This window comes from Mytilus trossulus, chromosome 14 (assembly GCF_036588685.1).
Source record: "Mytilus trossulus isolate FHL-02 chromosome 14, PNRI_Mtr1.1.1.hap1, whole genome shotgun sequence".
NCBI classification, from domain to species: Eukaryota; Metazoa; Mollusca; class Bivalvia; order Mytilida; family Mytilidae; genus Mytilus; species Mytilus trossulus.
The window spans coordinates 13,387,851-13,532,029 of record NC_086386.1 but is presented as its reverse complement, the minus strand read 5'-3'; the positions used below and the strand labels follow the sequence as shown (position 1 = coordinate 13,532,029).

Sequence of the window (144,179 nt, the reverse complement as noted above, 5' to 3'; positions counted from 1 at the left end):
AAAAATGAAAGCCAATACACACACATTGACGAGAAGTACCGAGCCACGTCAAACGGATATCACATACAACCATTCAACAGTAATAGTAATATTAATAATAGAACAAAGACAAATGAAAAAACAGTAAAACATGTTGTTAAGATGATAAACAACATCAGTACGCAGAATCTATACATCAAGACCATCGTGTATTATTTGAGAAGTTGATACGGAATATTTATCAACAAGGTCTTGGTACCTTCCGATGAACTTTTTTAGAAAAAGGACGAGACGTTCTTTGACATACCCCTGGTTCATCAACTTTCTACTCAGACACTGATGACGTTTTACAAAGTCTGAGTAGGAGCTGCAAGCTCTTGAATATCGAATAAGTTGGGAAATATATATTCCATATGCAGGTGAAGTTGGTATGTTGCTACTAAGGTGGGGGAAATTTATAATTTCAAAATTAAAATCGTCTCGTTTGTCATAGATTCTGGTACTGAGATGACTGTGTAAGTCAAATTCGATATATAAGTCTGAAAATGAAGCGGAGGAAGCGGTGTCTGTTGTTTCTTTAAGTTCTGGGGGATATGTCAATGAAACCCAATCAGAAAAGTTCGGATTGTTTATGGAAAGGACATCATCAATATATCTGAAAGTGAAATTAAATAATCTTTTTTTTTTTTTTTAAACGTAATAAATATCTTTATTTCAAATTTGCTGTTACAATTTACCAAGTTTACAGCTTGTAACTTAGTATCCCTCATGTTAGTTTACCTAATAGTTTAGGGAAACACTATTTGGTAAGATATAACTTATTCATAGTATTAGTATCTTAAGTATAATTGATTTCACAAATTAAATAATCTTGCTTCTTTGATCCTCTTGTTTTTGACAAGTGTCTGGAGGAACTCCGATTCATATGAAAATAAGAAGAGGTCGGCAAGAAGAGGCGCTTAGTTTGTTCCCATAGGAATGCCGACAATTTGTTAGAAAATTCTACCTCCAAACTCAACAAATATGTTGTCGATAAGAAACTCCAGCAAACTGACCACTTGTTCTTCTGTGTAGCATATTTTACCTTTTTGTTTGTCACTATTAACGAAATGTGCCTTATGAAATCCCAAAGTAATAAATGTATAGCGTATGCTACCGTTTTTATGATATATTCAAAATAGATTCATTTTTGAATATCATATTATGAATTGTCATTTTCCCTGATTCAAAAAATCAATATCATAATTGACATATTTTGGTTACAGAAACGTTTTTGATCGTAGGTCGTGGCCAACAATTTCCTCAAGCTTGAACGTCTGAAATTCCAAAAAGCATCGTATTTGACAAGTATATATTTACAATGTGCTGACTTTGAATCCTCTAATATAATTTTATGAACACATTTGTTTTACCTAGTAGTAAGAGTTATGAAATATATGTTAGAACTATATTAGGGCCATTAAACAAATATGATCTAGTTGAAATACAAAGCCATATTTGTATAAAGTAAACCCTGTCCTTTAATAAGTACATGATAGTTTTGCTGTCTCATGTTTATGTTAATATAATTATTGGTACAATATAGAATATGTCGTTTCTGTTGAATGATCAGTTTGTACAAACTATATACATATATGTATTTATCCGTTTATCAGAGAAGCCATCTTTAAAGGTGCATTGTCAGTTTTGATGTTCACTAGATTGCAATAATCCAAAATCTTCGCTTAATCATACGTGAAGCTATACCCTATTTCTGTACAAGTTTTGAATATCTTTTTCAACTTATTTGGATATCTATTTAACGCCGTACAAATTATCAGATTTACAGTTTTCCCTAATTAAATTCATTCCTTGAATTATATTATTAGCCTCTTCATTATTGGTATACCAAAATAATACATAATATACAACTGTATCAAATGATATTCCATATCAGTTAATAATTAGTTTCTCTTATTGGATAAGACATTCTTTATTCTTCAGTAAAAACTTCCTTCGGTCGTTAACAGTACAATACTAATTAGAAAACTGGTCGTCAATGGAATAATTTCTAGTGGAACGTGGTTTCTCTTTAAGAGTGAATAACTTTAAATAAAACGCAATCGCGATTCGTAAATTATAAAATTATTAGAAAACTTTTTTGTTGTATTCATATATATCCATGTACTGATAAATTGAACTCGCAGTGATTTATAGTTATCTATATGACTGTTCTTTACTCTTTTCTATAAAAATCTTACAATAACTCGAGTTTGCATTGAACAATTTGAAATTATGAGAAACTTTTTAAAACATGGTTCATCAATGAAATAAGCATAATAGTTATTGAAAAACTGGCATTATCGTGATACAAGGACTGCTTCAGCTACGGCATTAAACATGATTCAAATCGCTAATTATATTCTTTTACAATGTTAAAGTATGTTATAAATGAAATTGGACAGTTTTAGATAAATTTTGGAACATTATTTTGATAGCTTATATCCTACTTACAGAATGTGTACACATTATCCAAACTGGTTTTTGTTGAAGATTTTTTCCAATTCGGTTTTTCTACATATGACCAAACTTAATGTTATATTACTTATACAGTTCATGTAATGGCTTTTAGTGTGAGTTTTCTATAAAATTTGCCTCCCAAATGAAGGTTTACCAACTTATAAAGCCTTAATACACTCCTAACATATTCAACATGGATTCATATTATATACATGTAACTACGAAGATATTTTTTTTTAAACTGGTCATTATCGTGACATATGGACTACCTTCAGAACAGTGGTATTGACCACGAAAGCGATAATGAATGGACCGTAGGCGAGGTCATAACCACTATCCTACAGGTAGTCAATGTATCACAATAATGACCAGTTTTTCAATAAAAATCATGTTTATTTCATTTAAGAACCGTGTTTTTAAATCAAAGCACTGTAAGCGATGTTGTTGACCAAAAACAACACAAGACAAACGTATTTATGAAAACTGTGGGAGGGTTGCTTCATTTTGTTTTTAAGATTTGAAAGAACAATAATTAAACATCTGTATATTGTACCTTATTGTTTATCTAAAAGGCAGATTATTCAGGCAAACTAGGTAATTATTAGTTCTTTCCCCTTTTCGTGGAAAGACCTTTTGTTTTTCTTCTGATTATAAGGTGTTCAACCTTTTCGGTTGAAAGACCTATTGGTTTTGTTCTTATTATTTTTTTTTCCTTCCGCCAATTTTGTTGTCCTTCACTGTTTTTTTGTTTCGCAAGATGTCGTTTAGATAAATGAAATATGATATCGAACAGTTTATGCGCTTTTGAAACTGACACCGCGAAACTAAATACTTTCCAATATAAGAGTTATCTCGCCGGACACTGTTTTGCTTATTTTCGCTTAATCTTCACAACCGTATAAGAAACCGACAAAATTATTTTTCCAAATTGCTCGTTACATTCTCAGGATGTTCTGTTTCATTTTGAACGAAGCTATCCGGAGACTCAATTTGAGAGTTATCCCCTCTTCCATATATGATATAAGTGATATGCATTTCTAACTGGTAAACTGTAAGTGATAGAGACCTAGGGTCTTTTGATTTAAGATCCTTGATAAAAAAAAAAATGAAAATGAGGTCAAGGTCAAAGGTCAAATTCTAAATTTTGATTTTGGCTTATTTTTATTAACTTAATAAGATTACGACAAATTATTTTTACTAAATTGTTAGTTGCAACATGTCGTAACTTGTAAATGTTGATTGGAAGGGTGCGTAGATAATAAATGGGAGTTTTTACCCCTCTTATATTTAGAATTATGCGTAAAGTGATATTACTCATGAACCATACATTATACAGACCTAGGGTTTGTGATTTGGGATCCTTTGTTTATGACCTTGAAATTGAAGTCAAGGTCATAGGTTAATTGGACGTTCTAGATTTTGACCTTTGCTCGAAATTAATATTTATACATCATAAAGCCATAGGAACTGACATTTTCAACTGAACTTTAATATTTTCATATCAAAATTGATCCTTATTGGTTGAAAGACCTTCAATTGTTCTCTGAACAATTGGTTTTTAATTACTTTTTTTTCTTCTGCCGTCTGAGTTGCTTTTTTGTTTTACAACATATCGAATGGATGTTTGGCCAATGATGTTGTTCAGTAATGGAGGTTTTAAAACTCACGCTGTGTGACTGAACACCTATTATTATAGGAGTTATCTCCCCGCGTCCCCTTTTACTTGTTATCGCTTTATCTCTAAAACCGTAAAAGACTTTTTACAAACTGTTTTCACCAAATTGTTCGTCTACTCTTAAGAATGATTTATTTTGACTGAGGTGATCAGAAGACATCTTATGGGAGTTATTTCCCTTTGAAAATTTAAAATAAACGATATGTTGGGTTATTTCATACGGTATAAGTTGTAGAGGCCCACAGTCTTTTGATATGAAGTCATTGGTCCATAGAAAGGAAATTGAGGTCAAGGTCAAAGGTAAAGGTCATGTTATAAATTTTGAATTTTGCTTGTTATCGTTATTCAAAAGAAACTGTAACAGTTAATGATATGATATGTTTGCAAAATCACTGTTTACAATTAGGCGCAACCTCAACTTATTCAGTCAAAGTGTTTTGATCAACCCTTATAGGAGTTTTCTCCCCTTATGTATTTGAAATCATTATTTATCCACAACCATACAAGTGATTTACCTCGGACCTTCTCATTTGAGTTCACTGACCCATGACCTTTAAATTGAGGTCAAGGTCAAATGTCAAGGTCATGTTATAAATTTTGATTTTTTGCTTGTTATCGTTATACAAAAGAAACTGTTATAGTCCGGCCGATTGGTGCAAATATAGAGCAGAATTGCTCACTTGATGAGGAAAGCATGAAACTTTGCATAGTTGTTCTTGATTATATTTCCTTTGATTTCAGCTATGGGCTCACTCTACAAATCCAATATGTCTGCCAATTTCAAAATGGCGGAAAAACGGTATTAATATCAAAATTGTCCCTAAGGTTTTCTATATAATTTCGGCATTTATAGTAATGATTCTTTAAAAATGGACTTTGTTATCAATTAATTTAAAAATATAAAGAAAATAATTAGGTTATTTCTATAATGAATAAATTTTCAAATATGGCTGCATATATATACAAAAACAAATATTGAAATTCAAAATGTTGATCAATATGTTACATGTTATTGTAATTGATCTTTAAAAGCTTTCAATTTTAATGTTTGGAATAAAATAGGTTGAAACGAGTCGATTGAACGTTAATAAAGGTCGGTTAAATGTGATGGAATTGTAGGTAACTCATCTGAACTTTGATGCAGTGCAAAGGGCACCTTGTCTCGGGTCTATTCAATGCCATATCTTACATGTACGTCACTTATCGCGTCTTCATCTGCCGTACCCATTTAATCGACCAATTATTCTATGTTATCAATAGGTGTACCTTTTTTCAGGTGGGTAAGACGATTGTCATCATTTAAAATAATTTAGGAGCAACTATTTCCTTTTACAACTACCTGCGAAACCAATTCGAAACTATTCAGCGAGCATGGTCCTAAAATGCACTGATGGTCAGCATTTTTATTAGTTTTAATGGTAAAAGTTAATTCTGAGTTTGGCGGAACTGTGATGGTTTGTTTAATGCAAACTTGCTGATTTGAAATCTGTTTTCCAATGTTATCAAATGAAGCATTTATCACTTTATTATTGATAGTAAGTTTGGGGTTTTCAGGTTTATCACTGCGCTGAGTGTGTTCAAAATATCTAGCCTAAGTATAACATCGTCTGTTAATGGTTATTTGCACACATCCTATTGTATGTTCACTCTATTAATGTCGAGAGTCGTTCTTTATAATTATAGTATAACTAATCGCCGTATTTGAATATCAGAAAATAAGACAAAGCTTGACGCGAACGAGTGCGCAAGCACGAGTTTAATCCAAAGCGTCGTTCGGTCACAAATTGTTTTATTTTTGTTATTCAAATACGGCGATTAGTTATACTTTTTATTACATTGTCAAATTGGTATTTTTATGAAATTAATGTAGAAAATGTAAGGAACTATATGATTTTCCTACGTATGTTTTGTTTCGACGTTATCGACGTCTTGACAACGCCTATTGTTTATGACGTCAGAGAGTGAAATAACCACGTTTATTTCACATGTGAAATTATTGGTTTTTATCTAACTAGGAAATCCATGTAATTGATTTCTACCAATGAAATAATCTTCCTTAAAACAAGCTGTTAACCCAAACCACGTAGCGTTACGGTCCAAAAATCTCCATTTCTGCAGGAACTAATTTTTCAGTTATCATTGCTGCAGTGTCCACAATCATGCTTACATTCTGGTCATAATGCTAAGATCTTTCAAATGGTTCGTCTGATGACAATATCGGACGAGACCGTGTGCCTCTATTCGATTTTGTTATGAGGTGATGTTTCATGGCCAAAAGAATTTGGAATCGTGCGTTGGCCTGCTGGCCTGACCCTTTTATGTGTAAAGATTCCATAGTGATGCTAACCGTTTTCTTTAGGGACTGTATGAACTCTAGCTTAGTGAAGTGTTGTGTTGCTGATTGATAATCTTTAAGCTTGGATGTATATCTATCTGGCGATCTACTGCGATTTTATTGCTCAGGAAATCTTCCGCGTGCATATTGATCAGGTGATCTTCCATTGAACTGGTGATCGTCCATGATTATCAGATCAGAAGGACCGAGGTTATCTTGATCGGCCAATCCACGGTCGTGCTAATTAGTTGAAAGCATTACATCAGCTAGTTTTGTGACAATGTATGTGAGGTTATGCATGTCGCGTTATCCAAAGGACTGCTTATATATCCTTTATCGGTAGTTGATACTGCGCCATCAGCAAAGTAGGCTTGTCGATGGTCATCATTGGCACTTTTTGATTCTTTTATCGCCATCTTGTTTGCTATTGAGGTTTTCAATTGTTTCAACGCTTTGTTGAATGTTACTGGGTTCCTCTCTATTATGATTACTGCTGTACCCATATGTTGACATTTTTTTTCGTGTCTGTTCAGTTCACGCATCCTTGTAAATATTACGGAATTTGATTTGAAACCAGGATTAATCAACCATTTTCTACATTTGAAAATGCCTGTACCAAGTCAGGTATATGACAGTTGTTGTCCATTCTTTTTTAATGTGTGTTTGTCATTTGATTTTGCTAAGATAAGGGACTTTCCGATTTGATTTTCCTTCGAGTTCAGTATTTTTGTGATAATACTTTTTACATGCCATGAAGAATTTGTGTTTTTACATCTTCGGTAAAACGCTTCGGTTTCAATCTGGTTTGATCGTCTTTCTTGCTGAAACGCTGCTCAAATATTGTTTTATGGCTTTGGGGTCATCATCGGTGTTTACTTTGCGAGCGTATTTAAAGCCAACATCAGCCTGGCAATCTGGGGCCTACACACATCTTTCCTGTTTCCCATAGTCATCTACCGGCAGTTCGTGCAAATTGTTAAATGAACCCCTCCCAATTCAAGGATCCTCTTCAATTGATTTTTTGCATTGTTGGGAGCTGTGGGCTTTGTCTCCGGTCCCTTGCACCAAGATTTTCTTTCCATCGGGTATATTCTGTGTCCAATGAGGGGGTCTAAAGAACAGCTATGGCCACACTCTTTTGATTTCCTCTGTCATAGTTGGAGTGATAAATGTGGGATTCGCCATTGATTCGACGGAGATGATACTAAAAATAGGCATTGCATTCAGCATTTGAGAAACTTGATAGAATCCACTTGCAGTCAAGTGTTTCTGTAAGGGTGTCCTGCTCTGAACTAAATATAATTGGCTATTAATAGATGGTAAATGTGCGTTAGAAGACACTTACGCCTTCTGTTGATATCATTGATTAAAACTAGAGGTTTACAGTATGTTCTTAAATGGAAATTGTCGTTGAATAGTTTGAATTGTCTCGTGCAGGGCTAAAGACCCTGACATAGGAATTTTGACTTAAAGTGTAGACACCTTTAACAGAGTTGGCGCAGTTGATTATTCATGCGAAATACAATTGGAGAAAGACCCAATGCAGTACGTTTGGCAAACTTGCATTGTACTGGCTAAGGTTTATATGATTTGTCCATTGCAGGAATCTGAACTTCTTTATTTCGATTGTCCACTAATTCATTTACAACAGACACCAGTTATTGGAAGGTACCCTGCTGTTCAAATACACTTTTACATTGAACTCTGTCTTCTTCCTCAGTTGTTATCAGCTTGTCAGTTCGTCTCACCACAACATTGAATATCTTATAGGACTGACCATCAATTCCGCCAAGCAATTACCACTAGCCTTGTGGTCTTTCCTGTCTTCAGACAGCTGCAATTGCTGAGATTCGTTGCCTCTTTCTGTTCAGCTTCAATCGTAATGAGACCAACATATATTTATCATTTCGGGCTTCGCTCTTTTTTATATTGCGATAAATCTTGATAAGGGACGAAAGATATCAAAGGCACAGTCAAACTCATAAATCTTATAAAAAATGACAACGCCATGGCTAAAAATGAAAAAGACAAAAAGACAAACAATATTACATATGACACAACATAGAAAACTAAACGAATAAACAACACGAACGCTGTTCTTTGAGCATCAGATTTTCTATCTGATAAAATTATAGATATAATTGTTGACTACTCATTTCTGAGCTGTCCTCTGTAAAAGTGCCTTCAGTTGTTGGTTTCGCCATTTCCCCAAGTGATTCATATTCTACCATTTCAAAGTTCTTGTCCTTGTTGTCGTTCATTCCTGCCCATTGATTGATATATGTTTAAATAATTCTCAATTCACAGTATAATATCTCAAATTGCAAAATATTGCGACACAAGAAATAAGATAGGTACTGAATAATATCTTAAGGCAGATGAATCCCAAATCACAGCTTTTATGTGTGACCCAAGACAACAAATAGTGCAGCTTTTAATGAAAGCTACTGTTGTAGCTTTTTATGAAAGCTAATACTTTGCGTATTTTAACAAGCCAAGCAAAATCAAAAGGAACATAACTGGGACAGATGCTAAATGACACTATACATCAATAAAAAGCTTATATTCAGGTCAATTCTCAATAATGAACATTTGCATATTTTTCAAGGCGGTCATTTTGAAAATGCCGCCATTTTGTATTTCAAGATAGATCAACACAAAATCTTGCAAAGTACACCAAGTCATTAAAATATGTTGATTTTCGGGCTTTCAGCATCAAATCCACTGTCGTTTATATATTACTGAAAAATATTTTAAAGCGTACGGCAGCCATCTTTAAATAAGCCGTCATATTGAATTTTGACGGTGGGTCCATAGCTAATAATGCTCAAAACACAAAAATGTACCATCATGCAAAAATTGGTGCTTAAAGTTTCCTCATTATGTGAGCATTTTTTTCACCGATCGGCCGGACTATTACAGTTAATGATATGATGTGTTTGCCAAATTACTGTTTACAATAAGGCGCAACTTCAACCTATTTAGGTCAAAGTGTTTTGGTCAATCCTTTTAGGAGTTTTCTCCCCTTTTGTATTTGAAATCGATATTTCTCTACAACCATACAAGTGATTGACCTGGGGTCTTTTGATTTGAGACCACTGACCTATGACCTTGAAATTGAGGTCAAGGTCAATTTCACGTTCTAGATTTTGACTTTTGCTTTAAATTTGTTTTTGTTCATTGTAAAACAATTAAGTCTTCTGCATATAACTATTAATCTTATTTTTCTATATCAGTTGAGTTAAAAATTACATCAACAAGGAGTGACCCTTTCTAACATCTTTTTTTTAAATATCATTCTACTTATCGAGGTGGATGATGATGAGTCTTATATGTAGACGAAACGCGCGTCCGGCGTATTTTCGAAAAACTAATGCTTTTCTTGTCCCAAGAAAAGATTACTTCAAGCGTATTTGGCACAACTTTTTGGAATTTTGGAGCCTCAATGCCCTTCAACTTTGTACTTGTTTGGCTTTATAACTACTTTGATATGATCGTCACTGATGAGTCTTATGTAGACGAAACGCGCGTCTGGCGTACTAAATTATAACCCTTGTACTTTTGATATATATTTACACCACTGGGTCGATGCCACTGCTTGTGGACGTGTCGTTCCCGAGGGTATCACCAGCCAAGTAATCAGCACTTCGGTGTCTCAATTTTGTGGTCATTTTTATAATTTTCCTGTTAACAAAACATTGAATTTTCCGAAAAACTAATGATTTTCTTGTCCCAGGAATAGATAACCTTAGCCGTATTTGGCACATCAACTTTTTGGAATTTTGAATCCTCAATGCTCTTCAACATTGTACTTGTTTGGCTTATACATATGATAATATGAGCGTCACTGGTGAGTCTTATGTAGACGAAACGCGCGTCTGGCGTACTAAATTATAATCCTTGTACTTTTGATAACTATTTACTACTACAGAGACAAAAGGTGATGTCTGACTGACCTACCCGTATTAAATCTTAATGACCCCCACCTCCACCCAAAGTCTATGATGTCACTTCATACCAAGTTTTGAATTAAATGACAGGTAATTATTAACCATGGCCAGTTGTTCAACATTCCCCAATAAAGCTCCCATAACTTGTCATTCCCATAATCGCCTGACAATTGGCAAATTCCAGTACACATTGGTTTGGTTTAGTAAATGGATATGCATATGCAACGTCTATGAGATTGACACAGTGTGTCATTCAAATCTTTTTGAAATGACGAACAGGAATAATTATGGTTTAGAAGTGGGAAGCGCAATCGGGATGGGATGCCGTCACCTCAGGCACTCCTCTATATTTTATTTGATTTGTTATATTGTCTCATGTATGTATATATCTGCTTTAAGGGTGGGGATCTCGACCGTTTACAAGTTCTAAAACAGAAGGTGGTGGAGTGACCCCAGGGACCTCCTAATATTGTATTTGATTTGTTATATTGTCCAATATATGAATATATATGGTCTAGGGTGAGGATCTTGACCGTTTACATGTTCTCAAACAGAAGGGGGTGGGGTGAAGCCAGGGTCTTCCCTTTTATTTCATTTGATTTGTTACATTGTCCAATACATGAATATTAATGATTAGGAGTGGGGAACTCTATCGTTTCCAAGTTCTCAAACAGAAGTGGGTGGAGTGACCCCAGGGACTTCCTTATATTTCATTTGATTTGTTTTATTGTCCCATACTTGCCTATATATGGTCTAGGGTTGGGGATCGTGACCGTTTCCAAGTTCTCAAACAGAAGGGGGTGGGGTGACACCAGGGATTTCCCCTTTATTTCATTTGATTTGAGATATTGTACCATACATTAACAAACATGGTTGAGGGGTTGGGATCTCTACAGTTTAAAAGTTCTCAAACAGGAGGGAGTGGGGTGCCCCAAGAACTAGTCACCCTCTATTTCATTTGATTTGTTATATTGTCAATTACATGAATATACTAGTACATGGTTTGAATGGGGATCTGTACCGTTTCGAAGTTCTCAAACTGGAGGCGGTGGGGTGACCCCATGGACTAGTACCCTATATTTTTTTGATTTATTATATTGTCACCTTATTGTATACAAGAACATATATGGTTAAGGAGTAGGGATCTCGCCCGTTTACAACTTCTCAAACAGAAGGGGTGGGGTGACACCGGGGGAAATTAATCCCCAATTTATTTTCATTTGATTTGTTTTGTTGTCCCAAACAAGTAAAATTGAAATTAGAAATGGGGAATGTGTCAAAGAGACAACAACCCGACCAAATAAAAAATAACAGCAGAAGGTCACCAACAGGTCTTCAATGTAGCGAGAAATTCCCGCATATATATAAGTGTATGTATGGTTTAGGGGTTGGAAAAGCGATGGTTTTCAAGATAAAAGCACATTTTAATTTAGAAGGGGTAGGATGAACCCCAGGGACTCACCCTATATTTTATTTGATTGTCCCATTTTCTTTACTGAAGACAGTGTGTCTATCACTTACTGTTTTCGAATAATAGTCATTTGAAAGTTAATAAAATACAAAATGCCATAGGGTTCTTCAGTAAACCACTCCCTTATGTAATTCCCCTAGAAATACCCAAAAATAATCCCCAATGCACAAACGAAAGATTGATGGCTTCGCTAGACATGTTAGTCTTACATTTTAAGAAATCTTTATTAGATCTGACATACGGTCCGAGCTGTTTTCTTCAAACTCGGTCTTTTCTCTGTGATGAGTTGTTCCGCATGTCTCAAAATTTCGACCCGATTAGTCGACATTGATTACGTCGATTTCCGGTTCTTCTTTTTCGTTCATTAAATAACAACTAGTGTAAGTTAACATTACCGCCAACTTAGACTACTATATGTATAACTTTATTTCCTTTATTATAGAGTTTGGTGTGCATGAACAATATTTCTGCGCATTTTGTCAATGGTGAAATATAAACGACTTCTTATTACAGATTTTCGACGATGAAATATTTTATAAAATTGTTCTTTGACATTTTGCTAAAAGCACAGGGGATGGATAATAAACTATGTACGGATTTCTATTGAGCACTTATTCCTATGTGCAACTTCAAATATTATGGTTCGTTCGACAATCATTTAAGGTTATTCTGTTTACAGTTTTGGTACTATAGAATTAAAAGTTATGAAAAAAATATTTAAATAGATCTAGTTATAAATAACATAATAGCACTTTTTTCAGCATTTGTTGGGAAAAACACAAAGATAAGGTTCTAGCATATGACAGCTTTACTGCCTAAAAATCTCATAAATTCAAATTATACAAGGCAAATTTTAGTTATTGTAGGAAAAAGTGAAGACCAGTCAAAGTGGTGCATTGTAACCATAAGTCACTGTCATTCATTCAAGTGCATTTTTTAAGTATATGGATGCAAAATAAAGTTTTCTATAATTTTGTCATAAGCGAATGCGCTATTATTGCATATTATTAAAGGGACAGAGTATATCACTCTAAACAGAGAAACTATGCCCACTGGTCATTAACATGTTAAAATCTAATAACGAAAGGTGTTCTGATCCGTTTCGTTTGTGTAAAGGAACTATACATTTTTTTTACTAAAGAATAAAGAATGTCATAGTGCCCTTGTTATATCAAATAAGAGAAGTTTAAGTAAGTCTTAACCGAAATGAAATAATACCAAATTAACCTAACCTCGACTAATCCTTCAATAATGAGTAAATCGCAAACCATAAAGCAAGACATTACATATCTAAACGTTGTATGAGTTCTAATAAGCTCTGTCATTTACCGATATGAACACGCTTTGCCGTCTTTTATCTATCCAATAACACTGTAATGATACAGATGAGTTCCATGTACTCGAGAGGGACATTACTTATTGCCGTACGAAAATGTTTTTTTTTTTGGTGGAAATAGTTATTCCAATTAGATCCGGTTATACCTAGTAATATACGTTTAGTCTTAGAGGGATGATTTTTTTATTAGTTGTTAGTGGCTTTGAACTAGCTGTCAGATAATTGCGAGTACTGTCATATCTGTTTATAGTGTTTTTTTGTGTCGGGATATATAAGTACCCGGCCACGTCCATTTGTAATTTTTGTCTATCTGATGAGTTAAGCCTTTTTCAACTGATTTTTATAGTTCGTTCTTATGTTGTACTGTTATACCACTGTCCCAGGTTAGGGGAAGGGTTGGATCCCTCTAACATGTTTAACCCCGCCACATTATTTATGTATGTGCCTGTCCCAAGTCTGTAATTCAGTGGGTGTCGTTTGTTTATGCGTTACATAATTGTTTTTCGTTCATTTTTTTACATAAAAAGGCCGTTAGTTTTTGTCGTTTGAATTGTTTTACATTGTCTTATCGGGGCCTTTTATAGCTGACTATGCGGTGTGGGCTTTGCTCATTGTTGAAGGCCGCACAGTGACCTATAGTTGTTAATGTTTGTGTCATTTTGGTCTCTTGCGGATAGTTGTCTCATTGGCAATCATACCACATCTTCTTTTTTATATTCATACTTTTTCATTCAAGTTTCCTGTGTCATCCGACACGAAAAACTGAAGAATGGCCTTCGAATGCTCTGGAATGGTTTTTATTTTACTAATGAATTATCATTTATACTCATGGCAAGTCGATGCTAAGTCTTATGCTCTGGAATAGTTTTTATTTTACTAATGAATTAGCATTTATACTAATGGCAAGTCGATGCTAAGTCCTAATTTTGCCTTAACTTACTTTTTTCTGATATATTTTCATTTGATATTCTTTTTTTGGTAAAACATGTATAAGTGAACTCTACAGATACATGTTGTTAGAGCTAGCAGAACTTACCGTTGCTTACATCATCGTCATTTTTTTCTCTGGTTGATAGCTGTGTCACTGGGAGTAATATGATATACAAATCATGGTTTACTTTTATTGATTGTGACTTGATAGAGAGTTGTCTCATTGGCACTCACATCACATCTTCTTATATGATCATATCATATCTTCGTATTTCACTTCGTTGATCCTCGGTTTTCTGAAGAATATTTTGACAATTTCCTATTCAATATATATAGTGTTTTGAAACTTGTAATGTTAGAGCTTTTTATATGGTATCATGTTTTATTCTCTGTTGAAAGCCGTACAATGACCTCAAGTTTGTAACATCGTTATTTGATCTCTTCTGGATTGTTTTCTCATTGGCAATCATATTATCGATATGTATAACAAATCTTCCTATTTCACACAATAATGAAAAATCATTTTTCCTCGGTTTTCTTAAGAATATTTCCAAAGATATCTATTAAAAGAACTATAACAAACTATTTTCCGACCCTATTTTCCCTCTAAAAAATCAACAGTTAGGATCTCATTCATTTTTATTCAACATTTATATAATATAAAAATACAATGTTTTTTCGTAAAAACAAATAAAAATATTAAGTACATTATCACAGTAAGAATATTGCAAAATTGAATATTGAATCAAAATTAAATATTCAAACGATCAATGTGATCCAAATGATAACACGACTATTATTATCACCATAATCAACATGATCATAAATTGTAAGGGACTTCTAATAATTGGCCAAAAAACAACCCGTTTAAATGTAAAAGTATAAATATTGCACTGAAGTAGAGAACTAAACTCTTGACTTAATCTCCTACTGCTTATTATCTGATGTCCTTACAAACACAATGACCCTCTGGTGTTCATTAGTTCAATATCATGAATCATCTTAACCTATAATCTAAAAACAGATTTTACTTATTATCTTTTTTTACAATCGTATCACTATGAGTGAATACATATCCAATGTTATAGAGAATGCGACAAAATACAAAATATTTCATTAGAAATAATATCATAAATCAAACTTAATGAACGAATACTTTTTAAAACTAAAGTTAGTTCACATATAAATTGATTCAATAATGGTATCAATCATACAATTACTCTTTGTGCACCTCTATAAAAAGTAATGAGGGTTAACACATATTGGAGTTTATACATAAAAGTACGACAAATGACAGAGATACAACCATGTAAGAAGTCTCATAAGTATTTTGATCTTGAAAACACAAACTCGCCATTTATGTACATTCAACCAATATAAATTGTTTCTATCCTTGTACTACCAACGTGACATAGCACCGAGCATAGTTTCTTCATCACTAATCAATCAACATTATATATCTGAGGAATGTGACCTATTGTTTCTTCATTTATGTAAACACATAAAAAGAATATGGGAAAATTCTTTTCAAATATCATGTAATGTACAATTTGCCATTACAAGTTCATCTTTCGTCTTCCTCTTCCTCTGAATCTTCCTCTAAAGATTCATGGAGTGCAGGCATCAAAGAGGCTCGTCGGACACTCGGAGACCCAGACCCTGTCATTGGTGGACTTTCGGATTGCAACACTGCAATCCAGTCGTTTACATCTTTCCTACTGCTGACCTGTAAAGTTAAACTACTTCCATCTATATCGTTCTGTACCAACATTATCTCGTTATTGTCATTGTCACTTTTGTACACTTTACAATTCTTCAGACTCAGATATACTGCTGAACTTGTATATTTAGCGTCTCGATAGATTACAGCATAATGTTCAAAACAGTTTTTATAGACTTGTACTAATACCGGTAACTTGACCAGGTGTCCACTACAGCACTGGACCATTTGAAGACTACCAGTTTTAACCTCTAAGCCCTTCATGGTTTGTTGTACATATGACTCCTCTGAATATTTTGATTTCTGCATTCCTATGACCATCTTCATATTCTCGTCTCAAATGATACAACTTATCGAACAGTAGTATGTATTGGTATTTATATAAATGATTCACTAGCACTAGCAATTCTTGATTATTTGGCAGTGACTGTATTTGTTAGTACACAAAATGTTTACGACGGCTTAATAAATGTGAATCACTCTCTATTGTCGAGTTAATACAATATGTGTTTATGTGATTACTGTGTTTATATACTATTACAAAAGTACGGAATAGCCCTTCACCTTGACATATTGATCATAAATAACCTTTTATTTTATTGGACGAAGATTAACTGTTAATGTCTTGTCAGCCAATCAAAAATGATCTTTTCTGTAATCTATCATATGTTGGTTTTTAACGGTTTAAAGTTTCTAATAGTCGGGTAGTGTAACATGTGTTTTTGTTATTTGTTTATGTGTACAACTGCTTAGAAATAATCGTATTACATGTGTGTGCATAAACAAAAACATCACTGTTAATCACATGAATTTTACTTACTAATTGATTATAAAACTTGAAATAGTTATATTTTTATTATTGAATAACAGAAGCGACGTGAACATCAAGATATTAAAAAGGCGTTTTTTTCCCGTGTGTGTGAAAACATGACAGAAGCAATGTAAAGATGGAATTATAAAAAGGCGTGGTATATCTATCTCCGATTCTCCTGAAATTGGGAGTCAAGAAAGAACAAACGTTGAGAGGAAGATATACAATTACATTTTTTTTCTTTTCTAGAATCCGACTTTCTTTCATTTCTGTATACATTTATTATATTAAGATTGTACATATCTCTTTTCCATATAGTGTTTGACCATTATTATATATAGATATTATGTATGTTTAAGCGTCCCATTATTCTTTTAATATTCTGTATATATGTATATGCCCTATTTTTCTTCCTTCTTTATATTTTATGAAATTGTCTTTACATACCACCTATTATTCACTTTACTGTTAAACTCATCACGACCCACATAATAAACGAAACATCCATAATGTTGTTATTGTATGAATATTTTATGTTGCAAAATATACATTTAGTATAATACTATTTTTAAGGATTTAAATAAGCCAACGACATGGGCGTTAATGTCCCTTAAAGTGCTACATGTATTTTGTAAAATTTTCCAATGAGGTTTTGAAATATCATGTATTTTATAACCTTTAATCAGTCGAACAATAGTGGAGGGTATTGGTAATGGAAGTCCCCCTTATTTTAAGAGATCAATGCATTTGGTTGTTTATAAATCGAAACATATAATAATATTTGAACCCCCCCTTTTCCTGGGTTGGATCCCCGTTTGAAAATGACTGGATCCACCCATAAACATAACGCAATCGGACACAAAAAGAAACACTGTTTGGCTCATGGTCTGGTGGTGGTACAAAAATGTAGCTCAATATACCAACATTCGTTTTCTATTAATTTCATTGTTAAAGAAATAATAAAAAAGAAACAACACAAAGCACATCGACTTTATGGTAAGTGTCTTTAGATTGTATTTGAACTTTTATCCTAATTTTTAAAATCAATCAATGAATAAATAAAAGCGAAATTTTCAATCAACCAGTAAATCCTAAACCGTTTACTCAAAATATATACTATAGTAGTATGCATATATCAATAAGTTTTTGCACTAATTTATTGCTTTGTGTTTTCGATCGCTAAACACTTGGGTACCATTTTTTATCTATCTCGACAATCTAGGTTATTCTGTAATATGTTTCTTCATGTAAAAAAAGTAAACCATCATGATGAACACCAACAAGACAACAATCACACGACGAAAATCATCAAAAACAGACAGATGTGTGTCTGCCTTAATATGTTAAGCCCTAAACGATTTGGTTATATAGCAAGCATAGTGGGAAAAGGGAGATAATCGAAATTAATTTTCTTAACTTAAGAGTTGTTTGCCTGCTTAGTTCGCCATACGAAATTATTTTCTTAAAAAAATCATGATACTTTCGATTAAATATTAACGACGGTATTTTTGCTTGTGTTGTATTACTATGAAATCCATTTGTATAGCCTTCGTACATATTGAGTCCTATTGTTTTTGGATTGATGGTCGGAAAGTTTTTAACCCTGCTGCAAGGGAAATTATGTATAAAGTCACATAATATTCATATCTGTTAAAAGGCGTTTGGAAACAAAATTGCAAGAAAAACAATTTTCTTTTTATCAAAATTTGCATATGATAGACGTCCTTTACCATGGTTAACAAGCCTGTAGTTGAGGGACGACCACATATGATAGACGTCCTTTACCATGGTTAACAAGCCTGTAGTTGAGGGACGACCACATATTAAAGACGTCCTTTACCATGGTTAACAAGCCTGTAGTTGAGGGACGACCACATATGATACACGTCCTTTACCATGGTTAACAAGACTGTAGTTGAGGGACGACCACATATGATAGACGTCCTTTACCATGGTTAACAAGCCTGTAGTTGAGGGACGACCACATATGATAGACGTACTTTACCATGGTTAACAAGCCTGTAGTTGAGGGACGACCACATATGATAGACGTCCTTTACCATGGTTAACAAGCCTGTAGTTGAGGGACGACCACATATGATAGACGTCCTTTACCATGGTTAACAAGCCTGTAGTTGAGGGACGACCACATATGATAGACGTCCTTTACCATGGTTAACAAGCCTGTAGTTGAGGGACGACCACATATGATAGACGTCCTTTACCATGGTTAACAAGCCTGTAGTTTAGGGACGACCACATATGATAGACGTCCTTTACCATGGTTAACAAGCCTGTAGTTGAGGGACGACCACATATGATAGACGTCCTTTACCATGGTTAACAAGCCTGTAGTTGAGGGACGACCACATAGACGTCCTTTACCATGGTTAACAAGCCTGTAGTTGAGGGACGACCACATATGATAGACGTACTTTACCATGGTTAACAAGCCTGTAGTTGAGGGACGACCACATATGATAGACGTCCTTTACCATGGTTAACAAGCCTGTAGTTGAGGGACGACCACATAGACGTCCTTTACCATGGTTAACAAGCCTGTAGTTGAGGGACGACCACATAGACGTCCTTTACCATGGTTAACAAGCCTGTAGTTGAGGGACGACCACATAGACGTCCTTTACCATGGTTAACAAGCCTGTAGTTGAGGGACGACCACATAGACGTCCTTTACCATGGTTAACAAGCCTGTAGTTGAGGGACGACCACATATCATAGACGTCCTTTACCATGGTTTACAAGCCTGTAGTTGAGGGACGACCACATAGACGTCCTTTACCATGGTTAACAAGCCTGTAGTTGAGGGACGTCCACATAGACGTCCTTTACCATGGTTAACAAGCCTGTAGTTGAGGGACGACCACATAGACGTCCTTTACCATGGTTAACAAGCCTGTAGTCGAGGGACGACCACATAGACGTCCTTTACCATGGTTAACAAGCCTGTAGTTGAGGTACGACCACATAGACGTCCTTTACCATGGTTAACAAGCCTGTAGTTGAGGGACGACCACATAGACGTCCTTTACCATGGTTAACAAGCCTGTAGTCGAGGGACGACCACATAGACGTCCTTTACCATGGTTAACAAGCCTGTAGTTGAGGGACGACCACATAGACGTCCTTTACCATGGTTAACAAGCCTGTAGTCGAGGGACGACCACATAGACGTCCTTTACCATGGTTAACAAGCCTGTAGTTGAGGGACGACCACATAGACGTCCTTTACCATGGTTAACAAGCCTGTAGTTGAGGGACGACCACGGTTAACAAGCCTGTAGTTGAGGGACGACCACGGTTAACAAGCCTGTAGTTGAGGGACGACCACGGTTAACAAGCCTGTAGTCGAGGGACGACCACAAAACAAACCACTATTTCGATATACATATAAAAGACGATAAGTTTAAAAGTTATATTATTGTTCGTTTCTCTGTGTGTTGCATTTTAACGATGAGTCGTTTGTGTTTTCTCTTATTTTTGAGATATTGAGATAAAACGTGGCACGGTACTTGTCTATCCCAAATTCATGTATTTGGTTTTCATGTTATATTTGTTATTCTCGTGGTGTTTTGTCTGATGATTGGTCAGTTTCTGTGTGTGTTGCGTTTCGGTGTTGTGTCGCTGTTCTCCTCTTATATTTAATGCGTTTCGCTCGGTTTTGGTTTGATACCCCGATTTTGTTTTTTGTCCATGGATTTATGAGTTTTGAACAGCGGTATACTACTGTTGCCTTTATTTAATAGCAAATATTAACAAGATAATAACAAGATAACAAGTCAAAAATGATAAAACTGGTTCATCGTTCAATTATCAAAATGAGTATTATCACTGATATTAGTACAAGTTACAATAAACTGATATATAAGGTCAATGAAACATTTCATTCAATTTACAAAGGTTAATAACGACTAAAAAGTCTTACCAATGATACCATGACGAAACATAAGTACTATGTCGTCTACAGTGTACTAGTAAACTATTACTTATTTACCACATCGACAAATAGTGATATTTAGAAAACCATAACTGACCTAACATATACCTCTTGCGTCGACAGCTGCATTTAATGAAATAGCTTAACAAAGAGAATAGAACATTGCGTGTGATTAACCGGGAGATTTGTTTTGTATTACATGGTTAAAGCAGAATGTAGTCTTATAGATAAGAGAAAAGAAACCTCAGAAATTAACATGTTTTATCTTCAAAATCATTTTCTTTCCAGAATAATCTATGACTATGGAACATGTACAAAAAATATGAGTCCCTAGTCTCTAATCTTAGCTCGACAGTGACCAGAAATACATGTACATCTATAACTACAATAAATTGATAAATTAACACAAATACCCAATAATCACTATATCGAAAAATAAGGATTAAACAAATCCTATCAAAACACTGTGGCATTACTCGTTCTGCTCATGACAAGTTATTGATTTATGTTTGCTTAACATCCAGTGACAAATAGTTCACGAAGGTTCTGGACGAGATCAAATTAACAATAAATACAACAGGTAGGTCAATAGCCTTTGTAGAAAATTGATTTATACAATATGTAATTATTTAATTTATGTCCTCCGATTTAGTTGGTCGTTCCCTCTTCAGAAGAGTAGATATTTTAAGGGATAACACATCTATTTAATTTTTGTCTGAGAGGTTGATAGTCGATTTTATTGTGGACATGTTTTTGCATTGTTATGACTTACAATTTATGACTAAAATTAGCAAAGACCCATCAAAACAACATTTGATACAAAAATTTAACAATACTTTTAGATATTTGGATAATATATTGGCTCTCAATAATGACGACTTCAGTATGTATACTTAAGAAATTTATCCTGTTGAACTTACTTTAGATAAAGCTAATACTAACAATGACCACTGCCCTTTCCTCGATCTTGATATCTATTTCATTAACGGGAAGCTTAATAAAAAAATTTGTGATAAAAGAGATGATTTTTCATTCCTATCGTTAATTATCCATTTTTAGATGGTGACGTTCCCTTGTCACCATCTAATGGTGTTTATATAACTCAACTTGTACGATTCGCTCGTGTATTTAACAACGGATTAAATTTTAGCGAGAGAAATTTATGTATTCATGACACATTTTGACACTAGGGTTTTCGATATCACAAACTGGTCAAACCATTTACTAAATTTTATCACCGGTATAAGAAATGATTCGTAAATACAACTCAACATGCAAACATCTTATACGTTCTGGTATTTCACATCCAATTTTTTTTATGGTAATAGTCTTTACAAAGCACAAAAATATCAGTATTCACATCAAAAGCTTACAAAACCTTTAAACAGACTTATCAAGAAGGGATATAGTTACGATACTGTTGTCAGGTCATTAAAGATTGCATATTTTGGCTTTAATATTGATTCACTTATAGGGTATTTGCATCGGAACAAAACACATTTTATTTTTTGTTAAAACAGTTGTTGGCATGACACGGGTTATGTTCTTCTCATATATTTTATGATAGTATGATACTCAACCCCTAACGGGAGGGATTGTGCCTGATATTCATATGATGAAGACATAATCTTTCAATCAGTTTAATTGAGGTCTGGAGCTGGCATGTCAGTTAACAACTCGTAGTCTGTTGTTATTTATGTACATTTGTATTATTTTCATTTTTATTTATTTTCTTTTGTTACATCTTATGACATCGGACTCGGACTTTTCTTGAACTGAATTTTAATGTGCGTATTGTTATGCGTTTACTTTTATACATTGGCTAGAGGTATAGGGGGAGGGTTGAGATCTCATAAACATATTTAGTCTTAGATGCATGATTTTTTTTATAAGTTGTTAGTGGCTTTGAACTAGCTGTCAGATAACTGCGAGTACTCTCAGATCTGTTCATTGTGTGTTTTTGTGTCGGGATGGTTAAGTATCCGGCCACGTTCACTTATATTTTTGTCTATCTGATGAGTTAAGCCTTTTTCAACTGATTTTTATAGTTCGTTCTTATGTTGTACTGTAAACCACTGTCCCAGGTTAGGGGAGGGTTGGGATCCCGCTAACATGTTCAACCCCGCCACATTATTTATATATGTGCCTGTCCCAATTCAGGAGCTTGCAATTCAGTGGTTGTCGTTTGTTTATGTGTTTCATATTTGTTTTTTGTTCATTTTTTTTTACATCAATAAGGCCGTTAGTTTTCTCGTTTGAATTGGTTTACATTGTCTTATCGAGGACTTTTATAGCTGACTATGCGATATGGGCTTTGCTCATTTTTGAAGGCCGTACAATGACCTATATTTGCTAATGTCTGTGTCATTTTGGTCTTTTGTGGATAGTTATCTCATTGGCAATCATACCACATCTTCTTTTTTTGATATTAACCCCGCCGCAATTTTGCGCCTGTCCCAAGTCAGGAGCCTCTGGCCTTTGTTAGTCTTATATGATTTTAAATTTTAGTTTCTTGTGTATAATTCGGAGTTTTGTATGACGTCCAGTATCTCTGTAGTAGTATACCTATTTTTTAGGGGCCAGCTGAAGGACACCTACGGGTGCGGAATTTCTCGCTACATTGAAGACCCATTGGTGGCCTTCGGCTGTTGTCTGCTCTATGGTCGGATTGTTGCGACGTAAGGAACATATCCGATATCATTTGTGAAACGGTTATTCCATAACGGTCAACCAACTCGTGATGGCGTCCGTAAAATTTACGAAGGGATGATTTCAACTTCACCATTTGGAACTCTTGGTTTAATAGCTTCCTTGTGAGCAGTAACCCTCTATCAAGAAAATCATGATAGGAAATGCAAGCACGGGAATATCGTATCAATAGGGAGATATATACCCCGTATGCAGGTGCTGCTGGAATGTATACAGGTTATAACTGTGGTATCTTACATGAAGATGAGTTTTTTCTTTGTATAACATTACCTTGCTATATACATGTACAAAAGTATGTCAAGCAGATTTATAAGTTTTAAGTACAAAAAAAGCAATACAGTGCTATTTTCGAGTTATTCCACTTTCAACAATATTTTTTTTATGCCACATGTACGGGAATCATGTTTTCTAGTATATTCGTCCGTTCGTTCGTTCGTCTGTCTCGCTTCAGGTTAAAGTTTTTGTTGTCGAGGTAGTTTTTGATGAAGTTGAAGTCCAACCAACTCGAAACTTAGTAAATATGTTCCCTATGATATGATCTTTCTAATTTTAATGCCAAATTAGAGATTTAACCCCATTTCACGGTTCACTAAACATAGTAAATGATAGTGCCGATGTGGCAATCGTATACTATGGACATATTCTTGTTTCCACAGTATTTTACTTATTTCAATATATATATATGCAACTGGTATGACCCCTTAGATAGTAAATATTTCAGAAACAAGTAGACAGAATTCAGAGAATCTCTGTATATTATAGTAGTTTAAATAGGTGGATAAACGCGAAAACATAATTGTCTCTAAGGAGGTATAATAGTTGTGGTTCTTGCGATCTAAAACCATGATATTGAGAACGTTCTGATTGGCTTATTTATTTTTCATTTATGTAATCGATCATACGATTGGTTGTTCTTGTGCATGTTTAAAACCGGAAGTCTTATCTATGACTAAAAGTCAGTCTGATAACTCTGTTTATTATAGTAGTTTAATTGTAGTTTACAGGTGGATAAACTCGAAAACATAATTTTCTCTAAGGAGGTATAATAGTTGTGGTTCTTGCGATCTAAAACCATGATATTGAGAACGCTCTGATTGGCTTATTCATTTTTCATTTTTGTAATCTATCATACGATTGATTGTTCTTGTGCATGTTTAAAACCGGAAGTCTTATCAATGACTAAAAGTCAGTCTGATAACGGAAACAATATCCGGACACCTATTTTGTCGTTTTTCTCCCAAAATAACTCATTCTGAATAATCATAAGAACGGATGATAAATGCGACTATACATGTTACCTAAAGAACACAGAGGCATGGTGGTTAATTTATTGTAGAAGGAAGAGAAGTCTTTTCGTTTAATAGTATATAGTTGTGATGACGATATATTTGTTTGGTATAGCAGTACCAGTTCTTACTTATTTCAAATGTGTTAATTAGTTGTGCTGCGATTCGAAACCTTTTTTTTTAACCTTTATTTAAGTATTAATATTCAATTTACACCAGTTAAAGTTTAGCAAACCATATTGGTTACAGCTGAACAGTTCAAGAATGCAATACAACCAAACTGCTAAATAAGTTATCACTTATTTTTAAAAGAAAAAAAAATTCTTTAATATAATAATATCTTCTTTGTTGGATTTTTTAAAAAATAACCAGTTTTGTCTGTTGCAACTATACGAAGGATACACACATTTACAAGACGGGCTTCAAAGTTATTGTGAAACTGCCTATTCTAGAGGTGGCGTGAATCAGATGTAGATACTTAAAAATTCCAAAGATCGTTTAGAGTATATACAATCTATATCTCTTTCATCTTGTAACAGTATTAAAACATTTGACTTTTCTACTCTTCACAAGTATTCCACATTTCAAAGTAAAAGACAAATTGAAAGAGTTAGTATTACTTTGCTTCATGATAAAGAATGGCCAACGTAGATACAAGTATCTTGTCTTAGGGAGGGATAACTCCTACTTTGTAAAGAATCACTCTGATTCAAACAAAAAAATCTCTGAAACCGATATTATCAAGATGCTTGATTTCTTGATTGACAACATATTTGTTATAAATTACGTTCGGAGGACGTGTTTTTCAACAGACTGTCGGCATCCCAATGGGAACAAACTGTGCCCCTCTACTTGCCTACTTGTTTCTTTATTATTATGAGGCTGACTTCATGCAGGAAGTTCTTAGGAAGAAAGATAATAAGTTTGCAATATCCTTTAACTATACTTTCCGCTATATAGATGACGTTCTTTCACTAAACAATTCAAAATTTGGTGACTATGTGGAACGCATCTATCCCATCGAATTGGAGATAAAGGATACTACAGATACAGTTAAGTCGGCTTCATATCTTGACTTACATCTAGAAATTGACAATGACGGTCGGTTGAAAACAAAACTTTACGACAAAAGAGATGATTTCAGCTTTCCAATTGTGAACTTTCCATTTTTAAGTAGCAACATTCCAGCAGCACCTGCATACGGGGTATATATCCCCCAATTGATATGATATTCCCGTGCTTGCATTTCCTATCATGATTTTCTTGATAGAGGGTTACTGCTTACAAGGAATCTATAAACCCAAGAGTTCCAAATGATGAAGTTGAAATCATCCCTTCGTAAATTTTACGGACGCCATCACGAGTAGGGGCAATAAGGCCCTTATTTGACCCAAAAATTACTGTAAATTTAAAAGTTATCATACATATTCTTAAATTACTTAAAACTTTACTAAGGTTCAAGGTATTCAGAAAAACAAAACAAATATGACCTTTAACAAGTTACCATGGCAACAAATCATGACTTAATTTGCATAGTTTGTAAAATTTCGTGATTTTACCTGTTTTTCATCAAATATTTTGGTACATTTTAGATTGAAAAAGTATGTGGCACCCAAGAAACAACTTTATATTTTGTGAAATTATGTAAATAGTTATAATAAAGATTCTGTAAGATTAATCTGTTGTTTCTCGGCTGCGCACGATCTTTCCATAACAGAAATACAGATAGAAAACTGCATTAATTATGTATTTTTCATCGTTTTTGTGAAAACCGTACATATTATGACGTAATTGTGACGTTATCAGATTAAAATCTTTATGTTTTTCATTAATATTTCTTCACCCTTTGCATTTCTAAACATTATATGCTCATTTGAAATAGTTATCAAACATTTTTCTTTCTTGGGCCAAAATCAGGCCTTAATGCCCCTACTCTTTTTACGGACGCCATTATGAGTTGGTTGACCGTTATGGAATAACCGTTTCACAAATGATATCGAATATGTTCCTTACGTCGTAACTACAATCCCCTTCCCTTTCATGAATGTGACCTACCGAATTAGACTATTTACCAGATTTGTAATCACATAAGCAACACGACGGGTGCCACATGTGGAGGAGGATCTGCTTACCCTTCCGGAGCACCTGCGATCATCCCTAGTTTTTGGTAGGGTTCGTGTTGTTTATTCTTTAGTGTTCTATGTTGTGCCATGTGTTATATTGTTTTTCTGTTTGTCTTTTTCATTTTTAGCCATGGCGTTGTCAGTTTGTTTTATATTTATGAGTTTGACTGTCCCTTTGGTATCTTTCGTCCCTCTTTTACAAATAACTGCAACTGTTTTATCATAATCATACGTATCATAGCTATACTGTTAAAACCAGCAAGGAACTTCTTAAAATAGAATAATTACAATGTTTGCATCATCGAAATCGACAATGCAGATCGGTTGAGAACAACAGTTTTCGACAAAAGAAATGAATTCAATTTCTTGATTATCAATAGTCTATTTCTATTTAGCATCATTTGAACAGAGCATGCATATGGTTATATCCTAGTAAGTATCTTCAAATCGGTACTATATTCAAGAGCTTGCATTTCATACCATGCTTTCATTGATAGTTGATTAGTGCTGAAACAATCATTCGGAAATTTACATACGAATTTGTTCCAATTTACCGAATTATACCTTATCTGGGTCTTAACTAACTTGAGCAACATAACTGGTGGAACATGTTGATCAGGATATGATTATGCCCCGGAGGACATGAGATCACCCCAGTATGTGTCAAATTGCTTTTGGTTTTCTATGTTTTGCTTTGTGTGATGTTTTTTTTTTCGACCAGAACTATAAATTGCCTTTCTTTTAATTCGGAGCAAAACATAAGTTATCTGCGGAAATACTGAACAAGCCAATCTCATTACATCTTCTCTAATTGTTTTGCAATTTTATCATTCTTGATCGGTATGAGAAAAAATCTTTCGCAAATGATTGGTCGAAATTTAATTATGACGACATATTGTTTTGTTTTTTTTCTGAATTTTTCTAATGTGACATCATGAAAAAGGCGACCATTACTAAAAGTACAAAACTGTCTATACATATATATAAAAAGAAAGGGCAATGCTCATGAGAGAAACAGATTTCACCACTATATAACTCGTGTTTGACGATTTCTCTCCACTTTCAACAGTTTATTTTTGACTATTCAAAAAGCTCAAAAAGACTCGTTGTCTCGAGTGTACTATGGTGTAGAAATATCGTACCAAACTTGTTGCAGTGGTGGAATTTATACATTCCGTAACTCGATCAACTAAGCTTTGAGCTTATATTGATGATTTAAAACTAAAATATAAAGTTCTGAAATATGTGGCCAGAAATTGCAGCCTTTATTTTAGGTAAAAATTTGAATGTTTGGTAAACTGGTTATTGAGCCTAGGGAACATATACTAGTAGCAGCCATTATAATTGAGTGAACGACTAACACTAAGTACATGTATCTACTTATTTGTTGTTTTCAATAATTTAAGAAGTTAACTGACCTTTGCTGCTGCAAATCATTCAGATAATTATAAATAATAAAACAATATATGGAAAAATATAATGACAGTTTCCGTACTTCCTCTTGAGATAATTTGGTAAGAACCTTTGCTATGTGAGAGAAAAACAAGTACTGAACACAGGTTTTGTTTGTATATGAAATCTATGGGACCAGATGCATGTTACTTGTATGACAAAATTTAACAAGAAGTAACTTTAAATAAGTTAAAGGACAAATTGAGGTATATTGGCGATACTGTAAATCAAGGTCCACACTAAAATAGACATATGAAACTTGCAATACCTCCTAACCATAAAAGACGATTGGTCACTGTTTTCATACTATATTTGTCCTTATGTTGATTATCTGTTTGCTGAAGGTGTATCAAGTAGAGTAGTAAGTGTCGGAAAATGCAAAAACAGAATCGATATATCGCAGGCAGTTTCAAATGCAAGAGCAGAATTTACGTTTATGCCTAAAATTGACATGTACATATACGCTAAATTAGGTTTGTTTCCTCCCCAACCCCCTAACCTTAAAAAAAGTAATTACAATGGTATTTCTTAATAATTAAACGAAATGTTAACAGTTACGCTATATAAAATAATAATACCTCCGCGATGATTAACTAATGTGTCTAAACTCTGTTCAATTTGGACTCAAAACAGTTGAGAAAAAAAAACTGTCACAAAATACTGATTCGGCTGTCATAATTTTTTGTTAATTTGACAGATGCGCCGAAAAGTTTTTAATTAATTAACATTTCTTGTTGTAAGATCTATCTGAATTTGGTTTTATAACATGGTAACATCGTTAGACATGACGTCATTGGCCAATCAGTTCTGATTGTGACGTAATAATATTAGGACTGTGACATAGAACATGCAAAAAGAAATAAAGTCCCATTCATTTATGTTAGATTCCAAATTGATTGCTTCCACAAAAATGTATATTTTAGTTATATATTTTTGGTTATGTATGTTATCTGTTCCCTGGGCTTCCACAAAATGGTAATCCATATCATAGCTGTTTAAATATTGCTATGTGTATTAGAAATCTCAAGATATTCAATTAAGAACCACGAGAACCTTCACACGTATAAGTACTGTTTACAAAAAGGGATTTCGGATGCACTTTTCACCTTACAGTATTAAAGTTAGTTGTAAATTACTTCTTGAAAAATATATGAACACAACAGGTGCAATACATAAAATCAAACGAAGTGTTAAATATGATGACGTCGGCTTCGGTACTTCATTATTTGCAATTGTTAACGTCCCAATTGGAAACGAGTTTTAACGCATGAATTCTACAAACAGCGACGTTATTAAGTTAAATATTAAAAACTGTATAAAGGTTAGTAAACAGTAAAAATACAAAAATCTCTTCCTTGAGACAGATGTTATTTCTTGCACTTTTCTTAGCATGTTCTATGTCACAGTCCTAACACTATTACGTCACAGTCAGAACTGATTGGCCAATGACGTCATATTTTACGATGTTACCATGTTATTTATGAGAAAACCATGCAGATGGTGCTCCATGCAAAGTTGTTTGATTTTGATAAAACTTTGCTAACATGTTCAGATTGACCTTATATGAAAGTCATGCAAGTTTGAAGCCCTTACACTGCTGGTAACCATGGCAACGATAGGGATTTAGGGTATTTCCCAGTTTATTTATAGATGCATTTACTGAAATGCATATATTTCATAGATTTCTCAAATAGAAATAAATACTATAAAACTTTTGAGTGTTTAAATACTTTAATAGCACAGATAGGATGTGTTTGAAGTATAAATCACATAATTTTATTAAACATAATGATATATATAGAAAATAAGGGCGTAACAAAACACATAAAGTGATAAAAAAATATGGCCTTTTCATCAAATCACACTAAAATAGACACTACAGCCCAAAAGTCGCTTTAATATACCCTAAATTTCAGACATACATTGCATTTTCTGTGGTTCAAAATATTTTGAAGGGATTTTGGTTGCAAATTAATTTTATAGATTTTATTGATCATTTAGATAGCCTCCCCCTTTTTTTTGGGGTATTTTCGCAATAAATTGAGGAAAGTCTCATATTTCAATTAAACCAAGCATTCAAAAATAAATACTTGAATTATACAGATTGTATTATGCAAAATAGGTAATTCAAATAGAAAATTCAAAGTGAAATGGATTTTTGTGTCACAAACAATAGTAAGCATCAGGCTTAAAAACGGGGGAAGCTGCCAAAGACAAATTTTTTTTTGGTATTTTTTTTATTCCAAATTCCTTCAGTACACTTGTCCTTTTTACTTTAAAGAGTAAAATCCTTTCATTTCTTCCTAATAATCCTATTTTGGTTATTGCAGCTTGCTAATTACTAAAGTTTTATTCTGGTTACTCAAAAATGGTATGAAATTTAATGTCAAGTTCATCCTATTGAAAATCTTAAGTATTGACATTCATAATATGTGTTCTACAGGTAAACAAAGATAAGACAGTTGCAACCTTTTACTTGCATGCTGGTAACAATATAAGTCATTTTGATCATGAGTACCTGAGACAGTGATGATAAAATCTGAATTTCTATTGTACAAAGGGAGATAATCCAAACAAAAATGTGGTTTTTTTAAAACCTTAAAATTGCATGCACATATTTATTTAAACTAACATACGCTTCATCAATTTAATAAAATACAAATATATCTCTATTAGGTTATCTGGTGAGAAAGTTAATATTGCAGTTGAGCATTTACTATTCGTTTGCTTTTGTTGTAGTTCTGTCTTAAATTCTCCTCGAAAAATGTCCAAATTCCTTTTGGCATTGATATATTTATAAATATTTCAATCTGTTTAAATGATCAGAAATGTTATTTTATTTATACCATTAGTATTATATTTAACAATCAATGTAGATGATACAATAACACAAAATGATGCTTAAATGCAAGAATAAGGTTACTATAAACATACATAAAAGTTAATTCAAATTGACTTAGCAGCACAAGACAATTGTTGCATTAGGTATGGAATTTAGGGACGTATTAAATTATTTCCATACTATCTGATAAAGATTTACATACATGTAACTACATGAACTACGAAAGGTAATTTACTAACAATTCAATCAATAAAACTAGTTAGTCAATCTAAGTAACAATTTCTGACAAATGAAAATATTATAATGTTTATCAAATGGCCAAATACAACCGTAATCTTCTTGATTGTCTTCAATATTGATGACCTTTTTATACAGAAGTAATTTTTAGACTTTTTCTTTGCTGATGAGAAAGCCATTCTAATGGTGAGACAGTGAGAACACTCTAAGTCCTTGCAAATGTCTCTCTCTTCTCATTTGTGTTGCAACTGTGTGTTGACTTGGTTGTTGGTAAGACTTCGGCGAGATTCACATTGCTGTTTATTTCTTTTTTCAAAGCATATCCATGAGTTCCATTTCAATTTATTTTTATTTGAGCTTGCAATTTTTTAACACCAACAGGAAAAATCAAAGACAGATCAGAGGCTTATTCAAGTATCCGTAATACTATCCAAGTTTTTCTTCATCATAAACATGTTTATCAACAAAAATGTGTCCCAGCAATCAGTCTTGTTTCATGAACTCCAGTTCTTTTTGGATCACCAAATGTCTGTAAAAAATAATAAGAAAACAATTGTTATCCATTAACATGAAATTTCCTAAAAAAGAAATTAATTATTAACTTGGTCTTAGTGTAAATGTGTTTCGATTATCACAACTCTGACATTCCAGTACATAGATAAGAAATAAAGTAAACTAGCTAAAAAGCTGCAGCAAACTTAATTTTAATGAAGTTAAATTTGCAGATTTCATCTTGTATTTAATTAATGACATTATGACAACACAAAAATAGGGAGTTTACATTTTTATCATAAGTTTTTATTCCTTAATTTTTCTTTAAATTCATTTTTTATTAAGGACTTTAAAAGTCTTAATTCATTCAAGTCCCTGCAATTATTAACTTTATCTAAAAGGCCTAGGTTGAGTGAAATATTCTTTGCAAATGTATACCAAGAATATGTATCATGCCAGTCCAGTACTTTTGACCATTCAATACACAGAACAAAATTATGATTTAATTAATAGACCATAAAAGTGTCACCATCTTTAGAAGTGCACATTATTTTTTTCTGGAGACAAATTTTGAAAGAAATTAACCTAACTGAAGATAACATATTGAATAAATTTCAAGACAATTTTTTAAAATAATTTCTTTTCATAAGATTCACTTTATTCAGAGATGAGAACATTTTTCATTATGATTAGCATTTTTAATGAACATTTATCAAATTTTGATGATAACTAGGTGGGCATTTGGAAAATAAGTCTTTTCAGTGATTGTTTTGAGATTTGAATGAAATTTAGATAAACACATTTTTTTTCCTACACCATATAATGGTCATGATGGTAGTACTTGTAGTTTTCCTGAATAATATTAGATGTTATCAAAATTTATTGTAAAAGGATTGATATTCATTGATCATCTTATTTTGTTAAGAAACCGACTTGTTTAATTACTTTAATTTTTTTTGAAATATCATTTGCATGATTATTAGTTATTATCTGATTATTCTAATAAGTAATAGTAACTATTAACTCATTTACATGTAATAATGCTAACAAACAATTGAATACAATGTACAGCATTCACATTTATATAAACCTTTTACTTAAACATTGTTAAAAACAATTATTAAAAGTCTGTTTATTTCAAATGCTAGTCAATAACTTTATCTTTGACTTTTTGCCATTTTTACTCAAGATTTTTACCAAGAAGAAATTAAAAGAATAAGAAACAAAAAGGTACAAAAAAAAACATAAATAAAAATTTTAAATAACATTAAAACAAAAAAAACAAAAATGATAAATTAAACAGACTAAAACAATATTTTACTCTACATTTTCAAAAAAAAGATGAATTGTCAACTTGAAAAGAAACCTGAGTTACCTGTACAGGTAAATTTTAATGAAACATACCAACTGAAAACTTCAACCCTGATTGATTTTAAAAAATCTACCTATGTTTTATGACCCCCAATAAATGGCCAACATCTCAAGATTGAATACCACAATAAATGTCCACCATTGGATGTTGACCATGCAAGAGGGTGGACATTACTAAGAGGATGTCACAGGCTGTACTGTATCAACATTAATTACAAAGCTTGAATTAATATATATACAACGGAGCAAGCAAACCTTCCAAAGTTTTACTCTACATGCAGTAGGAAAATAGCTGTAATAATGCTTAAAGTGCTTTTTCAAAAATGAAAAATACAAATGTAGTCTTCAGGTTTACAATATACAAATGTATGAATGTATACTATAAATCAGGATCTGTCAAGCTGACAAGAACATATATATTTTTTTCTAGGTTAAATTCTAATAAAGAAAACAATTTCAATATGATGAGTAATGAAAATTTTGTTGTGTAAATTGTACTGATATGGCCCTTACATGCCTTAATTGATCATAAAATAAGAATTTGAGTGTTCTGTGTGTTATTTTTACTTTTTGTTTACCAGATTCAACTTTTAAAATTGAAGGGTTAATCTAATTTCTGAACATTTATCATGTTTTTACAATAATAAATGTAACTGGTCAATTTCCAATTTCTATATATGATTATATTCCACAAATAATGCCACAACACAGGTCATATTTGCTGTCTATTTAGTAGTCTCTTGTTATGACTTGTTTGATTCATTTTTTTATCAATTATATCATATATTTACCTATATGATCTCCTACCATACATGTATCTGCTTTCATTTTTATACTTTTTTTGTGCTTTTCCATCTTCAACATTAACCTGTTGATAAGAAATAAGATATTGTATATTTGTGCATTTGCATGATCAGTACAGTGAGTTACATCTACATGTATATGTACATTGTAAATTGAGTTGGCTTTATAAAATAATGCATTGGATCATTGAAAAAAAATTTGTAGATATGATAATTAATCTGTGTAAATGTCATAAATGCTACGATATCAATCACACCATCAAGTAATTCATTTCTTCAGTATTGTCATTTTGAATTAGTTTTATCGGAGTAATCTGTAATGTTATAATCTCATATTGCCCGTTCTGTGCCCTTTAATTTGGATTAGTTTGTAAGCATATTCTATTCTGATTCTATTTTATTAACTGATAGAAGTAAATACATGTACAAGTTCTTTTCCCATGTTTATAACTGTGATACATGACCTTCACTTCGGAAATATAAAGAAAAAGATTCACAGTAACAAATATTTAGAGAGAAAAAAAACTAGCTCATAGTCTGTAAAACATGTTTTTGAGTTTGAGAACAATATATTGAATCAATCAAGTTGCATTGTACAATGTAGTATCGGTAAAGGAATGAATAAAGACAGGAAATTTACAACTCTTCGGGAGCTATATTGTAACTTGAACAGTGTTTTATCAAAACCTTACAAAAATCTTTAGGTAAGGGATAAAAATAATGGTAGGTAAGGGTAGTGCGGTTAACACACATACTTTTTAGTTGGCCTAAATGTACAGTAGTTTTCGTTATGTTTATGTACATTAATTTGTACGTGTTTCTTGTTATTCCTTTTTAGACCATTGGTTTTCCTGTTCAAAGGGTTTTACACTAGTAATTTTGGGGTCCTTTATCATTTTTATAGCTTGTTGTTCCGTGTGAGGCAAGGCTCTGTATTGAAGGCCGTACATTGACCTATAATGGTTTACTTTTATAAATTGTTATTTGGATGAATACATGTAGGCACTCATACCACATCTTCCTATATCTATCTACTGAATGTTTACTATTTCAATGGTTATATTTAAAAACAGAGATTTGAAGCAACCATTAATTTTGAATTAGGAGAAAAAAACGGACTCTTATTGACAATTTGGAAAACAAACTCAGGGCGAACTTTGTAATCGAATATATCTTTTATCATGATTATTATAAATTTCAGAAGAATTCTAAATCATTATAAATGTATGTCAATGAAAATTAAATCAGTGTTTGCTTCCAGAAAATTATGTAAATACCCCCCCCCCCCCCCCCTTTTTCTCCCAAAGACAAATGGTCAATGCTCTTTTTCCTATATTTATGAGTTGATGTGATGTTTCTAAAGTAGGTCTTTTTATCGTGTCAAATTGCTTTTTCTAACCAAAAGAAATAAATAACAAACTTACCAGAACCAAATGAAACTGAAAGTTTTGCCTACGAATTTCCGTTGCTAGATTTGCAAGGGTCATGAAAGGATGACATCAACTCATTTTGTCTTCTTGTCCACTGCAATCCAACTCCTGTCCATGTTTGCAGCATATGCATTTAAAATTATGTTATGTGAGTCTGAAACCTAGACATGATTATCAGATAGTGAGTCTAGCCTCATGTCATGTCTAGACTATCTGATCAGGATCAGACTTATCTCAATGGCAGTTGGAATGTCTTGGCCACATGGTTTACTATGTTTTTGTTACACTCTTTCAATGAAAATAAGTTTTTGGCTACACCATATTCATCAAAAATACCATTATTTTCTATCCTTTTGCACATTTGTTGATTTCCCTCCTTCTGTTATTGACAATAAATCTACCTTTTATTGTGAAGAGTTTTACAAAGGGAGATAATTTTAGGTATATTTTTCAGTTTTTCATCATTTATTTAAATAAGCTTATATCAATTTGCAACGAAAATCCCGTTAAGGAATAGTAGTTTGTAGTGAACCATAACGTTTAACAAAATATTGTTTCAATTTTAGTGACTTTTGAGGTTTTATGGACATTTTCAGTACAGGCTGGATTCAAATTCTAGAAAAACACATTTTTGTCAATAAAAATAAAAACAAAAATAAAGGTTGAAATAAGATCAAAATTACAGTTTATTTTAGTAGAAAGTCTGAATTTTAAGGTAATACTGTTTTTTTTTTGTCATATACTACTTTGAACTATTCAATAAAAAAAAAAAAAAATGTCCATTTTCAACAACATTTTTCAGCAAATTTGGTACTTTAATAGAATTGCACTGTATTCACATATTTTGAGATAAATTGTCTATTTTTATACATAGAACTATTAGATGTACTTAATACTTTACTAGGAACCCAAAATCAGCTGAAAACTCCACAACCCCTTTCATATTTTTTTTTTGATTTTGCATGGTTTTCTCGTAGACATCCATATAAAACCAAATTCAGATATATCTTACAACAAGAAATGTTAATTAATTAAAAACTTTTCGGCACATCTGTCAAATTAACAAAAAATTATGACAGCTGAATCAGTATTTTGTGACAGTTTGTTTTTCTTTAACTGTTTTGAGTCCCAATTGAACAGAGTTTAGACACATTAGTTAACCATCGCGGGGTACTATTATTTCATATAGCGTCACTATTAGCATTTCGTTTAATTATTAAGAAATATCATTGTAATTACTTTTTTTTAAAGATAAAACATTAAAATTGCAATTTTGTGATCAATGTGCTGCCATCTGCATCAGAACGTTAAAGTTTATATCACGAATCTGTTTTTCAATTTTTCAATATATAATATGCCAGCTATGCTGGCACTTATGGTAGAAGCATCGTTTTGGGACAAAGAACGATAACTCTTGCTAGACGACCCATCTGAAAAGTTTCGTCACTCTCGTTAAATCTCGTACGATTGTTTTTTATTAATGGCTGCCAAAATTCTAATCGCGATCTTGTAAAAACAGGCAGAACGGAACAAATTCGATGTAAAATACGACATGAATTTTTATTTGTTTGCAAAAACAAGAATTCAGAAATGTTGGCTACTTGTGTAGCTTATTTAAATTTTATTGTACCACGGAAATTACCGAAGTTATGACAACAACATCCGACGCCATGTTTCGTCTGCTTCAACATTCCATTATCAGTGAGGTCAACGCAAATGTCCTAAATAATCACAGGTACTTCATTCAAAAGTCACAAAATCATAGTTAACGATAACATATTGAGCGTAAAAGTTCCGTCCAGCCATGGGAACACAGAAAAAAAACCTCTGCAAGCAATATATTTCGCATTTCTTTTTACAAATTGACCATGTCGGGCATGCGGGCTAAACTCCGGTGCACTGGTTGACCATGACTCCTTATGTTCATCTGCCACATATCATTATTCCCCACACCAAGGAACAGTGATAATTATACAGTTGAATGTGATCACGGTTATTCATGTAGTCAATGGCGAATCCAGCATTTTTCATAAAGGGGGGGGGGGGGGGGGGGGGGGGCTGACGGGGCGCTCCAGTCATGCTTCAGTTATTCCCTATATAATCATCATTTTTTACCCCAAGAAAAGGGTCTCCCTCTGGATCCTTTGGTAGTCCACAGACTAATTCAAAACTTAACAAAAGTTAAAACATTCACATAATTCACAATCTTCTTATTCTGTACTTTCTAAATGGCAAACTCTCAAGACATCTTTTAATTTTTTATGTCACACCTTATACAGTCCCAGGAAATGGAAACTGTTTTGTTTTCTCTCTCTAAGTTTAATCATAAAAGGAGACTTGAGTCTGAGTAGTACATTTAGAACTGACTACTGTATATATTGTACATGTATGCTTCAATATTATCCAAAATTGGATTTTATGGGAAGATGGAGTTATTATGATAACCCATGAGAATAAACCATGATGTGTATATAGGGCATGTTACTTGGAAGAATGTGGGCTACATCCTTTAAAATTCAAGCTGCAGCAGTCGCCTGCATATTTTATGCATCAGTTTATCCCTGATCAAAACATTTTCACTCTACCAAGTACTTTATCACTATATCACTATCAGGTTCACATTTCAACCTATTTAGCAATACACACTTATGATATAACATCACAGTACAAAAATTGTACTCAGTAACCAAATTGCACCTATTCAACAAAAAATACCTGCAAAAAACTTACAAGTTTTGTTTCACCATGTGAAATTACCTTATTATCATCTTTTTACACTGGTACATTAATTAATAAGTGATGGATTTCTCATAGAAGAAATTTAAAGTTCTGAGTGATTATAAACTATACAGAGAACAATACCTGTTGTATTTGTTCAATGGGACAATAGAACTGCAAAACGTTTAAATGGACAGGTTACTATCAGGTGAATCTATGGAAAGGTTCAATTGGGTTCCAATAAAATGAGCAAATTAAATGTGTTACCATGAACATCCTTTTCTTCCAAAAATAATAGTTACAGCATGAAATAAAACAAAATCTCTTTTTATATCCCAGTTTAAAGGATTTGAAATTAACCATACATGTAAAGATGTATGGAATTTGGGTACTGGTCTCATTACAGGATCATGGATTGTTTGGATGTTATTTCAAACTAATTTTTCAATGACTCTACATGGACTCAAAATTAAATTGGTATAACTCTATTGTAAACAAGGGAAGTCTACAAAATAAGCACAGAATAAACTTTTGTTTGGTACATAAAAAAAAGTTTGGTAAAAAAAACTGACAATTTAGGTAAAATTAGGGTATTCTCATGTTAGCAAATTTATTTTCATGCCAAAAAAAAAAAGTACAAACCTAAAGGCAATAAAATGCATTGCCATGCACAGCCTGATACGACCTCAGATGTATATTGAGCATATAAATAACACCATTTTTTTTTTTATGTCAGTTGAAATCAAACATATTTTAATTTTGGATCCTTTAAACTTCAATTTGAAAACAGGCACAGGTAGACGCACATATTTCTATTCAGCAGAAGTCTCGAACTACATGTACATATCTCCTTAATTCCATATGATAGTAAGTCCTACTAACTATTGAAAATGTGTACATTTAATTTTTTTCTAGCTCCTCTCGTGTGAAAGCAGAACCTTTTTGGTCACTATTTATGTGTTGCGTCTAAATAAGAATTGTAACACTTTATAGTGACTTGAAACAGCACAGCCATGCCAGTATATGTATGTATAAAACTCAGATCAGAATAGCATGGACAATGTGTTAGTTCTATGTTCTTGTGAATAGTTATCAATAATTCTGCAAATAATGCAATTTATTCAAGTGTTTTGTACATTGCTGTTAAATTTTTCACACAATCAGTGAAACATTCAAACAAGCTAAACTGAATTTTTATTACTGAAAGTTTCAAACATTGACAAATGTTTTATTTACCAAATAACTCATGTGTTTCTGTGAGAGAAAAAAAATCATGTGCAATTTTTGGAATTAAAGGGAAAGAAGATCCTTTTCTTGCTCTGGTGCATGTCAATTGTGAATATATACTTACGGTTACCAAATATATTTTCTTTATCATGATACTCACATCAACATTATCAAGAAGTACATGTACATCATAGGAAAAATGCACAGACTACAGATAAAATGTTTAAAACACCATATTTTGAGTGCATCTCCTGCCAAATCTGTACTAGATGAGTATAATTGATGTAAATAAGGTAATTTTTGGAAGAAAAATCCCAAAATAAAAAAATAAAAATACCCCCAATAATGTACTATAACCCCAAAATCAATTCTTATCTTCCTTTTGAGTTTTGTGTATGAACCTCCTGGTAAAATTTCATGGAAATTCATTTACTTAACTCAAGTTATTGTCTGAAACCAAATGTGATTTTTTTTAACATGCTTGTATTTCCCATTTCCATTCTCAATTTTTTTTTTGCTATCATATAAGAACTTGAAAAGTAAGCTACATTATGTACATGTAACAAAAAAAATATATGCAAGAAATGACATAAAACTGACTCTGAATTTAATAGTACATGTCAGATATTGATGTAGAACTCACAAACTGAAGATGATCAGAAATACAAATGTTTTTATTCAAGTCAGATTTTTACCGAAGCCCTTCAGCGCTATCATTTAAAATTATTTAGTCAAAATTTAACACTAGTATTAAGGTTTATCATAACAAATTGGCAAATACAGTCTTATTATCACCTAAAAAATACTGTGTACAGACTGACATGTGTGGTTTGGGAAGTTTTTATGTTTTTAGATATATAAAAGTTAAATTTAATTTGCATATCTGAAAGATAAAATCATTTTTGGCAAAGATCTGGATTCAAAATATTTTTTTGTCCTATGCTTTTTTATTCATCAATTTCGGAATCAGAATATTTTTTTCAAGAAAAATAGCATTTTCCATCTGAACTTATAAATTTATTTTAGACATAAACAAAACGTTATTGTAGCCTTGGACATTTGTTCTGAACATGCATGAAATATTTGCCACTGAACGTTAAACAACCAACAACCAATCAATATCTAGGACATTATAAAGCTGGCATTTAAGGTAGCGCCTTCCTCATATTAATATAACATATCTTTTGTCGTTTGTAATTTTTTTTTTGGCAAATTGATTGTCAGTTTCATTGTGTTTATTGCCGCCTTTGTATCTAAACTGAACTGATATTTAAAATAATAACAAAAAAAAAAACAGTGCAAAGCCTACAAGGGGCTTCGGGAAATAATATACGTATGACCTACTCTGCTATCAAGGACATCTACTATTATACATAGCAAAATACAAACGGAATACGTGCATACACTCTAGCTGAAGTCGGACTAACTCAACAGAGAAAAAATATATTTCAAAGGGCATACTAAAGCTTGCAAGTAACAGTGAACCGTTCAAATATGGTATCACTTTAATTTCTCCATGACCATTTGTTCTGACAGGTAAATACCAATGGTAGTCTGAATCAAATAAATGAATTCTTTCCTACAAACCAATGTTTTATTCGTGTAATTTCCATTAAATTCCATTATTTGTAACTCCGATTAAGCTCGAATCAGACGGTGTAACACATTCACTCGAGTTTGTTCTTTACAACAAGTAATATTTTACAATTAACACATTTTCGGCACATCTGTCAAATTAGCGAAGACATGTTGACAGCTGCTTACGATTTATCTAATGTCCCAATTGAATATAGTTTAGACATCGTAATATATCTTCGCGATGGTATTACTTCAGAAAGTGTTAATGGTACACTGTATCATTGTTTACACGTAACATTGTAATTAAATTGTAAAAGAGAAAAACGCGTAAAACTATAATTTTGTTATATATTTGATATATGCAATGTCACATGCTTTAACACGTTATGTCCCTGACTTCATACTAGAACTTCTCAGGAAGAAAAACAAAGTTAGCAAGATCATGTAATTGTACCTTCAGATATATAAACTTAACTGATGGCTATGTTTAACCTATGATCTATCCAATCGAACTAGAGATATAAAGGATACAGCATATACAGTTAAGTATGCATCATATGATGACTTACATTTAGAAATTGACAATGAAGGTCGTTTGAAAACAAAACTTTACGACAAAAGAGATGAATTCAGTTTCCAAATTTCCATTTCGATACAGCAACATTAAAGCAGCGCCTGCAAACGTAATATATATTTCCCAATTGATATGATATTCCCAGACGTGTTTTGCCTATCCTGATTTCCTTCATAGAGGATAACTGCTCACAAGGAAGCTTTTAAACCAAAAGTTCAAAATGGTAAAGTTAAAATAATCCCTACGTGAATTTTACGGACGCCATCACGAGTTTGTCGACTGTTAATTAAAGGAATATCTGTTTTGTCACAGATGGTATTGGATATGTTCCTTATGTCGTAACTACAACCCCGTTCCTTTTTCACGAATGTTACCTACCGAATTAGACTATTTACAGGGTTTGTAATTACATAAGCAACACGAGGGGAATCACATGTGGAGCACGATCTGCTTACCCTTCTTAAGCACATGAGATCGCACTACTTTGGTGAGCTTCGTGTTGATTAGTCTATAGTTGTCTATGTAATGTGTTGGGTATTATTGTTTATCTTGTTCTTTTTATAGGTGGAATTTATTTCGATCTATGAGTTTGAATAGCCCCTTGGTATCTTTTATGACATTTAAATACTTTCGTCTTGTTTATTATGTCCTATTTATCTGTGTCTTTTTAAATCCTTGAATTACAGTTTGAATTGATGTTACATATTACATCAGCTTCAGGTAAGCCAACAATAATATGAATAACACATTATATATAATCCAATTGTATTGAATTCGAAAATGTTTGAGTATTCATTTTTAGTTTTTTCAATACATATCTTCTGAGAAATATTTGCAATTCGTATTTGTCGTTTTTAGATGGCGTTTGCCTTATGTCGGCAATTTTAATATAACACAACAAAAACAGACACAATATAACTTTCAAAGGCTAGCCTTCTCAAGGATATTTACTATTAGCAAAAATTTAAGGGAAACTTAAAATGATGACACTGTAATATTACTATATAAGAAACCTGACACAATTCACAGAGGAAAACTGTTTTTAAAATTCTGTTTTCAAAATTAAAAAGTTACAATCAAACATATGGTATTGTCACATCAAGCCGTAACATTATTAGTTATGATAACTTATGCTTTTAGGAATGAAGTAGTTTTATTTTTTAAAGAGAGGAAGTAGATAATTAATTTCATAAAGAGAAAACAAACTGACAACGCCATGACAGAAAAACATCTAATACAAAAGGAAGACTTGCTAATAAACGTAACATAACAACACTAAACAAACATCAACACCAACAACACCAGCAACAGAGATCTTAAAAATCCGGATAAGTAGGCAGAACCTGCTTCGAATGTATCTTAGTTTTAGTTTACCTTAAATAGTTCAATAAGCGATGTAATCAAGTATTGCACTAGAATGATATTAATCTGGTTCCGTCAAAATAATGTCAACATGCGTCTGATTCCGTTTATCGGAATTAGGAGATAATATCAAAGATAACTAATGATCTACACTACTGAAAAAAAAAAAAAAAAAATAACAACGTTTTCGTAAATATTTTAGTTGATAAGAAATTTTTCTCAGTAAAATAAGATTGATAGGTACTTTTTGAAACTTAATGTACTTTTGAGACCCGTCATGTATAATATACATAGTACTGAATCAGAGTTGCCAGTTCATATTTGTTCAACTCAATGTCATATACAACATGCAAGAAGCAAAAACGCATTAAAGGAAAAACGATTAGATAATAAAGGACGACCGATTTAAAGAGTCAAATTGTAAAATGAAGCCAAAAAATCAATGGAAATACATGTATGAGCAGTTTGAGTCAATAACATTGCATGAGCCCTATAACTGACTGTACTGATAAAATAGTCGCAGAAATAAAATTACTTAAAATCATTTGGAATTAATACATGTACAGTGTAGCTGCAACTACAACATTTTAAAGGAATAACATGATGGCAATTTGTAAAGAGTGAGAAATATTTATGAAGACAAAATTACTGTTTGCCCCACGTACATTTGTCATTACATTTACATGGCAAGTACTGATATTTTATACAACCAAGAATAAACTATATAATATAACCAGCAATACAATACATGTCGTTTTTATCAGTACAGAATACATTATGATTTTGTTTTGTTGACATATGTCTTGTGTAACAAATTCATTGTATTATATGCATTTATGAATTTTATCGATTTATGAATTTTGAACAGCGGTATACTACTGTTGCCTTTATTAAAGATATCTTGGTATTTTGATTAGAATTTTTAATTTGGATCTCTCACAACGGTACTGTTTAACAAATGACCATGATCATAACATATCTTCCTATTTCAATCTTAAAAAGGATGACTCAAGCATCTTTACACTTCAATTTGTGTTTCTGAATTTTGGCTGGTTTTTGTACCTTTTTGAACTAGCTTTAAACACATGAATTAATCATTGCGATATTACATATTGAGTCAAGGTTAATAAAATCAGGGTTGCCATTGACATTTTAAGCATTTATGTGCATCATTTATAATACAAATGATTTTAGGTGGCGAAAAAAAATAAAAAGGGATGAAGGAGAATTTAATTACATTTTTTTCATCCTTTTTCTTCTGAATAAATGTGTGCCTGGTAAACTGATAGATTCCTTTACGTTCAGACCATTGTATACATAAATCGTCAATCAATGAATGATTGTATGAACATGATGAACGACTGCTTATTTGTCAAAGTTATCCACTTAGTGTAAGATACACTATATACAACGATACCCTCAATAATCAAAAAGCGTTAATGATGTCAGGAAACATTATCGTCATCAACCTCATCATCAACACTCAAATCATCATTACAATATTATTTGTCTTATCTCTTTACATGTTTACCTATAATATAAAAAAGAAGATGGTATAATTGCCAAGGAGACAACTCTCTACAAGAGACCAATTGACACAGAAATTAACAACTATAGCTTGTATTATATTCAATAAACTGTTAGCTTAACATGCATGCCCATCATGTTATACTATTATTGTTAATAGATCAGTCATATCTTTACATTCTTGTAAGTGTATCTGTCATACTTTCCTTTTTCGTTGCAGAATATGGCTTTATTTTGAATTTTTCCAAAGACCATTTACTTAAATATGATTTTTTTTGTAAGATTAAAATTGTGTGAGGGTGAATATATATAATAGAAAAATCATAACTGCAAGTATATTTAGAAGAACCATCAAAAGCAGGCATTTTATCTAAAATTTCTAAAGAAACGTTAAACGCTAAAAGAATAATTATTTTTAGTTTGATTAAAAGTTAATAACAAGTTCTTTGATAGTAGTAAGGAAGGTAGTTAGAAGCACTGATTGATTACTAGCAGAAAACCTACTAGACGCGGAGCAAAACGGCATTTTAAAGGTTTTTGTACGTATGTGCAATTGAAGTAACCAGTGCATAGCATGGCCTTCAACAATGAGCAAACATTGTATGCTTGTTTACAATTTGAATCTCTGTGTAGCGTACGGACCTGGATTTAGAAGAATTGAAAACTTATTTTTTTTAACTCCATGTAGTATATGCGTCACACCACCAATACATTATTAGATGATTTGTCTGTCGGTACGAACAGTAACCGATATGCGAGTACTTTGAGTTTTTTTTTATTATTCTAAAAATGGGAATATTATAGATCCTATTATCAATTTCAGAATTGTATTCAAATTTTTATTATATTATGGACAAGACTACATAAGTGTAAATAACCTCATCATTGATACCAGGAATACAATTTTATATTTACGCAAGACGTACTTGTGTCTTTATAGAAAAGAAGATGTGGTATGAATGCCAATGAAACAACTCTTCACAAGAAACTAAATGACAAAGACTTTAACAACTATGGGTCACTGTACGGCCTTCAACAATGAACAAAGCCCATACTAAATAGTCAACTATCAAAGGCCACGAAATGACAATGTGAAACATTTCAGCAAATGAAATATGCTTAAACTTAACTACAACGTTATGCACAGTTATCAATAGCTGTTTTAAATTAAGAGGATAAGATTCTGGATGTTTAACATGAAATGAAACATATTGATTTGTTATTCGTCATGTGAACATAAAAAATATAGGAAATATAAGTATAGTAACCCACCGCATTTCACCTTAATTACCATTGCACGTCGGTGTAGCTATCACTAATTAATAGCATCACAATGCCACCATCACACTTTGATGCGATCACAAACGCACTATCGCATATGAGCGTGATTAAAGCGGTTCAGAGTCATCGCTACAGTACATACGCACATAGTCTGTGATTTAACCTGCTATAATTTCTTTTTAAATATTAAGGCAAATCTTGTAACACAAACACTGTATAATTTAAATAATGATGTCTTCAGATAAAAATCATGGGTTCTATGGAAAAAATTGTGCCGCGTGATACAACATGTTTGGTCTATGTTAACTCAAAAATGCTAGTATTGGACTTACATATGATTAATTGAAATCCTTCAAAGAACCTAACAAACAAAACTAGCCACCAGAATTCAAATGATTAGAAATAAGCAAATTTAATCTCAATACGACCGTGAACAATGAAAAAATAGTGTTTGCTTTGGAGTTAAAAATACGTCTTAGGCAAATAGTATCACGATTGGGACCAGCTATACCTTTTTATTGAAGACTGTATCTTTTTTTTAAGACTTGAAATACATTCATTGAAAATCACCTGAATATAAAAACTGAAGACTGTGTCTTATTAAACACATAAAAGACTAAATTTATTGAGAGACATATTAACATTACTTTAAAATTACACATAAGTTACAGACTTCACTTAAAGAAAAAAAATTAACGGGTACCTGAACAACCTATTTATCCACAAATGCGCGTTACGCAGACTTAATTATCAAAATTGTCGGTCACGAAATAATTCCTTTTCATTTTTGACTTCACCAATTAGTTGTTCATTCTATTATATTGATTGGCGTATAGTAAATAATACAAGGGAATACGTTCTAACATGACATGTGTCGAATGAGGATCAGCATTTGCTTACCGCTAGCTTATAGGGAGCACCTGCGTCATATCAGTAATTGGTGGGGTTCGTGTAGCTTTAGTTTTATATATTCTTTTTGGTACTTTTTTTGTCTGGTGTATTTTGGCCATGGCGTTGTCAGTTTTATTTCTACTGATGCATTTGAATGTCCCTTTGTTATCTCTCACCTCTCCTATGCGTTCCCATTTTTGTTTATGCAACATCCTCGACCATGTATTCACAAACCACATTGTTAAATGATATAAGTGGAGAAAAATTCTCAAATTATTTTCTCTCTTTGTATTTTATTTTTGTTCTTGTGAATTTCATGGCTTGCATTTATAATAAGCTGTTATGGGACAAGTTCATCACACACTTTTCTTATTCTTTATTTTTAAAGCACGGTAAAACAGGTATTTCATTTTTATTGCTTTATACCAACATTAAAGTGCTGATTAATTTTCATTTTAGCTTTAATAGTTGACCTTAACAACTTAACAATACAGCGTTCATACGTAACAAAACCATTGCTGATATTTGAAAAAAAACATATATATATATTAGTTTAAAAAATGTCAATTTACCATCTTTGTTTTTAATGTGTCGATTCAATTACATATCGAATAACTTTATTTTCTTAGGCTATAACCCCTAGAAATAACAGAATTCTTTAATCAAGCAAGGCTACCCATTATTATAATATTTGTTTTCCAGTATGATGACGAAAAGTAAAACGCAAATATCCCGGAACTGCAGACAGCAGAAATGATACCAAGAAATCCAACCCCAAAATGATGTAAAGAGTATTGTAATGTAAAAGCTTTGCAGGCTGTTGTTGAATTTCTTGGCTGTTACTATTTTATTTGGTATGTTAGGTTTACACTTAATTCTTTCTGCTTTTTATGTTACAAATTTGCTTAGTTCGAGCTATTTGAATCAAATACTAGAGCATGCATCTGTAAATACATGTATGGTGGATGATTCGTTTTTAAACAGACATTGCAATCGGTAACACAAAATGTTAATATATTAGTTTCAAAGAATTATTACTATAATGAAAAAAATTATATCAACATATATACTCACACCTTTTTGAGGCCTTTCATGTAAAAAAATGAAACAGAGATGTCATTCCATTGGTGTAACTTAATATAATGCAAAACCTATCAAAGAAAAAAAACAAGCTATGATAGAAAACGACTGATTGTAAGACTCAAATTGTAAAAATGAAGCCAGTAAATCAATGGAAAAACATGTTACTGTTTAAATAATACTATACATGTATTCCTCTAATTCTATGCAAATTTATCCCTTTTCGAACCCATTGTGTAAAAAAATTTAATCAACGTGTGGTTGCTGGTGATCTCAGAAGATCATTGGATGATTTTAAGGGTCATGACCTTTTTGGCTGACTGGATGAACCAAAATATGATAACAGGTGTTAATGAAATTGACAACTTCGTGCAATGTGAAAGGCACTCGAAGGGGATTTTCGGTAAACAAAAAAAGAAAATTTCTTTTTAATCATTAGAGAAACAGATTCTTACATAGTTACTCGTGGATTATCGGATTTATCCAATCTCGATAGTTAAATTATAAATTTTAAAGTACTCGCCGAGGCGGCTCGAACTTTAAAATTGATAATTTAACTATCTCGATTGGATAAATCCGATAATCCACTGGTATCAATGTAAGAATCTATATGTATATGTATATGCTCGGAAACAAACCCTTTGATGGGATTTAGTAAAAATATTATTCTTTTTCCTATATGTATGACCAGTTTGAGTCAATACAATGTTATGTGCGCTAAGACTGACTGTACCGATCAGATATAGTCTCAGAATAAAATCCCTTCATAATTCATTAGGAACTGATACATGTTGCTGCAATTATATCATTATAAATGAATAACATGATGTATGATTTGTAAATGATAAGGAATATATTTTAAAGAAAATTTATATTTGTTATTACACGGTAAGTATTGAGAATTCATGCAAACAAGAAATAACTATAAAAGTATAACTAGCGATAAAGTTTATAGCGTCTGTAGCAGTTTGCTTTGTGGAAAATGCCTTGTGTAACACATATATTGTTTAGACATTTTTATTTCTTAATAATAATTTGTTAATTTGGAATCTCCCACAACGGTACTGTTAATCAAATAAGCATGATCAAACCACATCTTATTATTTTTATCATAGATGTGATGACGTCTGCATCATTACGCGTATGTGTAACTAAACATTTGGTTGTTTATGTGTCCCTGTTGAACTATCATGGCCACTATAATATTATGGGTATTTGCACCTGTCCTAAGTCAGGAATTTGATGTACAGTAGTTGTCGTTTGTTTATGTAATATATACGTGTTTCTCGTTTCTCGTTTTTTTTATATAGATTAGACCGTTGGTTTTCCCGTTTGAATGGTTTTACACTAGTAATTTTGGGGCCCTTTATAGCTTGTTGTTCGGTGTGAGCCAAGGCTCCGTGTTGAAAGCCGCATTTTAACCTATTATTTTTTAAATTGTTATTTGGATGGAGAGTTGTCTCATTGGCACTCACACCACATCTTCTCATATCTAATAACATATTGCTTCAAGGTTAATAAGTTCAGGTTGTCCATGACATTTAAAGCATGTATGTAACTCATTTAAAATCATCTCTAAATTAAAGGTTGCGATATAAAATACAAAATATCAAAAGGTTGAAGGAGAAATCAAGTACAAAATCTGTTATCACTTTTTTAAAGTATTTGTGCCTGGACTTACTGGTCAATTATTCAATTAATATCAGACCATCGTATTGTTACAGAATAACATTGATATAAAATAAGAAAATAACATCTGTTTTTTAAACCTAAAGAAACAAGGGTATATTAAGGTAAATATATTTTATCAAATAAAATATTTAATCTTCATGTTAACATTAGTGTAATAAATTTAGTGTATTTTTTCATTTTCAGTTTTGTCCCGGATACATATATAAAGTAAGTTGCATAAAACTCAAACGAACTCGAAAACCGCAAAAAAAAAAAAAAAACCCAAACGCACATGATATGCGAAAACATTAAATGTTAATTTCCGCAACCAAGAGGAAATATATTTGTTGTATATATGTAGGAATCGGTGGTGTGATTTGGATGCTTAAGTACGAAAGTCACGATGAATTGCGATTGCCCGTTTGATGATGTACGATAGAACAGTCAAATTAACATATATTAAATAATTGTTTTAGCTTAATGTTATAAGTATACATATGAATATCAAAAATTCAATACAATTGCAATAAAACATTACTTGATCAATTTGTTTGTTAACTTTGTTTTTATCTCAGCAGTCGTATAAATTTTCGCTTTTTTTTTCGCTCTGACTAACCAAGAAGTGTTTGCATTTTAAAGGACAAACAACTACACATCTATTTTTATGATATGTCTATTGAACAACTGCTTATTTGTCTCGGTTATTTACAAAGTATAAGGTACGCTTTAAACAATGGTATGTACAACGAGGACTCGCAATTTAATAGCTGTTTTGAATTAAGGGGGTTAGATTCTTAATGCTACTTCTAAAAAACATTTCACATCGAAATTTGAACAAGAAAAACATAGAAATATACCTTATGTAAATCATCGCACTACAGCTTAACCACCATTGTACGTCGGCGAAGCTATCTTGGTATCACAATGCCACCGTTGTACTTCGTTGAAATAGAAAAAACGCACTGCATTTTTGAACCATAACACATGAGCGTGACCTTCGTGGGTTTGAGTACCATCGCGGTTCAGAGTCCGACATTCTTATAGGGTCTAATGTAAATGGTGATATAATCTGTTATAACCTTACATATTAAGGCAATTACCGGAAATCACAAACACTGTGAAATTCAAATTATGATTTCCACAAATAAATAATAGAGAAAATGGTGTCGCTTGTCACCACATGTATGTGTGGTGTAAGTTATTTCGAAAATACAAGTATTGAACATTTATATGATTTATTAAAATTATTTAAAAAACTTAACTATCCGCCAGAATTCAAATGAGTAGAAATAAGCAAATTTTATCACAATACAACCGTGCACGTGGACAATGAGAAAATGGTGTTTGCTTTGGAGTTAAAAAGACGTCGTCAGTGGGAACAACTGTACCTTTTAATTTAAGACTGTCTGTTATAAAACACTGAAAATGACCAAATTTAAAAAAAACCAACACATACACATTACTTAAGAATTACAGATTACGTGAAGACTTCAGATAAAGAAAACGTTTCAACGGGTGCCGGGAACAACATATTTATCAACTAATGTACGTAACGCTTAGTAAACTATCAATAGAGAGAATAATACTTTTTTATATATTAGTTTTCAATTCTATTATATTGCTTGACGTATTTTTTCATATAAAAAATACAGTAGAAAATACAAGGAACTGCTTTGCAACATGATGAATGCCACATGTGGAACAGGCCTATCATTCCAGCAATTGGTGATGTTCATTCTGATCAGTTTTTATTGTTCTATGTTGTTTTTTGTGTATTATTGTTTGTATTTAAGTCATGGCGTTGTCAGTTTATTTTCTATCATGTATTCATACACCACATGGATGAATGAAGTGAGAGGAGTAAGATCATCAAATAATATTCTAATGTAAATATCATTTTGTTTGTACTGGTAAATGTTATGATTTCACATTTATAATACGCTGTTATAGGACAGGTTCATCACAGACATTTCTTTTTTATTCATTTATTTTCAAAGCACAGTGAAAATATTCATTTTATTTTTAAAATTTATATAAGCATTAAAGTTTCACTAATTTTCATTTTAGCTATAATAGCTGACCTTAGAAACTTTACAAAAAGCGTTCATACGTAACAAAACAATTGCTGATATTTGAAAGGAACATATATATAAAGGAAAAAAAAAACGTCAAATTTAACACTTGTTTTATCAATTTGTATTAAATAAAGTGTCGATTAAATTAGATATCAATTAAACTTTTTTTTCTTAGGCAAAAACCTCTGGAATACATAATTTTCATAATTTCACAAGTTTTTTTCAAAAATTTAACAGCTTTTTTTTTCAAGGCTACTCATTATTACAATACATTTTTTTCAATATAATGACGAAAAATAAAACGCAAAGAGTTAAGGGTTACGTCAGATCTACATTTATTATATTCATTAACGTTTTTTTCAATTAGAAATACAGTAAAAAGTAAAATCACAAAAATACTGAACTCAGAGGAAAATCAATTTGGAAAGTCCATAATCACATGGCAAAATCAAAAAACAAAACGCATCAAAAACGAATGGACAAGAACTGTCATATTCCTAAACAATACAAAGAACTACTTTGCAACATGAAGTGCGCAAAATGTGGTGCAAGATATGTCTAACGCTCCGGAGAACATGAGTCACACCAGTAATTGGTTTGGTTCGTGTTGCTCATTCTTTAGTTTTCTATGTTGTGTTTTGAGAACAATTTATTGTGTGGTGTATTTTAGCCATGGCGTTGTCGGTTTATTTTTGACTTATTAATTTTAATGTCCCTTTGTTATCATCCACCTCTTTTTCGCATTTCCATTTTTTATGCCACATTCATGACCATGTTTCACAAACAAAATTGTAAAATGATGTGAGAGGAGTTAAATTATCAAATTTTTTTTCATGTAAAAACTTAATCTGTTTTGTACTGTGGAATGTCATAGTTTTACATGCATTACATGTTGTTATTGGAAACTTTCGATTTTGTTTGTTCAAAAAACGATAAAAAAGTGATTTCATTAGTACTGCTTTACAAACATAAAAGTGCTAACTAATTTTCATTTTAGCAATAAATTCTGACCTTAGAAACTAAATTAAAAGGCGTTCATACGTAACAAAACCATTGCTGATATTTGAAAAGAACAAATATTTAAAGGAAAAGAAACTGTCATTTTTAACACTTGTTTTTTTTTTAATTGTGTTCAATAATGTGTTGATAAAATTAAATGCCGATATCGCATTTTTTTTCTCTTATGCAATAAACTTTAGAAGAAATATTATAATTTCACAAGTCTTTATCTAAAGATTTTTTCAAATCAAGGCTACTTATTATTATAATAATTTGTTCAATATGATGACGACAAATCAAACGCAAAGATTTAGGGGTTACGTCATACAGACAGCAGACATGATACTAAAAACAATGACGTAACGAGTTATGTGATAAGCTCTTCAGCCTTTTGTTTTGTTTTAACTTAGCTATTGTTTCCTTTCGTGGTTGTTGCTGGTTTATTTAGTACTTTCGTTTTATACTTGACTGCCGCTTCTGCTTTGTTTTATGCTTCAAGTTTGCTTACTCGAGCGTTTTTGATTCAAAGGAAAAGTATGCATCTGTGCATCTGTAAATACACGTATAGACAATAATGTATAATAATTAATGTTTTGAAATTTTGTCGACGAGCATTGTGATAAAAATGGAAACATAATCTAAAAATTCAAATATATAAAAAAAGATTAATAGAAAACAAAAAAATACTAAATCGTAAATAATAATATGTCCATCACATTAGACAGCAGTCAAACTGTTTTCTTTTATATGCGGCTTTAACATTGTTTCTTTATGTGTATTTCAATACATCTCAAAACATTTTAACCCTTTTAAAATATAGGATTACTCATTAAAATAAGATAAATTTTTCAATATGATAAGGAAAATAAAACACAGAATTAGGGTTTGCGTCAACAAACTATTCAATTAATACTTGTTTCGTTTTTGCCACGAAAAAACAAGGCTCAGAAAGTAGCTAAGACAGAAGGACATTTAACTAGCATTAGCTGTAAAAAAAATTCATCTAAATACCTGTGTGCAATGTTTTATTCAAACTTATTTGTTCAGTTTATGCAGTTTGTTTATTTGTCTATTTGGTCGAGTAAAGCACTTTCAATTGATATTTCATAGTGTAAAATTGAGAATGGAAATGGGGAATGTGTCAAAGAGACAACAACCCGACCAAATAAAAAACAACAGCAGAAGGTCACCAACAGGTCTTCAATGTAGCGAAAAATTTCCGCATCTAGAGGCGTCCTTCAGCTGGCCCCTAAACAAATATATACTAGTTCAGTGATAATGAACGCCATACTAATTTCCAAATTGTATACAAGAAACTAAAATTAAAATAATACAAGACTAACAAAGGCCAGAGGCTCCTGACTTGGAACAGGCGCAAAAATGCGGCGGGGTTAAACATGTTTGTGAGATCTCAACCCTCCCCTATACCTCTAACCAATGTAGAAAAGTAAACGCATAACATACGCACATTAAAATTCAGTTCAAGAGAAGTCCGAGTCTGATGTCAGAAGATGTAACCAAAGAAAATAAACAAAATGACAATAATACATAAATAACAACAGACTACTAGCAGTTAACTGACATGCCAGCTCCAGACTTCAATTAAACTGACTGAAAGATTATGATTTCATCATATGAACATCAGGCACAATATTTCCCGTTAGGGGTTTAGTATCATACCATCATAACATATATGAGAAGAACATAACCCGTGTCATGCCAACAACTGTTTTTAGAATAAATGTGTTTAGTTCCGACGCAAAGACCTTATCAGTGACTCAATATCAACGCCAAAACATGCAATCTTTAATGACTTGACAACGGTATCGTAATTATATCCCTTCTTAATAAGTCTATTCAAAGGTTTCCCAACTTATTCGATATTCAAGAGCTTGCAGCTTCTTCTCAGACTTTGTAAAACATCATCAGTGTCTGAGTAGAAAGTTGATGAACCAGGGGTATGTCAAAGAACGTCTCGTCCTTTTTCTAAAAAAGTTCATCGGAAGGTACCAAGACCTTGTTGATAAATATTCCGTATCAACTTCTCAAAATAATACACGATGGTCTTGATGTATAAATTCTGCGTACTGATGTTGTGTATCATCTTAACAACATGTTTTATTTTTCTTTTATTTGTTTTTGTTCTATTATTAAGATTACTTTTACTGTTGAATGGTTTTATGTGATATCCGTTTGACGTGGCTCGGTACATCTCGTCAATGTGTTTGTATTGGCTTTCATTTTTTGGGGATTTGTTTTGTATATGTGACTCTTTGTATTTTTTTTGTGCTTATAACGTGACTCTGTACTTTAAAAGATCCCGTCAGTATGATATTTGTCTATAATATGCCATTATGGTATATTTCTATTATGAATTACTATATACGTTTAACCACAAACGTCAAAATCATTCAATGGCGTAGTGGAATTAACAATTTTTGGATTCTCATAAATTCTATGTATAACTTTTGGACTAGTTTGAATCTCGGTCTATTTCTGTAATTCATTCTTAAATACTTTTGATTTTTTAACCCTGTATGCGTACATTGCCTATGTAAATTTTAAAATTGTTTGTATGCATATAGAACGACAAATTTATGTGACATATATAATTTTTCTGACGTCAGACACTAAAATCAATCCATGTGTTCGTAGATAGTAGATGTGTTTGTGTCCTGTTAAATTGTCCCTTTTAAAAGTTTTGGATTCTCATAAATTCTATGTTTAACTTTTGGACTAGTTTGAATCTCGGTCTATTTCTGTAATTTATTCTTACATACTTTTGATTTTTTAACCCTGTATGCGTACATTGCCTATTTAAATTTTAAAATTGTTTGTATGCACATTGAACGACAAATTTATGTGACGTGTATAATTTTTCTGACGTCAGACACTCAAATCACTCCATACGTTCGTAGATAGTAGATGTTTTTGTGTCCTGTTAAATTGTTCCTTTTAAAATTGTCATACGATGATGACTGTTGTACCCATATTTTGACTATTTTATTAATTGTGACAGTTTTTTTAACGCATCATGTAAATGTAGCGGAATTTGATGAGACTGTTATTAAAGTGAGAGGGTTAGCGCTATAGGACCAGGTTTAATCCACCATTTTCGTCATTTGAAAATGCCTGTACCAAGTCAGGAATATGACAGTTCTTGTCCATTCGTTTTTGATGCGTTTTGTTTTTTGATTTTGCCATGTGATTATGGACTTTCCAAATTGATTTTCCTCTTAGTTCAGTATTTTTGTGATTTTTTTTGTAAGTTTCTGAGGTGAATACTGACACCTTTGTGCTTTATAAAGAATATTTCCATAAAAAATTGGATATGAAATACCTGAACGTCTGCATGTTGAGCTATATTTACGAATGATGTAGTAAATGTTTTGACTAGTTTGTGGTATCGAAAAACCTGGTGTAATAATTTTTCGGTAATACATAAATTTCTCTCGTTAAAATCTAAAACATTGTTACATACACGAGCGAATCGTACAAGTTGAGATATATAAACACCGTAAGATGGTGACAAGGGAACGTCACCATCTAAAAACGGATAATTAACGATAAGATGAATAATCATCCCTTTTATCATAAATTTTAGTATTCAGCTTTCCGTTAGTGATAAAGATATCAAGATCGAGGAAAGGGCAGTGGTCATTGTTAGTATTAGCTTTATTTAAAGTAAGTAATACATAAACAGTTATGGATGAAGGATTGAACATCTTAAAACGTTTAAAACAGCCTCATTTATAAGCATCTTTCCTTAGTCAGGGGCTTGTTGTTCAGTGGTTGTCGTTGTTGGTGTGGTTCACTCGTTTTGATCGTATTCGAAATATATAAGTCCTTTTGTTTTCCTGTTTTAATGACATTTGGCTTTCTCATTATTGTGATCTGAGCGTAAATGATAGTCGTCTGTGGACGAAACGCGCGTCTGGCTTATCAAATTAACCCTGGTACCTCTGATAAATGTTGAAACATACATTTCCCCTGTTTGAAACAGAACTCTATAACGGTCAACTAACTTGAGCTAGTGGTGGCATATGTAAAGTTTGTGAATGGATGATTTCATCTTTTCGACCTAAAAGTCTTGTTTTAATAACTTCCTTGTAAACAGCAACCCTCTATCAAGAAAATCGATATTGAAAATATAAAACCTGGAATAGTGTATCAATATCAACTTAGTGTGAGAGAAGCGTTAATCCTTCTAAACTGGAATAAATTTCACATTGAAGGCTACAACCGAAATATTTGAAAGCTAATGTAGATAACAAATGACTAAAAGGGAAAATACATTCACAGTGATTTTTTTTATACTGGAAACTAGATTACAATAAACACTAGTGTTTTTATGGATAAATCCCACCCTATATAAAGCTTCTAACAGGTGCCCTTATACTAAATTGACTGTTCATTCAGTTTATCTGATATTGCGAGGAATTCAATTATTTCTACTTTTCGTTGATACCTATTACAATACATGTACTTTATACTGCTCTCCCCATATTCAGTGGATATAAACTTAGATAAGTTCTTTATATGGCTTTATAATGAACTGTCTTAATTTCTCTTCAACATTTCTATTTGGTTATAAGAGCGTCACCTCTTACATTTTGTATACATGTTGTACATCTAAGAATTTCAACATTCGGCTTGTTCCTGATGAAGAGAAATCCAGAGCAATCGACGCTTGAAATTAAAGTTATTTTTTGGTGTGTTTTTTTTAGATGTCAAGCAATATACATTGCCATGCTCATACATGATTTAAATGTGTCTAGCTTAGCAAAATAATGTTTGTTCGTTGGCATAATTTATATCGGCAAAATATCTATCGGGGACTAACATGTTCACATTTGTCTAGAGTATCAAATTTATGATTAAGACATCCTGATGTTTTGATAATAATTTATCGTATTGGATCTCACACAAAGGTTCTGTCAAACAAACATGTATGATCATACCATATATCCTTAGTTTCATGTTAAATGTGATGACGTCTGCATCATTACACTTTTGCGTGACTACATGCTACTTTTGTGTACCTTTTGAACTTACTTTAGACACTTGATTTTATCCTTACAATTTTTATTTATTGGAACATTACATATATTTTCAAGGTTAATGGAAGTATGATGCCCTTGACATTTTGAGTTTTTATGTATGCCACATGTAATACACTGTCTAGACTTTAGGGGCGATATGAAAAAATTAGAATTGGCGGATAACTTGTTGTACCCCAATGACATTTTCACCTATTGTGTCTATTTGGTTTGTTCACACACCATTTTTGATATAATATAATTTTATGCGACTGTCATACAAGTGAGAGGTTAAGCTCGCTTTAAAATCAGGTTTAATCTACCATTTTATACATAAGAAAATGCCTTTACCAAGTCAGGAATATGACAGTTGTTATCATTTCGTTTGGTGTGTTAAGGCTTTTAATTTTGACTTTTGATAAGGGACTTACCTTTTTTAATTTTTCACTGAGGTCAGTATTTTTGTGTTTTTACTTTTTAATGCAGTTTTTTTTTCTATCTCTCTTTAATAGATTTGTGCCCCGTCAAATTGATCGATTCGATTATGTTACCTTATCTTCTATAAATAGGGACTCTGTAGGAACGTCGCGTTAAAAAACCTATATCTGCCGCAACGCATTTTTCGCATTTGCAATGTTTTTGTAACTGCAAAATAAACAACTTTTCCCTCACTGTAAAAAATAAGTAAAAATATCTTGAGAAACTACAGTATCTGCGCTTTTTAATTCAGTAATAATCTTATATTACAACGTGTATATTAGCTTGCAGTAAATCTTTGAACTACGATAAGAGTTGCCGTAAACGCCAGTTTTCAGCTATCGAGACAGACAAATGCTAACCCTTTCCGTTCCTCGCGCTATTTATTGAAAAGTAAACAGACCACGAAAATTGACACACAAATGCAAAAATAAACCAGGAATCTGATTTTGTAAGTATCTCGAGTAAAATTGTAAAAGAAGGTAAGAAATTATTGATATTAACGACATTTTTTTAATGTTTTTGCCAAAAATAAGTGTTATTTCTAAAAATAACGGAGGGATCCATACTTTTCCAAAATCTAGAATATTTTCTCCGTAAAATCATGTTGGATATGTGTTGATCTGTTCTACATGAGCAAGGCGCAACCCTGGTTAAGATGGTATGTTTCGTCTAAGAAAGGAGAAAAAAGATAGCCGTGAACGTTCACGACGTTACAAACCACATGAAATATTTTCTCATTGAAATTATAAAATCGGCGCTCCGTAGAAGTGTCTTCCTATTTAACAACTGATATCGGTGATTAACAATTATTTTCTATTTATTACTGTGTTTCAATTTCTTCACGAAGAAAACTTTAGTATTATACTCTTCACACTGATAATCACTCGCTCGAAATCACTCGAGGATAACTATTATCGACAGTGTAGAATTTCTGTTGGTTTGTAATTCAGACATATGGGTTAAGACTAATTATTTTGTTTCAATTTCTAAATAAATAATAAGATACATATAAATGATCAAAATTCTATATATGTCATCTTCCAGTTCTTATTTGTGTTTGAGAGTCTGTATATTCTTGTTGTTATTGTTGTTCTATAATACGAACATTCTAAACTGTTAAACAATTTTTGCATTTAAAAAACCACACCCAAAATGAAAGATATGTTGTGTATGTATTTAGAGGCTCATGTGGATGGCACTAAATTTGTTGTGAAGCATACTATACATACTATACATGCATAAAACAAACCAACACTTCACTTGATAATTTTGAAATATATGATATAAGAATGTTATTTGATGGAGTTGTATAATGGTTGATTTTATAAAGATATCGGTATATTTAAAAGTATGCCTTACTGGTAAGTTTTTGAACAGGACATAACTTTTGATATTTAGGTAAAGGTGACTATTCCGGGAAGATAAAACCCCTGTGCAATTTAAATTCTGGTATTTGTACCGATTTTCCTCATAGTTACTATGGAAAAAATTGTCTTGGTTACCACAACTCTGATCTAAGCTACCCCGATTATTGTAATCTATTTAAGGAATGAATGTAATTTTTTTTTTATTTCTTTGAAGAAATAACATAAAAAATATGGTGTACACTGATTAACGCGCGTAGGGGGTTATTCAACAGTGTGCACCACATTTTTTTATGTTATTTCGAATAGACAGAAACAATATTACAGTCATTTCTTATAATTTAATTCTAAATTTCATTTTAAACCGTAGAAAACAATGAAAAAACGTTGTTAACGTCACGGTCACCTGCCTACATTATGTCTATGGGCTAATAACAAAATAACGTCAGCCAATCAGAAGACGCGTTACATTCAAAATTAAATTATTAGAATAATTGAAGTCAGATGACTGGCATACTCCTTTCGGTTACCTTTAATGATTTCTGTTTAAAAATACGATATCAACTATACATGTCCTAGTTAAGACTCTCTGGCCTTTGTAATTATTGTATGATTTCTAATTTTAGTTTTCTGAGTATATGCCGGAATTTAGCATGTCGTCCATTATCACCGAAAAAGATAACATTTTTGTTTAGGGGCAGCTGTAGCACGCCTTCGGATGCGGGAGTTTCTAAATGCATTGACGTGCCGTCGGCTGTTGTATGTTCTGTGTTCAGGTTGTTGTCTCTTTGACACATTCCCAATTTCAATTCTCATTTTTACTTAATTAATATATTAACTGTTCAATCAATTTAAAAAGGTAGAATTAACAAAATTTGAAACATGAAAAACAGAAACAGTCAAGTAAAAAAAGTATAAGTCAAACAGCAACAGAAAGGATAGAAAAAAAACAGATTGAAAATCATTTACTCATTACGTCATTATGTTTTATTTTGTATTATTAGGTTCTGTTTGTTCGACGTAAACTACAAATTCCCGAGTTCTTTCTTTTGTCATCATATAGAAGAAATATTATAAAATGCGTAACCTTGCAATAAAACAATTTGAATTTTGTAAAACAATAGAAAAAAAAGTTTTGAAAAGTATTCTATCTAGAAATTATTGTCTAAGAAAAAAAAGTGAGATTGATATTTAATTCAATAGACACATTATTTGATATAAATGCAATAAAAGGTGTTAAAGTTGACGTACTATCCTTTATATATATGCCCTTTTTCAAATATCAGCAATGATTTTGAGAAATATAATTCTCTTTTGTTTTAGTTTTTAAGGTCAGCTATAATTGAGATGAAATGAAAATAGTTCGCACTTTTATGTTTGTATAAAGAAATGAAAATGAATTGATTAATTTCTATACAGCTTTGAAAGTAAAGATAGTGATCTTTGATGATCCGTAAAAACGTATTATAATTTGAAACAGATTCTCTGATTGATTGATTTAGAATATGTCTTGATGACATATTGACACCGATTTTTTTTGTCATCGGAAAATAAAGCTCGGAAAACGTATCAAGACATTCGGAATTTCCAAAAAAAACATAAAATGAACAAAAACATCAATGATTAAAAATTACGAAAACGGAGGTGCAAACAACAACAAAAAACATAAAGAAATATCAAGTTTAAGAAAACGAACGTTGAAAAAGCAAGGGAGGAACACGGGTGCCCTAGAAGTTTAAGCAGATAATGATCCATATAAGCAACCGTTACAAATTCTGATAACGAGTTCACATTTGGTGATAAGCCACAATCGAGTACAAGCGAAAGGGCTTTGCAACTACAAGTTAAACACAGTCATTTGTAATCATTTGAAATCTATATTACAAGAAATAACTCAAAATGTTTATATCGTTCGTACAACCTTTGAATGGATGACTTTTCCTACCATTATACAAACTTGAGGCAATGGGTTCACTTCTAGAATCCGGATACTTATAGATTATTGTTGATTATCTAAACAAGATTGTTTGTTTTCTCGCTTGAGCCGGTAGTGCTGGTACTAGCGATAATTTTCATATCACTCGACTCCGCGGAGGAAGGAAATTATCATTCAACGGTTTAAAGGAAAATGTCATAAAATAACGATAAAAAGAGTTATCCCGAGAAAATCTATTAACTGTAAGATAAATACCCATATGATGCAAGGCGTGATTGCAATATATAAGGATACGAATTATCGTCAATAGAAAAATTGAAATTGCTTTTTTAGCTATACCGAACAGTTCTAAACCAAATCCTATTGTCTGACAAATGTAAGTTAACAAATAGCGTAAATGATTCTGTATATGTGTAATTCAAGAAGCTATCAAACCATATTGAAGCTAGTTCAAAATGGTGAAGCTTAAATCATCTCTTCGTAAATTTAGCGGACGCCATCTCGAGTTGGTTGGCCGTTATGGAATAGGAATGGGAAATGCATCAATGAGACAACAACAACTTTTCACGGATGGTATACGTAGCAGATATGTTTCAAATGTTGTAACAACAATCCCGTCCCCTTTGCTACGAATGTGACATACCGAATCAAAACACAACTGGGTTTGTACTAAGAAAAACAACACGTGTGCCACATATTTAGTAGGATCTGTTTATCCTTCCGGAGCACATGAGATTACCACAAGGTGTTGGCGTGGTTCGTTTTGCGCAGTTTTTAGCTTTCTATGTTGGTTTTGCGTACCGTTGTTTGTCTGTTTGTATTTTTTTTGTATTTAGCCATGGCGTTGCTAGTTTGTTTTCCACTTTGAGTTTGAAAGTTCCTCTGAATCGTGTACACATCGCCTCTCTGTTATCCTTTGTTTCCAGTTAACTTGGTTTAGATGTCAGAGACACCTAACATTGATCTATTCATTGATATTACACAAGTTATATAGCGGATTAAGATATATAATCATTGCTCAAGCTTCTTTCTATTCGCTGATTATAAATACGCCTTGGTACACGCACTTAAATACCCCGTATCAAATTATATGACAATGAGAAGATATTGTTTAATTGCTAATTATGCAACTCCCAACCACACATGAAATGACGTAAAAGTAAAACAACCATATGTCACCGTGCGGCCTTAATACTGAGAAAAACCCGTACCACAAAGCAAGCGTCAAAAAGACCCAAAATAACGATTAGAAACATTCCAAACGAGATAACTTACGGCTTGATGTTTGTACAAAGCAAATATGGTATACAAAAACTAAATACAACATCACAATTATAGGCTCCTGACTTGAGACAGAGAAATACAGGAAGTGGCGGGGTTTTATTTATTTTATAGCGCCCTTGAATGGTAAAACATCAAGCCAAAGAATAAAATATCAGCTGGAATGGGTTGAACTCATATCGATACAAAGCAGAACAAATATCAAAAACACAAAAGACAGCTATGAGAGTTACATTTTTATACTAAAAACTAGTTTAGGGCCAATAACAACTGGTAAACAATTATGTATCGAAGACTAGAATATCACTCAGTACACATCGAAATTTCGAAGGATGTATACTTATTACGTCATTAAGAGTCAGAGAAAAACACGACCTTGTACAAATGTATAATGTTTGTCTGACAAATTTTTTACTTCGACATCCTACGTGAATTAAAACGTTATAATTTCTAATCACAATTTAAGATCAATTTGTTTGTAAGAGAAATAATATTAGTGTAAACAATGTTTTATACAAAAAACAGATAAATATATGCGTACATAATATTGAAAACAACTTATTTGAAACATAACATTTTATTTGAAAATGAGACTACATCTATTTCGTTGCCAGGAGATCTCCACCGGATAACCTTTTATCAGGAACGGTCGCATAGAAATGTTGGAAAGCCAGCTTGGAATATAAACAAGTAGCAACAAGTAAAATCACAAAAATATCGAACTCCGATAAAGATTCAAAACGATAAGTCCCTAACCAAATAGCAAAATAAAAAGCTCAAACACACCAAACGAATGAATAACAACTTATATACCTGACTAGGTATAGGCTTTTTTTTAAAGTAGAAAATAGTGTAAATAACTTATTTCTATAGCTAGCTAAACCTCTCACTTATATGACAGTGGCATAAAATCTATAATATTGATAACGTACATGTGTACGATGTGTCACAAAACAAACAGTTATAGCAGGTAAAAATGTATAATCTTAATCACTATAAAAGCAAACAAATAAGATAAGATAATTTATGTTACAAAGAAACACAAAAATGTATATAGACAATGTACATAAGCGGAAGTGAAGGACAAGAGTACAAACATTTACCATTGCACATTAACACGGGATGATTAAGTACCAAGCCAGGTCAAATGGGTATCTCCAAAATAGAATAAACAGTACAAGTAATATTCCCAAAATCAAATAGAAGAATAATATAAAACGTTTTTAAGTTGACAATTGCACACAAAACAGAAAAAGACGTCACATTATTGCTTGGTGTTCATGTTTGTTTTAACGCTATTAGATAATCACACCATTTAGGTAAACGAGTTTGAAAACAATTACTCAGAATGCTTTATATAGAGAAAACAAAAAATTGTCAAAAGTTGTTGGTAAGAACATTTCACAACATTACGCGGTAAACTGGTATATTATGTACTAGTCAAACGGCCTGAGAGTTTATTTGCACATCAGTCTCATGCAAATAAACTCATCATAGATACCAGGACTAAATTTTGTATAAACGCCAGACGCGCGTTTCGTCTACAAAAGACTCATCAGTGACGCTCATTATCAAGCCACATCTTCTTATTGTTATTCTACATTGAACATAACAATGCATCAACACTCAATTTATGCTCAGAAGGGTATCTTCAGTTATACATGTATATAACTAATCTTAAATATAAACGTTAGACTGGTTTAGCTATACAGCCCTTACAAGGTCGAATCGTGCTCGGAAGCGATTGTTGAGTATTTAAACATTTTCTTCAGTTGGTCAGAAACAGGTGGAATAGGAAGGTGTCATTTTGGTAGACGGCCATCTTTGTTTACTTGAGTTTTTTTTTGTTTGGTTTTTACTATTTTGATGTTTTCGTTGGAGTCTGGGCTCCACAACGGCTGCTCTCATGGTCAGGTATGTCAACTTTGCAGCCCGCTAACCGCGATGATGAATTACTAGTCGATCCATATATCAATAAACCAACATCGCAAATAACGACAAAAGAGGAACTGACCCAGCCCGTTCTTTGAGTTATGATGGCTGAGATGTGAATGATTAGGAGCGAATTTTGTGTTTGACTTTTTTTTTTTTTATTTGTCAAATACGGGGAGTTAAGTCAGATAAAATAATTTATTTATAGAAGATGTTGTGAATTTACCTATTTTAATATGTAGCAAGAAAACAAATTCGGTGATCCCATTTTTTCTTATCGGAACACATTTTATATTAAAGAGCTATCTTCTCATATTTTATCTTAAGTTTAGTTTTCTTTTTATCACACAAAGTCAGATTTTCCATGTATAATCTATACAAAATCTGCGATTTTGCACAACCTTTTAAACAATACTTTTTTTTATCAATAAAAAAAAACGACAATAAGATGACCCTACGTTTAGGGTTTGGGGTTGGTGTCTTCAAGGTTGTTTAAATAAACCCCGCTACATTATATACTACTATACATGTGCCAGTTCCAAATAAGAAGCCTCTAATTGAATAATTGTCGTCGTTTGCTGTTTCTCATAATTATGTTTCGTTCATTTTTTTGTATAGCTTGTACTTATGCAGTACTGTTACCAACCATATTTTGTATGTGGCTGTCCCAAGTCAGAAGCCTGTGGTTTTCCTTTGTTGACTTAAAGCATTTTTTTTTTATTAATTTGAACATGCAGCAGGCCGTTATTTTTCTCTTTTGAATTGTTTTACATTTGTCACTTGCCTTTTATAGATGAGTATTTGGTATAAGTTTCCTCACTATTGAAAGCCGTAAATATTCCGTCCGATTGGTGCAGATATAGAACAGAATTGCTCACTTGATGAGGAAAGCATGAAACTTTGCACAGTAGTTCTACGTTGTATATCCTTTGATTTTAGCTATGGACCCACTCAGAAAAATCCAATATGGCTGCCATTTTCAAGCTGGCGAAAAATATACCGTTTTAAATATCAAGATTGTTCGCAAGGTATTTTAAAAGGGGTCTTGTTGTTGATGTCTATGTCATTTATTCTGTTGTGGATAGTTGTCTCATTGGCAATCATACATGTACCTCCTTTTGTTATTTGTGTAGCGAATCTTGAACACTTGTGTAGTTCTAATGAATATGTATCTGGAACATGTCTTGTTCTATATTGTCTGTCTTGTGCGTCTATTGTTCCGGATTGGAACAAGTAACAAATATTTCATGCATGTTCATGACGTTCAACCCCTATAAACCATACACAATAGTAGAAAGACAACAGACTCACTTAAAAATACATGATGAGTATGTTTAAAACATTTAAAAGACTTTTACTTTTCTACATTGGCTAGAGGTATAGGGGAGGGTTGAGATCTCATCAACATGTTTAACCCCGCCGCATTTTTGCGCCTGTCCCAAGTCAGGAGCCTCTGGTCTCTGTTAGTCTTGTATTATTTTAATTTTAGTTTCTTGTGTACAATTTAGAAATTAGTATGGCGTTCATTATCACTGAACTAGTATATATTTGTTTAGGGGCCAGCTGAAGGACGCCTCTGGGTGCGGGAATTCCTCGTTTCATTGAAGACCTGTTGGTGACCTTCTGCTGTTGGTTTTTCTATGGTCGGGTTGTTGTCCCTTTGATACATTCCCTATTTCCAATCACAGTTTTATAATAATGCCCACCTGCCAAAAATAGACTTTTTAACAATTAAACTACCCTTTACAAATTGAGAGGGTTAGCGCTATTAAACCAGGTTTTATTCACCATTTTATACATTTGCAAATGCCTGTACCAAGTCAGGAATATGACAGTTATTGTCCAGTCGTTTTTGATGCGTTTTTTTATTTGATTTTGCCATGTGATTTTGGACTTTCCGATTTGATGTTCTTCTAAGTTCAGTATTTTGTGATTTTACTTTTTGCATGTGTTCGAAGAGCTTTTCTGGATTCATCTATATCATCAGGATTGTTCAGAAACGAATATTTGAACGTCTTGGGTGCATCACAAAACCGAAACATATGAAGAGCTACATGTAAATGTATATGTATCATGTATATGACACAAAATGGACAGAAATTGTAACAAATAGACTAACCATTCAATTTTAACGCAATTAATAACCTATCTATCGACATTACTGAATTTAAAAAAAAAACTTGCTTTGATAAAAGTACACACATGTTTCATATATAGAAATAAGATTAAGAATCGCATTAAATAAATGAAGATCTATTTTCAGAAGGTAAATTTCTCTGTATATATATATAAAGATATATTTTAAAACTGTGAAAGTTTTATAAGCAATAGTTTAAGTGATAATTGTATTAATCTTAATTCTGCATTACTAAATAGCAAAGGTTGTACAGAAATGTTCAGAATTAAACTGTCAATTGTTCTTGAACAATTGAGAGGTCTTTCCTTTTGTTATGTAAAATACATGTTCCAATATTGAAAAGCTTTAAAACACACTGAAAATCCTTTAAATAAGGTTAAAAACACTAAATTCGCTATATGGGACATGACCTTGACCTTTGACCTTTTGACCTTTGTCAAGGTCATAAGTCACAAATGTCATTGCCGAAGACCCCATGGGTCTAGGACCTTTGGTTATAAAGTAAAAGCTGATTTTGTCTTTCCAGAAACTTAAAACAGGTGTTATGCCCCTTAAAAAATGTCAAATCTCTTCGGTCAAAATGTTACAAAGTTGCGCCGTAATGACCCAAACATTTTCCACTATTCAAAACTTCTGTAAGTATAATAGTTTCTGAGATTATTACATAACAAGGTGGTAGGTCAAAGGTCTAGGTCAACATACAAATTTGACCTTGAGGTATTTTTCAAAGATACATGAGTTGATAATGAATGGTGAAGATCCTAGGTGTCTACGACTTACGGTTTCTGAGTTTTGGTGGTCAACCGACACCGGTTAATTTTCATAGGGGCATAACCCTACCAATGAGTCGTTGAATCTTTTCGATCCAAATGTAATGAAGAACCGGGGTCTGGTCCTGAACAAATTTCACCCTTTGTTTTTTTTCTACCTATTACGGTTACGGTGTTGGAACGATAACAAGGTTTTTGGGTTTCGGAGGGATTACTCCGAACCGACAAAATATTTCGACTAACAGGGTGAGTTCCAGATAGGTATTCATGACACCTATACAAAGTGTGAACATGAAAGCGACATAGTTTATGGTTACGGAGGGAAATTTTGTCAAAGTTTGGCGGAACAAAAAGAATAATAATCAGAAGAAATACAGTAAGGTCTTTCCTTATAGATAAAGGAAAGACCTTAATTAGTGAAAGTAGGAAAATTTTACATGCAACAGTATAAGTAATTATATAAAATTGAGAATGGAAATAGAGAATATGTCAAAAAGACAACAACCCGACCATAGAGCATACAACAGCAGAAGGTCACCAACAGGTCTTCAATGCAGCGAGAAATTCCCGCACCCAAAGGCGTCCTTCAGCTGGCCTCAAAACAAATATATATACTAGTTTAGTGATAATGAACGCCATACTAAACTCCAAATTGTACACAAGAAACTAAAAGTTAGAATAACATCATGTCAAGTTAAGACTTAAGTGACCGGCATTTGTTTACTTTTTTGTTATGAAAAACATAATCAGTTATAATATAAGAAAGGCCTATAATGAATAATTGTATATGTTCTATCTTACATTAAATTATTCGGTTTTAATTTGTGACATTTCTTACAATATTATATCATTTACATAATTATCTATATGTGACCCTTTCGAACAATATTATATCGTTGACATAATCTATATGTGACCCTTTCGAACAGTGACCTCAACTGTATGTCACATAACGGGTAACATGAAGTTTTCGATGAATTTATCTCTTTCTTTGTGGTCAATGACTCTTTGTCTGTTTTAGGTTTACGGTTAATTATTCGTAACATAAATGTTTGCGACTTAACAAGCAAATGCTTCAAAGTCATTTGTGGTCAATTATCACAATGTCAATGATCAGTAAAAGAAATCCTTTACGTTTAATACTATTTTGATCAAAGGTAATATATGTTATTAAAAGAGATTTTACATAGTAAACGAAGTTGTACATTTCGCTGTAAGAAGTATCAATATAATACACGTTCATGTAATGGACATAAAGGCTATATATGTAAAGAAAACGTTTGATGAAGTCAATATTTGGCCATTGAATTTAAAATTCAAAATTTTATAAAAATGACATGTTACTGTTTGATAATGTATTAATTAGTTATCAGAATTCCCTGTCCATATTCCTATACTTGACCGTTTGAGATTTTAATGAATTTTATGAATCTTATGCAAAATAAAGATGTTTTTAACTGTCTTAACCTAGACATAATGCCACAGCTTTACTCAGAAAGATAGGACAGGTGTTGTAAACTTTAATCGGCCAGCAGTCCCACAGACAATATCATAGAATACACATCTTCAACATAAGATCTAACTCAAAAGACAGACGTCTATAAGGATTGTCTAGCTCCAAAACGTAACCTGTCTGTAAATATTGTGAATTATATATATATAGAGGCTTTCAATGTTATGAAGGTTTATCTTATTGGCAAGCATACGAGATCTTGTTTTTATCACGATCTGCCTTTTCATTTACTCATTCTCTAAAAGGCAAAAAACTAAAATATGACATACTACGTTTACTGATTAGGATCTGGTTCTGGAAATGTATATGCAAATCTGGCAGTACTACATCAGTACATGTAACATGCTCATTTTCTATCAATAGAACAACACATGCATTAAAGGTCATAGTTTAAATCTAAAATACCGGTTTAAAAGATAACACTACCATGAATATTCGTAGTTACTAAAAGTAATTCATAAGTACTTGATAGAAAGCATAGGATAGGAGGTACCATTCATAACACAAAATCAGAACATGCACAGCAAAAAAACAAAAAGAAAAAGGAACAGCGCTTTAAAAAAAACCCATTGCGGTTGTTTATCACGGCAATTTTTTAACAAGTACTCAACAATCATGTGATCCTACACAAAAATACCAATGATCTATAATATATTTATATAATGAACTGTGTAATTTTATGATTGTAATTTTGATGTTTGAGTCTCATTGAAGTTTTTAGTTTTTAAAAAAGAACACAAAAATCATTGCTCTAAGGGGAATAACTCAATTCATTTGACGGTTGACCACATGGATAAATGACTAGAGATTCGTTAATAACAATCAAGGATAAATTCAATTATATTTTATGCATATATGTTGATAGCATGGTACTTATTTCCGTAAATCCAACAATACTTGCTCGCGCTGTTCAGGTTTAGTTTCATAAATACAACGCTCATTTTCTGTACACGGCTTATTGACCATATTTGCTTGAGTGTGTACAATTACTGATTTGCTGATGCATGTTATGAGCCAAATGAATAATTAAACAGTGACCTTAACTGTATGTCATACATCATGCAACAGGTAACATGAAGTTTTAGATGAATTTTTCTCTTTCTTTGTGGTCAATGACTCTTTGTGTGTTTTTAGGTTCACGGTTACATTTTTTTTTTATAAATTCCTGAGAGAAAATCTATTAAAAGAAAAAACAATTGCATCAGAATATTTCCCTTTATAAAAGTATAGACGGATATTTGATCCACCAGACAACATGATCACATGAGAGTAAAACATGACTTTATATGTCTCGTGTCCATGTTAGACATTGTGTGCCTCGTTTGTGATCTATGTTAAAAAAAATTATAATTCAAAAGCGAGGACTTTTTTTTATCTAAAAAAACTAAATGAATGAACGACAAATGTTAGAAATTGAATTCCTATATTAACAAATAAGATATTATTTATATATTGAATGAATCAAGATAAACCTCAATGTAGGCTAATACTTTTTAAATTTTAACACAACAAGATCATTGAAACAAAATAATTCAATCTACGAAAATTAGATTATTATAAATTTACACAATCTGTTCTTTGTCGGGTAACTGGTTCAAACAGGTCGATACATACATTTTTAGCTAACACAAATGAAAAATGCATTATCTGAAATTTGCTAGTAATGTTTAGTTGTTTCCTCGGCGTGATTTCAGCGACATCACGATACCACCTTCCTGCAGCATGTAGTGCCCTAAACCACTTGTCCAACATGGGTTTCGACATTTAATTTTTTTAGTCGAGGTATGCTTTCATTTTTGTTTAAACATGAATACCTGCATATGAAATATACTATGTCTTTTTAAAAACCGAAAAACATACCAGGAACTGAAACATGACGGTTGATCAGATAAGACTAAATTAGCTGTCTTGAAGCCTCGTACGGATGATTAAAAACTAAATGTATTGAAAATTGTCTTAAACGCTTAGAACGTGATACTCTCCATACATGAGGCGCCAGATTCAACATTATTATAGCGACCTGCCATGACACAACAGTCATACATTGACATAGCCAAACGAAATAAAATGTGGTCTTTGCTACTTCAGCGCTGAGTCGTTGCTTTGAGTTTGCACACACCGCATTCACGTGTCATAGATAGATACAAAGTATGTTTTTTTACACAAAATTAAACAAAATCGAGGTAGTTGAATGATACTTATAATAAACAATAAGCTTCTGTAAATCGTTTGAAAAAACATTAAATCCAAGCAAATATATTTGTAATTAGATTACTGGTAATTGAATTGCATGATTTCCATGCCAGATCAATCTTCATTTGAACACGTTAACTTATAACATATATGCAATGCTGAACAACACATAAGGTAACTTTGATAACACCTCTTTTTACCTTTTGAATTCAAAATTATAAAACTTTTATTTATCAGATAACATCGTTTTTAGATGGTGACATGCCACTTGTCTCACAATCAGTTATATCAATATTGTTTAAAAAATGCTTTCTCATTTGACAATCTGTTTATTTTGATGGAAAAACCACATACGATGAAAAGATCACCTTGATTTGAGAACTACATGTATATAAGACAAGAGAGTTATAAGTATGATTAAAAAAAATGATTATTATCGAAATATTAACTACTAGTAATACAAATAGATTTATTCTTGGATGGTTTTTTGTTCGTATTTAGTATACGAAAATCTTTTTGTGAACGATTCTTTTTACGTTACACATGGTAAAAAACATGATTTTGACATGGTGACGAGATATTGGACCGTATATACACCTATAATAGTCCAGTATTGAGATTATGAACGTGTACAACATTCAATCTTAAGTTTTATATAATTTAATTTAGTAACTGCATCAATTGTATTTTTAACTGATCCACGCCAATATAGATAGAAGGTCGATGTTTGCCTTTTCAAAATCCCACATAAGATTATTTCATGTTAGAACAAATTATGTCAACAGTCAAATTTTACGGAAATTATATCAAAATTAAAAGTATAATATAGAAATCTTTCAAACTACGCTGTCAAACGTTTTGGAAAGACTTTTTTAATGAGTCGAAATACATGTTTAACTTATGAATCAAACAAAAAATACAGTTCAAATACAATTATTATCTATATTTCCCTTAAACAATCAGCTTTCTTCAACTTCCGGTAATGGAGGCATCGTAGGAGACTTTGGAATGAGCGGCGACGCTGGTGGTGTAAACGACTGATACAGACTGTCGTTGATAACATTACATGTCGGCGTTAATGCCTCGACCCATTTGTCTACGTCAAACGCTTCTGCTACCTTAAAGGTTATTTTAGTGCCCTCTAAATTGTCCGGTATGACCTTGATGTCATCTTTGTCACCCTTGTACACCTGACAGTTTTTCAGACTAATGTAAACTGCAGTACTTGGTATTAGTTCGTTCCGGTAAACAATAGCATAATGATCGAAAAGAGTTTTATAAATTCTTACAAATACTGGTGCTTGTTGTGTTTTTCCATTGCAAGTTTGGTCCATTAATAAGCTTCCACATTTTATTTCTAATCCTTCATAACTTTGTTGAAATGGTATAGTTTTCAATCCAAACGAAGTAATAACCTTCATGCTAGAATTTTGCATTTGATAAGTCTATTTCTTGTGTTTTAAATAAATTCACTTTAAAAAATATAACGCACATACATAGTTAAACACAATTTTAAATATAAAATTATCAACACACATAATCATTAACGACATCCAGCCAAGTTATGCACAGGTTAAATGAAGGAAATCGACCATTATATATACGACGGAAAATTAGATTTACATTTAACAACATATTTGTACGTTGTATGTTTCTTGTGTAATTAATAACCTTGTGACACTGTGTCCCTTACATATGAGACTTGATATTATCATCGATTCACTTAAAACATTAGTTTGTGGCTGTATGTTAAGTGAACCTCAATAATTGTGTTTCTTGAGAAAAGTAACACGTATGATTTGGGAAAACATCCTGTTTTAAAACTAATTAGCCTAGTTAAAAGAGAGATACTTGACGCAAAATATGTGATCAAAACATTTTTGTCATGAAGGTACATTGACTCGACGTGTAGTTTTGTTTCGATATTCAATTGTCGGTATGCATGTATTTATTTGAACTTAGAATTAAAGAAACATCACAAATGCGTCGGTTAAATACTGCTAGATTTGCGAACAAATACACGCCCTTTCCAGCTGCTTATAAACGTTTGGTTGGGTTCTGCTCCAGTTCAAGTTAAAAGGGGGTGTGGGGGGGTGATACACTCTCACGTTTATAAGAATTTCGTAGGGATTTAGTTTATTGGCACCATATTTATCTAAAATTATAGCATCCACTTTCTTTAAACAGATGAAATAGCCTCCATGACACAGTCGGTTTATCTAAAGCCAATATAATCCAACTATGCTTATTTTGACACTCAAATTGACAATGAAAATGGGGTATGAGTCAAAGAAACAACAATCCGACCAATGAGTGGAAAACAGCCGAAGGTCAACAACGGGTCTTCAATACAGCGAGAAAATACCGCGACCGGAGGCGTGCTTCAGCGGGCCCCTTAACAAAAATGTACTAAATTACGAAATATGTAAAAGAAACTAGAATAAAAAAAACATAAAAGACTAGTATAGGCTAGAGGATCCTGACTTGGGATAGGCGCAAAATACATGTTTTTTTAGATATCTTTATACCTCTAGCCAATTTAGAAAAAGAACAAGCATACAACAATACGCACAGTTAAAGTCAGTTGAAAAGGAGTCCGAGTGCGATGTCAGAAAAGATAACAAAAGAAACTAAACAAAATGACAATGATACATTATTAAAACAAAGGACTATTAAATTTCTGTAATGCCAGCTCCAGACTTCAATTAAACTGATTGAAAGATTATGTAGTCATCATATGAACATCAAGCAGAATCCCTCCAGTTGAGGGTTTAGTATCATACCATCATAAAAAAGATGTATCATGCCAACAACTGGTTTAAGAAGAAATGTGTTAATTTCCAATGCAAAGACTCTATAAGTGAATCAATATTAGAACAAAAATATGCCATCTTTAATGTACTGTGACACTTCACTTTCATCAAAAAGTAAAATGACATATCAGATTATCTAAAGCTAATATAATACATAAAATTGGTTCTAGTTTGGCGCTAAAACGTCCGATATTTTCTCTCTCGCTCAAATGTCTTATCAATGCGCTAAAATGTCCTCAGCCGATATAATCATATTATGTTTATCAGGAAGAATAGACTCCATTGTCATTACAACAGTAATACGGCCACCCTGACAGAGGCGGTTTCACTTAGAAATCTATATTTTTCATGTTAGCGATTTAATTGTGTTGTATGTTTTCCTATATAAATTTTAATGCATTGTAGTGACCTTCTCATCAGATACACACTCAATTACAAATGTTGCGTTTAATTGCGAAATAAAATACATTATATGATTTAGGAAAACCTCCCTCGCAATTTCTGTCAAAAGAACAAAATCTTATGACACATTAATGTTATGTAATTATTTATGAAAATAATAAATCAGTATTTAAGACAGGGTGGTTGGTAGTTATGTGAAGATCTTACATTGTTGTCTAATTAAAAAGTTCAGTTTTAAATGAATTTACATGTATAAAAAACATTCGCATGGGCGAAGCGATTAGTAATTTTGACAAATATGTGGCGTGATTGCCAATGAGACAACCCTCAAAAAGGGACAATATGACACAAAAATTAACTAGTCAGAAATTACAACTCTACAACACTATTTGTGAAGTAAAAAAGGGTGTCGGGTATAAGTTAATGACACAGCAGCACAGCAGCCTTAACAACACAAAAATATTTTTTTTTGTAACCTGTTCGTCGACTTTTAAACACTAATTGTTGTAATAGACTATCGATCAGGTGGGTTTGTGCCACACGTTGATTTACCTTTCCCCAGCTGAAAATTATTGACGCGCTTGAGTCTTTTTTGTTTAACAAAATTATGTCATTAACTTGCATTCAGGATAAATGCACACTTTTCCATGAACTGTTCCAGGCAAGCACAATTTACACCCAAGGGATGTTTAAATTGACCACAAACACTGTCAGCGCATGCTATATAATATGAGAAATGCATTTACTAAGGCATATAAAACAAATTTTAAGCCTGAAAGAGGAACAAAGTGTACAATCTAAATTATATCTCTTTCAGTTTCTGCCACTCGTTTTCCTTAATTAGCTATTAATTTCATTTTGCAATATGTTTCCTTTTATTTATTTCAGGCGCTGATGAATGAAGTGTGGGCCAAATATACCTGCGCTTAAAACTATTTCGTGCAAAAGGCTATCCGACAGAAAGACAAGGTTGTGAGAAGACCAGCACTAGATGAAGATTCTTTTCAAACACTGAAAAAGAGGGTAAACATATTATTCAAAATAAAACAAATATATCAATTGACCTGAATTAACATTATCTCTAACAACATTGTACATTACACAGGAAATCTTTTCAAGTTTGTTTACATCCGGATTTCTATAATTAACATAACTATTCTTAAGATAAACATATCGTGTTAATCAGGTTTTCATTATATTGAACTATTTCCCGTTAAAAATGTCAAAGATCATTAGTTAAACTATCGACCAGTCGGGCGCATTTCATTTGCGCCAATTTTTAAAAAATCCAATCTTTCATTTGCGCCACAAGGTTATATGTCATTTGCGCCAAATAAAAAAACTTCATTTGCGCCATTTCACAGGTAATACAGGTACCAGAAAAGTAAAATATTCATTGTTGTATAGTGAATAAGATTTGTTTCTACAGTATTTCACCTGGATGAATGTTCATACTTACATAACTGAGGTTTGAATTATGAAATGTTTACATTTTTTAGGTGTATAGATGGACGTTGTCAGTTCATATAGACATATAGAGGAAATAAGTCTGTATTTTTTATGATCACACATACGGTATATAGCTTATTATATGCATCATATTAAAAATCGTTTTTTAAGTGTATCATAAAAATTGCAAAGCCAGAATAACAACTAATATGGACAGAATTATAACCTTACTATAATATACTATGCTTACAAATGGGGTACCACGATTTCCCGAGAACTACGAGAACAACATAATATCCAGAAAACAAGATAATATATCCCGAGAACAAGATTTTTTATGGTGTTATATGTGTTTTTTTGCTTAAATAAGTGTAACAGCATACAATAATTAAGGTTTATGGCGTTCATAATTAATAAAAGTACACGCAATCTTCAGAAAAAAGATTTTTAAAACAAAGCAAGGAAGCTAACTAAAGTCTTGCTCTACATGCTTTTGGAAATTAGCTGTAAGAAATTTTAAAACTTTAAAGGTACCCTGCACAAGGCACAGGCATACCTTATGAAGTCCGCGAAAATAATTTATTTTTATTTAAGAAAATGTTAAAACTAAAAGGTACCCTGCGCAAGGCACGGGCATACCTTATGAAGTCCGCGACATTCATTTATTTCATTTTAAAAGAAAAAACCTGATGCAGTTATAGAAAAAAATGAGGTTGTTCTATTCCCATGAAGGTTCATCATAAGGAATTGAAAAATATGGCCGTGTTTACACCTCAAAAACTACTATGAGTACAGACAAACTGGTACATTTAGGAAAGTTTTAAGGCATGGCAGGAACTAGATATATAAAAGTTATATGAAGTCTACGTTTCAGAAAATGAAAAACTTACCTGCATTTTGATGTGCATTTTTTTCCAGTCTGCAGAAGATAGCAAAATAAACAAACACCCGAGTTTCATTTGATACGGTCCACTCAGTTACACAGTTTAAACCTGTTAAATCACCTATTGTTTTCAGGTGTCTATTGCCCATCTATTGTCCATTTACATCAATACTACTCACAACATTGATTATATGAGGGGAGCTTCTCAATCGTTTTCACTACTTAGTTAATTTTTGCACCTTCTGCAGGAACGATGTACTGAATTTTTACTCTGTTTATAGAACAGACCTGTGTTTAAAGAAGTTTTAAAATACCTTTTGTTTGTAACTGATTTTTTTATATATTTAATTATGCAAACAAAAACTGTCTTTATTATTAAAAGTGTTTTATGAAAAAATCATTTATTTATTCTATTTACCTGTATTTACTTGAATTATTGGCGCAAATGAAAGGTTTTAATTTTGGCGCAAATGAAATATGGTTTGTGGCGCAAATGAAAGATTTTTTTGGCGCAAATGAAATGCCAATTGGCGCAAAAGCAAAGCACCGGACCAGTCATTGGAGATTGTTTACTATGTAATTCAATCAAAGTATGCTGTTAACTTTTGATTAGGTACAAACAGTTACACATGTATCAATGTTCCAATAATGTAAGAATTTAAAGAGCATTAGAATTTGAAAACAAAAATCAAAAAAATGTACCAAACATTGTTGAAGTCGAGTATATGCCTTCAGATAAAAAAATTCTTTTATTTATAGAATTTTTATATATTTATCAGATTTACAAATGATGTTAGCAAACCGAGCTAACGAGGTGTTTGTGGCGTTGAACTAGCTGTCAGTTAACACTGTGAGTACTCTCAGATCTTTTCCTAGTGTCTTTTTGTTATTTGGAGGAACAATTACTCGACCACGTCCACTTGTATTTTTGTCAATCTGATGAGTTAAGATTTCAACTGATTTTTATCGTTCGTTCTTATGTTGTACTGCATGTTATATCACTGTCTCAGGTTAAGAGGACGGTTGGGATCCCGCCAACATGTTTAACCCCGCCACAGTATGTATGTATGTGCCTGTCCTAAGTCAGGAACCTATAATTCAGTGGTTGTCGTTTGTTTTTATGTTACATATTTGATTTTCGTTTTTTTTTTTAAATAAATAAGGCCGTTAGTTTTCACGTTGAATGGTTTTATATTGTCATTACGGGACCTTTTATAGCTGACTATGCGGTATGGGCTTTGCTCATTGTTGAAGGCCGTACGGTGACATATGGTTGTTAATGTTTGTGTCAGTTTGGTCTCTTGTTGAGAGGTGTCTCATTGGCAATCATACCACATCTTCTTTTTTTTTTTTTAAAGTCATATGAATGCTTTAAAGTCATATGAAACGAGTGATCGGTGAACAATAATGTTATTTTAATTCTAGAACCAATGCATACATCACAAACTTAGTCTTTTGTGCATGATGTTATCACTTTTTCGCATAAATTTCGTATAATCGTCATTTTTTTTCAGTGATCAGTGTTGTTGTGAAAACAATTAAAATTCGTGTTTTGAAGCCGAAGTTTAACTATTTTCACCTGTTTGACAACAATCAACAAAAAAGCATGGATATTGAGAACTTGCTTATCGTGTACAATCACATTATAATTTATTTTAAGGACATCCAGTCGTATTGCGATCAGCGGATTTTTACGAGATGGTTCACACTGAGGTCGCTTTGCATACGGAAAATATGTCGGAGAATTGCTTCCTAGAAGCATGCAATTTAAACAAAGTAAACTTCCTCTAAATATAAACAAATTAAAGAATTTTCTTTAGAAAAATGTATGTGTACATAAGTTTTATAATGAAAACTATCCATGAGTTATAAAAAATAACATATGCAATATTTTTTTTTAATTTGAGGTTTCTTATGACTTAAAATTAAACAAAAAATGCACATGTTACATAAAACTAAATGGCTAGTTTTTATTATATGACTAATAAAAAAAATTATACTTCATAAGCATTTTGTTCTATTATAGAAAAGTCTTTAATTTTTCCAATATCAAAAGAAATTTACTTTATTTTAACTGTTGGCATCAAGACAAATATTCACCGAAATGTTTTCTATATGCAGTAACCTCAACGTGACATTTCTGGTAAAAATCCGGTAACGCAATTTACACGTAAGAAGAGAAAAACCAAATTGGCAGATGCATAAATGCATAAACTATTTGCTACTGACGATATTAGTATGCCTATCACATGTATTTTTTGTGTAACTTATTTCGCAATGTTATTGTACCTCTATGGAAATATCTTCATAATCGTGCGATTTAATGCTTGACCATTGCTAAAGACGGTACTCTGATATATTTTTTAATTTTAGCTTTTCATCATCGTTTTCTGCAATGTTACAAGATGGTACATTATTGGGCGTAAAATGAAAAGTCAATGACAACTTTGACACAATACATTATTAAAGTAAAAAGACAAGCATTGTTTAAGTAACAGAACAATTATTCATACATTGATTATTTAAAGTATGAAATGTCACATATATGTCAGGTGTGTCTGCCATTAACTTCAAACCGACATAAAACTGTAAAAAAGATTTGTGTCGTTAATGAGAATATTTACTGTTTGATGAATTAAACATGATTATAAGTGATAATATCATTATCTCGTAAATTGTCACTTTTAGTAAATTAACGTTGTCAAATGCTAAATAATTTGTCTTAATTCAATTTGAAGAAGATGTTGTACCACGCAATGAAGAAATATTTGTGTAGGATCACATGTAGAGCAACTAATACACGAAACAAATATTACTTTTAAAAGCATTTTGTACAATAGTTTGATTTATTATACATGCTATAGGGAATCCTGGTCAATTTAAAGGCACAACCGACCTTTATCGCTACGAAACATTAGAATAGCAACACACACCAACACACACACAAACAAGAAATACCAGTCGTAAAGATAATAATTTATTGATTTAAGTGACAGTTGCAGCCCTTTGAGTTCTACAATTTCACAAAAACAAAATTTCATAAAATATCGTTGACAAAACTATCAAATATAAAGATAAAAAAGATAAGGTATAATTGACAATGGTATAGCATTGAGATGGTTGGTGAACGTCAACTTTATTCACTTCCCTTTAAAATAAATACTGGTGCAAAAGACACAAAAAGTGGTTTGAGAGCTTATTTTCTCTTTTAAAATTTTTACCTGAAAGTATGATGAATATATATGAGATATAGATTTTTTTTCTTTTTCTTGACGAACAATTTAAAATGAATAGTCAAATTTACAACAATCTGTCAAATGTGCATTTTTAGGAAAATCTTTCATCAAAAGGCATTACGTACGGGGAATGTGACTGTCATAGAACAACGAAAATGTGTTAGATATAGGGTAAAAATAATTCATTCAAATATCACCTACAACTGTTTACACAATTTTGAATTTTCGAAATACTAAGGCGTTTCTTTCTCAGGCATAGATTACCTTAACTGTATTTGGCAAAACTGTAAGGAGTTTTGGTACTCAATGCTCTTCAACTTTGTACTCTGTTTGGAATTTGTAACTTTGTTTAGATTCGAGCGTCACGGATGAGTCTTATAGACGAAATGCGCGTCTGGCTTATATACAAAATTTAGTCCTGGTCTATGATGAGTTTATCTACAACAGCAAAGAGTTGTTGCAATGATTCTTTATTGAACAGATAACGTTTTACTTTCCACAACTGAGATATCACATGTAAATTTGGAGCAATCATTGTATTGAAAATACCACGAGGGTTTCAATACATTATACTCTTTATACAAATTCTTCCTTTAATTACAAGTAAATAAAGCATAACTTTAAATAACTGAAGAGATAAAGACCACATACTATGTATATTTGACAACTTTTCTTCCTTTTTCTTCCTGATAAAACGTCAAGGTTACGACACTTCAGTATATAACTTATTCATATGGCTTATAACATTGATGCATCAATGCTATGGTATTGTCAAAAATATACCACATAATTGTCAATCATTGTTTGTCATTTAGTACTCAAATGGATTTGTTGAAAATAATCGAATTTTTATTGTGTCGTTGTCTTAATGAATTTTTCAATTAAATACATTACATATCTTGGCTTCATGGATATATAAAGAACAAATAATAATAAAAAAAGGTTTTAAATCAATCTGATATTTGCACGAAAGAACATCTTTCAGAACTTAAAGTTTTGCTACATATTATTGAAATGATTGTGTCAGTGGATAAACGTTAACGTACCATCAAAAAATCAAGATTAACACCACAAGAGCTAAATGAAGATAAGACTTATACTGATGGTGCAAACATTAAATAATCAGTATATGTCAGTTCATAGGATAGTCCGAGTATATAAAGACAGATGCTTACAATTTTCCATTTTTAACAGAGATGTTAAGTGTACCAAAGCTGTGGTACATCTCAATCTTAGGAATTATCAAATGAAAAAGACAAACCCGAATGAAATATTCGTGTACTATAAGAATAGAAAGATGTGTTATTATTGTCAATGAGACAACTTTCTACCCGATACCATATGATATATATTTAGCAGTTGACATGGCTATTCTTCATTATCAAACCGTTTGAATTCTATGAATTTTATTACTGGTGTAACTGTCTTAAGAAAGCTGTGGTTATTAGTTGATTTATTTTCATACAAAAACAAATTAATTTTATTTTCCAAAATACTGCAAGGTAGAATATTAGCGAAGGCATGCATTAAAGAAGTGCTCAGATAATAGAAAAATAATGCGACTTTAGCAACGAGACGGCTGCTGCTTGTTGCGAAGAAATAATTTAACTCTATACGGTATTGGAGATCCTACGTAGCATCTTGTTAGAACGTGTGACTCTATGACATCTAATATATCCTTTAAGTTTGTAATTTTGTGAGTTCAATTGCTGTTGAAAAATCTAAAGTAATTTACATATCAGCCAGATTTAAAAGACAATTTATCTTATCTTTGTACCTCCAACATTTGGTTTATTTAAAAATATTATCATAACAAAATGTGATTTGTTAATTGTTACAAAAGTGAGCCCCCTTTTCAGAAGTTGTTTAGGTTAGCCGCATTTCACTGGGGGGGGGGGGGGGGTTCTTTCGCAGGGTATGTTTGTAACGACTCGTTTATCACGAAACAATGTGTTTATTAATAAGTCTGAGAATTAATAGCCAAATGGAAATCAAATTTCAGAGGAACAACATTTTAGCAAAAACGAATTGCATATAACACCCAGTATTTTCATATTGTATATCTTGATTACTTTGGTCGCATTTGACACTATGTTTGGGAATTTGCGGCTAATAAAGCTTCTGAACTTTACATTTGCTATGGCCTCCTTAATGTGTCCATACCTATTGATGAGTCTAACAAAATAAACGGTACCAATTTTCTTGCACCAGATGCGCATTTCGACAATACATGTCTCTTCAGTGATGCTAGTGGCCGAAATATTTGAAATCAAAAGCTTATATAAAGACGAAGAGCTATAATCCAAAAGGTCCAAAAAGTATAGCCAAAATCCGTGAAAGGAATTAGAGCTTTGCATGAGGGAGATACATTCCTTAATTTATAATAATTTATAATAAAGGATACGAACCACTATGTTTTCAAACCAAGACGGACTGGCTACCGATCATGGTCATCAAAACATAAGCAAACTGTTCTACACTTCTCAATTAATGAGTTTATTTGTCTTTCGTATTAATGGGATTCACATAGTGCTATTAGATTACTCTGAAACAATGTGTTATGCTGTATGTACTACTTACACAAAATGATAGAGACATATGTGTCAAGAACTTTCTGTGGAACAACAATAAAGTTATCTGCGATTTACATAAAATGTCATAATAACTTTATTTATTCAACGTGTTGATATCAGGAAAATAGTATTGATATGTGTCAGATATGTATATCGTAAAAATTATATTGTCTTCTGGCACATATCTTAAATTTTGTTTACTTTAAATCACTTGTATTTCCTACACGTGTGAAATGATCAAACTTTAAAGAAAAAGTTTTATAATTAGTTTTTTTTTCTTTTGAAATTTATTGACCGTACATGTGTATATATATAAGAAATAAGATGTGGTATGATTGCCAATGAGACAACTCTTCAAAATGACACAGAAATAAACAACTATAGGTCATAGTACGGCCTTAAAAAAATAGCAAAACCCAAACCGCATTTTAAGTTATAAAAGGCACCGTAATGAAAAACGTAAAACAATGTTCAAACGAGAAAAAACCTAACGGTCTAATTTATGTACAAATATGAACAAAAACAAATCTGTAACACATCAACAGACGACAACCACTGATTTACAGGCTCCTGACTTGGGACAGGCACATCAATAAAACATGTGGCCGGATTAAACATGTAAGCGGGATCCAAACCCACGCCCTTACATTGGACATTGGTGTAACAGTACAACATACAAACGAATTATAAAAATCAGTTGAAAAAGGCTAATCAGATGGATACAAAAAGAAATACATTTAACAAAAATAGAGGGTGAACGCGGCCGGGAACTTGTATATCCCCCTAAAAATACAAAAAAAGCAAATCATCACTAATATGAGAGTACTTTTCTATTCTATTTTAGGTAGTAGGAAGTGGCAGGTAATGGAAACCTACAATGAATTGCATAACTAATCATACACGTTGAAAACTAGTCCTAGTAAAACTACTTATTAAGTCTGTATATAGAATGTTGAAACTAATATACTACTTCAAATCTATGGAACTATAACATCTTAAATATTATTTTTACCTTCGTTTAGAAATGTTATATACATTTAATTAATAATTGAAGTAGTTATGTTTATCTGTTCGTAGGTACACTTCAGTCCTCCTTTCTTCTGATGTAAAAACATATAATATAATTAATCAGTACGTAATTTATCAATTTTCTTGCTTGCTTGAACAAGATAGCCGCCGCTAGTTATACTAGTTATTACTTTTCTGGATTACATGAGTTCCATCCACAGATTTTGAAAGAGAGGTAAAAGTCACACGAAGGACATTGAACTCGTAAGTTGAAAATAAACTTGGCTGAACAAATTCTTTAAGGCAAACTATAGTTCACAAAACACACATAAAAATCCTAGCTCTGAGCAGCAAGATCTTCCTCCAAACTTTTCAAGTGTGCTTTTAAAGTAAGCAAGAAAATGCGATTGCGTCCATAAAACGTACTAACACGGTCACTTGTTGAGAGGTGTCTCATTGACAATCATGACAAATCGTCTTTTTTGTGTTTACGTTAAATGTGTGAAAGACTTAGAATTATTCTAAACTGACAACTTAAAATGAATACTCAAATTTTTTAACAAAATGTCAAATTGCACTTTTGTGAAAATCTGTTTATATATATCAAATACTTTTAAGTAATGTATTGTTGCTTATGGAACTCTGAACTGCAAATATTACATAAATATCAAAGACGGGGAAAATATACCATGAACTTATTGGTATGTGCACCAAATGGGTTGACAAGGGATAATACGAGAAATACAGTAAGATTAGTGTGTGAACATTATATGGATAGGAATATTGACTTGCAATAGCTCACATAAAGCCCAACTAAAGAGTTTATTGAACAGTTAAACCTTATCTTTCGGCGTATCATATTTAACTAAATAGAAACGTGGACTGCAACATAACAATGAAAATTATGATGTGTTGCATATAGGAGTAAAATGTTTTTCTGCAATAAATCGCTTACGAACTGATCAAAGGGTTGTTACGAAGGTACCTTTTCGAACAGAGACATTTTTGTTGTATTGATTAAATCAAGATACATCATAAAATCAAACGTAAACTGGTGTCCAATCGCACGGAAATTGACCATAACATAACTGGAGACAAAAATACCACATACTACATACTATACATAACACAACTTTTTTGTTTTCGTTTTCCTGATATCTAGTAAGGGTTATTACAGTTCACTATTGTATATGTCTTTTCACTAGTGCACCAATTGCATGTTAATGTCAAATACAAACCATACATTTGTCAATCATTTGATATTGTTAACTATTTCCATTTGTTTCTATAAATAGTTGTATTTTCATTGAATCGATGTTTAGCTGATTACTCCAATAAAACACAAAGTATAAACACCAGTAATCATTGCTTTCATATAGATAGGTATACATAGATAATTCAACCAAAGTTTTTCATCAATCTGATTGTTAATTATACAACTTGTATTTTAGGAATATTTCGTATTGTGTGAACGTGTACAGACAATGTTGTCTGAATTTTATCAGGAATTCTTGTGATGCCAATTTAACGATCGCGATATGGATTTCTCTTATTATTGACGCACACACTATTGCATATTTTTTTATAATGACTTTTAATATGTCACCAATTCAATCGCATATAAGTTTATGCGAGGATTTCTCATCCAACAGATAATATTTTACGTTCGTTACCCGAGGTATTGAATCGAACTTCCAACGGACAACCTTGGTGCTGACTCAATTAATTTGTATTTGAAACATTATTCTTTTATGCAAATTATGTATTTAATTAAAGTAAACAAGTCACATCTTTAACAAGCAGAAGTAATGTAGACCACAAGGTATGTATAGCTCACAGTTTTCGAACTTTTCCTGATGTTAAGTCAAGGTAACGACAGTTCATTGTGATGTATAGATAAACAGATGTCCTGACATTGATGCATCAATTTTATTATATTGTCAATCATTTGATGCCTTTTATTGCTTGCATGTTTTTCCATAAATAATTGCATTTTCATTGGATTGTTGACTGAATGAATTGTCCAATGAAAGACTAAGACTTGTCGATATATAAAGAACGAATTAGAAACAATGTTAAATCAGTCTGATATTTGCACAAAATAACATTTACCTAAACAGAAAGACTTGCTACATATTGTTAACATGGTTGTCTCACTGGATAAAGATAGCGCTAAGCTTAGCACTGCTGGAGCTGAATTGAAAACAGGAACATTAATGATGACTCAATCATTCAATGGACAAACCATTACAGTTCCTATGATGGTCAGAGTATACAGAAACATATTTGAACATTATGCCGTTATCAGCAGAGATGTCAAATTAAATAATACTGCGGTTTTCTTGAACCTGAAGAACTGTCAAGTGAAAAAGACAAATGCGAATGGAATATGTGTGGTTTCGGACAATATTGAAGGTAATGCATTGACATTTGAAGCGAGCAATATGATAGAAGTTGATAAATGGACAAACGCTTTACGGCCAGAATTGTTATTGAAACGTCGTCTTTCCACGTGTTCAATGTCTTCTGTAGAAGAAGAGGACGAGGAAGACATTGTATCATGAGATTCTGATACATTCATAGATGATTGATCATCTGGTATATTGAATCAAACAACCAAATAGATAAATTCGCAATATCTGTGGCTTGAAATGGATGTGACATTATATGGATTAATGCAGAGAATGGTTAGAACCATAGTACTGACAATTCAATTATGTGGAGAATGTTAGTACCAGCATATAGGTTGCTAAGAAAAAAGTAATAACCAACCAATAAGAAATAGGTCAATTGTTTCCAAGGTACACTTATTTACACTTCGAGGTGTCAAGGCTATGAGATACATGTACTACATGTACAGTATGGTAGAATAAAGAGTTCAAGTGTTAACATTGTTGAATGAAGAGCAATACACATCTATATTCAACCAAGACTGAATTTAAAAGTATAGGAATAACTGAGATAATGCTGAGACGATGGTGTATGTTGATGATTGAACATTAATGTTAAAAGACATTGGACATTGCATTGTTTTTATTACTCATATGTGTATACGTATAACAATAAACAGTAATGATAAAAAATGCAAAAACAAAATTCTTGATTTATTTCAAAACGTTGATAAGTTTGTCATAAGTATTCGGTATTTGCAGATAACACGACAATGCAATCTAAATGCAGAATATTATTTTTCAAAAAAATCCTTTGTTTTTCCATAAGCATATAAAAAAGGTTAAAGGACAATGCTAACTACTCTTCTTTTGAATAGGAAGTTCCGGTATAAATGTAGCTTTTATATGAATGAATAAGGGACAAATCGTCAAGAAGAGGGATAAGTTGGTTCCAATTGGAGTTGCGTTTGTTTGTTGAAATACACGTTCTCCAAAAGTAACAAATTGTGTTGTTATTCAATTAAGACCGAAATTTTACCTTCCCAAGAGAATTATTACCGGGTTTGTACTACAATTTTCAATCTGCTTACCGAAATTGAGCATTTGAGATCATCCCCAGTATTCGGTTGGGTTCGTATAGGCGGTCTTTAGGTTTTCATCAAGTATTTTGTGTACTTTTTTTGGCTTGCCTTTTTTTTTAACCATGGCGTTGTAATCTTCACTTGTATTTGAAAGTTTGAATCCCCATTTAGTAAATTTTGACTCTATTTAGCATGTTTTGAGGACTCGTTGTTTATCTTTCACGTCGCGAATCACATGTGTCCTTATATAGTGCTAAGGTCACTGTCACAGAAATAATAGAGATTACATTTTCTTCAGTATGAACAGTCATATATACTTTTGTTAAGAAATATATGTCTATTACCTTTAAGCTAAAAAAAAATAAATAAATAAAATAAAATAAAAAATGGACAATTATACTATTGGGAATCATATTTAAGAAGTACATATTAAAAGTAACTTTTAAACAAATTAAGACACCAATTCCATATATAGTGCATATTTTGATGTCAGACATTGTATTGGTGTATATATCCATTGTAATCCTTTAGAAAGAAAATTAAACAGAACGTGTGGGCCACTGGTTTTTACAGTAATACCATCATTTGCTCCTATTTACATAAATGATAATGAAGATAATCAAAGTATTCGCAAATTATTTTGCATTTCCAAATTGATAAAGCGTGCTGTTTTGTTTTGTATTAATGTGACAGCAACACTCCTATTATTATTGACCATCTCTTTTGGATTTAAGTCAATGATGTATGTAACACAAACACTGTATGATTGACACAAATTTCAATACCTTTCCTTGAAACAAAACTAAAGTAGCCTGCTATTTACATAAAAAAATCGTATATCTCTGTACACTTTGTAAATAACAGGAACATCGCGTTGATAACTGTCAAGTATGCATATTTTATAAATCATTTGATTTCAACTTGCAAACAGGTCTTGAAGTATTTTTATTGTGATTCCTTGGATTCTAAATGAATTTTTGATGAAAATAAACTGATTATACATTTATTTAATTAATTGATGTATTCAGGTTAAAAGTCTAAAGGCAAATATGTCATATATGTTCAGTACGAAAACAAATTAACAATCGTTACAATAGGTATGCCCTGCATTAGGAGTTTGATCTGAAAGATTGTTGATAATTTAAGATGAGGGTATATGGATCTGGATATCTCATAAAATATTTGTTTCTGAGGGTTCTATAGATAGAACACTATCTATACTTGCGGCATCATCTTTAACGTCTCTTTTCTTATTTAAAATGACTGCAGATTCAATCACAAAACAGGAAAACCACGTTATTTGAAATCATATTGCAAAAGTCAATATTTGAGTAAACATTTTGAGAACATAAGACCAACCACAAGTGTTGGTAAAATTCGTGTCGTTTAGTATTTAGTTTTCTATGCTGTGATATATGTACTAGTATTTAGTTGTCTATGCTGTGACATGTGTACCAGTATTTAGTTGTCTATGCTGTGACATGTGTACCAGTATTTAGTTGTCTATGCTGTGACATGTGTACCAGTATTTAGTTGTCTATGCTGTGATATATGTACTAGTATTTAGTTGTCTATGCTGTGACATGTGTACCAGTATTTAGTTGTCTATGCTGTGATATATGTACTAGTATTTAGTTGTCTATGCTGTGACATGTGTACCAGTATTTAGTTGTCTATGCTGTGATATGTGTACTAGTATTTAGTTTTCTATGCTGTGATATGTGTACTAGTATTTAGTTTTCTATGCTGTGATATGTGTACTAGTATTTAGTTTTCTATGCTGTGATATATGTACTAGTATTTAGTTGTCTATGCTGTGACATGTGTACCAGTATTTAGTTGTCTATGCTGTGACATGTGTACCAGTATTTAGTTTTCTATGCTGTGATATGTGTACTAGTATTTAGTTTTCTATGCTGTGATATGTGTACTAGTATTTAGTTTTCTATGCTGTGATATGTGTACTAGTATTTAGTTTTCTATGCTGTGATAGTTTTCTATGCTGTGATAGTTTTCTATGCTGTGATATGTGTACTAGTATTTAGTTTTCTATGCTGTGACATGTGTACTAGTATTTAGTTTTCTATGCTGTGATATGTGTACTAGTATTTAGTTTTCTATGCTGTGACATGTGTACTAGTATTTAGTTTTCTATGCTGTGACATGTGTACTAGTATTTAGTTTTCTATGCTGTGACATGTGTACCAGTATTTAGTTGTCTATGCTGTGACATGTGTACCAGTATTTAGTTTTCTATGCTGTGATATGTGTACTAGTATTTAGTTTTCTATGCTGTGATATGTGTACCAGTATTTAGTTTTCTATGCTGTGATATGTGTACTAGTATTTAGTTTTCTATGCTGTGACATGTGTACCAGTATTTAGTTTTCTATGCTGTGATATGTGTACTAGTATTTAGTTTTCTATGCTGTGATATGTGTACTAGTATTTAGTTTTCTATGCTGTGATATGTGTACTAGTATTTAGTTTTCTATGCTGTGATATGTGTACTAGTATTTAGTTGTCTATGCTGTGACATGTGTACCAGTATTTAGTTGTCTATGCTGTGACATGTGTACCAGTATTTAGTTGTCTATGCTGTGACATGTGTACTAGTATTTAGTTGTCTATGCTGTGACATGTGTACTAGTATTTAGTTGTCTATGCTGTGATATATGTACTAGTATTTAGTTGTCTATGCTGTGATATGTGTACTAGTATTTAGTTTTCTATGCTGTGATATGTGTACTAGTATTTAGTTTTCTATGCTGTGATATGTGTACTAGTATTTAGTTTTCTATGCTGTGACATGTGTACTAGTATTTAGTTTTTCTATGCTGTGATATGTGTACTAGTATTTAGTTTTCTATGCTGTGATATGTGTACTAGTATTTAGTTTTCTATGCTGTGATATGTGTACAGTTTTCTATGCTGTGATATGTGTACTAGTATTTAGTTTTCTATGCTGTGATATGTGTACTAGTATTTAGTTTTCTATGCTGTGATATGTGTACTAGTATTTAGTTTTCTATGCTGTGATATGTGTACTAGTATTTAGTTTTCTATGCTGTGACATGTGTACTAGTATTTAGTTTTCTATGCTGTGACATGTGTACTAGTATTTAGTTTTCTATGCTGTGACATGTGTACTAGTATTTAGTTTTCTATGCTGTGACATGTGTACTAGTATTTAGTTTTCTATGCTGTGATATGTGTACTTATATTTAGTTTTCTATGCTGTGATATGTGTACTAGTATTTAGTTTTCTATGCTGTGATATGTGTACTAGCATTTAGTTTTCTATGCTGTGACATTTGTACTAGTATTTAGTTTTCTATGCTGTGACATGTGTACTAGTATTTAGTTTTCTATGCTGTGACATGTGTACTAGTATTTAGTTTTCTATGCTGTGACATGTGTACTAGTATTTAGTTTTCTATGCTGTGACATGTGTACTAGTATTTAGTTTTCTATGCTGTGACATGTGTACTAGTATTTAGTTTTCTATGCTGTGACATGTGTACTAGTATTTAGTTTTCTATGCTGTGACATGTGTACTAGTATTTAGTTTTCTATGCTGTGACATGTGTACTAATATTTAGTTTTCTATGCTGTGCTATGTGTACTAATATTTAGTTTTCTATGCTGTGATATGTGTACTAGTATTTAGTTTTCTATGCTGTGATATGTGTACTAGTATTTAGTTTTCTATGCTGTGATATGTGTACTAGTATTTAGTTTTCTATGCTGTGATATGTGTACTAGTATTTAGTTTTCTATGCTGTGGTATGTGTACTAGTATTTAGTTTTCTATGCTGTGGTATGTGTACTAGTATTTAGTTTTCTATGCTGTGGTATGTGAACTAGTATTTAGTTTTCTATGCTGTGATATGTGTACTAATATTTAGTTTTCTATGCTGTGATATGTGTACTAATATTTAGTTTTCTATGCTGTGATATGTGTACTAGTATTTAGTTTTCTATGCTGTGACATGTGTACTAGTATTTAGTTTTCTATTAGTTTTCTATGCTGTGATATGTGTACTAGTATTTAGTTTTCTTTTCTATGCTGTGATATGTGTACTAGTATTTAGTTTTCTATGCTGCGATATGTGTACTAGTATTTAGTTTTCTATGCTGTGGTATGTGTACTAGTATTTAGTTTTCTATGCTGTGATATGTGTACTAGTATTTAGTTTTCTATGCTGTGATATGTGTACTAGTATTTAGTTTTCTATGCTGTGATATGTGTACTAGTATTTAGTTTTCTATGCTGTGATATGTGTACTAGTATTTAGTTTTCTATGCTGTGATATGTGTACTAGTATTTAGTTTTCTATGCTGTGATACGGTACTAGTATTTAGTTTTCTATGCTGTGATATATGTACTAATATTTAGTTTTCTATGCTGTGATATGTGTACTAGTATTTAGTTTTCTATGCTGTGATATGTGTGCTAGTATTTAGTTTTCTATGCTGTGACATGTGTACCAGTATTTAGTTTTCTATGCTGTGACATGTGTACTAGTATTTAGTTTTCTATGCTGTGATATGTGTACTAGTATTTAGTTTTCTATGCTGTGATATGTGTACTAGTATTTAGTTTTCTATGCTGTGAGATGTGTACTAGTATTTAGTTTTCTATGCTGTGATATGTGTACAAGTATTTAGTTTTCTATGCTGTGATATGTGTACTAGTATTTAGTTTTCTATGCTGTGATATGTGTACTGGTATTTAGTTTTCTATGCTGTGATATGTGTACTAGTATTTAGTTTTCTATGCTGTGATATGTGTACAAGTATTTAGTTTTCTATGCTGTGATATGTGTACTAGTATTTAGTTTTCTATGCTGTGATATGTGTACTGGTATTTAGTTTTCTATGCTGTGATATGTGTACTAATATTTAGTTTTCTATGCTGTGATATGTGTACAAGTATTTAGTTTTCTATGCTGTGATATGTGTACTAGTATTTAGTTTTCTATGCTGTGATATGTGTACTGGTATTTAGTTTTCTATGCTGTGATATGTGTACTAGTATTTAGTTTTCTATGCTGTGACATGTGTACTAGTATTTAGTTTTCTATGCTGTGATATGTGTACTAGTATTTAGTTTTCTATGCTGTGATATGTGTACAAGTATTTAGTTTTCTATGCTTTGATATGTGTACTAGTATTTAGTTTTCTATGCTTGATATGTGTACTAGTATTTAGTTTTCTATGCTGTGATATGTGTACTAGTATTTAGTTTTCTATGCTGTGACATGTGTACTAATATTAAGTTTTCTATGCTGTGATATGTGTACTAGTATTTAGTTTTCTATGCTGTGATATGTATACTAGTATTTAGTTTTCTATGCTGTGATATGTGTACTAATATTAAGTTTTCTATGCTGTGATATGTGTACTAATAGTAAGTTTTCTATGCTGTGACATGTGTACTAGTATTTAGTTTTCTATGCTGTGACATGTGTACTAGTATTTAGTTTTCTATGCTGTGATATGTGTACTAGTATATAGTTTTCTATGCTGTTATATGTGTACTAGTATTTATCTGTTTTCTTTATTAGCCATGGCTTATTCAGTTTACTTTTGACTTATACATGTGATATCTTGATATTTTTCGCCGCTCTCTTGACAACAATAAGCCATCAGTCCTTTTAAAGTTCATGATATGCAATCGGAAATAGCAATGTTGTTTATTTCTTTATTTTAGTTTTACAGAAGTGACTATTTTTCAGGAAATAAAATATCAGATCAAACGGAAGTTAAACACAGATGGTATCATTTTGCAGCAATTTATACGCTTTTTTTTACATAATTGGTATTTAGTGACGGGAAGATTATCAAATTATTTGCAATCTAATTTTTACTTCTTAATTAAGCAGTCAAGTTATTTGAGTCTTTTATATTATCTGTGTGTTTTGATTTGAATTATTTATTGATGTATTATTAACACTAACATGATCTTTTTACACTTTTCTAAATATCAGGAACGTATGCATCATAGGAGGTCATCTTGTAAACATGTCTTGTTTTTATTTTATTTCCTCATATTCATGTGCATTTACTATTAAAAAAAATATTATACATTTAACTAATTGATTGAATGATTGTAATTTGGTTAAACGTCTAACGGCAAATATGTCATGCACGTTCAATAGGGGATTGAACGGAGAGGTTGTCGACAACTTGGAATGCCGCTAGAAAAGGAGGTTTATTGAAGTTGAACAACTTGTCACATAGTTATTGCGGGGGTTATATAGGTATAACAATCTCTTAAACTTGCGGCATAATATTAAACATTTCTTTTCTCACCTGAAATGGCGGCATTCTCAATATTCAAACAGGACAAACTGGACACCCATATTTTTTTAGATCATATTTCAAAAGTTTGTATAAGAGTAAACATTTTGGAACATGAGATCACTCCCAAATTTTGATGAGGTTCATGTTGCTTCGTCTATTTGTCTTTGTTTTGTTGTGTGTACTATTGTTTGTCTTTTCTATTTTTAGTCATTGTGTTGTCATTTCACTTTCGCCTTATGAGTTTCAGTGTCCCTCTGGTATTTTTCGCCTCTCTTTTGACAAACAAAAAAAGCACTCAGACCTTTCACAGTGCATAATATTCAATCATAAATAGTATTGATTTGCTTTTATGTTTTATCATGTTTATAGTTTTTACATAAGTTGCAATCCACCAGAGATTAAATATGACTTCAGATCGATCAAACGTGTGAGCCGCCTGAAATAAAGCATAGATGGTATCATTTTTTCAGCAAATGATTCGCATTTAGACATAATTGGCACTTTAGCATAAAGTTCTTTGCAATCTGTGTTTTTACTTCCAAATTAAGCAGTCAGTTTATTTGATGTTGTTATCAATGTGTTTTTTGGATATAAGTCAATGATTTATGTATTACTAACACTAAATGATTGACACAAATAAGTCAATACCTTTTCTTGAAACAACACTAAAGTAGTTTACTATTGACATAAAAGTTCATGAAGCTTTGTACACTTTGTAAATATCCGGAACATCCTTTTGATATATGTCAATTATCTTTATTACTTAAACCTTGTAAACATGTCTTGTTTTTATTTTATTTCCTTGGATGCATATGAAATTCCTACAAAAAAAGACGATTAATCATTAATTTAATTGATTGATTGATTGTAATTTGATTAAATGTCTAATGGCAAACATGTCAGGACGAGAAGTTTCCATAAAATGTTATATTCCTGTGCACCATGTAAATTAGTAAAATGAACTGTTTTTTCATATGTGTCAAGTATGCGTATTTAAAAGTTATATGTTGTGTCCTTGGTATCAGGTCTCGTTTTATTTCGTTTCCTTTGATTCAATGAAATTTGCTATAAAAATGAACTTATTATACATTTGATTGCTTGATTAATTTTCGTCTGCTTAAACATCCAGTGGCCATGCCTGTTCAGGACAAGAACACATCAACGATAAGAAGACCCCTTTAACCAGGAAGATTGGCGGAACGTATGGAATGCCACTTGGGTTCACACAAACAAATGCATTGAATAAAGATTGTTAAAATACATAAAGGCAATTCATATACAGATTCACAGTAATTATGCATAATGTTATAAACATTCCTTACATATTTATATTCTTGTTTAGCATTGTAATGTGTTCACAAACGCTTATATAATGTTGTTAATGTTAGATCATTGATCATTATGGCAAAGCGTTCTTTAGAGAGACGTCTTAGAAAAAAGTGTGTTCTAGACTAAATGCCTATTTATTTCATGAATAATCTATTAATAGGCAATCTTTCTACATCTCTTTTTTTTATAATAAATACATTTGCATTCACACAAGAGTAGATATGCTAATACAGTCTGAGATCAAAAGATATACAGGACTAAGAGATAGGTATTATTTTATAGGGAACATTAGGAATGTATTTGATTTACTGTATAGCTTAGAATAAACAAAACGCAGATTGCATAAACTATCGATCGATCTGTAATTGACCTATATTTTTGTCAAAAAAAGAAAACAAGATTTGCCAACACCTATATCTTTTCAAAAGACATAAATTATAAGAAAATCATTAATCAAATTGGATACTTAATTGTGCATACTGTTCATATGGAATGTTTGGCTTTTAATGATTTTATAAACCGCAACCTATATTAGAAGAGTTACAAAAAGCCATTATTCACATCATGAAGTGTGATACAATGTCATGTGCCTTCGAATAATTCGAGCTGCCTGACATCGTGTAAATATTATAAAAAGTCAAACATTAATTTATATTCACATAATATATCTCCGAACATCACATCTTTGGTGGTCTGGTTCAATATGTATCTACTACAATTTATTTTGTGTATGCACGAGATTGCAAGTTTCTCGTTACCAGTGATGATTCGTATCAAGTCAAATGTGTGATTGTCATAATGTTTTGGACAAAGATAGCAAATCTTTGTATTTAACATTCAAATTCAGACAAAACAAAACAATATTAGTATGATATAAACAGGTAACCATGAATGATCTCCAAACGTTGATCTATCCATGATAATTATCATATAACAATTCAAAACCTTTCCCATTTACACACCTGGTCAATTGTAAACAACGTAGTATGTGTGTCACGGCAATGCACATTACTTCAGAACTTCACAAAGTGTTGACCATTGCAGGTAATATTCAAATGAGGCGTAGTTTGAAATCATCAGAAACGGGTATAGTATTTACTGTAGACCAATACAAATAATTCAAAGATTTATTGTACATGTTGTATGATGACATTTCACAACAGTAAATTCTAAATTGTTGTTAAGATATAAAATAGTCTTTTTTATTTCATTTGTTAATAATTAAATTTTGAATGTAACGATCTTCAGATTGGCTGAAGTTATTTTGTTATCAGCACAAAGACATAATTTAGTTATGTGACTGTGACGTCATCAACGTTTTTTCATGGTTTTCTACGGTTTAAAATGGAATTTAGAATTAAATTATAAGAAATTACTGTAATATTGTTTCGGACTAATCCAAATACCATTACAAATGTGGTGCGAACTGTTGAATAACCCACTACGCTCGTTATTCAGTGGGCAACACATTGTTAATGTTATTTCTTCATAGACAGAAACAATATTACACGCATTCCCGCCTCACACTGTACCTAATGGCAACCCCATCAGCACATTTTTCTCATCAATATTCATATTATCACTGTACAGTGTGATAAGACAAAATGTCTCCTAATGTGGACAGAAAATGCAAGATAACAACCACTACAGATACACACTGCACATCTTCCATCACAAATAAGACACATATTTTTATTAGTTGATTATTCTACAGGTCTTTTTATTTTCATTTACCTGGGTTTATGGTGCAACTTTGATTTCGTTATATCTTACTTAAAACCTGCTTGTTCCCCCTCTTTAAATATCAATCGTTACAAGTTAATGCCAGACTTTGGTTTAAAACAGTAATACTTACCTAATCTATAAAACAAAACAAATTAATTGAAATCCGACAGTAAGAATCATTGAATATAGGAATATGTTGTGCAAATCACTAATAATGTTTAATTACTTAAAATCATATGCATACCAAAGACATTTAATTTATTGGTACCTAATTCAAAGTGTTACAATAGAAATATATTGACATTTTAGATGAATAAATGAATAAACGTGTATGAATCATATCGATTTAATTTTTCAGGATGTTTTAGAAGGATGTGTGATCCTGATTAAGATAAGATAAAAAGGCCATTGTGGTAAAAAAGAAAATTGCAAACATAACCCGTCGTTTGAATTAAAAAAAACTTACAAATACCGCAAAAAAAAACAGAAGACAAACAAGGACAACTGTATAACATTATTGTATTGCACAGGTTAATAACGTTTATAACTGGTAAACTTTGTTTGCGACTTCTCAGCCCTAGAGAGCTATAATGATTTGAAAATACGTTCATCATAGATAAAGGATACTACAGATACAATTAAGTCGGCTTCATATCTTGACTTACATCTAGACATTGACAATGAGGGTCGGTTGAAAACACAATTTTACGACAAAAGAGATGACTTCAATTGTGAACTTTCCATTTCTAAGTGGCAACATTCCAGCAGCACCTGCATACGGGGTATATATCTCCCAATTGATACGATATTCCCGTTTTTGCATTTCCTATCATGATTTTCTTGATAGAGGGTTACTGCTTACAAGGAAGCTATTAAACCAAGAGTTCCAAATGGTGAAGTTGAAATCATACCTTCGTAAATTTTACGGACGCCATCACGAGTTGGTTGACCGTTATGGAATAACCGTTTCACAAATGATATCGGATATTTTCCTTACGTCGTAACTACAATCCCCTTCCCTTTCATGGATTTGACCTACCGAATTAGACTATTTACCGGATTTGTAATCACATAAACAACACGACGGGTGCCGCATGTGGAGCAGGATCTGCTTACCCTTCCGGAGCACCTGAGATCACCCCTAGTTTTTGGTGGGGTTCGTGTTGTTTATTCTTTAGTTTTCTATGTTGTGTCATGTGTACTATTGTTTTTCTGTTTGTCTTTTTCATTTTTAGCCATGGCGTTGTCAGTTTGTTTTAGATTTACGATTTTGACTGTCCATTTTGTATCTTTCGTCCCTCTTTTACAGTATAATCTTGCTCGCCAAACGTTTTTCGTTATAAAAAATCCCACTAAGGGGTTGTTAAACGTTATACCGGATTCAACCAAAGCAAACGTTAGTAGAAATCAGCACAAATATAGCATGCAATAATTAAAAGAAAAAAACAACACCATACACATTTAAAAGCATAAAAAATGATATAATGATTTACAAATTTCTCCTTATTTATTAAGATTATTGGAACGGTCGTAATGTTATTGTTATTTAATTTCGTCTTTTCTTTATGGTAGTTAGTTACATAATGGGCCGTTTTTGATAAGATATTCATAAAATGTCCAAATAAGAATTTAAGATGTACTTAAATATTTATATGCTTATCGTGGTGACAAATTTAACAGATATGTCCTTATTTTATGTCAAGGAAAAAGCAATCTATAAATATGATTTTGCATGTCCGCTATTTCATTATTTAAATATAAAAAATTCATTTGCATATAATACAATTGATCTTTAATTGCCTGTTTTCATACTATATATATTTGTATTTTCATTGGTTAATCGGCTTTATCTATTGACCAATCAAACATCCGCACAAACAAATCGAGTAGCTATATATAAAGACAATCTCTGTCAATGTTCACAATACATAAGATATTTTGTCTTTACTACATCAAGTTGTTTTATATATATATTGAAAATGGTTTTGATAATGTGTAAACAAGCTCAGGAAAGTAATGATGTTAAAACTGAATTAAAGAAAGGAACTTTAAGGATGTCTGCTGGTCATGTTTTTGAATTCTTGTCATATTTTCGATTTTCTCAGGTTTTATCCATCCAAATGTATTAAATTTTTTTTTACACGACACCCCACTTTTGTCTTCATAAATCTGTTCAATAGATCATTTCAGATTTAGTGATCCGGCGGCATGAAATCCTTGTTATTTTTTCTTGGTTTAAAGGGAAAAAAACAATTCCAATGTTAACAAATAGTAAAGTCTGAAGAAAACCCTTTTCCCGCCATTTTCTAAATGTCTCGTATTTTGAAAACTACACACGAGACTAATGATTTTATTACTTTATTTTGTTTAAATATCAAAGTTGTTTTCATTTTTAGCAACCACATGAAATCCTTGTTATTTTAAATTAGAGCAGCAGACATCCTTAACAATGGTGAAGTCAGTTAATAATCAACTAGTGAGAGTTCCGATGGTGGTACAGGTGTACAGGACTCGATTTGAACATTATGCTGTTATTCACAGAGACATGAATTTTACAAATACTGCAGTGTATATGAATTTGAAGAAGTGTCAAGTTAGAAAGAGAGGAACGAATGAAATAACATTGATCGCAGACAATATTGAGGGTAACTCCTTAACCTTTGTAGCCAAGAATATAGCAGAAGTTGAATCGTGGATTGGTGTGTTTAAACCATCATCAAACATGACAACCAAACGGGGTAAACATTTAACAAAGAATAACAAGCATTCCATGTCTTTGTTGAAGGAAGAAGAAGAATGTATTGATTCTTGAAATGTTGGATTATACATGAAAGAATATGGCACCCTTGCTTATTCAAAACAGCTGAATCCTTGACATGAGATCCACTCAACAAAAAGGAGATAAGTTCGTCGAAAGAATTGACTTTAGAAGCAGAAATGCCAATAGAAACGATTATCACCCTAGCAAGGACTGATGAAGTCTGAAACGGTCCATGGTAAGAACATGGAGCAACACACCATGTGTGAACTATAAAGAACGTTGTGTTTCACTATCTTAGCTCGAAATATACTTAGGCATATCATTTAAAGTTAAATAGATCTCTTAATGTAACCAAATCGTTGATGTAGTGGTGGTTTATACAGTCATTTTAGTAGGAAGTTTACGTATGGAACATGCATTTGTGAAATGAAAAATTAATGAGAACTTTGTTTCGATTGCAATCGCAGGAATGGCAGTGGTTTGTAAATGGTCTGAAATAGATGTAATTTTCTTCGAATAACAGAAATAAATATAAAATATATTTAATCTTTATTTATTGTATACCATATTTGATATATATATGCTATCGGCATATGCGGTAATTAAAACTTCCCATCGCTGTAATATTTCTTCAATTATGAGAAACATGTACATATATACGATAATTGCAGTTGTAAATTTGTGTATGCTTTAGAAATGATGGACTATTCTAGCTATTAGTTTTGAATCAAACATGCATATTGACCATTTCTGAACCTATATTAGAATATAAATATGTAGTATGACTGCCAATGAGAAAAATTCTACACCAAAAACCAAATTACGTAGATGAAAAAGTATATAATTCATTGTACAGCATTTAGTAATGAGCAAAATCAAAAGGTTTTTAAATGCCACGAAATGCAAATTATCAGCGAAAGGTTAACGGTTTGATTTATTTCAAAACAGAACAAGGAAAACAAATATTGTATACAGCAAATGACAACCTCTGCAACACAAGACCTGACTTTGGACATGCACATTAAGAATGTTATTTGATATCATGCATACATGCATACTGCAAAACAACTTTCTCTTATCAACTACAAAAACACAGATTGTCTTTATGGATATTGAATCTTAAAAACCATCATTGCACATGCATTTCAGTAACACGGTAAAACATAAACATTCAGTGTTTACACCTACAAGTGCTTACATTTGTTCAATAGTCTTCAGATAAATAAGATCTGCCATACAATAGCATATGAAGCTAATTCGCTTGTATGTGATATTCCAGTTATTGTCTACGAAAACGCTTGAGACTGGACCTCTGAGGATGAAAAGGAACACACACTTTTACTGAAATCATACTACTTTGATTTATTAAGCAACCAGATACATTATTTGTGTATAACAACATAAAAAGTTAACCAAAGATACTGCAGAAAGACCAATCTAACTGAGCAAAATATAGAAAATGTTTTCAAAAACCCATTTGCACTTTGATAACTGCTAATTGTGAAGGTTTGAGCAATCCTTTTGATATTTAATAAATATAAGCGGTTTGTATTAAGCGACATTTAATAATTTTGGTTGTTTCCCAATTTTTTATATATACCAAAAGATGCCAACAATGTAAATTATTAAATATACATGAATAGAATTTCAATATATCTTTTGTACATAATGTTCAAAGCATTATAGGTTTTGCATTGCAATGAGGTTTTTGTTTTGACAAACGCTTAATTAATGTTTTGATATTATATCATTAATCATTTATTCAAAGCGTGCCGTGCAGAGACTCCTGTGATGTCACAACAATTTGCCTTTGAGACTGAAAGTCTATTTCTTTCTTGGATAATTTTCTAATTTGCAATTTTTTCATATTTCGTAATTTATATAATGTATGCATTTTAATTCACAAGTAGAGTAAATATGCTAACTTATGACAGCTCATAACAATCGTCATATTCCTGACTTGGTATAGGCATTTTCAAATGTAGAAAACGGTAGATTAACCTGGCGTTATAGCGTTTAAGCTCTCATTTTGTATTGTTATTACTCCTTTTGAGGTATAAGTCCCCTATGGTAACATCAGCTCAGTAGCCACTGCTTTTATACCGACATGATTTATTGAATACTTTGAAAAAAAATCTCTGTACAAACACAATAAGAATTTCTACCTCAGGCCAGGTTAACTTTATATAATATGGTGTTATCTCTTCGAACAGCACATGACATATTGAGATTTGTAAACATGTTTGGCTTCAATTTGATTGATTTGTTTGTTTCAGAGTTCTTGATGGAAATTCACAAAAGCATATCCGATAAACGAAATTCCTGAAAAATTGGTTATTTTCTCCTTTAAAAATTCATATTGTAATGACTGATTCTATAAAACAAGAGTGTTTAAAGTTTGATTTGCTGTTGTTAGTTAGTCTTCGTGAGTAACATATACATGCATCGCAGAGCCATCGGAAATCATACAAATGAAAGAATACAGAAATAGGGGAATACATGTATTCAATGAATAGTATTGCGGCTTTAAAAACTGTCTTCTATTATTTCAAATATAAAAAAGAATATGTGGTATGATTGCCAATAAGACAACTATCCACAAAAGATCAAAATGACACAAACATTAACAACTATAGGTAACCGTAAGGCTTTCAACAATGCGAAAAGCCCATACCGCATAGTGAGCTATAAGAGGCCCCGATAAGACCATGTAAAACAATTCAAACGAGAAAACCAACGGCCTTATTTATGTAAAAAAATGATCGAAAAACAAATATGTAACACATAAACAAAAAGTAAAATCACAAAAATACTGAACTCAGAGGAAAAATCAATTTGGAAAGTCCATAATCACATGGCAAAATCAAAAAACAAAACGCATCAAAAACGAATGGACAAGAACTGTCATATTCCTGACTTGGTACAGGCATTTTTAAATGTAGAAAATGGTGGATTAAACCTGGTTCTATAGCGCTAACCCTCTCACTTTAATAACAGTCTCATCAAATTCCGCTACATTTACATGATGCGTTAAATAAACAGTCACAATTAATAAAATAGTCAAACGACAACCACTGAATTTCAGATTCCTGACTTGGGACAGGCACATACATAAATAATGTGGCGGGGTTAAACATGTGAGCAGGATCCAAACCCTCCCCCTAACCTGTGACAGTATTATTCAATATAACAGTATTGTTCAATAAGTCAATATTCATAATATCAATAATATAATATTGGAATGAAAATACAATAATCAGATGTGAATAAATTAAATGACATAAAAAAAATCAAACCGTGTTATCGCCTCGAACCAACAGCTCGAAAACAGAAATATATTAGTTCAAAATGATAAGAAAGACAAAAATGAGAAAGAAGTATCGTTTTTAGTGAGTAAAACAGGAATGTGTAAGCATTTATATCTAACACTGAATATGCAATAACAAAAACATGTATAGAATATCGATCACTATATTAGAGTCAAAAACATGTACACAATATTTGTCAACGCCTATGTATATTCAAAAGACATAAATTAAAAGTATATCATTAATCAAACTAGATACCTAAACTGTTCATATGGAATGTTTAGCCATTAACTTTTAATGATTTTAAAAACCACAACTTTTATAACAAGAGATCAAAACAAGGCAATTATTCACAATATAAAGTCTGATACAATCGTGTGCGCCTGTAAGTATTCCGAGGTGTCTGCAGACATCGTGTAATATATTAAAAAGTCCTATATGAACTTAGTTGGTGGTCTGGTTCAATATGTATCTATTACTATTTATGTTGTGTTTGTACGGATTTAATTGAACAGAAACACATGTATACTTACGATAATATAATTTATGATTTATAATCATTATTTAAGACATTCATGCTGTATATCATATATAGTGTAGTTTAAAACTTATCATCGTCAATTATGAAAAAAAGCTTTTATTAAGAGAGTCTATATGCGATGCATTGGCGATTTCAAATTTTGCATTAATTGTGGTTCTGGTGAAATAATCGTGTGCGCCTGTAAAAATTTCCGAGCTGTCTGCAGACATCGTGTAATATAATAAAAAGTCAAAAGTGAATTTATATTCACATGACATAACCTCTAGTAACCACTCTATGTTATCTCCAAACTATGCATCTTTGGTGGTCTGGTTAAATATGTATCTGTAACTATTTATTGTGTGTATGACCGATATTGCAAGTGATTAATTGTATTATTTGTAATTGTCATAATGTTACAAAAGAAAGCATATCTTTGTATTCAAAATTTAAGATTTCAGACAAAACAGAACATCAGAATGTTCTCCAAACGGAGAGCTTTTCATGGTTAAAATTCGCAAACTAATACCTCAGGTTTTAAAATATCAGTTTAAAATGAAAGTTATTGTCGACAAGGCAAAATCACTGTTACTAATGGGTAAAAATGATTTTTTGAAGTCATCAATGACCGTCTGAGTAACCACTAGAATTTAGACAATCCCCTCTCTCATTGCATATTTAGCACTCAAATGAACACATATTTCACACCGTACAGTGTGGTCAGATAAATAACTTCTTATGTGGACAGAAGATACAAGGCAACGTCATAAAAGAGAAATTCGTCACTTCTTACATCACAAATAAGTCGCACATTTTTAGTTGATTTTGATACACGTTGGTTTATTTGTTTTAACCGGGTTTATTGTGCCTTTTTTTTTGTCGCTGTTGTTATATGTCGTTTAAATAATTAAAAAGATGTCTGTTTTCCTTTTTCCGCTCTTTAAATATTAATTGTTACAAGGTAATGTCAGACTTTGGTTTACAACAGTAATACTTACCTGAAGTACACAATGATTTTTTATAGTCAGCCAGTAAAAATTATTGGTTGTTGGAACATTTATTTAAACATCTTTCTAATATTTTTTTAGTACTAAACACCACATGACAATGACAGAAATTGTATTTATTGGTACCAAATTATAGGTGTTACTGTAGACAGACATTTAAATTTAAGATGAATAAATGAATAAATACATATAAAATATATCAATTTAATTTCGTTCGTTTATACAGCTGTGGTTTTCTTATTTTTGGGTATATGATTCTGATTAAGGTTACTAAAAGCTATAACTGCCATTTGGGAGGGGGAATGTCAAACAAAAATCACAAAAGATAAAATATTCAAACCGCAACCTGATTTAGAAAATACAATTAACAAATAACTAAAAACATAAAAAAACAGAAGACATACAACGACAAATGTATAAAAAAGCCTTTTAGCTTTAGACAGATATATTACGTATTCGGATGGATGAATTTTATTTGCTATTATAATTTATTCGCTATTCAATAAATAACAGACATAATTTTTGTTGTTTTTTTGTTTCACTTTAGTGTTTCTAATGCGTCGTAGTTTTTACTCTGATACGAGACGTGTTTACTATGGTTTTGGTTTGTCGTCCGGATTTGGTTTCTCTCGATCGATTTATGACTTCCATAGAGTCGTATACTGCTGGTTGCCTATATTGTACACCAAAACGCCTGATGTGTTTACAAAATAAACCACTATCGGTTGTTAAACGGTAAACTATGTTTTGCCTTAACAACACGTCTTGTAGAAGTCAGCATAATGAAGACGATAGCATAAATATAAACACCATATACTTATTTTATTGCATAACAATTATGTCTTGATGGCAACACATTACATACTGTGCCTTTATCGATAAGACATTTAAAAAATATTCAAACAAATATTCAAATTCATATTGATAAAATGCTTATCTTGGTGACAAATTAAACAGATATTTCCTGATATTATGTCAAGGATAAATAATTCTATAAATATGTTTTTTGCATGTCTGCTATTTCTTTATTTAAATATGAAAATTTCATTTACATAAAATACAATTGATCTTTAATTGCATATTATCATGCTATTTACATTTTCATTTTCATTGGTTAATTGGCTTTATCATTTGACCAATCACAAATCAACACAAGCAAATCGAGTAGCTATATATAAAGACAATCTCTGTCAGTGTTCACAATACATAAGATATTTTGTCTTCATTAAACCAAGTTGTTCAATTACTGAAAATGGTTGTGATATTGTGTAAGCAAGCTCAGGAAAGTAGTGATGCTAAGCCTGAATTAAAGAAAGGAACTTTAACAATGGTACAGTCAGTTAATAATCAACTAGTGAAAGTTCCGATGGTGGTACAGGTGTACAGGACTCGGTTTGAACATTATGTTGTTCTTCACAGAGACATGAAATTTACAAATACTGCAGTGTTTATGAATTTGAAGAAGTGTCAAGTTAGGAAGAGAGGAATGAATGAAATAACATTGATCGCAGACAATATTGAGGGAAACTCCTTAACTTTTTTAGCCAGGAATATAGCAGAAGTTGAATCGTGGATTGGTGTTTTTAAACCATCATCAAACGTGACAATCAAACGGGATAAACACTTGCCAAAGAATAACATGCATTCCATGTCTTTGTTGAAGGAAGAAGAAGAAGAGTGCATTGATTCATGAAATGTTTGATTTCATTCCTAAAACAAATGGCACCTTGCCTATTCAAAACAGTTAAATCCATGAGATATGCGATGTGATCTACTAAACAAACAGAAGGCTAGTAAGGGGGAAAGAATTGACCTCAAAAGCAAAGTGTCACCAAAAGTTAGCCTACAGAAGTCTGATGAAGTGTGGAACGGTCCATCCAGTGGTTAAAAACTGTGTAAAATGAAAGTTATTGTCGACAAGGCAAAATCACTGTTACTAATGGGTAAAAATGATTTTTTGAAGTCATCAATGACCGTCTGAGTAACCACTAGAATTTAGACAATCCCCTCTCTCATTGCATATTTAGCACTCAAATGAACACATATTTCACACCGTACAGTGTGGTCAGATAAATAACTTCTTATGTGGACAGAAGATACAAGGCAACGTCATAAAAGAGAAATTCGTCACTTCTTACATCACAAATAAGTCGCACATTTTTAGTTGATTTTGATACACGTTGGTTTATTTGTTTTAACCGGGTTTATTGTGCCTTTTTTTTTGTCGCTGTTGTTATATGTCGTTTAAATAATTAAAAAGATGTCTGTTTTCCTTTTTCCGCTCTTTAAATATTAATTGTTACAAGGTAATGTCAGACTTTGGTTTACAACAGTAATACTTACCTGAAGTACACAATGATTTTTTATAGTCAGCCAGTAAAAATTATTGGTTGTTGGAACATTTATTTAAACATCTTTCTAATATTTTTTTAGTACTAAAAACCACATGACAATGACAGAAATTGTATTTATTGGTACCAAATTATAGGTGTTCCTGTAGACAGACATTTAAATTTAAGATGAATAAATGAATAAATACATATAAAATATATCAATTTAATTTCGTTCGTTTATACAGCTGTGGTTTTCTTATTTTTGGGTATATGATTCTGATTAAGGTTACTAAAAGCTATAACTGCCATTTGGGAGGGGGAATGTCAAACAAAAATCACAAAAGATAAAATATTCAAACCGCAACCTGATTTAGAAAATACAATTAACAAATAACTAAAAACATAAAAAAACAGAAGACATACAACGACAAATGTATAAAAAAGCCTTTTAGCTTTAGACAGATATATTACGTATTCGGATGGATGAATTTTATTTGCTATTATAATTTATTCGCTATTCAATAAATAACAGACATAATTTTTGTTGTTTTTTTGTTTCACTTTAGTGTTTCTAATGCGTCGTAGTTTTTACTCTGATACGAGACGTGTTTACTATGGTTTTGGTTTGTCGTCCGGATTTGGTTTCTCTCGATCGATTTATGACTTCCATAGAGTCGTATACTGCTGGTTGCCTATATTGTACACCAAAACGCCTGATGTGTTTACAAAATAAACCACTATCGGTTGTTAAACGGTAAACTATGTTTTGCCTTAACAACACGTCTTGTAGAAGTCAGCATAATGAAGACGATAGCATAAATATAAACACCATATACTTATTTTATTGCATAACAATTATGTCTTGATGGCAACACATTACATACTGTGCCTTTATCGATAAGACATTTAAAAAATATTCAAACAAATATTCAAATTCATATTGATAAAATGCTTATCTTGGTGACAAATTAAACAGATATTTCCTGATATTATGTCAAGGATAAATAATTCTATAAATATGTTTTTTGCATGTCTGCTATTTCTTTATTTAAATATGAAAATTTCATTTACATAAAATACAATTGATCTTTAATTGCATATTATCATGCTATTTACATTTTCATTTTCATTGGTTAATTGGCTTTATCATTTGACCAATCACAAATCAACACAAGCAAATCGAGTAGCTATATATAAAGACAATCTCTGTCAGTGTTCACAATACATAAGATATTTTGTCTTCATTAAACCAAGTTGTTCAATTACTGAAAATGGTTGTGATATTGTGTAAGCAAGCTCAGGAAAGTAGTGATGCTAAGCCTGAATTAAAGAAAGGAACTTTAACAATGGTACAGTCAGTTAATAATCAACTAGTGAAAGTTCCGATGGTGGTACAGGTGTACACTACCAACAATTTGACTAGCGTTTACATGTACATTAAATGCCGCTATAAAAACAGTACTTTTAGGTAACATTACTAATCAGTACATTAAATGCCGCTATAAAAACAGTACTTTTAGGAAACATTACTAATCAGTACATTAAATGCCGCTATAAAAACAGTACTTTTAGGAAACATCACTATTCAGTACATTAATTTCTATATCATTTTCAGTAATGTTGGGAAAAAGTTGATTACAGTACTGAAAATTACAGTCATTTTTCAGTACTGAAAATTTCAGCCATTTTTCAGTACTGAAAATTTCAGCCATTTTTCAGTACTGAAAATTTCAGCCATTTTTCAGTACTGAAAATTTCAGCCATTTTTCAGTACTGAAAATTTCAGCCATTTTTCAGTACTGAAAATTTCAGTCATTTTTCAGTACTGAAAATTTCAGTCATTTTTCAGTTCTGAAAATTTCAGTCATTTTTCAGTACTGAAAATTTAAGTAATTTTACAGTACTGAAAATTCAATCATTTTTAAGTACAGAAAGTTGTAGTCAAATTCAAGACCTAATAAAAAAAACTCGGTTATGCTATCACAAATATCATAAGCCCCAAGGGTGAGTTGGGAATAGAAATTTGCTCACTTGGTCCTGTTCCGACCGGCAGTAAAAAGCTTGTTAAAGTGAAGCGTCCGTCTGGCTGTGAAAGATGTATCAAGTTTGCAGCTTCGTCCTGTCAGAATGCATATATCGAGGTTTAATCCAACGCCTCGAGTAAAGAGAGTGACAAGATCTCTGCACGTTAAGAACCCTTGCAACAACTCTTCTTGGCATGGCAAAATTTCTGTCCCTTACTTATATACCTTTATTTTCCAGTGGAAGTCGAAATTCCCCCTGATCATCATCGGGATGGGCCTCTATTATTACAAGACCTACTAGTACCTGTTGTATTTATTGTTAACTTGTTCTCGTCCAGAACCATCGTGAAATATTTGGCACTGGACATATAGCAATCAACAATCAGTAAAAATCAATCATCAACAAATATCATAAGTTGGTTTGGGATAAAAACAAGAATTTTATTTTAAAACTCCATAGCTATATGTATTCTTTCATTTCAACACATTAATATATTAAAGAGGATTCTTTTGATGAACTTTATGACCACATTCTTTATGTGCCTGTTTCAAGCCACGGGCCCACGACTTCTCATTTTTTTTATTGTCGTTATTTGTTGTATGTCATAGTTGGTGTTATTCAATGTTTTTGGCGTAAACCAGTGCGGGTTTTTTATCCTGACGATTAGTTTCGCTAGTTATCAAGATGACTTTTACAGCTTTCCATGCGCAATGATGTTTTCATTGTTGATTTATGTGAAAGGCGGAAAAAGAGCTGTCATAAAAACAGTCAAATTCAATCACATTAGCAACAAATACAAAACTATTTGGCAGGGGTCACCAATACAGTTTTTCAATATTAAGCAGTCAGCACCATACAAGAAGTTCTGAATAGCTCCGAGAAAAAAAAATGTCATCTAGATGTAAAGAACAATGTCAGAATATCGTTCATCAAACTAAAAGAGGGACGAAAGATACCAAAGGGACAGTCAAACTCGTAAATCTAAAACAAACTGACAACGCTATGGTTAAAAATTAAAAAAAAAACAGAAAAACAATAGTACACATGACACAACATAGAAAACTAAAGAATAAACAACACGAACCCCACCAAAAACTAGGGGTGATCTCAGGTGCTCCGGAAGGGTAAGCAGATCCTGCTCCACATTCGGCACCCGTCGTGTTGCTTATGTGATTACAAATCCGGTAAATAGTCTAATTCGGTAGGTCAAATTCATGAAAAGGAAGGGGATTGTTGTTACGACGTAAGGAACATATCCGATATCATGTGTGAAACGGTTATTCCATAACGGTCAACCAATGTATAACTACACAAAGACATATCTATAACATGACTTTGTCCGACTTGGGACAGAGGTGCATATACATATGGCGGGTTAAACCGATTTTGTCGACGTCTGACGTTGAACATTATGGTTATCTATATAGTATCCTTGTTCTGTTGTTGTTAGTTGTGAGGCATACCACATCTCCTTGTTTTATTAATAGAACTAAATATGTAGATTATATATATGCAGTCGCTGAAAACTGTTGCTCTTTCATACTTTCTTGTAGCACTTGAAATGCAATGACGTCTTTAATATAGTTCACGTTTCTCCTATAGATAGAAAAGATTCTTTTGATACCATGACAGATTGTTATCAGTAATAATTTCAAAGTAGTTTAAAAGAATAAGCACACATTTCAAGATATTTTTAAAACATTAACCTTGGATCAAGTCAGGAACCTCTAGTCTAGTGGTTGTGGTTGATTTATTTCGGTCATATTTATTGTTTGTAAATTGTTTTGTTATACATGTACATTAGGCAGTTAATATTCTGATATGAATTGTTTCATATTCATATTTCGCATGTTTTAACCTTTTATAGAGACTTTTACTCACTTTAAGGTCGTACAGTCGACTGCAATTGCGTATATCTACCTAAAACTTTGGTGAATTATTATAGTTGTATCATTGAAAATTATAACAACATTCCTTATTTTTACCAACACTGATATTTTCTATTCAACGGCAAGAAAATAGAACTTTGCTTCGTATTGTTCTTTGTGTGGTTTTAATATAGCATAAGAATTTTGACAGCAGTAGATTTTGAATGAAAAGCTGGACTAAATTTTAGGGTAGAAAGGCAGAATCAAATTAAAATACATAATTCTAAATATGAAAAGAAATGTTAGTTAAATCTCCACAAAACAGTAACACTTCTACAAAAGATATTTCAGTCTATTACTAATTGGAGTCTGATTCGGTTTTCTTCATCTTTTACGTTACAAGTAAAAGAGTGTTCAATTGCACGGTTAGTGTAAAAGATCTAAACTACAGACACATTTTCTACATATGAACCCAAAGTGAATCGATCAATCACATGATTTTTTTAAATTGGAAATGGACAAAAATCAAGTCTTCACAAGAATTAAACAGTAACTGAATATATTCTAGATAATATTATAGAAAGTAAATATAACTTTTTTTTGTTCGTGAGCATGTTTTATACAACCTTTCTTTATTTCTTTCTTGTTGTTCAAATTTCTTGGTCCTCAACAATTAAAGTCAGTCCTGTAAGCTCTAACCAATAATGTCTCAGACATTCGGTGTGAGCCAAGGCTCCGTGTTGAAGGCCGTACTTTAACCTATAATGGTTTACTTTTTAAATTGTTACTTGGATGGAGATTTGTCTCATTAGCACTCACACCACATCTTCCTATATCTATATACAACTTATAAGATGCATCGAGAATGCTCAAGTTGAAACGTTTCGCCTGCTTTTATATTCACGAATTATGTTATGCTGATAGACCAAGGAAAGAGTTTTAGTACAGGTGTCACATACATCACACATTGTCAAAGATCCACGAAAATGAAGTCAATGTGAGATAAACCAATTTAAGTCAGAAAGACATGTATAGCTGACAATTATTATACACACGTAATATAGTTTTTCTATTGCTTATCTCATACAATAAACAGCCAAAACAATGAAAATTACATATTGACCAATGAACCATGAAAAAATAAAGTCAAGGTGACTCGTCAGATGACCCCTGCTAGACAAGACATTTAAACCATAAAATCATTTATTGCACTATATCTAGTTTTATCTACTAGTATTGCTAAAAGAAATAGACAAAAAAACTAAATTTAACATTGACTAATGACCTGTGCAAATTAGACAAATAATAGTTCACAAGACACATAGAAAACTAAAGACTAAGCAACACGAATCCCACCATGGGTTTGATCTCGGGTGCTCCTGAAGGGTATGCTGATCCTGTTCCACATATAAATGTAGCACCCATCCTGTTGCTACAAACCCGGTAAATAGTCCAATTCGGTAGTTGACTAATAGGTAAGTGAGAAATTAACATAATAAAAATAGAAATTTGTTTTCAAGCAGTTGCTTGACAATGAAAATGAGGTCAAGGCCAACAGACATAATACAGACTTTCGTTATACATGTATAAGCCAGAAGGTATGAAGCCTCCAGTTAAAGTCAATTACCATATAAAATATCAAGCTCAATACAAATACCTAACGCCGTAGGATCTGTATCTTTCGCATGTCACAGGCACGACAATAAAGAAAGAAGACAAGCAAAGTCATGTACATCGATGACTCGCATCCTGGATTTTAGTTGTATTTGTTGATCAACTTTGAAACAAATTACTCAGGGAAAAGGGTCTTACTTGCAAAAGACCGAACGGAAGATTTTTTTCTAATCCATTTATCAACTTAATATTCTAAAAATAATTTATTCAAACGCCTGTAATGTTCATACAATAATTTTAATTTAAATTGTATATTATTATGAACGAGCTTCTGGTTTGGAAAATATACACTCATGGCAAGTTATTACAGGTTCTTTCGGTCTCTTTAAAAATACACCACTGTATGTCTCTTAGAGTTTTGTTTAAATGTTCTTCCCTGCACATAATTACTTATTTGTATGTTATATTCTTGTAGGATGTTGATTCAATGATAAAATCCTGTTTAATAAACCGTATTAGACTCTTGGGATTCTTCATTCTGTTGCTGAAATCTAAAAATAAAATTCAGGGTACAATTTTCTTAAATAATCATCAAATACTACGTTAACCTTACCAATCAGGGTTATCATTAAGGAATTTAAAGATGAGTCCATATATTTAGCATTTCTGACATGTGCAATGGTGAGATTAAGGATTTTTTGTGATTTATAATTTATCATTGCAGTCTCCATGATAAACTAGAACAAGAAAAAAAAAATTAATAATAACATTAACGGTATCAATTTTTCTGCACCAGATGTGCATTTCGACAACACTTGTCTCTTCAGTGATGCTCGTGGCCAAAATATTTAAAATCCAAATCGTATATAAAAGACGAAGAGCTTTAATAAGTTAACCCTTAAAATTAGATCTATGAATATTTTTTAGTTATTGCTATAACATTGTTTTATTATCCATAGTTCATAGATGGAGTATGATACATGCACATATATTATTTTTTAAATTCTGTATTTTGCTGATAAATATACTCACTTTTATAGTCAACATCACACTTTTACACTAACAGCAGCAACTGCAGGTGAGACACAGAGTTCTGTGGATCCATTGAGAAAATGTTCAATCTATGTATCCCTATGAAGATTTCTTGTTCCCTAGTTTGGTAAAATAATTAAGGTCATTAGTATGCAGAGGAAAACAGTTTTTACAATTTTAGATAAGTTAACGGACAATGATAACGGATAAAAATTTATGAATAAAGCAAAGTGGGCTAGAACAAATATGACAACCAATTCTTTTAAATGGATTTTTTAAAACTTTACTATAGGCTGATAAGACTTGAAAGAAATTATTTTGCACAACTTGCCCAGAGCATGAGGAAAATTAACTCTCTGCAACTTAAAATGCAGGAACTAAATTGTGTACAAATTAAAATAAACAGCTGCGCCATGAGCGCATGGTACGCCTGTCGTCTTGTGTGATAGTTTAATGCAATAATCATAAATAATTTTTGAGAAAGTTTTAAGCAATAACCATAAATTGTTTTTGAGATACAGAGGGACATATGAACCCCAAAAAAATAAATATCACTAAAATAAAATTTTGAATAAAAACCAAAAAGTATACAGATCTTAAAATTAATGTTACAAAGAAGTATGTAAAGTTTTAAGCAATAATCATAAATTGATTTTGAAATACGGCGTGACATGCATGTAAAAATACCCTCCCCCTTTTTTACAAAATACTAAATAACTGAAAAATGAAATTTTAAATCATCACCAAAAGTATACAGATCTTAAGATCAATACAACAAAGAAGTGTGTAAAGTTTTAAGCAATAATCATAAATTGATTTTGAGATACGGCGTGACATGTACAAATACCCTCCCCTTTTTTTTTACAAAATACTAAACAACTGAAAAACGAAATTTTAAATCATCACCAAAAAGTATACAGATCTTAAGATTAATATAACAAAAAGGTGTGTAAAGTTTAAAGCAATAATCATAAATCGTTTTTGAGATACGGCGCGATATGTAAAAATCCCCTCCCCCTTTTTTACAAAATACTCAATAACTCAAAAATGAAATTTTGAATCATCACCAAAAAGTATACAGATCTTAAGATTAATTTAACTAAGAAGTTTGTAAAGTTTTAAGCAATAATCAAAAATTGTTTTTGATATACAGTGCGACATGTGAAAAAAAACCACACCCCTATTTTAGTTACAAAGTGCCGTAACTCAAAAAGTTTTAATCTTATTTTGACCGAAAAGTATACAGATCATTTGACTATCATAAGAAACAACTACAATAAGTTTCGTGAAATTTGGATAAGTCGTTCTCAAGTTACGGCCCGACATGTTTATGCCGGACAAACGGACAGACGGACGGACACCGGACATTTGTATAACATAATACGTCCCGTCAAATTTTTGACGGGCGTATAAAAAAGTAATCAAAGCGCTGTAAGCCCTGTAGGCAGTTAACCAAAAACCAAGGCAAACATAATTATGAAAACTGTGGCAATATTAATGTTGCTTCAATTTTTTTTTTAAAGATTTAAAAGAACAAACATTAAACATTCATATATAATTGTACATGTATGTTCATTTAATGAATTAAATTAAATCATTAAGTGCCAGTCTTTGTAATAATCAGGCAATTTAGGTAAAAATCAAAACATGATCAGAAAAAAACCCACCGAGCTAATCATTCTATTTAATACTAACCATCATCCTGAGTTAAACATTATAAGTCTTTCGTTTGTGTGTGTCTGGTAATATCAAATAACTCGGTTAGAAAATTGGTTAGAATGATAGCAAATTACAGAGTTATCTCCCCTTATTCGTTAATTTCTAGTGCATTTCAACCAAATTGTATCTTCTATTACCAGAACAGAAAACAGAAATGAATGTTTTTTTTTGTGCATAACTACATATTATGAACTGAAATCAATGTCAAATTGGGTGGGTTTTTTTGGGTCATATTTTCACCACTGCCTGATTCTTAGGCAGACTGGCACTTAAGGCAAATAATTCATATTTTATCAAGGTTTTCAATAGCAACATACATGTATATATCAAGTATATTTTTTTTCATGGTCATGAGTCTTGAGTCAGCAGTGGTACAAATTCGCAATGATTGCAGTTCTTCTAGTTGATCGTAATTGTTGGTATTAGTTGACTGTTAGTAGTTCAAGTTGACTTTAGTTCTTTAGTACGAGCTTGTAAAAGTATGAATGGACTTGCTTCCCTGGAAAGTAAACTGAGTTTGTGTTCTACAGTCCAAAAGTTATGAGACACAAATCAGACAAATGTTTACTACTACAGGGGGGTCAATGGTGAGGTCTGACTGACCTGTTCATAGTAAATGTAAATGACTCCCACCTTCACCCCAAGTCCATTATGTCGAAGTTTGGAATAAAATTACAGGTGTTAGTTCTCGCAAAGTGATATGCATATGTGACGCCTATGATATTGACCTTGTAGAGTGGGGTGCTCGTTTTCGCCTTATCTTTCCATGTTTTGTTCAGTTTATGTTCAGATCTTTGTGTTTTTGAAGTATACTGATAATTCTATATGAAGATAACTTTAAATGCAAAATATTCTTAGCTTGAAACGTGTTTGTTTTGAGTAAAATCATTGGAAAAGTTGGATTAAAGGGTGTTTGAAATTTCCTAATTTTTTGCCAACGGGGAACACATATTCGCCGTTTTTACATATTTATTTAAAAGCAAATAACTGCAGCTTTAAATAATATTTATCAAATAAATTTCATTATAGAAGAATAGCAAATATTTGAAAGGTGTAAAAAACTGACATTTAGCGCAATCAGTCAAAGAATTACTAAGGAATGCTTCTTTGAAATCGTTTTAGTCATTCAGGAAATTGGCTGAAAATCGTTGTCCATTTTTCGGTCCTTTGACGTATGTGCCGAAATTTAGTCTCATTTTCAAAAATAATCATATTTGTTGATAAAAATATATTTTAACAGCATATTCCTTCCATTTAAACCATCCTTTGCAATTTTTACACCTCAAAATCATAAAACGGCGAAATTGTGTCCACGGCGAATATGAGCGCCCCACTCTATGTCATTCAATCTTTTTAAAATGACAAACAGGAATGAATATGGTTTAGGAGTTGGTATCTGAATTTTTTACAGTTTCTCAAAACACACACAAGAGGGTGTGGGGTGACCCTATGGACTACCCCTATTTTTCATTTGATTTTTTATATTGTCCCATACATGAATATATATGGTTTAAGGGTCTGGATCTCGACCGTTATCAAGTTTTCAAACAGGAGGGGTAGGGGACCCAAGTGACTTCCCTTATATTTCATATGATTTGTTATATAGTCCAATACATGAATATATATGGTTGAGGGGTGGAGATCTCATCTGTTTCCAAGTTATCAAACAGGATTGGTAGGGTGACCCTTATGACTCTCCCTATATTTCATTTGATTAGTGCTATTGTCCCGTACATGTACATGAAAATATATGGTTTAATTTAAAGGTGGGGATCTCGACTGTTTCCAAGTTCTCAAACAACAGGAGGGATTGGGTGACTGCAGGGACTCCCCCTATATTTCATTTGATCAGTTATATAGTCCCATATATGAATATATATGGTTGAGAGATGGGAATCTCATCAGTTTCAAAGTTATCAAACAGGAGGGGTAGAGTGCCCTAAAGGACTCCACATACATATCATATGATTTGCTTACATTAAGATATCATATAATCTAGTTGCACTCTATGTGTACAATAAGAAACTTACTGCTATTTTAACTGACCCATCAAAATTGAGAAAAAAATACCCATTGAAATTGCAATAATATTTTTACACTTTAAAAGCATCTAACTTGCTTTACCAACATTCATTACTGATAAAGAAAATGTATAATGTCACCAGGACCATATACATTGTTAGATATATACTGCTCCAAGCTGTCACAAAGACTCACATTGTATTGGATTTTGACATTAATATTTGTCAACAAGTAATTTTGTGTTTCAGTACAAAATATTTTCTGTTTTTTCGTTCTTTTACATATACCTTTTGGTTTTCAATTCCAGTGTATATATTTATTTATCATGCAAAGATGAATTTTGTCATCTGTCTGATTTAAAAAAAAATATCAAAGATCGCCAAAATCCGGAATTACCCATATCCGCTTCCGGAATTGAATCCGGGATTGTAATTTTCGTCTCAGGTAGCACTCGGATTAGTATCCTCAATTATCTGGAATGTCCTATCAATGTCTGAACGCATTCGTTTTAGTTCGTAACAGATTCCTACGGATCGGGAAGGGTCCGAATAGTTCGGCAAAGCATCCCGACAGTTAGGTGCGTCCCGTAACATTCGGGGCAACTCAGCCGATTTTGTCTAGTCGGATTACAATCGTGGCTATGTCGTGACAGATTCTGCTGTATCGGATCGAATTCCGAACAATGTCTTGTGTATTCTGGAAGGTGTCCTGTGGAACGGGTATGATCCGGAGTAATTTTTCATAGTTGTTTTTCTGCCGATTGAGTCCAGATTGCATCCAGATCTTGTCGATTGCGAACCGTTTTTTGCCGAAACCGTTCCGAAACAGTCCCGTTATTAATACGAAATTCGTCAATGATACCCACGTCAGAGTCCCGACAATTACAGAATACAATACGACTGAGACCAGACAAAGCCGTTTGCAATGCGATAGAGCGGACTATGATAGGATTACGTTCCGACAGTACTTGATCATCCCGAATATGCCGACAGTTTTCGAACGGATAACTTCCGTCAGCGTCGGTTCACTGTCCGGTCACTGTCTGATCTCAGTCGGATAACATTCGGTAGAGTCGGGACGCAGTCGTGACAGACTCGGTCGAATTTTACCTGGCGAAAAATACAAATCGGATTAGAAGCGGATTCAGAACGGTATTATCGGGACTAATTCGCTTAGAAACGGTTGAATATCGGTGCTTCCTGAATACTATCTGATTGTTGTCGTGATCAAATTATCTTTTTTACAAATTTTAATATAAGTTTGAATTTCCATCCACGATTCACAGGATCTTGATCAGACTTTTAATAAATTTTAATCGGGAATGGTCCTATCAAGAACGGAAGTAAAAATCGTGAATGTGTGACCCCAGCTTAAAAAATAAAATAAAAAATTAGCCACAAAATGTTTATCATCTCCTATTCCTAGATTTCTAATACATTAACCTAACTGTTTGTGTTGTACATGTGCATACGTATGTAATCAGTATATTTTATAGATGTTAAGAGTGAAAATTAATTCCTTTTATGTGTATCAACAGAGACATATGTCTCTGGTATCAATTGCAACATTCTGCATTTATTAACCATAAAATATTGCAAAAAGGGGGGTGAACATGTCACATACACCCCTAAATTTGGATCAAACAAAAATTTCAATGCCGTTGAGTGATACCTTTTTAGAAACTGTTTTCATAAATCTTCCTAATGATCAAATTAAAAATGGGTGACTTGCGCCTCATTTTTTCGTAAAATCCAATCACAAAAAGTTCGTGCGATAAAAAGTTGAAAAAAAATATTACAATAATTGTCGGACCAATGTATGGTAGGGCCCTGCAAATACGGACTGTCATACAGAAAACAGCCTATATTACATAATCTTGATGTTCATATAAACCCAATACAAATATAAAAAAGAAGATTGGGTATGATTGCCAATGAGACAACTATCCACAAAAGACCAAAATGACACAAACATTAACAATTATAGGTCACCGTACGGCCTTCAACAATGAGCAAAGCCCATACCGCATATTGTCAGCTATAAAAGGCCCCGATAAGACAAGGTAAATACAAAGGCTATTTTAATACTCAGCTATCCAAAAATGAATTTTATTGCACACTAGCTCTCATATTTGAAAAATCCGAGGGCCAAAATGCGAAACTACACACCTAACTGTGGAGTGCTACATTTGTACCTCATATCAGCCATTTTGTTTTCAATGTTGTTTTTGTCAGATACGATTTTACTAGAATTTACACATTATTTGTCGGCGATTTTCTGTATAAAGCGGTTGAACAAAATGAACATCGCTGTCATGCACAGTAATGCTAAAAATAAGTTTTGAGATCGTTTATTAGCAGCCGACTTTGGTAAAAAGGTTTGCTAAGTTATCTTTTTATTTCCTCTCAAGTCGGGCATGTCGAGCGTAGCTTAACCAAGTCGAACGTCCGACTGCAAAAGTGGAAGGCCGCTAATTTGAACCCCTGCCTCCAAATTGAAAAGATACAAAAATTTCGTCTTATAATTTAAAATTGCCGCCAACAGCATGAAAAGTGGAACTTATTTTAAGACTACTGACATAATTGACTACGTTTTGATGACAAACAATATTCCTACGACTTTTGCCATAGGGGGGAATCTAAACTACTTGTCTTTAGAGATTTCGGCGATTAAACATTTCATACATTTGTTCTTTGACAGCTTAGTCAAAATCTCAGGGGATAATAAACTACATAAAGAATCCTAATGTGCCATACTTCCTATATGTTTATGTGCAACTTCAAAACTTTTGGATAAATCATTTTTTTCTGATCATATTTTTTGTAATCAAGAATTAAAAGTATAAAAAAACTGTCCAATTAGTTATAAATAACATAACATCCAGCTAGATAATAACAATGGCACATAATTCAGCATGTATTGGGTAGAACACAAATCTAGGGTGCTCGCATAAGGCAGCTTAACTGCCTAAAAATGAAGCTTTGCTGTAGTAAAATATAAACTTGCGTAGCAACAGATCAAAATGATTAGATCTATTCGTCAACTCCCCCCTCCCCCCCAAAAAAAAACCCATCAAATTATTGTCCCCTTAAAACAAAACAACCCTTACCATGGCAACCATAAAAGAACCATTGTAGTAAAGTTACAGATTGCAAAACAATATACCCGGAGACAAATTATTAAGTGACACAGTTTTGATGGCAACATTCAGTGGCGGATCCAGTAATTTTCATAAGTGGGGGCCCGCTGACTGCCTAAGAGGGACCTCGCTCCAGTCAAGCTTCGGTGATTCCTTTTATAAGCAAGCAGGTTTTTTTTTCTCAAAAAGGGGGACTGTATCCCCCCCCCCCTTAATCCGCCTCTGACATCATTTCGGCAATTCGCAAGAGATTCACTTTTTATCGAGTATCGAGTTGTGAGTTAAGAAAGTCGAGTTGCAAGTATCGAGTTGTGAGTAACGAAAATCGAGTTGCGAGTTACAAAATTCTTGTTGCGAGTTTTAAAAGTTGAGTTACGAGTTATAATAATAATAATAATTAAAACTCATTAGGATTAAACCAAATTTCAATAAGGCTCTCTACATACAATATCAACTACATAAATGAATAATTTACTAATATACAAATGTAAACAATAGATCTAAATAAACAAGCTATAATTTCAACAACAACCAGGTGCTCCGCAGGGCACATCTTTATACGACCGCAGTGGTCCAACCCTGAACGGTTGGAGCAAATTTGGTCACAATATTCAAGCTTGATACTGTCTGAATTTGGATTGTGATCGAATTTTGTCATAATAAAGGTTTTTGTCACAAAATAAATGTGGCCAGAGATCTAACAAATCTACTGTACAATACTGTGCAATTGAAGGCTTCTTCTTGAAATTTTTCAAAATTCGAATTTCGAAATTTTTTGAAAAAAAGGAATCCCTTAAAAAAATTACCCCCCCCCTAAAAGAAACCTTATTGAAACCCCCTTTTTAAGCAATAACCCTCAACTCAATCCCATCATTTCCCTTGTAGTATGGAACCTTGTATAAAATTTCAGAGAGATTTATTCACCTAATTTAAAACATTTTTTGTTTGGAAACTAGAAACATGCTTCTTTTTTTGCCCTTTTTTGGCCCCACTAATTCCTACATATTTGGGCAATTATTCCAAAATTTAATCCTAGCCTCCCCTTTGTTATGTGGAACATTGTGGTACAATTTTAGAGAGGTCAATACAATTACACACAATTTATTGTCTTGAAACTAGAAAATGCTTGCTTTTGGTCCCTTGTTGGCCCTTTATTCCTAAACTTTTGACCCATAAACCCGTAAACGAATCCAAACCTTCTACTTGTGGTTTTAAACATTGTGGTACAATTTCAGAGCAAATGAAATACTTATACACAAGTTATTATCCTTAAACTAGAAAAATCCGTGTTTTGGGCTTCTTATTCCAAAACGGTTGGACAACCATCCCCAAAATCGATCCCAACCTTCCTTTTGTGGTATTGACCATTCTGAGAGAAAAAAATCATTAAGATCTATTTTTTTAACTAAAGAAACTGTCCGGAAACCAATTGGGCTTCGGACGACGCAGACGACAACGACATCATACCATTATACGATCCAAAAAAATGTTTGAGGTCGTATAAAAAACACCTATAGTATAATACATTGTGGCTTAACTCATACATTTGACACTTAAAACAATATAATGAATTGTAAGAGTATTTGAAAGTAGATATACTTTTTAATTTTTTTATTTCACTGGATAATGAATTCCACGCTTTTGGGCCACTAAAAGAACCAGATGCTCCGCAGGGCGTAGCTTTATACGATAACAAAAACTCCCAAAATCAATCCCAACCTTCCTTTTGTCGTCATAAACCTTGAGTGAAAATTTCATAGATTTCTATTTTCTTATACTAAAGATATTGTGCAAAAACTAAGAAAAATGCTTGTTTTGGACCGTTTTTGGCTCATAATTCCTAAACTGTTGGGACCAAAACTCTCAAAATCAATCCCAACCTTTTTTTTGTGGTCATAAACCTTATGTTAAAATTTAATAGAATTCTGTGTACTGAAAGTTTTTGTGCGAAAACCAAGTAAAATGCTATTTTGGGCCCTTTTTGTCGCTAATTCCTAGACTGTTGGGACCAGAACTCTCAAAATCAATCACAACCTTCCTTTTATGGTCATAAACCTTGTGTTTAAATTTCACAGGTTTCTATTTACTTATACTTAGGTTAAAGTGTGAAAACACCAAATGTTTTCGGACGACGACGACGACGACGACGCCAACGTCATACCAATATACGACCGAGACCACAATTGTCTGTTCTTCTTCGCTTCGTTTTTCACGAATATAGTCCCTAGTGTTTACTCGTTTAAACTAATATGATATGTTACTTGTAACTTTTCTTTTCATTTAAAGTACCTAATACAATACCAAGGAGCTTCCAAAACTTAAAATTATTGGAATTTATTACAGCTTTGTGTTTATTAACTTAATTCTCTGGTTGATGAACTCTTTTGCGACCTAATTTCGCCACGACCGCACCACGATTGCTTTGAACATGTTCAAAGTTGGCCATGCTCTTCACGATCTTGAAGATCTCACCACAACCATGGTACGACCTTACTGCGACCTACACGATCATCAAAATTTGCATTTTTTCCACAGATCGTAGTGCGATCGTGGCTTAGTGGGACTGGGGTATTAGAGAAAACTCAATTCAACATCCATAATCATATGGCTAAATCATATAACAAAACGCATAAAAAAAGGATAGACAATGATTATCAATTTCTTAATTTGGTCTCTATATGATCTATAAAATATATAAGTTTCTCACTGAATGTATACAAAGAGGGTAACCAAAGATTTTGCGACGATGCAAATATTAAACTTTACAATATAAATAAATAGCTTTAACCAACGAACTCAAAAAGCAAAAGCTATATGCAATTAACAAACATATACGTATATAAGCTTCATGTAAATTATTTAACAATGAATAAATTTGATTTATTTACTGTCTTCTGATTGGTTAAAAAAATTAGCTTTATTTTCTATGTTAATAATTTTTATGGCGACACGCCCACTCTAACGTTGTATATTCATACGCAAACATCTGTGTCCGTTGTTATTCGTACTAATATATATCTTTGAGACTTATTTTTGATAGAAATTTATTTATAATGAATGGCAATAATTTATTTTGAATTTATTGAACCATAAAATTAATTTTTGACTCTTCACATTTAACATAATCCGCTTCGCGGATTATTCAAAGTGAAGAGTCCATAATTAATTTTATGGTTCAATAAATTCAAAATAAATAACAGCCATTCATGAAATGAAATACATTAATTATGAAATTTGAAGTTTGAAGTTTTACCAAGGGCGCTTATAATTAATTAATAACACGGTCTACCACACATCATTTCGGGGACACTCCCTCTGGTATCTTTCCTCCCTCTTTTATAGCTGACTATGCGGGGGCTTTTTCTTATTATTGAGGGCATTATGATGACCTATAGTTGCTAATGTTTGTGTCATATAGTCACAGAGTCATCCTCATCGCTTCCATCAATCTTTATTCTATCACCAATAGTTTCAACACCTAGTCTGATCAAGTCTTGATCGGTAAGGTGCTGAAAAGTGTCATCTTCTATCCTATCATCTTTAAACTTTTTAATTTGAAAGATTTGCAGATTAAGTTCTGCAAGAGCACGTTGTACAGCAGACGACATGTTGACAGTATGGAAATAAACCCGAAAAAATTATACATGTTTTCGGTTATTTTCGGAAGTCTACCACCACCAGATAATGAAAAAAAGCACTGAAAGTAATTGATTAACCACCAAGTATAATATTTTTTGAACCAAACATAAAACATTTTGACCACAGATCATAAAGTTGTTTGAACTGAACATAATATTTATTTTACTGAACATAATGATCAGTCTACAGAACATAATATTTATTTCACTCAACATAATGATAACAGTACTGATAATAAAGTGCTGCGCTTTAGCGCATTATACGCCCGTTGCTCTTTTAACTTGTTTTTGAAAGTGTTAGTTATTGTCCCAAAATTGGAAAATCCCCCCTTTTAAGCATAATTTATATAACAAACCAAAACTACTTGTACTTGAAAAATATTTCTCTAAATGAGTGAGAAAATTCAAATAAGGAATAACAGAAAAATTAACACATACATGTAGATAATAATTAACAATTATAGAACATACAGACTTATTTATGAGATTAAAGCCTTGGCTTGTCAAATATGAATAATCTGAGACTACTATAACATGTGTTATAGTAGTCTCAGGAATAATAGATAATTTTGAAGTAAAATGTCGCCATTTAAAAAATCCCAAATTAAAACATGAAATTATATTAGCTTAATCTTCTAAACTTGACTTAAATCTTGCACAATAAAAATATCAAAATCCCTAGTGAAATATTGCAAATATAACAAAATCACTGGTTTTACAAAATCTTTAACAAAATGTCCAAAAAGTATCAAAATCTTTTTTTTGTCCATTTTTCCACTGTGACACAGCTATGACGTTCCATATTCATTGTCTGTCCTATTATATTTATATTATGATATTTGAAATGGAAATAAGCACAAAACCAGTCATATTAACAATTAAGATCCTATCAAGGAACCCTTTTAAGGTGACTATATCAGAGACAAAAACAAAATGTTTACAATAGATATAAAAAATGAAGATGTGGTATGATTGCCAAATAGACAACTCGCCAAAAGAGACCAAAATGACAGAAATTACCAACAATAGGTCATCGCACGCCCGTTAAAGTCCATACCGCATAGTCAGCTATAAAACTTGAAAGGCCTCGAAATAACAATGTAAAACGAAAAAGAAAAGGACAGTACAAAATATGTTAAGAATCTAATCTAAAATAAAAATGAAAATAATCCTCGTACAAAATAAATATTTATATATAAAAAAAGTGACTAGATGCTCTGCAAGGGTAATTAGCATATTCCGAATTTTACTTAATATGCTTTTGACCAGCAATTTAAAAATAAAATAAAATACATATTTGAACAATAAAACAAAGAATTTTTCATCATAGGATCGGGATATTGTAACTTGATAAAGGAATTCGAATGTGAAATGGTGGTATCTAACCACGGATCCAAGAAAAGATACGTATATATAGGTCAATAAACACGATATTAAAATAAGAAGATGTGGTATAATTTCCAATGAGATTTCTGTTTACTACAAGCTATAACTACTGGAAGAAAAAGCTCCAGTAAAATTAAATTTTATCAAGGATTGGAGAGGCCTTGTTATCTGAAAGACAGAGAAAACAACATGATTTTTTTTTATATCGGGAACTTTTCAATATTCCCAACTATAGAATCCGACAAATTAACGAAAAAGTTTTTTTTTAATTGAGAACAACATTTTATCAAACCATATTTATATCTTCAATATAAAAATAAGGAGATGTGATAGGATTTTATAAGTTAAAAAAATAAATGGATTTAAGCAATTATAGTCGGCAATAACAGGTTCCGACATGAAAAATAAGAATTAATACACAAACTGACGGCCTAATTCATAATAAAACAATTTACGAAAAACATATATGACATACACGAACCAACGACAAACACTGAACTACAGGCTTTTGACTTAAAACAGGTACATACAGAATTTGGCGGGTTTAAAAATGTCTGTGTGCGCTCATTTCTAAAAAAAAACCACTATCACAACACAAGACCAAACTATAAAAAAAAATCAGTTGAATGATCGGATCATCATTTTATACTATCAATGACGATATCAGATCAGGTGCGGGATTCAAACCACGGAACACCCTGAAATTCCACAAAATAAAAAAAAATCGAAAACTTGAATGGGGTTTCAATCACCAACACTCCCTCTCCCCTCATGCCGGATCCGCTCAGGCAGACTCAACTTTTGAGTGTGTAATTTAGGTATAAAAAATTGATAACAATACAAAATAACTAACTGATATTAAATTGTAACAGAAAAAAAAGAGAAAATCATTCCAGACATGTGTTGCAGCATTGGATTACAGTAGTTTTAATAAATATTTATATGACAGAAGTATCATGGAAAACATAAACTAAACATGAATGTGGCAGAAGAGATAGTACACGGTTTATGTTCTTCTCATATATATTGTTCAGGAAGGCTCAGATTGATTGTACAGTAAACTTGCAAGCGATTGTACAGTCAATAAAAATATCCGACATGGAGAAAATGAATATATTTGGATTTCTACTGGAACAATGACTTCAAAACAGACAGGTACGACTATATATCAGAAAAGGTACATGTGGAAATTCAGGTAGCAAACATTGGATTTCGATGTTTTTTTTAGACATTTTTCGATGTTTTTTTTAGACATTTTTGATCGCTGTTGTGTGACAAATTTGATCGTTTCACATGGAGCTCCATCATTCTAAGGAAAACGTTTGGATGCACTAACTTTTCTTATTATTTTATTGGTTCTTTATAAGAATATTTTAGCTACCAAAACATGAAGCAGAAACGTTACATAGCTATATATAGTAACATAAGAGTTCATCAAATTTTCATCAAGCAACTTGTTATTTTGCAAATGTCGGTGCCCCTTTTGACAGTCTCCCGAATGACCAAATTATTAGAAAACCGTATAGTTCCGTTTCCACACTATGGTACTGGTCTCTCCGAATAGAATCACGCTTTCACTACGCTCTCGCTATAATGATACAGCGACCTTTGCGATCTTACCACGACCTTAGTGCGAACTCACTAATACCTGATTCCACCACGATTGCTTTGAACATGTTCAAAGTTGTATACGCTCATCACGAACTTGAAGACCTTACCACGACCGTGATACGACCTTACTGTGATCTTCAAGATCGCACTATGATCGTCAACATTTGCATTTTTCACAGATCATAGTGCGGTCGTTGCCTAGTGTGACCGCGGAATTAAACTTTATTAGTTCAATAGAGCCACATGAGCTTAACAAAAAAATATTACTACCCTGAGCCCCATATGTTTACCATTTCCTGGTAACAGGACTCAATTTGGCAAAAAAGAGGAAAAGTGCACAGTTTATAAATTAGCCAAATTATGTTTAATAAAAAGAAATAATATAGATATTCAGACATTTAAAACTTTTTCAGTTAAAAAAATAAATAAAAATAGTGTTCAAAAGTAAACTTTCGTTAAAAAAATATGGATTATTTGAAGAAGAAAAAAAACAACAGATTGCACACATTTAAAGAACATTTTATATATAAAACAGAATTTACAAATAATTTTACATAAAACAGATTATGTTTATCTATTTATCTTTTAATACAAAAAAGTTATGTATTCCTGTCGACAGGAAAAATATGTCCACAAATCCGAATTTTGAGCGTCCGTCGTCGTTAACTTATAAACAAATTTTCTCCTCTGAAACTACTGGGCCAAATTTAACCAAACTTAGCCACAACCATCATTGGGGTATCTAGTTTTAAAATTGAGTCCGGTACCCGCCAAACTAACCAAACTAGCCAAGATGGCCTCCATGGCTAAAAATAGAACATAGGGGTTAAATGTATATTTTGGCTTATCACTCTGAAACCAAAGCATGATGAATCGGACAATGGGTTGTTGGGTTACTGTCACTGAATTGGTAATTTTAAGGAAATTTTGTCCGTTTTCTGTTATTATCTTGAAAATTATTATAGATAGAGATCAACTGTAAACAGCCGTTCACCAAAGTAAGATCTACAAAAAAATCAACATGACCGAAATGGTAAGTTGATCCCTTAAGGAGTTATTGCACTTAATAGTCATTTTTTTACCAATTTTTCGTAATTTGTTTACAAAAATCTTCTCCTCTGAAACTACTGGACCAAATTCAACCAAACTGAGCCAAAATCATTATTAAAGTATATTTTTATATGTCTGCTCTAAAATTTTCATATGAATTGTACAACTGGTTGGTTGGTTGGTTGCTGTCCCCCAATTGGTAATTTTTAAAGAAATTTAGCCGTTTTTGGTTATTATCTTGAATGCTATCATATATAGAGATAAACTGCAAATAGCATTAATGTTAAGCAAATTAAGATCTACATATAAGTCAACATGACCGAAATGGTCAATTGACCCCTTTAAGAGTTATTGCCCTTTATAGTCAATTTTCAATTAACAATTTTCATTAATTTGGTAAAGTTGGGTAAGTTTTTACAAAATGTGTCCCTCTGTAACTAAAGGGCCAAGTTCATTACAGATGGAGAAAATTTTAAGTAGCAAGAATGATGAGTAAAGTATGATCTACGAACAGATCACAATCACCAAAAAAACAATTTTGTCATGAATCCATCGTTTTCCTTTGTGTAATACACTCACAAACCAAGGTGCGCAACACAGGCTCTTAAGAGCCTCTAGTTATCCTTAATTGAACTTTTCAAGTGATGTCGTCCCTTAGGCCGTTAGTTTATTTCGTCTTAATTGTTTCACATCTTTTTTTGTCGTGGCCTTTTATATACAGTATGGGTATTTGTCATTTTTTGTCAAAGGCCGCACGGTTGGTTATAATTGATAATACTACTTCATTGATCTCCAGTTGATAGTTGCCAAATTGGCAGTCATACCACATCTCCTTACTTGTAGGCATGCTTAGCGACAAGTTAAGACTTTAAAAATTATAAAAAAATCCGCAAAAAATCGTGCTGCCCCATTCCCATCCTTAGAATAACAAAAGGTCATACCCTTACTGTTATTGTCCGTGTGTTTTATTATATTTATCCAGCTAGTTGTCCATATAGTGTCCTTCTAAGGAGGCAACTGTTTAATATTCTGGGGGGGGGGGGGGGGCTTGATAATCACAAAAATAAATGGTTTGTTCTGTGGTAGTTTCAAAATAAATAACCTGACTTACAATGCATTTAAAATAAACTCTGCAGGTCTATTCGAAAGTAATAGATGGCAACAGATTCTTCATAAAATTCATTTTTTCCCAAAAAGAGTCGTGAAACACTTCTGAAAAGTTCATATAATAAAATTATTAATATTATTTAAAATATACTTGAAATGTCTGAAAAAGGGTTTCATTTAACTTGAGCTATATTGTGTCAGATACTCATACCTCACTTTTATTACAGGGCAGTAACTACATTGAGGCAAATTTAATGCTTACGTTATTATTTTACATTTTTTTATGTCTCAATTATGGGCATTATGTTTTCTGGTCTGTGCGAGCACTCCTCCATCTGTCTATCCCACTTCAGGTAAACGTTTGTGGTTTAGGTAGTTTTTAATGAAGTTGAAGTCCAATCAACTTGAAACTTAGTAAACATGTTCCTTTTGTCTTTGTCTGAGTTGTCATTATAGATGGTCCTAGCTGTCTTTTTTAGACGGTCCGAGTTGTCCCAGGACGGACATGTTCTGCAACCAACTAAAATGCCCCAAGTTTGAACACGTTATTTGATTTCGTGATCACCATACTAACCAAGTGAAATGTGAACTACTTTGATATATTTCGTAACTTTTTACCTTAAAATATCCTGGTCCTAAGTAAATTTGGAAGTTGTCGTCAGCAAAAGATTAAAACATCGTTCATTGTTGATTTCTATATTTTATGCAATGTCAATTTCATCATGCAATACTTTCTCCGCAATCAGGGGTTCATTAAGGGATACAAACAGTTTGATATTCATGCTAATAATATATAACAGTTACGATTTAAAAATCAATTTTAATTTAGGTTACAGTAAGAAAAAAAAAATATTAGGTCAATGTCATAAAGATATAAACTTTTTAGTATTCTGAATAAAACTGGGGAAAGGAAGGGCGCAGTAAAATCTTGCCCTATCCCAGTTTCGCAGTCTCATACATATCTTTTGTATGAGGCTAAGAAACTGGGGAAGGACGAGGTTCTACCGAGCCCTTCCCCAGTTTTGCGCCAAGCACTAAAAAGGTGATATTTTTCTGACATTGACCTAATATTGCAGCGACAATGCTTTTATACTGCAACATAAATTAATAAATTGATAGCTATTCAAATCGTAACACAAACGAAAGACTTATTTTCATCCCTTCATGGACCCCTGATTGTGGAGAAAGTGTGCCATGATGAAATTGACATCGTACACAATAGAGCTTTGTTACAATATTTTATATAAAATAAACACAACTAGTTGCAGTATAAAAACATTTTATATTTTTCTGACATTGACCTTATATTGTATGTGTAGAAGTACTTAAAGATGACAAAAAGTTTCAGTACTGAAAATTATTTAAATTTTCAGTAATAAAAAATGACTGAAATTTTCAGTACTGAAAAATGACTGAAATTTTCAGTACTGAAAAATGGCTGAAATTTTCAGTACTGAAAAATGGCTGAAATTTTCAGTACTGAAAAATGGCTGAAATTTTCAGTACTGAAAAATGGCTGAAATTTTCAGTACTGATAAATGACTGAAATTTTCAGTACTGTAAACAACTTTTTCTCAACATTACTGAAAATGATATAAAAATTTATGTACTAAATAGTGATGTTTCCTAAAAGTACTGTTTATATAGCGGCATTTAATGTACTGTTTAGTGATGTTTCCTAAAAGTACTGTTTATATAGCGGCATTTAATGTACTGTTTAGTGATGTTTCCTAAAAGTACTGTTAATATAGCGGCATTTATTGTACTGTTTAGTAATGTTTCCTAAAAGTACTGTTTATATAGCGGCATTTAATGTACTGATTAGTAATGTTTCCTAAAAGTACTGTTTTTATAGCGGCATTTAATGTACATGTAAACGCTAGTCAAATTGTTGGTAGTGTACAGGACTCGGTTTGAACATTATGTTGTTCTTCACAGAGACATGAAATTTACAAATACTGCAGTGTTTATGAATTTGAAGAAGTGTCAAATTAGGAAGAGAGGAATGAATGAAATAACATTGATCGCAGACAATATTGAGGGAAACTCCTTAACTTTTTTAGCCAGGAATATAGCAGAAGTTGAATCGTGGATTGGTGTTTTTAAACCATCATCAAACGTGACAATCAAACGGGATAAACACTTGCCAAAGAATAACATGCATTCCATGTCTTTGTTGAAGGAAGAAGAAGAAGAGTGCATTGATTCATGAAATGTTTGATTTCATTCCTAAAACAAATGGCACCTTGCCTATTCAAAACAGTTAAATCCATGAGATATGCGATGTGATCTACTAAACAAACAGAAGGCTAGTAAGGGGGAAAGAATTGACCTCAAAAGCAAAGTGTCACCAAAAGTTAGCCTACAGAAGTCTGATGAAGTGTGGAACGGTCCATCCAGTGGTTAAAAACTGTGTATGAATTATAAGTAACCCTGTGTATCGCTGTCGTGGTTTGAAAAAGATACTAAGACATATACTTCATAATTAAATTGATCTGTTAAAATTACCAAAAAGTTGATGCAGTGGTGAATGAACAGTTATATCAGAAGAACATTTACTTATGGAACAATTATTTGTAAATGATCATGAGCCAATCAAAACTATGTTTCTATTGCAATCGCAGTAATGGCAGTAATTTGCAAATATCCAAAATTTATGTTATGTTGTATTATTAGCAGAAATATTTTTTTTTAATTTAATTTGATCTTTATTTATTTGATACCATGTTTTCCAATACTTATGTTTGATCGGCATATGAGGTTACCTTAATTATTATTCCCGTTGCTATAAAAGATTTCAATTTTGAGATACATTGTTTACCAATACACAATAACTGCTGTAAACGTATGTCTTCTTGGGAAATAATGGACAATTGATGACATAAGGTTTTTTTTTTAAATTTCCTAATGCATCTAGATCATTTTAAAACTACTTAAAAATAAGAATAAGAACATGTGGTATGTTTACCAATGAGAACAGTCTCTACCAGACACCAAATGATGTGAAAGTAAACAACTATAAGTCATTTTACAGCCTTTAACAATGTGCGTACGGTAATTTATAAAAACCCGATATGATTCAAACAAAATTTGACTGCCAGAATTGTTGAAAAAAGGTTAAACAGAAAGCAAATAGCGTATACAGCGAAATGTCAACCACTGCATAATTGGCTCCTGACTATGGACAGGTTCAATCATAATGTGGCCTGGTTTAATTGGTTTGCTGTTGCCAAACCATCTGATGTATCTTGGACAGTTGTATAATAATACAGCATTCGTACAGACTATATCATTTGAAAATTGCTTATTATACAAATGTATAAGATCGATACACAACATACAATAATCTAATGTATCAGGTATCTATCAACCTCTTCCTGATTTTATTTCCCAATACTTTACGAACAAAGAATACATACAAAGCAGCATAAGCAACACGACGTGTGCCAAATGTGATGCAGGATCTGCTTATTCTTCCGGAGCACCTGAGATCACCCCTAGTTTTTGGAGGGTTCGTGTTGTTTATTCTTTAGTTTTCTATGATGTGTCATGTGTACTATTGTTTTTCTGTTTGTCTTTTTCATTTTTAGCCATGGCGTTGTCAGTTTGTTTTAGATTTATGAGTTTGACTATCCCTTTGGTAATTTTCGTTCCTCTTTTAAGTTCATATGAAACCAGTGACTTGTGTAAAATATATTTTATCCACTCCTTAATTGCTTCCTGGAAGCAAGCAACATTTAAACTTAAGAATTTAAAAAAAAAAGAGTATATGTACATAAGTTTTATAATGGAAACTATCCATTCATTTAAAAAAAAAACCCATATGCATCAATTTTGTTTATTTTGCGGTTTTACTTTCACAGAGTCACTTAAATCGATAAGTTAAAAGTTGATTGCAACTAAACAATGGACAGTTGGCTCATTAGCATTCATACCATATCTTCTTATATATGTTTTTGCCTAAAACATATTGATGAAATGCGTTGTAAACTAAAGTAATGTAATAAAGCTGTGCATATATTTATTTTTAATCATATTGAGTTACGTGTAAAATCAATGATTCTGACATTGTGTAACAAGTGCTGTTATTTGACTACAGACAATCTGTTGCATTTGCTGGAAATCTTTTCAAATTTCCAAACCATTTCGATGAAGTATTCTCCAGATAACTAATTGTTTTAGTATATGGTGAGAAGTTAAAAAGAAATGCATATTTTTGCTAGAAATCTTTTCAAATTTTTAAACCATTTCGATAAATCATTCTCCAGATAACTAAATGTTATTGTATATAGTGAGAAATTACAAATAAATAAATATTTTTGACGGTTAAGAGTATCTAAATCTTATCTGATTAAGTAGACCTGAATTGCAAGCTGCATATATATTTCTTATATATTTTAAGTTTAATAAAAAAGGCAGAATCAATAACTTTGTTGTACTTATTTCTTGAATATATTAATAACATTCTTTTTTGACAAATTTAAAAGACATTTCCTTGTATTATATCAAGGATAAAACAGTTTATTATACGTTTCTTTATGTCTGCTATTTTGTTAATTTATTTGATTTTAATTTATTGGTTCATTTGCCTTTTCATTTTACAAATTGAACGATAATATCTGTGGTTAAAAATATTCTTTAATACTTCAAGCTGCTGTAATATATATTGGCAAATAAAATGGTGTGACATTTGTCTTTAGAAACATTCACTTGAAATATGTGCTGAGAGATTCTTAAAGTTGACATTAAATAATGTTGCAGTCGTTATTAAATAACTTGTGAATAGTTATAAAAGGTACCAGGATTATAATTTAATACGCCGGACTTTTTCGTCTAAATAAGAACCATCAGTGATGCTCAGATCAAAAAAGTTGTAAAGCCAAACAAGTAAAACGTTGAAGAGCATTGAATGTTCCAATATTGCAAAGAGTGTACAACACTCGTTTTTAACAGTTTGATGTTACTTGCAAAGACATGAAGGTGACAAATAATGTAGTGTATTATTTGTACCCTTATGAGTTACATGGTGTGTTAGTGACCTAATACGATATATATGGGGTCAGTAAATTCCATATGGGGTGACACCATATATATCGTATTAGGTCACTTGTACATCGTATAACGAATTAATCTTATCGACTATCTTCACATGTTGTATTTTGACTAGCGGCCTATTAAACTAATTAAGTCTTCAATACTTAGTATTATGATCTTACTTCTATTTGTCCAAACAGAAAACAGATGCCAACAGTAACAACTTTTTAGCTCTAAATGTATTTTATGAATTTATTTAAATCGTTCTTTATATGTATATTCTTTTTTGTTTGATTCATCCTTTCAGATTTACGTTTTTTTGTTTGAAAGGGTAAGTAACTCCGTTATGCCAACAGTAACAACTTGCATTCATTTTAACCTTTAATCAATGTATTCGTTTGTTGAATCTTTTTCGACTTTTCCTGAATACCGTGGTGTTTTTTATAAAGGGTTGTGGAATCGTTTTTGTTTTGAAAAGTAAGCAACTCCTTAATAACCCCATATGGTAATAAACCCTTTATTTTTTTAGAACACTCTGAATCAAATATACCTAGTCACCTCGTGTAGTCCATTAACAAATCATATCTCTATTGATCTATAGGAGGTAAGATGAATGTATTTGTCAGATAGAAAAAGACGAATACTATTTAATAGATACATTTATTAGACAGTTTTAAAGGCAAAACGTTCATCTTGATACCAAACAATATCAAGTGTGGTCATTTTCTAGTAAAAGATTATGAAACACAACCAGTTATAAATTGCATGCGTCTGGCCTGCTTTGCTTCAACCGGAACTCTCAGAGACGAGTATATGATGTAGAAGAACAAAAGAGTTAATGAGCAATATGACCAAAAAAAGACATACAAATATTTCAGTAGCCATATCCATTTAATGGGATGTTATTTTTTTTTATTTATAAACCAAAACGCTGCAAGCACATGCTTCAAATTGATTACATTGGACAACATTTCTTAAATTTGCTTTAAACTTGCTTTATATTTAATTACTTGTTACAAGTAAAGAAGTGGTATTTGCTGGTTGTCTATGATTTTAATATCAATATTATAAATATGGTGGCGCTGGTCAAATTGGAGACGATACATGATGTCTTTAAAGGAATTTCATTATGATAATAACAAATAATCACTATTGATTTAAAATATATTGATTGTTCAACACATAATGATACATAATTATGTAATATATATCATGTCCTTAACATTTTGTAAGTATTTGAGGTTAGATATTGAGCCTTTTTGTCTACGCTAAGTTAAGACGAATTGAAAGGTGTCAATATACAAGATGTCATTTTTTTTCAAAGATTACATGCACTCCTGACAATTCATTTTATAATAAAATCGCGAATGGAAATGGGGAATATGTCAAAGCAACAACAAACTGACCATGGAGCATACAACAGCCAAAGGCCAACAATGGGTCTTCAATGTAGCGGGAAACTCAAGAACCCAGATGTATACTAGTTCAGTGATAACTGTCGCCATACTAAAGTATGTTTGATACTGACACATTGTTAATGATTTAGTAGATGTTATGTTCAGTTTTGAGAATGCACATGCAGTTTCGAATTTCACGAGTATTGCACACGTATCCTCAACAAATCATTTCTATTAAATCTCTGGAACATTTGTCTCTGCCCAGATTGATCATTTAAAGTTTCAAAAATGCGCTTTTGTAAGAAACTTTTGTTGGATCTATTTGTACACGTGTACATTCATAACAAACGTGGCCGTTATGGGATACACACCATTGAGATTATTTGTTTACTCTTCATATTGTACAAATGTATATAGTTAAAAAGGCGGACATTTGATAAAACACACTCTGATTACAATAATGTGTAAGTGGCAATCAGTTAAGGAAATTGAGAATGAAAATGGGGATGTTTCAAAGAGCTGAACACAACTGAAAGCCACCAACGGGTCTTATAAAACAGCAAGCAAATCCTGCATCTTGAGGCTTGCTTTTTCTGACCCCTAAAAAAAAACTTGTACTGATTCAGTAATATTGAACGTCATGTTCAATTCTGAAATATATACATGAACTTAAATTCTAAATTATACAGAACTAACAACGTTCATAGGCTCCTGACTTGGGACCTGTAAAAATATGCGGCTAGGTTAAACATGTCTTGTAATATATCCACCCTCTCCCTATACCTCTAGTCAATGTAAAAAAAAACACAGCAATACGCAGAGCAAATCTCAGTTTAAAATAAGTCCGAATCCGATGTTACAATAGGTAACAAAAGAAACTAAAACAAATGACAATGATATTTAAATTACCAAAGGAATATTAGCATAATCCCTCCCGTAAGGATTTAAATATTATATCCTCATAAAATATACGAGACGAACATAACCCGTATCATGTCAACAAATTATTTTAGAATTAATGTGTTTATATCCGATTCAAAGATTATGAGTGAATCAATATTAATGCTAAAATGTGCCATCTTTAAATTTCTGTCAACAGTATCGCAACTATAGTATATCCCTTCTTAACTTAATACGTCTGTTTAAAGGCTTTCTAAGCTTTTGAGAGGAATGCCGACATGTTTTTGCTCTGTAAAGACTATAGCCATAACAGATTGGAAGTGAAATACCTTAACACATAAGACGTCTGCCTGTTTATTTATATTAACGAATGGTGTCCTTGTTTCCATGATAAAATTAAGTAAATTTCATGATGTGTTTGTGATATCAAAAATCCTCGTGTTATATTCATAATATTATTACAGTAATACATAGATTTCTTTCAATGAAACCTAATACAGTGTTACATACACGAGCGAATCGAGCAACTCGAGACATTTAACACCATTTGATGGTGACAGGGGAACATCACCATCTACTAGGATAAGTAACAATAGGAAATAAAAAATCATATATTTTATCATAAATTTTAGTATAAAAGCTTCCAGTTAGGATATAGATATCATGATCCAGGCAATTGCAGTTTTCATTGTGAGACTTGTCCTGACTTGGTACATATAGTAGCTTTAAACTAAAATCTTTACTTTAAAATACGAATAGAAAAGAGAAAAAGGAAAAGAATTACACCTACAAACGAAAACAGTATTAACAATATCCGATCAGAATTACCAATACAACATCATAACTGAATACATGAATGTTAGATAGACCGTTACACGTGTTATAGCAATGCGTATTTACAATCAGCAAAAGAGTCATATTCGGGAATAGATCATGTTCGATACTTAAAAGACCAGACGACGTTAATAGTAACCCATAATATAAAACGTCCCTAGTTAGTTAAATTACAGGCACACCGTATTGTTCAACCAATTCGATAGGGACGAGGATATGTTACTGCTGAGAAATGGAAAATTGATAATTGGGAAGTTGTCCAAGACATTAGTATGAAGTCTTCCAACTGTGTCTATACTGAGGATATTATTAAACTATATTGTTTAAACTATATCCAAATATAATATGTCGACTTCTCAATATTAAAATGTCAAGTGTTGTTTTTGTGTTTGTATTTAAGCACGGAAATTCAACATTATTATGTAATTCAATATAACATAATATAGATTGATTTGAAAAGAATTTTCAGTGATCATACAGTTTCCAGAATAACAGGAAGTTCACTAAAAATGTCAATATATTTAACATGTCTTTTATTGTTTGCGATTATAACAATTGTTTCATGTGGAGGTAAGATTAAATTAAATAATGGCAAATATCGATTTTTTAAAACTTATTACCTAATACGACACGTATATCTGATGGATATTTCTTTTCGGGTTTTTGTTCAATATTCGTCTCACCATATCCTTTGAAGAATGACTCACTTGTTATAACACCAAATGAAGTATGTCTGTTTTCAGATGATATAAATTGTCGTCTCGTTGATCAATTCCAAAACTATAGATAAAGGGTTCAACTCCCATACACACACCCTTTCGTCTAACAGAATTCTGCTATTATTTAAATAACCATTTTTATAATATCTTTGTGCTTTCATGTACTAGTATATCTTTGTCTCTCAATCTTAGTTTGATCGTCTGTAACAAAGTAAATCAAGAACTTAGATTCGGGTGGGTAAAATTAGGAGAGATACATCGGAAAAAACACTATTGCTAATTATTGTGATCTCTTATAACAACCATATTCCATTCTTGAATTTAAAGAGTTAATACTGAAAAACGAAAAACGAGTTCCGCATTTTATATTTGGAGATTACTCTAGTATTATTGGTGGACACGTGCTCATTACGCATGACGTACCCTTCGGACACTCGACATATGATGACACCAAGGAAAAAGTATGTTAAAAAAGTAGCGTACTGTGTGTAATCCCCTGAGAACAATTACTAGCAAACAGTTGTTTGAAACATGTCCATTTGTGTAGTACTACTTCGGGAGTGTTTAACAACCTTCATTACCAATGTATGTCGTGTAGTGCAATGGATGTCCATTGACGTTGCAGGTGTTTAGCACGGGTATCCTACTATTTATAATTAGCTAGAAAATAAGCTTTTTTTTACCTTAAATTTTCATTGTTAATTTTTAAATGCCAAGATACAAACCCTTTTTTAAAAAGTGTTATTTTTTTTATTTCCTCAAACCCCCAGTACACCATTAACATATCAAACATGGGTCGTATAAAAATCCAGTGAGACTGAAAATTACATATATATGATTCAGGCAGAAAAAAAGTCATTCTCGTATATAAGTTTTTCAACATCTATAGTCTTGATTTTTCAGTTTATTTTCCGATATTTGTGGCATTTGCTGGCAATGGGAAATCTGTGTATAATGCATGGCGGACACCATCCATGTGGAATGAAATCCCTGCATTCTACCCACACATTGGTAGACGTTTTCACCTTAGAAGTAGATTTATTGACAATTGGGAGAAAGTTAAATTAGTAAGTCATTTGACCTTTTTAAACATTTTTTTATTCGAGAGTCAATGATGAGTCTTTTATAGACCAAACGCGCATCTGGCGTAAATATAAAATCCTGGTATCTATGATTAGTTCATTTAATAGACCTTAACTTTCAAAATTCTATTTTTGTATTCTTTTTATGTTGCCTGATTTGTAACTCGAACTACTTGACAACCTACAACATTATATTTTCATAACAATATATTTTCATATTCGATGTTTTGACAACTGGTAAAGTCAGCAGTTAAATGAATACGTTTAGTTTTACAGGTCCCTTGCTTTCCTTTCCCGTAGTGTTATTCTCCAAATAAATGTCAATAGACTCTACTGTGAATGTCTAATCACAAGACAGGCCCTACGTTTCTGATCAATCTGAAAGCACAATCATCTCTCATAATAGCAATATCGATCATATAGCAGTAAAACACAAATTGATATAATGAAACCATTAAGAATGTATTCTTCTATTGTTTCAGGTTAAATTGGAACTATTTGATAAGAATAAAAGAGTGATGTGGATGACCTTCAATGGTAAAAACACCAACAATATGAATTGGTTTGATAAGAAAAACTTGGCCGACAGCAGCTTTAATGATTTGGCTCCATGCAGTACTTTCAATGTCTTTTCAATTAACGGGTGAATTATATATATTGCAAATATTACAATAATAAGCTAAAACTGTTTTAATTAATGCATTATTTTCAAATGATTTCTTAAATTTAGTCCAAGTACAACAGTTCCTGCAAAGAATACGCCGATGCACAACAAACTTCTGAGTCTACCCATATCATTCTTAATAAAATGGTTAAATTAACATTAAACAAGAATGTATCCACAGTGTCTCTCATTGGTAATCATACCACATCTTTCTTATTTTTATGTTTATATGCCGTGACATTAATATTATCATAATAAACAGTTCAATAGGCTAGCAGGCCGACAAGTCAAGCAGCTGACAATTAATAAGTTAACAAGTCGACAAGTCGACAAGACGATATGTTTGGATGTAGAAAAGTCGACAAGTAAGCCGTTAATAGATCGACTTGTGACATATCTTGTCCGGGTATACTATTTTCCCGCTGCCTTGACAATCAATGGCTTTTTTATGCTAATTTGTCGGGTTACTCGATTCCAGTTTCACATTATCTTTTCTATATCAGTTAGGTTGACATGTTGCCAAGTCAGCAGGTCAAATGATCAACAGTACACATTTCTAGTAGAATACTATTTTTTTGTAGGTATCATTTCATTGTTTTACAATTTTTGGTAACAGTTGTATTTTTATATATCAATTCGTTTCATGTTTTTTGTCTAGATTTATTCGACAACCCTTAAATAAACTCATTATACATACAAGGATTCAAATTTTGCATAAACACCAGACGCTTATAACCCAACTCTAACGCAATCTCTTTCCACTAACATTACAACTTGTTCTAACCATTAAACTTATCATTACCGTTAACTTTTTTAAATGTTTTACCATTCCACCCGAACTACAATACCCAATTTCATAAATGCATCAGTTGATTTCTTCATCTCCAGCTTACTGTATGCTTATGGAGGGATATTAATGTCTACCTTATATTCATAGTCTGACAGTAACGTGTGGTTTACCTCAAATAGATAAAGCATGTATTGTATGAAGCACTTTCACTATACGTGTGTACACGATCAATCATTAAACAATCATTAATGCTTCTTCGAATCAAGTTACATCTCCTTATTTTTACATATACAATTGTTCAGTGACCTGCGTAATGGATGGTTAGACAGGAGGTTTCTTGTTAACAGAAGTTACGCTGGTTGTGCTCAAGACTATGGGTGGTTCGTAATAGCGGATACATACAAGCCTTGTAAGTGGGAAAAGAGAGGATCTGCACCAGTATTCATTTACACTCGAAACAACACTCCAAGGAATTACAACCAAGGTAATATGCTCGATTATATTTAGAACAAATGCAACCATGATAATTTGTACCAATAATTGTTCTTTTTCATTCTTTCATATATATATATATATATAAGGGGTTTAATCCCTACTTTCGCCTTAAATTTGATTTGATCTGATTGTTGAGTATTTGTATCCTGCGCTCTTCACATACGAAACTTTTAATATAAATTCTGAAGGAAAGTGCATTCATAAGATTATTAATATTACGTGCACTACAAATGTTGAACCTCTTTATTAATCCTACAGATTTTATAAATTATTGGCTTTTAGATGACTTCATCCATGCCTATTTTTAGAAGGGTGTGTTGTTGAACTGATTTTGATATAAAAGATTTTTCATTTGTAAAGGTTATGCAATATTGATTATATATAGGTATATAGGATATTTCTGCACGGCTCGGGTGACCCTGATTAACCCGAATGACATCATGTGTTAAACATATATAAACGTAAGATATAGGTGTTGAAAATCGTTATGAATACTGCTTTACTGTAATAGAGTCCTCATTTTTTTTTTTATTGCAATGAGTATTCATTTCGCCCTTTTCAAAATTACTTTAGGTCAATAGGGACAGTTCACTCATAAAATTAGAATTCGAATATCATATAAATGTTCATGATTTTACTTATTTGTAGATTCCGATACTGCCGAAACAATGGTTATTTCTGTGTTGATGGATATGTAAATTCAAAGAAAAAACAAGAAGATAAGCACGAATTAGCATATTAATAAAATCTTCATGAAACAGTCGACTTTCATTTATCAATCGAATGTTAAAAGGAATCACCAAAGCAGCAAAGTATGTGAACCTTAACTAACCCATTCAATGCATGTTGTAGTCTGTTGTAGGGCAGAATAACAAAATAACGGCTCCCAAGTTCTTCTGGGAAGGGAAGTCAGTATCAGTTCTTTAACGAGGCATTAGTTTGTCGAAGTTTTTACTTCAAAAAAATCTTGATGCATGACCTTATAAAAACATAACGATCTATCTAAATTAATTGTTATGACAAACATTGTTGTGTGCACAGAAACTGTATACCTCACAATCATTCAATACATTAAATATAGTCGACCTATAATATTGCTTAGAGCTTCTAAGAAATGGACTTACCCAAAAAACCAAACATTGACCAATGAACCATGAAGATGATATCAAAGTCAGATGAACTATGCCAGGCAGACATGAACAGCTTAAAATCCTTCCATCCAACAAATTTAGCTGACCTATGCTTATAATTTAAGAAGAACAGACCAAAACACAAAAACTTAACACTGACCACAGAACCATGAAAATGAGGTCAAGGTCAGATGATATGCCAGTTTGTGCATATAAACTGAACAATTATTCCATACACCAAATATGGTAAAACTATTGCATACTGTATTAGAAAAAACAGACAAAACACAAAAACACACATACCAAATATTGTTATTTAATAATTACTCATAATCAGAGAGACATTTATATTAACACTACAATAAATCTTTTGTTTCAAGTTATCACTGAACAATTAAAATGAGGTCAAGGATAATGGACATGTGCCTTTCGGAAACGTCGTTACATAAGGCATAGATATATAAACAAGAGGCTCTCAAGAGCCTGAATCGCTCACCTTAATTCTTTTGGTTAAATCTCTCATCAATGATTATTTTGGCTTTTCAATTTATTTAAATGTTCTTTGGATCGTCCTATTTTCTTGAAAAACAAAAAAAAAATCATTTTCTCCTATGTTCTATTTTAGCCATAGGAGCTATGTTTCTTGACATACAAGGAAATAAATATAAAATTTATACTAGATACTCTGAAACTCAAGTCTAAGTTTGGCTGAAATTGATACAGCAGTTTCAAAGGAGAAGATTTTTTAAAGTAAGTCAACATGATGAACAAATTGTGAAAAAGGTCTTTAAAGGGCAATAACTCCTTAACGGGTCAATTGACAATTTTGGTCAACTCGACTTATTTGTAGATCTTACTTTGCTGAACATTATTGCTGTTTACAGTTTATACTCTATCTATAATCATATTCAAGATAATAACCCCCCAAAAAAAAAAAAATACTTAAAATTACCAATTCAGGGGCAGCAACCCAACAACGGGTTGTCTGATTCATCTGAAAATTTCAGGGCAGATAGATCTTGACCTGTAGACAAAATTACCCCCATGTCAGATTTGCTCTAAATGCTTTGGTTTTTGAGTTATAAGCCAAAAACTGCATTTGACCCCTATGTTCTATTTTAGCAATGGCGACCATGTTTGTTGATAGATCAAAACTTCGGATACAATTTATAAACTAGATACCCCAAGGAACATTCAGTTAAAGTTTGGAAGTTTTTGGCCCAGTAGTTTCAGAGGAGAAGATTTTTGTAAAAGATTACTAAGATTTACGAAAAATGGTTAAAAACTGACTATAAAGGGCAATAACTCCTAAAGGGGTCAACTAACCATTTCGGTCATTTGACTTATTTGTAAATCTTACTTTGCTGAACATTATGGCTGTTTACAGTTTATCTCTATCTATAATCATATTCAAGATAATAACCAAAAAAAACAAAAAAATACTTAAAATTACCAATTCAGGGACAGCAACCCAACAACGGGTTGTCTGATTCATCTAAAAATTTCAGGGCAGATAGATCTTGACCTGATAAAGAATATTACCCCCCATGTCAGATTTGCTCTAAATGCTTTGGTTTTTGAGTTATAAGCCAAAAACTGCATTTGACCCCTATGTTCTATTTTTAGCAATGGCGACCATGTTTGTTGATAGATCAAAACTTCGGATACAATTTATAAACTAAATACCCTAAGGAACATTCAGTTAAAGTTTGGAAGTTTTTGGCCCAGTAGTTTCAGAGGAGAAGATTTTTGTAAAAGATTACTAAGATTTACGAAAAATGGTTAAAAATTGACTATAAAGGGCGATAACTCCTAAAGGGGTCAACTGACCATTTCGGTCATTCGACTTATTTGTAAATCTTACTTTGCTGAACATTATTGCTGTTTACAGTTTATCTCTATCTATAATCATATTCAAGATAATAACCAAAAAAAACAAAAAAATACTTAAAATTACCAATTCAGGGGCAGCAACCCAACAACGGGTTGTGTGATTCATCTGCAAATTTTAGGGCAGATAGATCTGGACCTGATAAACAATATTACCCCCATGTCAGATTTGCTCTAAATGCTTTGGTTTTTGAGTTATAAGCCAAAAACTGCATTTGACCCCTATGTTCTATTTTTAGCAATGGCGACCATGTTTGTTGATAGATAAAAACTTCGGATACAATTTATAAACTAGATACCCTAAGGAACATTCAGTTAAAGTTTGGAAGTATTTGGCCCAGTAGTTTCAGAGGAAAAGGTTCTTGAAATAGTTTACGACGACAGACGACGACGACAGACGACAGACGACGGCCGACGGACGACGACGGACGCCAAGTGATGGCATAAGCTCACTTGGCCCTTCGGGCCAGGTGAGCTAAAAATATGAGGCATCCAGGTCTTACTCCTTCATAAATATAGTAAACACCGCCGCCGGATCAGTATCCCTATATCGATCTTTCTGCGATGGAAGACGCAGGCTCGACAAATCAGTAAGTAACTTAACAAATGGCAAATAAAATTCAAAACAACTTATTATTAATTTCTTCGCCCGAAGCGCCTTTGCAAAATCGAAGGAACAATCACATCAAACAAATGAAAAACAATTGTCACATTTCTTCGGCAGATTAAAACTAGATTGATTGCTAACTTAACCTCTCACGAGTCTTATAGTTTTTGTATATTTTTCTAGTCCATAAGATAACCTATACATATTGTATCAAAGGCTATTTAAGCTAAGGCTGAAACTCTGACATATATTTATATAGTTGAA

At 32.2% G+C, this 144,179-nt stretch overlaps 2 protein-coding genes across 2 annotated transcripts; one reads left to right on the top strand and one right to left on the bottom strand.

Annotated features, from left to right (window-relative positions):
• Positions 1 to 71,853: 71,853 nt before the first annotated feature.
• On the bottom strand, positions 71,854 to 72,837 carry LOC134696699 (uncharacterized). Its single transcript, XM_063558621.1, has one exon. It carries the CDS (start codon positions 72,468 to 72,470, stop codon positions 71,994 to 71,996), a length of 477 nt encoding a protein of 158 aa, XP_063414691.1. The 5' UTR covers positions 72,471 to 72,837; the 3' UTR covers positions 71,854 to 71,993.
• A 34,596-nt stretch (positions 72,838 to 107,433) lies between these two features.
• On the top strand, positions 107,434 to 141,006 carry LOC134697489 (uncharacterized). The gene is made up of 6 exons (XM_063559770.1): positions 107,434 to 107,511; positions 112,145 to 112,238; positions 138,161 to 138,324; positions 138,822 to 138,982; positions 140,096 to 140,277; positions 140,937 to 141,006. The coding sequence occupies exons 1-6, from the start codon at positions 107,434 to 107,436 to the stop codon at positions 140,984 to 140,986; spliced, it is 729 nt and encodes a 242-aa protein (XP_063415840.1). The 3' UTR covers positions 140,987 to 141,006.
• The last annotated feature ends 3,173 nt before the right edge of the window (positions 141,007 to 144,179 follow it).

Bases quoted from the DNA above. Each gene is read 5' to 3' on its own strand.
- LOC134696699 (XM_063558621.1), bottom strand. From the start codon at position 72,470: ATGCAAAATTCTAGCATGAAGGTTATTACTTCGTTTGGATTGAAAACT.
- LOC134697489 (XM_063559770.1), top strand. From the start codon at position 107,434: ATGGTTGTGATATTGTGTAAGCAAGCTCAGGAAAGTAGTGATGCTAAG. The intron at 138,325-138,821 runs GTAAGTCATTTG...CTATTGTTTCAG, and splicing joins ATTGGGAGAAAGTTAAATTA to GTTAAATTGGAACTATTTGA. The intron at 138,983-140,095 runs GTGAATTATATA...ACAATTGTTCAG, and splicing joins AATGTCTTTTCAATTAACGG to TGACCTGCGTAATGGATGGT.